Genomic DNA, 110,743 nt, shown 5'->3' with positions numbered 1-110,743 from the left:
GGTCTTTTTCCTCGTGACTCCATCTCCTCCCTTCTCCCCTTTCCCTCTTGTCGGCGGTGAAGATGGCGACTGGCCACCGGCGGCGACGGTAGCGGCAGTCGTGGGCTGCTTGGGTTGCCGTCGGGTGGGAGGGGGACCGAGCCACTCTATGAGGGCTTTTGGTGGAAGAAAAAGAAGAAGAAGAAGGAGGAGGAGGAGAAGAAGGAAAAAAAAAAAAAAGGAGGAGGAGACCTCTTCTTCTCTCTTCCTCTTGGCTGGCCACCATCGCCGGCGACTGCAGCAGGGGCGGCCGGCGATGGTTCGGCCAGTGATGTTGTCGGGTTGGGGAAGGAGAGGGCACAGCCACCATGGCTGTTGTCCTTGGATCAAAAAGATTTGAGGGAGGGAGATGTTTTCCCAACCATGAAGAGAGAGGAATCATCCCTTTATGTTGTTCTCTTTACTGGGACCGGCCATCATCGCCGGCGTGGCAGCGGCCACGGCTGGCGACGACGTAGGCCGGTGGTACAAGGTGGGAGTCGGGCCACCCCGACTGCCCTAGATCTGGAGGGAATGAGATGTTTGGGGGCCTGGTGATGGACCCCATAGTAGATGTGAATTATGGTTTAGAATATTTAAATATTAAATGATTTAGTTTGTGATTTGTAATTAATGTTGTAGAGGAAGAGTCGGCGGTGCCAGGAGATTTTGATCAGGGGACTCAGCATCCCAGCGTGTAGGTTGTGATTCGGATCCATGTTTGAGTCAATCTACAATCTCGGTAAGATTCCTTGTACGCCAATCCTACATGATATAAATATTTTGCACTATATATATGTTTGATATACTATGATCCAGACAAAGCAAAAAAAAAAAAAGTTTATATTAAATTATATTTTGGTCGTGTTGGCTTGTGGTTGATATTATGTTCGTATTCGCTTGTGGTTGGTATTATGATGGATGCATGCATGCGCATAACCTACACCTACATAATTTGACTGATGGATGTGGTGCCCTAAAATAACCATGTGATATTGGTTGCCCCGTCACGGGCTGGAAACGTGACCGTGGTTAGTTTAAAGCCGGAAATAAATAAAAAGAAAATTGATGTGTGGTTGTAAACTGGATTGTATGAAAAGGGACTTTGGGTTTATCTTGTTATTATGGTAGGCCCCGTCACAGGCTAAAAATGTGGTACTTTGGTAGGCCCCCTCACAGGCTAGAAATGTGGAACTATAATGTGCAGGCCCCGCCACAGGCTGAAAATGTGATACTTTGGTAGGCCCCCTCACAGGCTAGAAATGTGGAACTATAATGTGCAGGCCCCGCCACAGGCTGAAAATGTGATACTTTTGTAGGCCCCCTCACAGGCTAGAAATGTGGAACTATAATGTGCAGGCCCCGCCACAGGCTGAAAATGTGATACTTTGGCAGGCCCCCTCACAGGCTAGAAATGTGGAACTATAATGTGCATGCCCCGCCACAGGCTCAAAATGTGATACTTTGGTAGGCCCCATCATAGGCTAGAAATGTGGAACTATAATGTGCAGGCCCTGCCACAGGCTGAAAATGTGATAATTTGGTTGCCCCACCAGAGGCTGAGAAATGTGACTGAGATTTGACCCAAAGTCGGAAAGATAATTAATCCGGATCAAGTTGAAGAAAAGGCATTGAAACTATAATACAGGTTTATGAGCTATCATATGCTATATCATTCTTGTGTGGCTGGACTTTTATTGATGTTTGATGTACATACTTATATCAATTATTTGAGCTTTGATAGCCGGTTTATGACTTCATGATATGTGCATCGATTTGTCGTGGTTTTTCAGATTTATATTATTATTGTGTTGGTGTGGTGTGTAGGGATTCTTACTGGGCTGTAAAGCTCACCCCCTTTTCTTCTTTTTCTTTATCAGAGTTGCAGGATGCATAGATTTGGATGGGATGGGCGCAGAGTGCGAGTACCAGAGTCATTAGTTAGTTAGTTTGCTTATTCTTCTTTGATGCCGATGAACATTTGAGGATCTTGTAATTGAACCAATTTGTTTATTTGGATATGTCGGACTTGTCTATTTGAATTATTAAATTAATCGTGGATTTATTAGAATTTTGTTAAACATAGGCCTTGCATGATCTTTAGGGCACTGCTCTAGGGCTCATGCGGCCGGTTGCGTACCGGACCCGGGTGTTGGGTTCGGGGCGTGACAGCTTTGTTACCGGACCACCACTCCAGGCTTGTGGCGGCCAGTGAACGACGGATCTATGACACCTCGGTCATTGGAGCCAAGCTGAGGGCGGCATTGAAAGGTTTCTTCCATGCGAGGCACATTATGGATGCGGACTGTGTCCACCTCGAGAGGAATTTAGCTATTGTGATTGAGGAGATTCGAGAGTGGTGCACTGTGACAGACGAGTAGTTTCTGCTCCAGAAAATCTAGAGGGTTGCAGGGGCTGTGGCTCTTTTAAAGCCATTCATATTTATCGGGAGGCGAATATTGCAACTGACTGGATGGCCTTCTTCGCGGCACATCATTTTGCGATTTTCTCTGGGTGGTGGATTAGACGGATGTTCCTACTCTTTTCGCCAGCCTATTTTTTTTAATTTTATTAGCTATACTAGCATGTGTATGGTGTGGGGACGCGGTAAAAAAAAAGAAAAAAAAAGTGCACGTCATATGGTACGGATTCCAGAACTATGGATGGCTCTACCATGAATCTCGATGCATCAAGATCGCCAAATTTTGAGATGCATGAATCTACCAGCAGAACGGACTCCAGAACAATGGGTCCACGTAGAATACCGAGTGCTCCTAGGTTCCGGGGTGAGTCTTTCGTGCTGTCTGATCGTGCTTTGGGATATGTAATCTTGCCTGATCATGTGTGATCTTATATCTCCAAAACAGCTCCAGGATATGATCAGGAGAAATTATTAGTTGGACCTGGGCCTGCTTTTTTACTTGCCCCCTTTGTGGGCCAAACTTGGCACCATTGAACCTATAAGGACGTAGATGCGGTATGACTTTTGTATACATGTATTGTCTCGAGAAAATTTGGAACATATTTAGTTAAAAGTAGAATATTTTGTAAACAAAATTTGTGATAAGTACAGTACTTGATGCCGACGTGATTGAATGAGAGACCTCTGACGGATGGCCTATAAATTAAGAATCAACTTGGGTTAATTGAGTGTCTTGATCCAACCAATTCATTAATCTAGCCTCCTGACCTCCCGTAATTTTTATAGAATTTTTTATCCTCTAAAATACAATAGAGAATTTTCTAAAATATTTTTATCTATGAAAGATCATATATTTTGAATACTCCTTAACATTAACAACACAGTGCATGGATTAGAAGTTTCCAAAACACACACACACACATATATACAAACAGGTCATGGCCAAGCACCATTTATTGAGATGCTTCATATACCATACATACATACATACGTATATGTATGTATCTATATATAAATATAGTGCGTAGCTTATAAATTAAGGTTAATTACTTTTCCTGAAATGAAGGTTAATGAATTCAGCAAGTTGATTTACCATATAATTGGCATATATGCTTAGGTAAGAGAACTGCTCATGTTTGCATAGATGCCAAGTTGGTGGGAAGTCAGTCTCAGCTAGCTTTTACACTGGCGACAAGTTGTAATGCTTGCTTGGAAAGTGTTTGAGAGATTGCCTAATCTTGGAGAGGGCAATGAAAGTTTCTGCCGACCCAGAGGCGATAGCTCTTGTATATACGATTTGCGGTGGTAGCCTGCCCGCGTAAATGGTCTCATGGTGTCACCGGCAGGCAAATCAAATTGCAGTTACCTGTCGATCATATCCTGTGGACGTGGCCAAGGCCGCTATTATACTATCTGCCAAAAGAAAAGGTAGGTTTCATTTTTCCATCGCTCATATATCTTTATCAAGGTCGCAATTCTTGTTGATTCCATCGTTTCATCATTGTGAGGTTGTGAGTACGGCATTTTGTCCGTGTCCATCAGCAACAAAACTTTGTGATCGAATAGATTTAGACGGAACTGAAAAAGGACGAAGATATGCGTGAACAAAGAGAGAGAAAAAAAATACAACACCCATATATTTACATGATTCAGCCATAAATTGAGTAGAGATACCGCAACCATTAAAATGATAGCGTACAAGAATAGAGCCACCCCTCAACAAAATCCTAATTCAATGTCTCTTTTTTTTTAAGTGAAAATATATATATATATATCAAAATCGAGTTGGATATATATAGTGGGGGGCTCCGTCCTTGCACCTACGGAGGTTGATGATGGGTTTCGGACTTAGGCTTGTTGGCCCAAGCCCTATGCTTCTATCTTGAACCTTACAATAAATATTTGTTTGCTCAAAGTTTCTTTCTCGCACCGTCTAAAAAAAAGGACGTACCAAAAAATTTATTGGCACAAGTTAGATGGCAGGATGGATAGGTGCATAAGCAAGCTGCCAGCATTAGAACATTTAAAGAGATGATGATCAAATGAAGGATATGTGCCTAATTTGATGGTTACCATCCGCATCTGATCTGTACTTCTAACGATTCTATTAACTGATATTAGCTATCCTCCCACTATATATATTCACTGACATAGTTGCTTCGCATCAACTGTCAGTCTAATAATTTATTTTATCGATATTAACTTATCCAGCATGCTCGCATCGGCCGTCTCTTTTTCGGCCGATGCAGTTTTCCGCAATTAGGAATATCTTGAAGCCCAATTTATCCGTCTTGGTTTAATCCTTCTAACGGCTATCCATGCAAATACATGTCTTAGCTCAAAACTCAAGGACCGATCTAATCATTTTCAAAATTATCATATGTATGGTGGTTTATAAATATTAAAATATAATATAAATAATATCTAATTAATCTTTGTTCCAAATTTATCAAACTTCATTATTAAATAACACGAATCAAGAAATTAAAGACATGCTTGATACCTTGTAACATGGGTTGAGCCCGGTGAAAACATCAACAAGCTGAATAGGATCCAAACTGCTCGAGCACCAATATCGACAATAAACGCACCTTTCTCACAATCCTCATCTAGATTTCAGTCCCTCTTGGTTTCCTGCCAGTTACCACCTTATTAGTTTAATCCCAATCATATGCAAGGGGACCCCACTAATCAATGCACAGAATACCACGCTGCGCTTGCCGCTTGTCATTCCACCATGCCTTCCTGTTCATATAACAGTAAGCGGGACCCGTTTGTCGAAATGCCCCGGATAGGATCGTCAGCCGATGCCTCCCGTCGGAACGACCACCCGAGCAGCCTTTCCCTTTCTTTTCCCTGCGGGCGGCCCGTTGGCTCGCCGCAAGGACACCTCCAAACCACCCCACCTGCCGTTCCCGAGGGCATGATATCAGCTCTGAAACCCAAGTCGGGCACGTAATTGATTCCGCACCAGAAGATGACGCCATGCACGTGCTCCCATTTCGTTTCTGGACCATATTAAAATAAAAGAGAGGCATCTTCCTCGCCTATGCTAAAGCTCTCACACGCAAGCTATCCATCACCGCCAGATTTTTATGTGAAACCCAACTCCCAACTCCCAAGCTTAGGAGTATGTTTACTATTTTCTTTTTGCTTATAAAAGAAAAAGGGGTCTTGGAGAAGGAGACAGTGGCTCGGAGCCCCTCCAAAAAGCCTTATCCCAATCGGTGGAAAGGTTGGTCTACCAAACCACTCGTATAAATCGCCAAAGGAAAAGAATCCTAGTCCGAGCCTCCTCAAGGCACCGCATACCTAATCGCTTGCTAGTTGCTATGCGAGCTTTATGTTTGTTGTGACACACATCCAGGATGGACAGGATGAGGTTGTTGAGCTTCTTTATACCCGCTTCTTCATGCAAACTTCCCTTTTTAAAAAAAATGGGGCGGCTTTCCTGCCTCCCCTTCATTAAAAAGAAAAAAACAAAACGAAGCTTGGAATTTGGATGAGATTATATGTATTAAAGTGAAGCAAAGCTGGAGTAAATGACCAAGAAGGGCATGGATGGTTGGATGGTAGATGCCTTTGTGTGGTCTCGACATGGTAGAAGACTAGCTATTCGTTTTATTTAAGCTATCTCGATGGTAGTTTAATTTGTTTCTGCTTTCGACATCCACACAGCGATGCAGGGGATGGGAGTCGAGCGGATGGTCGTAAACTTTTTGCAGAATCGTCAAAATCTGAAAACGAGCTTCTTAAAATATTAGGTTTTGGCAGACAAATGACTTCTTGATTGAGATGCGCAATGAAATGTCGTCGTTGACTAAAAGTTGGCATTTGCTTGTGTGGCAGTTTTCCATTCATTTCCATTTTCCAAGTCGCCAACAAAGTAGATAGCAACATATGGATATATTACAAGAACATATCTTAAAGATGTTTTTTTTTTCTCGATAAAGGACACGTTGCTGCCGTTTGCTTTTTTCACATTCCTCATCCGGATATGATTTTGATGATTTTTGCCATCACGATTTAGCATCCAAAACAAGAGACACCGCTAAAGCCAAGAATTGAAACCGAATTGGATATGAATTGAATATCATTAATATTTATATTTATTTTATTTAATAAATATAAAACGAAAATAGATTTTAATCAGATGTTAAAATTTATATTCATATTTGTTTTAAATAAATATAGGTACAAATTAGATACTAAAAGTATAGTATAAACACAGATATAAATTGAATAATTAAAGTTTATGACCACATAATCGAAGATATTATTAAGTAAATGGTAAATCAAGTTAATAGAATGTTAATGTGATCATTTATTTTTCTTAAAATTCATGAGTGTTATATAAAATTATTTAGGATTATAAATAGAATAAAATATTTCAATACATATCAGATAGCTGTCTATCCATATTCATATCTATTTTTGTATAAATATGGATACAAATACAGTTATTCGTCGGATGATCAAATTTCTATTCATATCTGAATAGATTCAGATACAAAAACAGATATAGATGGATATTATCTGATCCACTTTTATCCCTACCAAAACCTAGGTCACATCGAGCTTTTGTGGGAGCATATGTAATGCATTCCCTTTCAATCATATTGGTACCCCTGCCTGCATTTCTTCACAGACTGGATTTATCTGTCTCTATTCTATTTTTATATTTTTACAAAAATGTAAAAATATCTATCCCATGCATTGCTGGCATCTTTTATGAGACCACCTACCTCGCCATCTTCCTCATTTATACTCATCTAAACAACGACGGCTTAAGATCTTCATTTATAGTTCCATGGCTTATATCCAAGAGTGCCGCTTCCTCTCATCATCGATTTACAATCAGCAGGAAATATGCTCGGAGATACCCAGGCCGGCAAAAGTGAATCACACGTATCTAATACTTATCTGGCAAAGAAATCCAGCCAAATGGATCCCCTTTCGGTCTGTATTTATAGAATTTTTCCATTCGCATAGCTTCACTTCTTTCTCTTCATCAACAGAAGCCTGTTACGTTACCCTGCTGGACCATGTTTGCAGTAGCTCTGCTGTCAAGTTAATTTCTTCTCATGCAATCTGTTTCTATTTGGACTGTGAGTCCGTTCACTAAAACCTCATGGTGCGTAGGGTGGGCCCACACATCGAGTATCTTGCCCAATGAGACATGGAACACCTGAATTGGACGGCTCTAGATCGGGAAAGAACCGGAAAGATCGCGAGAGCTGCAATCCATGAATTTAATCTAACGATGGAAATTTCTGAGCCCTACTCTGCGTTAAGTAATTATTACAACGAAATCTTAGGCGAGATATGTTCCGTCAGGGATCCCTAGGGCACGTGCGCCCCCTCACGAGAGAATCCAATCCCCTGCAGACGTGGCGCCTCGAAACATCATGATTCGGACCCCCCAAAAATCACCAACCACCAACCGGACTCTCTCTCTCTCTTTCCGCTTACTACGAGAAAAAAAATACTATATAAATAAACAATTCTCCAGATTTAAAACTGTTAAGGCGAAATATTTGCTGAAAAACCGCTAATAGGAAACATTTTAATCCTTTCAGATGCATTGCACCAACAGGATTTTTGCATTTCGGGCATTTAATTCGCTATCAAAATCCTTGCAATAGAACCCTAAGGGCTCTCGTCAGGCCAAATCTCCTTACTCGATCGATCACAGCCGCCCGTATGTGAATCCGACGGTCTCGATCGCCCGGGCCGTTGTGTTTATCAACTCCCCGGCACTCGCCTCTCCCTCCTCTCTCACACTCCCTCTCTGCTCCCTGCTCTCCCTCTCCTTGCAACGGCTCCAAGAATCGAAGAGGGATTGATGGCTGAATCCGTGGTCGATCGCGGATTACGGCTAGCTCTGGCGTAAAAAAAAAGGATCGCGCCTTGGCTCTCCGGTCGCTGGATTCTCGAATGAGTTCGAGTTCGGTGCCACCGGGCGCCTTCGGTTTCCTCTCCATGGGAATGGTCGGTTCTGGAGCTCTGGTGTTAGGGTTTTTGCTGTCGGATTCACGGTTTTAATGGCGAAAAATTCTATCTTTTGAGCCTAAACCTCGTGCGAGCTTCGCAAGTTGCTTTCTCTCTCTCTCTCTCTCTTCTTCGCGAGCCTTTTCTTTTTTCCCAATTTCTTTTCGTCTTCTATTCGTACTGAGAGCCCGCTGACGATGTTGTCGGAGATGGGAACGAGGCCTTTGATGGAGAGCGGAGGAGACGGGCTTAGCGGGGAGGATCTGGGGTTATTGCTTCGGGAGCAGAGGAGGCTGGAGGCGATCGAGCGAGAGAGGGATCTGAATCTTTATCGCAGCGGCTCCGCTCCTCCCACTGTGGAGGGGTCACTAAGTGCCATCGAAGGCCTTTTCGGCGGGGATGTCGCTGGTGTGCTGCCTGATATCTCGAGAGCCAAGAATGGCAACGAGTTCTCGACGGAGGAGGAACTCCGATCCAGTCCAGCCTACCACTCTTACTACTATTCGCAAGTAAATCTGAACCCCAGGCTCCCTCCGCCTTTGCTCTCGAAGGAGGACTGGCGGTCCACCCAGAGGTTCCGGGCCAGCAGCTCGGGACTTGGGGGGATTGGGGACCAGAGGAAGTCTAATAGGGCGGAGGACGGGGGGAGCAGATCGCTCTTCTCGATGCAGCTAGGATTCAATCTGAAAAAGGAAGATCGTGAGGTGGAGCCGAGAAGGCCTCCAGGTTCTGGGGAGTGGCTGGACAAGGGAGCGGATGGGCTCATTGGGCTGCCGGGAATAGAACTTGGCCGGCAGAAGAGCTTTGCCGACATCCTTCAGGTGATCTTCGACGACCCAAGATCTTCTTTTCTTTTACCATATAGTATATTATAAACTGATTTTATTTGTTCTATCTATGTTATGAAAAAACCAATATGCTGTAAAAGCTTCTGCCCTTTTTAACCTCATGACGCTTGGAAACTACCAGATGATATTTGTCTAATTGGTATTATCTGTGATCACCTCTTCCGATGGTTTTCCTTTTAGCAATTTACTTGAAGACTGGATAGTCCTCGCCGAAATATTGGGTTTGATTTAAATCCTCATAGTGATATATTAGTGTTAATCCATTTATTTTGTTGGTGTTTTTTGACTAATCTTTTATGTCGCTATGGTACGTTTCATGCTTGCTTATGGTGAGAATAGATTATGTGATGTTTCTTGGGTAGTTCGGAGGCACACTACGAATGAATGCTGGTAGATTCACGATGTCACATGGGCCAGTTTATAGCAGTAAGTGACAATAAAAAGTTTGACTTGTTTTTTGTCTTTTCAGAGGAGGGATAGACAAGCATATTGATTTGAAATGGTTGTAAATGAAATCTCAAACTCTCCATTTTATTGATTCTTCTGCAATGGTTGATCGGTGGCTGCCAATAAATATGCAAGCCAAGAACTCCTGAACAATCTGAATAACTAAACTTCTGAACCATAGTTTCAACACATGTTCTGCTTGGTTGATACCTGGATTTATAATCAAGTGATGCAAAATCATGAAGAAAACCATCCAAATTTATCGTGATTTATTATGAATGTCACGCTTTTGTTAATTGTGACACGATATGCAACTTCATGAATTTTCCTACTTGCTTACCTGTCATTCTGTAGCCTTCTCATGTCGTCTCATTTTGTGTCGCTTGTTATATTGCTACATCTTTAGTTCTTTGTTCTTTTTAATCCACCACCTTGTTGCTTCCACTGCTTCTTCTGGAGACTCATTCCTGCCTTTAATTGTTTCGGCCTGTCCATTTTATTTATTTATGTACCCCTTTCAGTTGTATGCTCTAATATTGTTGGAAAATCTGCCAGTGCCACCTCTCGATATTATTCAGAGCGGTTCTTTATTTTGGCTTAGTTTATATATGTCTGCTGTCAATGCAATCTAACCTTCTTTCTTTAAGCTCAATCATTTTACTTATTGCTTTTTCCTATTCATTTTCATCATGTTATTATCCAGAGCTTGGTATATTAATATATTAGATCATTACTAGTTCGCTAATTTGACTTAAATTATTCTGATGTTCTACAAGCATGATTAGCTTGTCCCTTCTTTATTAAAGGATAGATGCACATAATTGACCTTCATTCACTTGTTCAACTAAACTTTTCTTGTTAACCAAACTTTTGAACTTATGAAGGGCTCTACTTTTTAAAACATTAAGCTGTACTTAAGTACTTTCTAGACTCTGCATATGGAACATAATTAGTTGGTTTACAATTTTGCTTGCTATTCAACATCCCATCAAGTTCTTATGTCGCTAAGAGAGATTTATTTATGCAATTTGGACCTCCAAAACACATGGCATATTGCGGTATGTATCATGCCATTGCTAGGTTGGCATAGCACTGGCATACAAAACTTCAACCCTTGATGTCCACATGTCAAAAAATTGAAGGGAAAAAAACATGTATATTGCCTGGATAACATGTTCTTGTTAATCAAACTTCTTTCAAATTTGATAGTTAGTTTGGATTTCTCATGATCTCTCTCTCTCTCTCTCGCTCGCTCGCTCTATGTGCACATGAAAGCATATAAATACTAATTGTTCACATTCTTTTTTATTGAGATATTTTGGTGCTTGCCATGTTAAATCCATATCAGGGTCACCTTGCAACACCATGTTTATGCTGCTTATGGAGAAAAACATAGCAAGGAGATGCAGTAGGAGGACAAGTATGAAGAGAAATGATGTTGTTTTTCTCACTTTTAAATTTGTGGCTTTCGTTGCATAATAAACTCAGTAACAGAAGAAAGAATGGAAAAATTATGTTGCAGTGAGTATTCAAGAATGCTATAAAATGGTGGAAGATAACCAATGCTTGGTAGATAATATAATTAATAAATACATGTTGGATCAGTGCACCAGTAATTATTTAATGACTAGGGGTGCATATGTTGGACTCTGTGATGTAAAAACCATTAAATCTATTGATAAGTTAACTCAAATTACTGGATACCAGATATCATGTAGCCCGGTAAACATGGTCAACCTTATCCGGTGAACAAAAGATATTTTTTTCATATTCTCACAGGTTTGAAACTGTTTGAAGTTCTTCACTACTATGTTCATTTATCACAAATTGAATGTTGTTTCATTATGTTCATGAGTTTTGGTTATACACTACCTTTCTATTTGTTGTTTTTGGTAAAATGTAGTCAGTCTTTATTGTAGGACGACCTGGGTAGCACAAATTCAATCTCGGGGCACCCATCTCGTGCAGCCAGTCGCAATGCATTTGATGATAGGGCTGATCCCTTTGGTTCTGCTGAAGCACAGTTTTCTTTACGTCATGAAATAGGGCCTGTCAATGGCCTACAGTCTGGTGGCAATGTCCAAAATGTGGCTGCGGTTCAAAAAAATGACTTTCCAACATCACAGACATTTGCATCTGTTTGGGGCTCGTCCCTTTCGAGAAGTACTACGCCTGATCCTCAGCTGGTGGCAAGGGCTCCTGGCTTTGGCCTACCACCTGTGGGTGAGAGACTTGTAGGCACTGAAAAGAAGGCTAACAATGGCTCATGGTCCTTCAATGATGTCTCATCCGGTACTTTTGAATCTGATGATCTTGTAGCTGCTTTATCTGGTTTGAACTTGTCGACAACAGCATCAATAGATGAAGACATCATACCACAGTCGAAGCTCCAACAAGAAGTTGATGATCACCAGCCATTGCTTTTTGATTTGCAAGGTGGTCAGAACCATATCAATCAGCATCCTTACCTGAAAACTTCTGAGTCAGGACACTTGAGTTTGCCCTCAGTTCCACAATCAACCAAGTCCTCATATCATGATTTGGGTTGGGATTCTGGGGCTGGAGTGGACATAAGCAATTTAACTTTAAGGCCAAATGGACTTCTGGAACAGAGCAGGCCCACTCTTTCTTCTGCCAATTCATATCTGAAAGCACCTTCGGCAATTTCAGTTGCTAGTCCAGGTGGTCTTTATAATCCAAATGTAGATGTTGCAAATGCAGCATTTGCAAGCTATGGACCAGGTGGGTGCTCCATGAATTCAGCAGCACCAGCAATGTTGGCAAATAATATTCATTCTAGTAGTGTGCCCCCACTGTCTGAAAATGCTGCTGTTGTATCTGGAATGGCATCTCCTGGTATGGACTCCAGGGCACCAGGGGGAGGCTTTTCTTCAGGATCAAATTTTGCTGGAGTAGCTGACTTGCAAACTCTTAACAGCATTGGGAATCACACAGCTACGGCTGCTCTTCATATGCCTATCAATCCTCTTTATGTCCAGTATTTGAGAGCAGCTGAGTATGCAGCTCAAGTAGCGGCTAACTTCAATGGTCCTTCCATGGAAAGGGGTTACATGGGCAATTATTATGCGGATTTACTTGGAATCCAAAAGACATACCTTGGGCTATTGCTCCAACAAGAAAAACAGTATGGTATGCCCTTTATAGGTAAAGCTGGGGGGTTAAATCATGGGTTCTATGGAAACCCTGCTTTTGGCCTTGGTTATCCAGGAAGCCCTTTATCGAGTCCTGTACTTCCTGCTTCTCCGGGTGGACATGGTAGTTCTCTTAGGCACAGTGAGCGCAATATACGCCTTTCTTCTGGTATAAGAAACTCATCTGGAGGTGTCATGGGATCTTGGCAGTCAGAAAGTATAGGTATGAAGGGGGAAAATTCTGTGTCATCGCTTCTGGAGGAGTTCAAGATCAGCAAGACCAAATGTTATGAACTCTCTGACATTGCTGGCCATGTTGTTGAATTTAGGTAAGCGCCATTTATATGCAGGTCTAAACAACTCAATTAAGGTATGTCGTACTGTCCTGTACTATCTGGTACGGGGCGTACCACACCGTACCGGAAGAAAATCGGTACGAAATACACATTCAAATTGGTACCGCCCTATGCCGAGGCATACTGAGATGAAAATTGAAAAATGTATAAGAGAGCTATTTTGGTATGGAGGTGTACTGTACCGAACCGATGAGGTACCGATACGGTACCCGGTGCCGAGATTGTGAACCTTGATCTTAATACTGTTTTTATTAAGATTTATCACTGTTGCCATCACTTATTGATATTGATACCTAATTGTAAGTCTTCTCGGTATATGAGCCATCCAAATGAAGCAAACCTAGTATTATTATGCCGTATTTATTAATTTGTATCATGAAACTTGTACCTTTCAAGTTTATTAGATGAAAAAACAAGAAAAGAAGTTTAAAAGAAAATGTTTATGTAAGCTTGCATCTTGTTTTATTCATGATGTCAAATCAATACTACCAGTGAAGCCATTCTGCTTCAGCATAGATGTGCTGATATCAGGATATGTTATTGGCCTTTGGAGCATAATATTGAATGCTTGAGGATACAACCATTGTTGCCTCACTGCTATACAATGCATCTCAATATGACCTAAAATATGTGAACATGCTTGTAGATGCTCTATTTTTCTTTAACTTCATCCAACTTGTCATATGATCAAATCATTTCTCTTTATCTGTTCAGTGCCGACCAGTATGGTAGCCGATTCATACAGCAAAAGCTTGAAACAGCCACAACTGAAGAGAAAAACATGGTTTTTGAAGAAATCATGCCTCAAGCTCTTACATTGATGACTGATGTTTTTGGAAATTATGTGGTCCAAAAGGTATCTTATTTCTTCATTGTATTCTGCTTTTTGAGGGCAGGCTTTGGTCCAGTGGTAAAGTTGCTTAATTCTGACCTGGATTTCATGGGTCCGAAACATAGAAACAGCCTCTCCGCATGAGGGGGTAAGGTCGCGCAATTCTGACCGTCCTTAGACCCTGCAGTGTTGAGAACCTCACGCACTGAGATGCTTTTTTTACTGTATTCAGATTTCCAATCCTGGAGATTTATTTTTTTTTTTGGCATGTTTTCTATCAGAAGTTGCTAACAGTTTGCTTTTGTATCAGTTTTTTGAGCATGGAAGTTCAGCTCAGATAAGGGAATTGGCTGATCAGCTCACTGACCATGTATTGGCACTCAGCCTTCAGATGTATGGCTGTCGAGTTATCCAGAAGGTAAATTTAGTTTTATAACTCTAGCGTGCCTTGTGTTGTATGAAGAAGCTTGGTTTTAGTTTGTTCTAGTAGTTGTGGCAGCACCACTTTATGTATGATCCTATGAATGCAGGCAATCGAAGTTGTTGATTCGGATCAACAGACTAAAATGGTCTCCGAGCTTGATGGCCATGTCATGCGCTGCGTACGTGATCAGAACGGGAACCATGTTATTCAGAAGTCCATTGAGTGCATTCCTCAGGAAGCAATCCAGTTCATCGTCTCAACCTTCTACGATCAAGTTGTCACATTGTCCACCCATCCATATGGCTGTCGTGTCATACAGGTTCATAAGTAACAATCTTAGGCTACAAGCATGCATGGATTCACGTATCGTGCTATATGCACTCTTAACTGATATCAATTTATGTGACACAGAGAGTATTGGAGCATTGCCATGATCCTAAAACTCAGCAGATCATGATGGATGAGATTTTGCAATCTGTTTGTATGTTGTCACAAGATCAGTATGGGAATTATGTTGTTCAGGTATGCAGTTTTTATTGAAAGTTATCTATCCAAAAGCACCACCCTCTCTTTCTTTTTATAAGGAAAACAGAAAGTACACCTCTTTCTTTGGTCTTGGGAGGGGGAGTGGCAAACAAAATCTACACACCTACTAGCCTCTATTTTCTGCTAGGAAAAGCAAATGCTATATTTTCATGAGCTATCAAGATTTTTTTGTATTTCCCTGCTGAAAATATGTTAGCACTAAGAATATTGACTGTGACAAACAGGGACAATCATGTGTTAGATGCATAATTGATATAAAGGGAATGAAACGTTGATACAGATTTCAAATGTTAAACTGCTGTTGCATTATCATTGTCTTTATTTATTCACGAAATAATTAAAAAATTTATATCTTATGAAACTTTAACTCCGGGCATTGCTACTTTACCTTTGATTGTTTCTCTCGCCTCCTAACCTAGTTTGCTTCATGCCTTCACTGTATACATTTGTTTTCTGTATGGAATAGGCATGTCCAAGCCACTGTATAACTTATTTCTGATGCCTAGGTGGATCTTATTTGATGATGTTGCTTGATTTATGGCCTCATGTATTGCATCCATCTAGTTCTTGAAGCATAATCATTTTGTATGATGTTTACCTTATGCTTCAGTGAATCTCTTTAGTTTGTTGCTGTGATGGATCTTCTAAGTTTGAATTGTAACAGCATGTATTGGAGCATGGAAAGCCTCATGAACGATCTGCTATTATCAAGAAGTTAGCTGGACAGATAGTACAAATGAGCCAACAGAAGTTTGCTTCGAATGTCATTGAGAAGTGTTTAACTTTTGGTAGTCCCGCTGAACGTCAGATGTTGGTAGATGAGATGCTCGGTTCTACTGATGAAAACGAACCTCTGCAGGTTTGTTACTTGTTCACTTTTTGGCATAATTTTTATGAAATTTTGCAATCCTGTTTTCGACTTTTTATGTAGATTGCATGCTTTGAACCAGTTCAAAACTTTGGTTGATAATTGATTTATTGCAATTCAAACATCTTCAGTTTATATACTGTACAGCATGTATGTTGACCATCTTTGGTACTTGTAATTTATGTTTTCTTGGACTTATGTGATGTTTGTATATTTGAAATGATTATAATAAGTTGAGTTTGCTTTAGTTGGAGAACAGAATTATGTTGCTTTGAGAAGACTTGTTCCTTGCAAGCAAGGTTTGCCGTCTCTGTATCGGACTTTGTATTGGTACTATCCTATTACGGTATTGATACGCCCGCTACGGTATCCGGTTCGGCATACCGAGTGTTGGTACATCTCCTATACTACATATTGGTTCGATACCGGTACGCCAAACCTTACTTGCAACTAATCGATGTCATTTTTCCCAGTATCCAAAAATATCTTTTTTTTTACAAATTATATGTGGTTTTTTTATCTTGTTCTCTGCTGATATTCATTTTTTTAAAAATAATTGTTTACAGTTACTTTTAAATTACAATGTCTTGGATATGTATATGTATGCATGCATCAACTTTTAAAAATTCAGCAGTGTTGCTGGATCCTAGTTCTTGGAGTTTGAAGCTTTTGGCACCCTGTACCAGCTGTGCAACACACATGCCAATTTGCAAGCAACTAGTCTGCCAGTCCTCATTCAACATCTTGCAGAAATATCTTTGTTTGACCATCTTTAAGTTTGATCATCTTTGCTCTTATGCACCTAGGATTATCTATAATAGAAGATTTCCTCTTCCTCATTGCAGCTAGTTTTATATCTTCTTAAATATTCTTAAACTTAGCATGTCCAACACCCTTCTTTAATCTCAGATAATTTGTCAATAATGTTACCCGGTATCTTTCTTTTTGGTTACATCTTATGATTCTTATCTGGCTTGTTGTATTTTTTTTTTTGAAACATGTTATTTGGTTTTCAGAATATCTGCCTGCAATTGTTAATTCAGTAGGACTATATGCATGTAAACATGATTTCCAAATTACATGAACACATCATGACAAGAAAAGCAGAGGAGTCGAGTGGATGTTATTTGATGGTGCATATTTTATAAAATGTGTACCCTCTCTAAATAGCAACACTTTCCTATATCAAAAGCTCTTTGTAAGCAAGTGTCGTACTATAGGAAATTTCAGTAACTTGAGCAAATGCTAGGTTACTTGATATCTGAAATATAGTGTGGTTTTCCAAAACATTGGTTTAAATAGTGCATGACAATATCTATTTTGCTTGTATCTATTGTTTGTGAGCTTCCAGCTTGCTGGCTGTTGTTGTATACATGCCTGTCAAACTTACATGCTTGTTTGTGTATATGGTTGCAGGCAATGATGAAAGATCAGTTTGCAAACTATGTTGTGCAGAAAGTATTGGAAACCTGCGATGACCAGCAGCGTGAGCTGATACTCTCACGAGTAAAGGTTCACTTGAATGCGCTGAAAAAGTATACTTATGGAAAGCATATAGTTGCACGTGTAGAGAAACTTGTTGCAGCTGGAGGTATTGCCCACAAGATTCTTTCATATTAACATTAGATACTACAGCCATTTTTGCAATATAGATAATGGTAGATAGGTCAATGGCATGCACTTCTTTCCAATGCAAATTATTTTCAATAACCAGAGTACAGTGGACTTTCCATCATTTTTTTTTATTTCATTTGGTTCATGTTCCATGGCTTTGTTTTTTAGAACAAGAAGTTTTGCTTCATGCAGAAAGAAGAATGGGAGTTTAGTCCTCGTATACCTTTTAGAAGGCCTAAGGCAGGAAGTTGTACAGCTAACAGAGGCTAGTGCAGGCTCTCCTTTTCATTTATCTATCCGTATAGACAGGTACAAGCTGGATGGAAATAAATTAGTTGCTTGCACTGAGAATTGTACATTCTGTAGTTTGCAGTTATAGTGACTTGTGTGATGGTTGGGGCCCCTAAAGAGATATGTGTCTGTACAAGTTTTATGGGTGTAAAGAAATGATAAAGAGAAAAAGGGCAGAGGGTATCTTAGCGTGACTGTACAAATGTTGCTACATGGAGAGGTCTGTTGTTTAGGTGAGGCCAGTATCTTTCATTTGTTAAGTATGGAATTCATTTATTTTTCTTATGGTATACAATTTTTTTAATTTAATTCCCTGGTTTGAGGATGCATACTTTAATCTACTATTATTATCTCCATGGTGGGCTTGATATTTCGTCTGATGATATGAATGCCTTACTAAATTTTAGTTATAATATGTTATGCTGCAACTGCTGACATATCTAGTCATGCCATAATGTTATGGTAATGCGTGTAATTTAGTATATTATCTTTCTTCAAAGATCTGTTTGAGCAGCGGCCATTTTTGCTTGAGCTTCTCAAATGGTTGCTCTTAGTTCATCCACTAGTTGTCGAGTATTTGACCATTTTGAGATTTCCCTGGGTATCGAATTGTTCAAAATCACTGGATTTTTAAATTCTTTACCTGCTGTAAGGGCTTGCTGTTTCTGGTTTCTGTGGTGCCAGATCTGTGGCTAGCCCTGGTGCATCATATGAAGGTTCTTGTGCCTGTGAAATAGGCTTTGGCTTCTGCTGTTTCAAAATGCATTCTTTCATTTTCTATGAATAACTGCTTTGACATCAACACCCATTATTCTATCTCACACCCGTTTAAGAAATAAGATTGTGGATTTTGGAGCTGTTGCACCATGGCTAGTGTTCTCCTTGTGGCAGAGCTCCAAGATTACAGCAATAACCACTAAGATCATAAATGAGATGGACACCGCAATCAATCACCGCAGAGATTTTAAAAAACATGGCCAACAGCATGATGGAGTAATGGTGTGTCTGTGCATTTTGATGCCAATGTAAAGTTGGATGGGTATGATGCCAATGGTGTATCTTTAACTACAAGAAAAATTTTCAGGTAAAAAACAAAGCTGAATATCAATTAGGTAAAGGGAAGAAACGCACAAAGAGTACCAGTCAGGGCCAGACTGCCATTCGCTAATAATAATAATGATAAGGAATCAAATAAAACTTAAATGCGGAGGCAGGAACGGGGAAGATGCCTTTGCCTACATCCTTCTTTGATATTCCATGCTGTATGGCATGCTGAATGCCAAAGATGATCTGCAATTATCTGGAGATATATTGCTTCACATATCTTGACTGTTTTCAGTCACTGTTTCTGCGACTACCAGATAGAAAAATGGCTGAGTTCTGCCCCTGTAAGAGGACTTTTCCTGGCCCATGCAGCTAGCTATCTGGCTTGATTAAGTGAAACTTTGTGCCAGAATCTGCAGCTTGTCGAGCATTATTAGGATGCTGAAAATTGCTAGGCTTGCATTAGTTTATGTAACTATATCTAAACTAGCATGCTCCACCTCAGTAATAAATAATAATGTGTCTCATCCCTTAAAAAGCCTGCCTATTTTCCTATTTAAAGATTATCAACTATCTTTCAGCCTATAGGAAAATTTATCACCTGAAAATTATCCATGATGCTGAGTTAAAATTTTTTTAAAAAAAACAAGAAAAAGGATGAACCAGATGGATACTTGCTTTTCCAATTCAAGCTGCTTGGTTGCACTCATACAACATGGATTATGCTTGGGCTCTAACTAGATCCTACATATATGTACAACGTTCGCATGCATACTTTAGGTGCCACATCTAGAAGAATAGCACCCTTTTCACAAAGGTAGTTCTGAATTTCTAGAAAAGTCAAGAAATTGATCTTAAATCTATCCGACCTACTGCAGGAAGAAAGATGAAGAGCAATGAAATCATTCATAGTATCTTCCTATCAGTAAACATAAAATTCACCGACAAGCCTCATGATCCCAAATATGTGGAGCTGGCTTTACCAATGAAGTCTGATCCAGCAAAGAAAGATGTTGTTCCAAGAACTTTGTATATTGTGCACAATTTGGAAAATTCCCTTCATAGTTGTTCAGGATCTACAGATGCAATAACAAAATAATCCATCGCACCGATGCAAATGTTTCTATATGGTGATAAACATCTAACAAATGAAATTAGGACCATATTTGCATTACTCAAGTAATCAAATGGCACATTCTTCTTAATTTCACAAGTTTGAAGAGTCGACGAAAAAATTCTCCCTAAATCTAATCATCATCTTCTTCAATCTTTTGGCCGAAGCCTCTTGGCCCAGCTCTTGCCTTGACCTTCCTTTTCTTTCCATTCTTCTTCTTCTTGGCAGCCTCCTCTTTCTCAAACTTTTCCCTCTCTCTTTTCTGCAGAAAATCTTGCACTGCCAAGTAGACCACCTGCCCCAATTGCAAAAATAATAGTCACCCACATCACGAATCAAACCTTTGGTCCAAGAATAGAACATCAAAAAAAAAAAAAAAAATGCTCACTGAGAACAGTCAACAACAATATTTAACAAAAAAGGTCAATCAAAATCACACCTTTACTAAAAAACATTATAAGAGCAAACGCATACTTCAAAGAATTACTTCATAACAACCGCCAAAAGGTAAATTCCACATACATAGATCCCAACCCCCACACACTTCGCATCATCCAATAGCGAAAGAAGCTAAGAAAAGCAGAAGCCGTGGCAATAGGAATTACCCCTATAGTGAGAATGGAGAGACCGATAAAGGCCATGAAGAGAAGAACAGAGATAACGGTGGAGACGCCGCCATCCTCAGCAGCAGCTGCAGGTATCTGCTGGGCCTTCTCTATTGTAGCCTCCGAAGGCAGGACATCTCCAGATGCGGCAGAAACCCTCCCAAGCTGCGACCTTTTCGTCGAAACCCTTCCAAGTCTCCTCCTCGAATGGTAGTAGAGCGGTCGAAGGAGAGCAGACGAGGGTGGTGGGAGAGTTGGATGGGCGAGCTTGGAGGTGGAATAGGAGAGAGATTTAGGAGCAGAGACAGGGGGGAGGAGGGATGGAGATATGGTGACCGTTGCCATCCTCTCATCCGTTAACCTCCTCCGCTCGTTCCTCTTTCGTTTCGGAGGGGATGGAGAGGTAACACCGGTGGTATTGCATCATTGGACTGACCAATGGACGGACGCGATGCGCAGGATGGTGCCAAATTTTTTGATCTTTGAATCAAAGTCATTAGATGAAGTATTGATGGCGATGATGGAAGCGGGATGCAACGCATCCGATGCGATCCCGTCAGGATGACCAAGCGGGGCCGCTCAGCCCATTGGCACGTCCGGCTGACATATAATATTCACTTTGACAGGGGTTTATACGTAAAACGCGCTCTAAATTAATCTCATAATTTTGGATATATATTTTTAGATTCGATGAAAATATTCAAAAATTTTAAATGTTTGAATTTTTTTTGATACAAAAAAATATTTGAACTTTCATTCACCGGCTTGTGTATGAATTTAGATATTAACATCGATCCATATTTCATACCGAACCGGGCGGTTTTCAAACCTTGGCGGGCAGTTGCATCGGAAAAGTACTAATGCCGGCAAGCACCTTGCCGACTAGTTGATACAACTTTGAGCGTTTTTCAGTGTAACCCCTTACAAATTAAAAATCAGATTCAACGTATCAGGTTTTAACTTTTTAATCTCGATCGGAAGACAGAAGCCTCCACATATTTCGCGACATTTCGAGAAGGCTCTCCGCCACTCGTCTGCGTCCAGCTCTCCTCCTTTCTTCGACTGCTCCTCAGATTTCTCGCCCGTTTTCCACCTCCAAACTATCAGCGTCTGTAAAAGATCCTTTTGATTCCAACCTCTTTTATCGCGAGATTCGAGATCGATACCTTCTTCCTTTTCCCTGAGAGAAAGAAATCATGGCAGGCGACGGGCTGAAGTGGGATGGATTGCTTAAATGGAGCCTTTCCCATTCTGATGGGACTGCCCCTCCTCGGAATTTGAGGTATTCTAGGGTTTCCTTCTTCTCCCTTTTCAATTTTTCAGTTTTGGATGGGCCTTCTAGCGTTAGGTTTTCATGTTTGCATGACGTTTCCCTCTTTGGTTAGGGTTTGCTTGTTTCTTTTCTTTCTGACGGTATTAGCAAGGTTTTCGCTTTTATTAACCTATTGTTTAAACTGGGAGCTGTTGAATCGATGCGATAATTGTTCGTTGTTAGATTTTTTTTCCTTTCCTTTTCCTTCCTGATTACTTGTATTGATATTAATTTTACTTTCTGTGGAACAGCGAGGAGGATCGGAGATGGTTTATGGAAGCCATGCAAGCGCAGACTGTTGACGTAATTAGGAGAATGAAGGAGATCACCCTCGTTATGCGAACTCCAGAGGATGTTTTGGAAGCTCAAGGCGTCACCTCAGAAGATATTGAAGGTAAAATCGGGGACACAAGAATTACGTTTCCTTGTGATTCTTCTGCATATGAAAATTGTTTTGCGCTAGAGAGACCGGAAAGTCTTGGACTAAGCAAACAAGACTTGGGAGCTCGTTAATTGTCAAACAATTAGCTTGATATATTGAATGTAACTATCTGATTGTTTGATTTATTGAATTTAAACTCACTGTTAGTCTAATATGTAGAAATTAGACCCACCTTATGGGTGTTATCGACTGTGATGATGCTAGAAGTAGCAAACGTGTCATCCAAGGTTAGGCTTGAACTTGTACCAATCCCAAACTCAGATAGCATCATTTTATTACATTTTGCGAGTTGATCATGAATAGGTTATTGAAGTCAAAATTTGATGCGGTAATATGCATCACCTGTCTGTATCAAGAACCTTATGCATGAGTTGCTTGTGGGTTATATCTAGCCATGGGAACTTTGAAAGGGTCTTTGATAATATAGTTTGGTTCCCTTGGTTTCATATAATGCCATTGCATCTAAAGGAGTGGTCAAGATCTGGGGAGCTGAATCCTTTCTTCATGCTTAGTTTTTTGTTTTGATTTTTTTTATCTCATGAAGTGGTTTTCACCTAGTAATAGGAATTCGCTGCATCTAGTACTGCAACTTGTTTATTGTTCCCACACAGGAATCAGTGCATAATGGTTTCAGTCCTGTCTTTCCCATGCATAGTATACAATTGATATGATGCATAGGATGCCACTGGTTATTTTCTTTTCTGGCTACCATTGTTTATCAAAAACCAATCATATGACTTGAAGATATTCATAATTATTTTCCACTATGAGACCATGGTATAATATAACAATTAGTTACGATTTAAATATGCCACCATTAGATAATAGTGCTAAACATTACTTTCTAGATGTTTTTTGAGCTCTTTTATTTCCTGTCTCATTTATTTACGTTCTTTTCATTTTCTAGAGAGAACTATATCCTTGCTCCAATGCCTGTGTTTGATTCAACATTAGCTTCTGAATAAGGCCATTTAATCCTTCTATGTTTCTTCATCTGTTCGAACTTGTTGCTGTATTTGCTCTTTCATGGGACCCCTTAGTCCTTTTCCTATGCTATTCTTGATTTTCTAGGTGATCGCTGAAGGTAGTGACAGTGACAAAAACGAGGGTGTTATGAGATGTTGAAAAAATGTTCTGGGAAATGAAATTATATAGTTTCTTTTTGTAAAGCATTCTCCATCCAAAAAAACTAAGTTTATTTGACAATACTGCACGGTCATGGACCTTCAGGGATTAGGTGTAATAGTCATGATACATCTCGAAATATTGCTGATGCCAAGGATGATCTAGTCATGGTATAAGAGTCTTTTATTTTGGAAAGTGTGACCCTTAAAGAGTTCATTTAGCTGAATTACTCATTTTATTTGTGCCCTTCATAATAAATGGGAGATTCAGGAAATCTTTAACTTGATTGATAATATGCAACTGATGTTAAGACTTATAATAGTGTTGAATGATGCCAATAAAATGCTACTAGGTTTGCTAAATTCTTAGGTGTAGCTTGGATTTTTGTGGGCCATTTACAGATCCCTGAATAAGATTTGAAAAGAGAAGGTAGTTGTTTTTTTTTTCGAAACAAAATACAGAGAAAGAACTGGTTTATGGAGTCTAGCACAAAAAAGGTAACTTTATTTCGAATGGAATGCTTTTTGTTGCATTAACTCATTTTGCTATTAATGATTCATCATGCTGACCATTATACTGTTGTAGCCTGCATTTTGTCTAATCTTCTATGGTACTGCATATCTGATGGTAAGCAAACTTAGAAAGGAGATAGGGGAGGAGATAGCAAATAAGGAAGAATAGAGGGAAGAAACAAAAGAAAGGAGATTGAGATTCATGTTAGAAAAGTAAGGTTATTCAATATACTGTGATTTCAGTTTTGCGATCTTTAATATGCCATATTCAGAGAGAGCAAAACAGACCTAAAACAATCTCTCTCTTAATCCCAAGAAATCCCAGTGAACTTATTTCTCAAAATATGGCTTGTGCAGTTAACCTAGGATGCTAAAATGACAGATCAAATGAGTCAGGGCTCTTTATACATATGATGATGGATTCATAACCTAAGAGACTATCAGGACTATCTGTATTTTGCTCTAAGTACAAATTGTATGCAATCTTAAGCCAATGCATGTATCGGTTATGCTATATAGAAACTTATTTTATTCATTTTCTTGGATAGTCAAAACCTGCTTTTTTAAATCTTGCAGATATGTTGGATGAGCTACAAGAACATGTTGAATCTATTGACATGGCCAATGGTAAGTTTATTAATTTTGCCATAACTTGTCCTTATATATTGGTGTTCTTTTTCTAACTGTTAAATACATATTAGTTAAGCAGTGTTTTGATTGCACATTCTTCAGTGATCACATCAATTAGTTGAAATATCATCTTTGCATCATTCATCAAGCATTACGTGTGCAGCTCTTTTTAATGTCTACAATTTTTTGTTTTTAGTTGATATAGTATTGCTGGAACTAAAATATATTAGTGACGGATATCCTTATTAAAACACCTCATAGTTCAATTCCATCGAGCATAGTGTACTGCAGTTTCTAACTGGTGTTACTGTTGCTTATTGATGACCTTTATTTGGGTCAGCAGCCTATTACTATCTTAGAGGATTAAAACTTCAACATTTAGTTGATTTTGCTTCTGCACATTTGGCCATATCTGTTGATTATAACACGATTGGTGTTTTTCTGAATCGATTCAAATTGTTTGCACTACATTGAAACTTAAGGCAGCATCTCAGCAAGCATAGCCAGTGGCAGGAGATCTCAAGTAGGTTTGACTTGACTGGTTATTTAGCATTCTGTAGCTTCTAGGTGCCTGTAGGTTGAAATTTTGACCTAGGAAAATTTTCTATAAAATTAACAGTTCAACATACTGAGAAATCTATCATGTCCAACAGTTCTTCCAAAAGGGTTTTGCCTATTACAGAAGACTACAAGCTCAAAAGGGTATGTCCAACAGTTCAACATACTGAGAAATTAACTGTTGTCCAACAGTTCTATTTCATCTAGTCAAACTGGGTTTAGAAAACAAAAAAAAAAACAGAGAAAAGACAGATTTGCTCAGCAGAGAAAATACGGGTGAAGTGGTTAGCCCCACCAAAAAAAGGTGGGATAGCTTGAAGTGGTTAGCCCCACCTTTTTTTTTTCAGAAGAAATGTAGGTAATTGCTTTAACCCCATTTTACTATCCCTGAACCAAGCAAGGCATTATATATTTGGATTGTTAATATCCGTGTTGGAGATATCACAGCCTGTAAACTGCAGCTCTCTGTTGGAGAAACAGCTTGGGATTGTTAATATCGTCTAGTTCTTAGCATTAGATATTTGGACTGAAGTATATTTTTTTTCCAGAAAATTTGTTTATTAATGTTTGCCTACTTTCTATGGTGGTTTTTGGTGAATGTGTTAGACTTGCACTCCATTGGTGGCTTAGTTCCTCTGCTTGGCTATCTTAAAAATTCCAATGCTGGTATTCGAGCAAAGGCTGCTGAAGTTGTGACTACCATTGTGCAAAACAATCCTAGGAGTCAACAACTTGTGATGGAAGCTAGTGGACTAGAACCTCTCCTGGCAAATTTCACTTCGGATCCTGATGTAACTGTCCGCACAAAAGCTCTTGGTGCAATATCCTGTAAGTATTTGCTGCACTGCATAATGTGCTAGACCGGAATCATAAGGTGATGGCGTTCATTCTTCCATATTCGTGTTTCTCATCAAGCTGATTTCCCCCTTTCTTCCTGTGACATCCAGCTTTGATACGGAACAATAAGCTGGGAATTGCTGCATTTCGTCTTGCAAACGGTTATGCCGGACTTAGAGATGCATTGAGTTCGGAAAGTGTTAGATTTCAGAGGTACTTGCTCTTAGAACAGTTTGCCCCCTTTCTTTATCAGACACTGTTTTATTGGTAGCTGATTAACTAGCTAGCTGCCATCATGAATAATTTAACTTGTGCTTGCTGTTGGGCCATATCAGCAGCCATATTGCTATTTTTTTTAAAAAAAAATTAAACCGGTCGATGCACCGGTCTTGCTATCGATTGGGTTGGATACGGAAAAGGTCCTTTGATACAAGATGTTATCGTTGTATTGACTTTTTTTTTTTTGATTGAAAAAAGAATCCTTGTACTGATGTTTATTTTTTTACTTTACCAGGAAGGCTCTCAACCTGATTCAGTACCTATTACGAGAAAACAACTCGGATTGCAGTGTGGTCACGGAGCTCGGGTTTCCAAAGCTGATGGTGCATCTGGCCTCGAGCGATGATTCAGACGTGCGAGAAGCTGCTCTAGGGGGTCTTCTAGAGCTTGCTCAGGACAGGACATCAGGAAACAGCAGCGTCTTAACTGAAGAAGATAAGTTGCGACAAGTCCTGCAGCGTCGCATCGAGGGTATAAGCTCGATGTCCTCTGACGATCTCGGAGCTGCCAGGGAGGAGAGGCAGCTTGTGGACTCCCTGTGGAGCGCATGTTACAACGAGCCATCCTCACTTCGAGAAATGGGTCTCGCAGTGCTTCCGGGAGAGGAAGCACCCCAACAACCACCTGATGTTGCTGGAAAAATTTTTGAGCCCCCACTTCGAGCTTGGGCAGCGAGACCTGCGACCGAGGGCACGACGAGTCCGGCTGGTGGAAGAAAGAAAGAAAGCCCTTTGCTGTTGGGCCTTGGGCCTGCAGGTGGGACCTCCAATTCCCAGGATATGAATCCCAGCTCAGGTGGTGAAAGGATGGGTCCTTAGCGGTTGCCGCAATTTTGTAAGAGCAGTCCGGTTGTCTTTGGTACTTCGGTAGTTTATGTTTATCTATGGTAGTGATCTGGTATATGGTGGTGTTATCCGCATGGAGGCAATAACATGGTTTAACGAAAGTATTCACTCCTTTAAAAAAAAAAAAAAAGAAACCTTTTCTTAAAGCAGTCTCATCTGGGAAGCGGAGGAGGAATAAAATATTCTCAGCTCGTTCCTCGCCTTCTTCCAACCTTTTTGGTGGGTGGGGCTGTGACTCGACGAATTTAGAATCCAGAGGGAAGCTGCCAGAAAGTGCCGCAGATGGTATTAAATATTCTTGAAGCAAAGCACTGCAAGTGTCGTCATTTCTGATGGTGGTCCTGGACTGCAGGTACCGGTGCATGGCCGGCCGGCCCTACCTTATTCTCTTCAGAGTGCAAGTGTTGAGTTAATGATTGGCTTGCATTGCTTTTTGGACTATTGGTTTTAGACTGCTGATCACCCCTGTGCCCAGCTGTCAGCGACTGGTTCATAAGAGATAAGGCCTATCTTTTCCATTGATTCAATCAAATGGAGCTGCCTGCACGGCGTCGGGAGTCGATGTTGTCCGCAATCAGGCTCTCTCTCTCTTGCTGATTTTAGCTGATAGATGGCCTGGTTAAATGACATGCTCCAATGTGTGATACGACTATGACTGCATTTTAGAAAAAATATCTTGGGGTCACCCCTAATATTCAAAAATCATAAAAATCTATTGCGATGTCTCATGCGGGGATTAGTGCTGTATGCCATAACTGTCCCTTCTAGAGTAAGAAAGTTCGGATATCTCATATCTGCCTCCTTGTTGGGCCCTCGGATGCCTTCCCCGAGTTTCGGGCACATCTGGCTTCTAAGCCAAACTCTAGCCATTAGCATTCATGTGTGGTGGTGCAAGGGCTCTTGTGATGTCGGACAGAGATGTCCAACCCTAGGTTTGGCAACCATGTCTCTAGTAACATCAGCCCCCATGTTTAGGTACTCCTAAGAATCAAAATTAAGGGCCCGATAATAGTACCCAAGCCAAACAAGTCAAGCTTTGAATCAACGGGAAAAAGTTCATCATCTGTTCGCACACTTTTTTCACTACTGTCATGCTGGGGTATGAATGGGGCTACAAAGTACTCTACTGCTATTGATAAATTAAAAGTTCTCAGCAAAAATTAAAACAAGAAATTCCACAGGTATAATGCAAGGAATTTTAAAGAATTATAAAGGATAGAAGCAACAATAAATAAAGGCTAAAGATAAATTCTGATTCTTTGAGCGGCAAAAGGCTCTCTGTTTAGATAAATTCTGATTCTTTGGGCAGCAAAAGGCTCTTTGTTTAGATTATAATTTGATATTTATAAGTAGTTTCTCTCGACTACTGGGATAGGTGTCACCATTTAACCTTGACATTTATCCTTGCTATTATATACTACATGGATCACTATGTCATTGTGCTACTATTTTGCTCATGTCTTGGATAGTAGTAAGGTAGGAGCCACTAAAATTTTACACGTCCTTACTATTGCGTAATATATGGGTTGGTATTGTTATGCATGGAAGAAAGTGCAACTACTCTTTTCACATTCTGAATAGTGTGACTATTCTCACATCATGGGCAGTAGCAACTATTGGCTAACCACCATATTTGGACTTCGCTCCACTAAAGACCTCATCTTAGGCCAATAGCTCTCGCTCCTCTCGGTCCACAACACAGTTACTCGATTCACACCATTGCTACATCGGCCTATGGCCTTGGTGTCTTGACATGTACCTTCGGTATTCCGGCCTACTCCTTTCTTGGTGTATCGACCTGAACTCTTGATGTATTGCTTTGCACCTTGGTGTTTTGGCCTAAAGCCTTGGTGTTTCAGGTTGCTCCTCCCATCTTGGATATTTGGTGCATATTTGGTAAGTTGGCTTGCATTCTTAATATTTCATCTAGCACTCTTAATGTTTCAGCTTGCATCCTTACTACTTCGATTTGCTTCTTCATTGGCATATCAACCTACGTACACTAAGAATATATCGCCCAAAATCTTGATGTTTTGGCATGCATACTTAGTGTTTCGGCCCTAAATTATAGTCATCGGTTTGAATATAATGTAAACACCATCAAAATAGATTCAATAGTGTGATATTCACTATCAATCAAGCCTAGCTATTAGAAGAAGGCATGCCTAGACCAGACCCAGACTATATTGATGGCGCCAAGGTTATCGTTCGAATATATCCAATAGTTCTAAGTTTATCGTCCGAACTAGAACGGTGTAGGTCCCATCAGCACTACTTTGAGACTGTCGCAACCATAATTAGAAACCAATAGATATTGCCCAACTCATCGTCATAAAGAAACTTCTAGAAGGCTTGCCACGAAGCAGCCAAATGCAAGATGAACTTCCCCACATCTGACAACGTCCCACCATCTGCGCACAGACTTCGAAGATCATGGAGCTGAGTTCGGTTCCAAGGCTTGCCAAGGCATCTAATTAAAGGAACGGTGTCGCCATGAAATGACATTTGATAGGAACCAAACCACCAATTAGTTCATTGTTAGAAGGAAGTTTCTTCTACAAGCTCATCCTACTTATTTGAAGAAGTGTATTCTCATTGGCTGCGAGCAAGTTAGAGCTTCTTTGTTCTGGAAGCACAAGAGAAAATATTGTTCTAGCTAGAAAGGACGTCGATGTCCTCTCTTGTCTCCTGGTTTGGCCTTTACTGGGGCTTGTTCCATCTATCGACCCGTATTTGGTTTTTCTGGCGTTCACGAGCCGTTGCAATCCATGTTAGGTAAGGAATTGTAGTTGTTTGGGCCAAGCATCCATTAGGCTGGTGCTTGTGCAAATAAGGCGAGGCAGTTAGGCTGGCCCATACTCTGTATGAAAAAATCTTCTTGAGTTCCTTTCATAAAAGAAAAGGAGTTTTGTAACTTATATACCTTTGTCAATACAGCATCATGCATAGTTATCTTTTTATAGTCACCATTTGCATATAATCTTTCGAATCATCTAGTTCCCACGAGATTTTTAGTCAATGATATTAATAAATAACTATATTGAGTATTATTTGACATTACTACTATTTTACGCAGTATGCGTATCATAATACGAACAGTGCGGTAGATTGGGCCGTCTTCTTTGTTGCTCGGCATTTCAGAGAGATTATCTGAACGAGTATTGTAGATACATCCTGTCTTTTGTATTAACTTTTTTCTTTTGACTTGGCAGACCGTACAGTAATATAAATGCTATTTTCACTATAAAAAAAAAAATCTAGCATTCAATTTATGTTGAAAAAGCTAAAATTTTATATAATTTTTTTTGGATATTAATATAAAAGGTTAATAAAAGCATTTTGTATTTAAAGTATTTAGGAGAAATTTAATAGAAGAAGAAGAAAAGCAAAAGATGATTTGAGAAAAGTGTGTGTGTGTTAAAAAACTTTCAAACGTAAATCAGTTCATGCCATATGCACAGGTATCGCTCTTAAGGAGCGCACATCAATTTAGCTGAGCCGATTGGAAAGGAAACGAAAAGTGCGATGCTAATATTGGACAGCTGGACCACCTCGGGATAATGGTATTCCCTTCCCCCCCCATTAAAATACACGACAAGATTCGTGCCCGGCCCCTGATAGTTTTTGCCGCCAACGTGGCATCGCCTTCCTCCCGCGATATGGTCCATCTGGAAGACAGGGAGATATCGGGCCGCCTGCTGCAGGCTAGCGTCTGATCTTAAATCATCGGCATGGATAGAAGTAGATATCTCGCCGTCGTATCTTGGGGACCAAGAAAGAACCAAAACGAAGATCGGTGAAAAATTGGAGAAGTGAAGGCGAATCAAAAATATCCGACTATCCCCTCCACGTGGGCAATCGGACAGGTACGATCGTGGCATCGGACCGTGCACTTTTTTATCCAAACATAAAACGAGACCCCTTAAACTAATAAATATCCCAAAAAGCCCCCTCTGGAATCTCACGCCCTTCAGAAATATCTATCTCCCCACCACACCTCCACCGCTTCCACCGCCGTCGTCTCCATCGTCTCCCCCTCCTTCTATGGCTTCCCCTCTCTTCAAACCCTAGCTCGAAATCCTCTCCTCGGATCTTGAATTTCCGTAATGGGGGAGGAAGCCGAGGACGGCGACTTCGACCGCCTTGCCGCCGCCGCCGAGGACGGCGGCGGCGGCGGCGGAGACGAGGGAAGGGTCCTCGAGTGGGAGATCGGGCTCCCCAGCGCCGACCATCTCACTCCGCTGTCCCAGTCTCTGATCCCGCCGCAGCTCGCCTCCGCCTTCAGGATCACGCCGGAGCCCCCAAGAACCATGCTTGACGTCAACCGCGCCTCCCAGAAAACCCTCTCCAACCTACGCCGCCACGCCTCGCCGCCGTCCTCCTCCTCCGCCCTCAGATCCTTCAATCCGTTCCCCTCCCCTCCCGCCGCCGCCGCCGCCGATGACCCCATGGTTCTTCAGGGTGACGATCCTTCCGGCACGGACGGCGCCGGCAATCCCTCCCGCAAGGTCCGGAGGGCTGATGCTTCCCTCTCCGCCACTGCCGCCGCTTCCGCCGCCATGGAGGAGGCCGATTCCAATGCTCCCCGGCCAGAGAACTCCAACGACGATCACTCTGCAAGGACTCTCAAGAGGCCCCGACTCGTCTGGACCCCGCAGCTTCACAAGAGGTTCGTGGATGTCGTCGCCCATCTTGGCATCAAGAACGCCGTGCCTAAGACCATCATGCAGCTCATGAACGTCGAGGGGCTGACGAGGGAGAACGTCGCGAGCCATCTCCAAAAGTACCGCCTTTACCTCAAGAGGATGCAGGGGCTTTCGAACGAGGGGCCGTCATCCTCCGACCATCTGTTTGCCTCGACGCCGGTGCCGCAGAGCATGCACGAGCATCCGGTGCCGGCGCCCATGCCTTATGCAGTGCCGGCGATGATCCCGATGCCTGTATTTGGCATGGCTCACCCCCATGGGCATGGAGGTCCCGTGGGGATGGTGCCGGTAAATAACCACCAGAGCAATGGAGCCTATCATGGACACAATCCTTATGGAGCTCTCGGGGACCAGCCCAAGGACTGGCCAGGTGGTAACAACTTTGGTTCGATTGTTTCCTATCCTCATGTTATGCCTAATGATAAATAACGGAAAAATAAAAAGGTTTGCTGACTAAATTTCTCTGAAGTGGTATGTCTGGTTGATACTCTGTCCTGTTATGTTTTGTTCTGTGGAATGCACAGTCTTCTGCTACTTTAACCAATCTGATTTTGCATTAAGATGGCGAATTCTTGGTTTTAGGAGCACATCTTGAGATACTTTATTAATTCTGAACTTAAATTCATTCATCACTTGTGTTGTCGTTGTTGAAGTTAAGGAGTGTTAGGTCATCTACTCGCACTGAGACAAAATAACCCTTGTTATTTTGGGAATTTACTTTTTTTTCCTCACACCAAGACAACCACAGTTATGTACTTTTTTTCAATCTACTTCTTTTTCCCAATAAATAATTTTACTGAAATTTAATGCCTATTCCATGGTTTACTGACTAATGTCATTGTTCCTTTGTATACACACTCCCTGCTCCACTTTTGTGAAGGATCTTAATATTGGCGGAGTCCTTCTCAGAGTATCCTCCCCTGCTGTACTTGACTATTTTTTCCTTTATCTCACATTTGCATACTTGATAGCTCTGATCATGTCTTCAAATATACATAAATCATCTCAGAATTAAGCATGTTATGTGGTAGAAGGTCTGTCAAATTTCTCAACATAAAATAAGTTATTTAGCTATGTATTGCTATTCCATGATACTGTTCGATCTTTAGATAACTGTAGTTCCACATGATAAACAGATTGTAATATGTTATTTATTTTCTTTTCTAAAAATATTCATCTTTATTCCAATTATTTTTACACCAATACCTATGCTGCTCAATGATATGGTGATAATAGTTAAGTTCTCAGCCTATGGAAATCTGTCTTCAGCAAGGTATTTCCACTTAAGCATGGACTAAACTGAATGCAAGCACCATCTCATAGTCATGTAGATCTGTAAATGTGTTAATTATAGAAACTTCACTCCTATAAGCCTGACTGAGTAAATATGGGCCTGTGCAATGAGATCCAAGAACATTTTGTGATTTTGTATCATGAGATTAAGTAAAACAAGGGGTAGACCTAAGAAAAAGACCTGGATAGCAATTGTGATATTTGATTTTAAGAGGCTTGACATGGGGGACGGGACACCTAAGGCCTTGTTTGTCATGGTTCATTGGTACACCATCTTGGACACTAAATTTGCAAAATATCTCATGTTAGATATTGGTAAGTGGTTTTGTTTCATGAATATCTCCACCTTTTTCCAAATACGACCAATAAAGTTTAATAGGACACTTGCATCATGCTTCTGTCATATGAGATACCTGCAATATTTTCTTCTTTTAATATCCTCAAATATTCATGTTTGAACTTTTCCCAAATAACAGCGATAGTTATAGTAAACAAGTTCTTATGATGCCCTTAGAGGTTTTCTCGAAGTTGACAATTGGTGCTGTAGCAGGAGTGTCTACTATTTAACTTGCAAGCAGACTTGTAAAATAAACTTTTTTTTTTGGCTAACTTTAAGTTGATATATACATATTAGACTCCATAAGCATGCAGATATGGTAAAAATCTGCACTGAAGGGCTATCAATCAACAAAAGAATGTTGAGTTTATTGTGTCAACATTTGTGGCTGGACTAATATGTAAGTAATGAAAATGAAACTGATGGATGAAACTGGCATATAGGCTATCAAGTCCATTTAGAAGAATCTTGACATTCTTTTTTTGAACATGTGATCATGCCGACCTTCCCCCTAACTCAAAGTCAAAATATCATTGCATTTCACTGCATATCCATATAAAAGATTTAGATGTTATCACCAAATGGATAAAAGATAACTTAGTTATGAAATAAGAAAATGACAATGAAGAGACTACTGGCATTATAATTTAGAGTATGTTTATCATCAATACAAGAAATTAAACAGTTTAGTGCAGGGATGAGGAGACCTATGGTTTAATAAATGTAATACTCTTCTCCATGTTTAGACTGGCATCATCCATGGAACAAACAGAAAATTGCAACCTAAGCACTCCTTATGTGGTTCTAAAATATGTTTGTGTTCTTTTCCCTCCATTTTCCTTCCTAAAGTATGTCTATTGTAATCAAGATATTTGACTGTATTATCTTGGTTGGTCAATGTTATCTACCATTTGGATTCAGTGACCCAATTTCCACATTCTCATCTGGCACAAATGTTGCAAGTGACATTCTTGGTATCTCTCATTTGTGACAACCCTGTGCTCAATGCCTTCATACATTCCATTGCTCCAGTCCTTTGAGATTCGACAAAACAGATGATTAATTCCACTGATTCTAGAGATATGTTAGTCATTAATCATTCTTGTCAGCAAACAGAATAAACAAAAAACCATACATGACAAGCCAGGTCTTGTGAATGACAAAAATTTTCCTTTCCTCTCTCCTGTTTAGTCAATTATTCTGGTTTTTTCATTGAATTCAAAATTTCAGATATTCCACCAGTGAAAATTAGCTCACATTCACTTCATTATTTGAGTCTTTCTTTTTACTACCAGAAGTCCACCAAACATCAACTTTCTACCTTTTCATCTTATCTTAAAATCAGTAGTTTTCAGTTGGAAGAGCAGTTACTTTACCTTTTTCTTGGTCTAGTTTATCTTTTCCTTTCTATTTTGCTCAATTCTAATTAACTCCACGGGCAAAGAATTCAGTAAGGATTTACATGTCTAGATATTTTTGTCACTTATATCTGAAGGGGAATATGAAGAACATTTTCAATTAGTATGGATCATTCGATACTGGGATATGTTAGAAAATGTAAAACTGGTTATGGACATCCTTGTGGGTGGACTAAGTTATCAGAATTTCTTAATTTTACATAAGCTTATAGAAACTAATAACTTATGTAATAGATACTATTACATTATGTCTAGGATTTGAAGTAAGTTTGTCTTCAAATCAGGGTATGCCGAACCGGCCGGTACGAACCGGTCCGGCCAGCTACCGGTATGTCAGAGCCGTGGAAATTGGTACGGGGCGGTTCTGTGCCAGAGACGAAGAAGATGAAGAGAAGGAGAAAGAGCGTGGGGAAGAGAGGGAGGGAAGAGACCTGTGGCCGCCATCGGAGAGTCACGGAGGGGTGGGAAGGGGGGGCGGAGCCCGGTCAATATTCGTGATGCAACAACGGTTGCATTAGATGCAAAACAAAGGTTCTTTCTTGCGGGGGGCGGGGGAACCCGCGGGGACGCGGCGGAGGCCGAGGCTGCGGTCGTGTCCCCGCCCCCCCACCTCCCCTCCCCCCTTGGGCCTTCGCCGCACCTCTGCAGCTTTCCGATGGCGGCCACAGGTCTCCTCTCTTCCTCGCGCTCTCTCTCGTTCTCTTCTTCTTCTCCAGCTCCGACGGGGAAGAGCTGGCCAGTTCGTACCACCCGATTTCGGTACAAATCAGAACCGTACCGGTTAGCGACCGGTACGTCTACCGGAACCGGTACGGTGGACCTTGCTTCAAATAGATATTTTTAAGAGTGGATGGATCGGTTGATGTCTGTCACTTGAGTCATGACTATGGAAAACCTGTTCCACCAGCATCATTTTTTTTGTGAGATGCAATATTCTAGTGTGTTGTGGATGATAAGTGGCCATACAGTCCAGTTACAGCACTCAAGCAATTCATGCTCATGTTCATAATCTTGCAATGTTCAGATATCATGATTTTCTAGTGAATGTGCATGTATATTCCTGTGCATTTTATAGGAAAAGTTATTTCCACTTTATTACTCCTTGTGTGGTTTGAGATATTTACTCAGGTTTTTACCTCCTTATAACTGCTTAGAGAGGCATTACTGACTGACGTATAAGGAAGCCCCTTGGTCCATGTTATTTGCATGTAATGTGTAGGGCATTGGCTAATGTAAATTGGAACTAAGGATTAGTGGAGCAAAAACAAAATACAGGGAGCACAATTTCGGTTGGAATATGTGTATAATCAAGCGTGCTATCAGGGACCAGTGGATCTCCAGATGGAATAGTTTGTTCTAACTCGTGGAGTTAAAACACAAAAGAGAATTTATGCAAGGATGTATGATGTATATTATTGGATGAATGAACTATGGACAAGTGGAAATGCACCTGGTAATGCAGTCATCAAATGTTGAATGAGGATGGGGGGATTGATGTATGCTTAAACTAGGAAGACTTACAAACTTAAGGAAGCTTATAAGTTGCAGAATTGGAGGATTTATTAACGAATGTCATTTGGGGTATAAATCTGCAACATCATGGGGTTAATATTTGAGATGATTGGACTGCAACTATGTTTAGATAATATTGATGAGGTGATGGCCTTTAATTCTGATTGTATGTTCAAAACAAGAGGAGGTATAGATTAAAATAAAAAAAGATTATGAATAGTTCTGATGTGACAGTGGTGAGGAACAATTTATGTTGATGAGGCCAGGCATAAGAGAAAAAGCTCATTGTTTATGCTTGCTATTATGTTTCTCAGGGTTCGAAAAAATAGAAAATTTGCTTGTGTGATTCTGAATACCTCAATACAATCTCCAATATTTACTCCTAGAGCATCTGAAATTCATTTTATGGGAAGCCCTGTTCCCCCTTGTACTTGATATATATAGGCCTGTTATGTCATCATTTTGCAAGAGTATGGTGATAGAGCTGTCATCAGAATGGGGGCTCATATCTAGAACTAGATCAGGCCTGGAGCAAGTTGGATGGTAGTTCATATGCATAGCTTGTTTTAGAGCCCTATTAGTCTTAAGAGCCCATTGTTATGCATGTTCATTAGCAAGGAAAGATTGGCAACCCGTTACGGTTATCCTTTGCATTTCCATTGAGTACATTTCAACTGCATTCAGTGCCAAAAGGGAAACACTGATATAAATTTGTACGGAATCAACTGACCGACAATTTATTTGAAGATGTCTGTTAACTAGAGAGAGTTGTTCTGGAATTTAAACATGATGATGCATGCAATATTATTTTGGTTTTCTATTTATGTTATTTCACTCTGCTTTTTTAAGGTGACAACAATTTCTGGTTGGAAGAATGTAGAAGTGTAATAAAATAAAAAAAAGAACTGCTTCTAGAGGCTGCTCTCCCATGTGTGATTGAAGGATCTTAATTCAAATTTGTAAGTAATACATAATTTAGTTGATCTTATGCAGGGAATCTGTTGAACTATGCGGTTCAATAAACAATCAAAATGAAGCATCGTGTCAGCTAATAATCAGTTGTAATTTTTTTTAGTAGTTTATTTTTTCTTTTGGATCATGAGAATATTGTCAGAAAAATTAGCAGCCTGACATCATTTCTACAAGTAATAAGAGGTGGGTTCTGTTAATTTTCTGCAAAATATTTGAGCATTGGCTGTGAAGGAGGAGAGGACATACTTGAAATCTGGTACAACATTTGGCCAGTGATTTAGTTTTCCTCGTTTTCAGTTGGGAGTATCATTAAAAATATCAAATAACTCCAATCCAGTTTCTGCCGCTCTGACATTATGTATGCTTGCCTATATCCTTGGAGATTGTTTGGTGACACTGAGTAGTTCTTTTTCTCTTCTAGTGGGAGATCAAAAAATCCAGCCAATTCATGCTTGATTCTGCATAAAATTTCTACAGGTACTCCATGGTTCATAATCTGTAAACTGGTACGTGCTTAGAAATAAATGAGATAAATGCATAAGCTATTCAATTTTGAAATTGCACTTATCGGGTCAATCATCTTGACATGTTGAAAATGCTATGACCAATCTTTGTTTTTTAGCTATTATTATATGTTTATTCATGTTTTGAGAAAGGGTCTGGATAGTTCAATGATTGTGCCATGGTACATTATGTACAGTAAATGCCATATGAGTTTCTCCTGCTTATCTGCTAAAATGACTGTGAATCTCTACATACCTGAAGAAAAAAGCCCCAGTCCTTGCAGCCTATATCTCGTTTCCTTTGCTTACCTTCTTGCCATCTTGAAAGCAAGGAGAAATCAATAACAGGGATATTAGGTGAAAGAAGACAGAGATTAGTGTCTCTCGGGCTATCAACATAATCTCTAACGTCTCTCTCAGGAACGCAACATAAATCTCTCCTCACAATCCCCTGAACACAAGGCACAGGTAAGGATCTTCCCTGTCCCAGTCCTGGATCATTTTCAATGACAGAATTGTCAACCTTTGGGTCCACTTCCTGTTGATGAACCATTTAAAGAGCAAGCCTTATTATCATTATATCTGGAAAAAAAAAGGTTACATCTGAAAAGCTAGCCTTATTGCATCTTTTTGGGGCCAACATGTGGAGGGTTAAAAACAGGCAATTTTGGATTACCTTAAAATAGCAGTGTCGTGCATAACAGCATCGCAATCAAAGAGGTTAGTTTATTAATTATGACCGTTTGAAAGACAACGAGAATGCTCCAAGAGGATCCAATACAGCAATCTGCTACCATCTAATTCCATCGTTTAACCTTGTCCAAATAGAACTGAAATGGTTCCATTATACTGTCACAAAAGGCCATCGCATGCTGAAACGTTACAAGCATGGCTTTCGGTTATTTACTCTCTCAAGAACACGCTGTGAGCATAATTTGTTTCTGGGCGCTCTGAACTTGAGTTGTTTGACATAACTGGTTGGATCATGTGATTCCAGAAAATGATAGGTTCTGGAATGTGGCATTATAAAGTGTTGTAAACAGTAGTTTTCAAGCATTTGTCATCTGCAAAATCCAAAATTTGGAATGCCACCATGAGGAAGTTGAGTAAGTTTCTGGGAAAGGAGTCTTCTTGTTGCATTCTATGTAATGGATGCTTTCCGAGCTGTGCTGGCTTGAATTAAAAAACTGTATCAACCAGACTTGCTGTTGATTGATACAGTTCAAAATCTGCAACTCAAACCTTGTTTTACTGTTAGATAACTTGATCTTGTTCGGAGTTAACCTTTCATCTGTCTAATAATTCCAGCTTGCTTGAAGGTATTTCTTTCTACCATCTTCATATAAAGTATTTTTCTCAAAAAAAAGTATTTCATTTGAAGTAGAATTCCTTAATATTGAAAAATGGTAGAAGGAAATATTTCATTTTAAAGTAGAATCCTTCTACTAATATTTCATTTTCATTCAAAAAATGAATAAACTCTCTGCCAGTTCAGCCATTACAGCATGACTACAAGCCGTCAGAATGTTAAATGGTCAGGTCTCATAACCCTCCTTTTGCATTAGATGGAAAAGCCCGATTGCAATGTCACAGTGTTCATGATTAGCAAATCCGAAGATCATAGAATTGCATGAAAGTGCATCCCTTCCTCTTATCTAGGTAGCTGACAGTCTCCTAAAGTACATAGGATACTGCTGAAAGGTGTTCCAGAAGAAAATTAAACTGCAACCTAATAAAAATCTAATGAAGCATTACTTACCAGTCGTATTTCAAGAGGCCACTGTTAGGAGGGAAGATTTTGTGTAACTCAGAAATTAAATCAGGATTTTGTTTAAGTTAGGGGAAGAAAAAAAGAGGGAGATGGCTAACCATGTTAAAAGCCAATTGTATAATCTCTACAACATTTTGATGCAAAGAATTTACGGCCGTTAGCCATAGCCATCCAAATAAAGGGCAATGTTCAACATTTACCATGGATGTGAGTAGTATGCACCAATATCCTGTAGAGAGACTCCAGATTAATGAATACATTTCTTGCTATAGATTCTAGAGTAAGTTATGATAAAATCACATAAATATTTTAGGCCTTTTTTTGTAAAAATAGGCAAGGCTTTGCAGCAAAATAGCATAACAATGCATTTGTCTGGTACAATTTCTGATGTTAAGACGACAAAACTGCATCTCAAAAAAAAAAAGGGGAGAAAAGGAAAAAGAAAGAAAGGAAGAATAAAGAGAAAAAGGGAGAAGAAGAAGAAGAAGCTATACATGCTTATTGAAATCCTTGAATGCCATTTGATGTCTCTCCCTATTTCTATTTCAACTGGAGTTTAAAGGCCTCTTCAGGCAGCATTTTTCAACTTCTACAATAATTCTGTAGCTTAATTTTCTCCCGCTCCATCTGCATTGGCTTGCTCACCATTTGTTTATGTTTCTGAGAGACTTACAATGCCTTCACATCCATCATTGATGTATGATGACCTTTTATTTGTGCATAATTCTATGTAGGATGCTTCGAACACATCTGGTTCGATTGACCATTGAGATACCAGATGAAGGTTGCTACGGATCAACCTTGGGGACTACCATTTCTGTGTCTTTAATCTGCTTCCACCCACAGCATTTCCTTACAAGTTGAGGCTCCAGATCAAGTTCACAATAGACATTCTTCTTCCATCGAAAAACAAGGCATTCTTCTGTTTAAAAGTCACTACCAGGTTGTTCAGCCCATTTCTTCTCTGCATTCATAAATTTTGCGCCCATCTTTTAGACGATTTTGCACTCTTCTTTCTTCTATTTTATTTTCCCTATACTATCAAAGTCAAATTATCTCTCTTATCCATTGAGATGCACCGTACAAGCCCCTTTATATGTCTCTTTATTCTTCCTTCAGACCTGCTGTTATTCAGAAGTTGTTGATGCGCCATCAGAACTAAATGCCTGCATGATTGTGTTTAGCAAATATTGCTAAATTTTCACATTTGAATTGGCATAGATCCATCTATTGGAAGACACCTGCTCTCGGACATATTAATTTCCCTTCTTTTACTGATTTCCTTAAATTATGCCCGAAGATCTTTCCTGTTTGTTTATATTTTTCCTTGGTATCACTAGAAAGACCTCTCTCCTACCTTTGTTCCATAGAATCAGTCCACCAAATAAATCTTTGTTTACCAAGCATGACCGATAATAAAATAGCATATCTAGCTGTCTCCAAATGCACATACCAACGTGCATAGAGTAAGTAAACTAGAGTTTTCCGTCCACAGCCATTTCCATTAAATCAGGTAGACTCTATCCAACTACACCCCAGGAACTTTTTCATTTTCTGTTTCTTCATCAATTTCTTCATCTTGACAGCATCTGCCTGTCTCCCAGCATCGAGAAGCATGCTTGACAATATTACACAGCTTCCCGCACTCTCTGGCTCGATTTCAAACAGATGCAAAGCTGCTGTCTTAGCAAGCTCAACATTGCCATGGCGCCGGCAAGCCCCTAACAATGCTCCCCACACAAAAGAATCTGGCTCCATAGGCATTCCCTTGATGAGATCATACGCCTCCGCGAGCTTCCCAGCTTTGCCAAGCAAGTCCACCATGCAAGCATAATGCTCCAACCGTGGCTCAATCCCATGACATTCTTGCATCAAAATGAATAAATGATTCCCTAGTTCGACCATTCCAGCATGACTACAAGCTGTAAAGACTGCCGTAAATGTAAGATGGTCAGGTTTCGCATGCTCATGTTGCATCTGATAGAAAAGCCTGATTGCATTCTCACAGTATCCATGGTTCGAATATCCGAAAATCATAGAATTCCATGAAACAGAACTTCTCTCCTGCATCTTATCAAAAATCCTGGCTGCCTCCGATATAAGCCCACACTTGGCATACATGTCAACAAGAGCACTACCAACGAACAAATCTTTGTCCACCCCTGTTACCACAGCATAACCATGAATCACTTTTCCATGTCTCAGGTCTGCAACATGGGCACAAGCCGGCAAAAGACTGCTGATTGTGACCGAGCTCGGCCTTATTCCTGCAACCACTACCATTTGCTTGAACATCCCAAAGGCCTCGTCGTACTTGAAATTGAGCACATAACCAGATATAATTGATGTCCAAGAAACAACATCAGGCTCAACTCCATCAACCTGCATCGATCTAAACAGATCCATTGCCATCACATCATTGCCCATCCGAGAGAACCCAGAAATCAGCGCATTCCATGTCACTAAATCTGGTTTTACTCCTAAAGATCTCATCTTTATGACTAGGACCACGGCAGTTTCTGCTAGGCCTCCATGGGCATAGCCCGAGACCATGGAATTCCACACCACGAGATCCTTCTCGCCCGTTCTGTCGAACACCCTCCGAGCACCGTGAAGTTTACCGCATTTGGAGTACATATCGATCAAAGCGCTAGCAATGAAAGCATCAGAATCGAGCAGAGAACGAGTGGCCAAAGTGTGCGCTGCTCTTCCGCTTTTCAGGTCAGAGAGGTTGGCACAGGCCCGGAGAACGCCGGGAAGGACGTAACGGTCGGGTCTCAGGCCTTCGTGGAGAAGTCGGTGGAAGACACGGAGGGTCTCCTTGTGGAGACCTTGGCGGGAGAAGTAGCTGATCTGGGCGATCCAATGGCTGGGATTTGCTTTACACATCCTCGTAGGATCTCCTCCTCCACTGGATATCTATGAGAACAAAGCCCACGCCTAAACGTAAGTTAAACGCCGATATATATGGCATAGAAGTTTTTATGCGCTCGTCACTCGTCAGTAAGAGCTTTGTCTCAAAAATATCAAAGGCGGCTGTAGGGTTATCTGATCGAAACTTCCGCGGCCGAGGCAAGGCTCCTGGGGATCGGACCGTCCGAAAACTGGGAGCGCCCGCGCCGGGAAATCTTGCAAGGCAGCAGAAGCCTTTCGTTCCGCCGCCGAAATCTCGAAGTGCTGATCTCCTCCTTCGCCTTTGGCAGCCGCCGCAAGAACCGCCCTGAATACCGGGGAGTTCTTGATGAACGGCGTGGGCCATGTCTTGCGCTCCAAGAGGAACGGGGGTCGAGCCATGGCCACCGTCTCCGCCCTCGACTGGGTGCGGCCACCGTCTCCGCCCGAACAGACCGCTGAAACCGCCGCTACTTCCTTCTCCCCGTCAGAGACCCCTCCTGGTGAGAAGTTTCTTGAACCCTCTGGCCAAAAGCTACACTCGAGGTTCTTCGACGCAGTGAATAAACTACCGAGATTGGGCTATGTTTCCACTCCAAAGATCGGCTCCAGACCTATCCGCCAACACCCGGCTGATGAAGGCCTTCCGCCAGGTCGGCGAGATTGATGAAGTCCTCAGGCTTAAAACGCGGTAATCAATGCCCCGGTGATGGCTGAGCGTCCGGAAGAAGGTGATGGCTGAGCGTCCGGAAGAAGCCGAAGCAGTTTTCGAGGAAATGATCTTCTCGGGGTAAGCCCTAATATCTCCTCCTATAACATTCTCATTAAGATGCGTTCTTCTTATGCGAGTCGATTCGATTGGACCTACGAGGTCGTTCACAGTGGGAGCATGTGGTGTTTTGGATTGGATGCTGGAGGAGAAATGCCCGCCCACCGTCCCCACCTACACGCCCATCGTGCAAGGTTATTGCCTTGAAGGAAGGATGGAAGAGGCTAAAAGTTTGATGGCCACCATGGAGAGTGTCGGTTGCTCTCCTAATTCGGTGACCTATAATATATTGATGGATGCCTCTTGTCATGTCGGGAGCTTTGATGAGGTTGAGTATATCTATGTCCTTTGTACTACAAGGCTAAGGAACCATTCCAGAAACTGGAAGTTATTCTGGGGAATGGATTGTGGCCCACAGGAGTCACTTTAAATATCCTTCTTGATTGCCTTCAGCATGATTCAATATTTTGGGAGGCCAAATGGCTATTGGAGAGGAGTCCTAGAATGGAATATGGTGTTGGTGTTTTTGGTTGCAGCACAGTGATGAGCAGGTTATGTGAGATTGGGAGATGGTCATCCGTTCCTGGGCTCTTGACTGACATTTTTAAAAAAGCTATCTCCCCAACATGAAGACATTTAATATTGCATTTCATAGTCTTCGCGTAGGTGGAAAATTTCGCAATGCAAAATATCTTATTAGCAGCAGAGGATTCGTTGCATGTGGTTGACATATAACTCAATAATTCATTGGTCATATCTTTTTTTTGTAACATGGATGTTCAGAAGATTGCACCAGATACAATCACTTATACTATTATGATTAACAGCCTTTGCTGAGAAAGAAAATTTTTGGAGGTTACTGATGGTTTCCTCAGATCTCTAACAATGTGGATGTTCTACAGATCTTGTTGTCTGTCTAATTTATGGGCTGATTGGGAGTAGAACGCTCAGAGAAATGCTAGACTTATATAAAGGATTGGAGAAGCAGGGTTTTTTTTCCAGATATCCATATATATGATACAACAATCAGGGTATTTTCCTGGGAGGGTCTTTGTCAAGGCACAGATATTTATAAAGTCTGTCATATTCTGGACAAAATGTTCCGAAGGAGTTAAACTCTTCCTGGATGTTGGATTTGTTTGATCCAACATTTCTTTTCACTGGAGAACATGATAATTTTCTTTTTCTATGGTATCAGGTGTCACTTCGATGTGTTCTTCTGGGTTCTGGTCCTCGAGACTTTCCTTCGATGTGGACTCTCCTTACTTGCATCCTTGGACACATGGTAGTTTATCTTGGGTTCATCTAGGAATTCGAGTGGGAATTGAAATCAAAATGGCAAAGTCTCGTCTTTGCACCACCTTCTCTTGAGAGCATCCTTGGTGTTGATCCCTAGTCCATGGTAGGGCTTTATCGTGGGACACTTCAGTACATAAGGAGAAGGGCAAGGAGGTGGCTGACTTCCACTAGGACCCTTCATCTGCCATGCATGAAGGTGTATATAGTTTGGCTCTACTAACTTGGATGCCTTTGGCACCAAGAGTTCAAGTGGTTGTATCTTGGTTTTGGTGTTCGTGTCTAATGATGCACCCATCAACTTGGGATCTGCTAGTATTCCTTGCCTTGGTCGTATGGCCATGAAGCCAAGGTCATTGAAGATTGTACATAATGCTCTCATCAACAAGATTAAGGCTGCTATTGGGGCGTCTTGGTCCCATGTGTTGTATTCTCCACTTGGTTTACCATCAAGGTTTATTGAGGTTGCAACTCTAGACGAGTCCAAGGACTATGGTCCTAGGCCGGGTTTGCCCTTTGGGGCACCTACTAACCCTTCTCTTCCCTCCCCTAACCGCCAAATCTCCTTGGACCATCTACTGCCTGGCAATGTCATCGTTGCTTGATTTTCACATGAGTTTTGTAGCGTGTGGTGTCTCTGGCTAGACCTATGATGTATGAGGATCTCAGTTTTTTTGACTGCTACACAACCGAGGATGGCGTAGGTTGTGTTTGGAGTTAGGAAAGGAGAAGCATTCTTCATGGCTTGAAGATGGGGTTTGGATGACCTCTTGGGATGGCTGGATGACTGGCCGAATGATTGCTCGGGATGGTCTGATGACTTCTTGAGACTGATAGAGAATCGCCATGAAGGGAAGACAGGAGTGGAGGATTAGAATGAACTAGTACTATTTAGAAAAGTTAAAGGGCTTTATAAAAGGCTTAAGAAGGAGATATATATTTTCATCATTTAGGACAATGCACTAATGGTGTTCGGTAGTGGAATGGCTGCAGGATTTCATCAGGTCAATATGCTAACTTAAAGGATCCAATTAAAAAATTTTAAACCTGAGGGGTAGGTGTGCAGCAGTCGAGGAGGTTAAAATGTAATTTTCCAAAAAAGAATAATTTTTTTTTTGGCACAAAACACAGTTGGATTTGACATCAAGATGACAAGCAGTTGCAAAGTTCATCTCAGGCCTTTCATATATCCTTCCTTAAGGTTGTTTCCATTGCCAAAGCCATATCAGTTGGATAAGGCTTTCTTGGTGTTTGGATGAACAAAACATGTCTATTCTTTGTATACAATTGCATGGTTCATAAGTCTGTCCTACTGTGACATGATATATGTGCCTGGCTTTCAGGTCCATGGATAGTCTTGAGAGTTAACAGCGGAAGGAAGCCTTGGCATCAGTACTAATATATTTTGCAATGCTGACATTCAAGATGCCTGGTTATTTTTGTTTCTCCAGGGCAATGTAAATTCCTTCAAAGATTGTTATTGTTGTTGCAGTTGCAGAGTCTCATTACCTGCTATACATAGTTTTTCATTATATCTATGATATAATAAAACATATGTCGGTTTGATATTTTCCTTTGTTATCTATATTTATATAGAGATCTTTGTGATATATTGGCAGGTAAGTGCAGAGTGAAGCAACCTTGCCAGCAGCGTGGAAATTGTATGTTTAATTATGCGATAGTGGATGGAGATGCAGGGCCAGTTTCCAGAGTTATTGCAAAGGGATTTAAGGTGATAAAAAATCACTCCTTTTGTTTCATATGGTTTATTTTTGTAATTCGTTTACCGGAGTTTAATATAGTCTTTTTTTTGGTAATAGAGTTCGATATAGTTTTTTGTAATTGATTTCGGTTTGAAAAGGAAAAAGTAAAATTCAGTTTCACGGAAGCCATGGACTGACCTGACTTTGTTTCCATAATGGAAGTTCAGAGCATGCTCTTTTTGAAGCAGTTATCAAATCATGTTTACTTGATTAGGAACAGATGTGTTCTCGAACCATTACATGTAAGAAAGATCTCAATGTGCAGTTAGTATTGTCTCGTAGAGACTATGTAACTCTTATTTTTAAAATTTCTCCCTGTTGTTTTCTCATTTTATTGTACAATTATGTCCTAGAACTAGAGCGTTGGTTGTAATTATTTGTTTTTCATTTTTGCAACATAAGGTATGCTAATTAGGGAAGTGGACCAACCATACAAATGCCCGGACTACAAACTCTTATAGCATCCTTGCAGTGTTGAATATGATGAACTGAACAAATTCAACATTTTAACTGTGAACTAGTGTCTGATACTTAACCATGTTCTATGTTATACTGAGTAGATGATATCATGATTAACAGATCAAGGCATTGAACAATGATAATTGTGGTCTCTTTCTTTCTTCTTAGTACAACACAGAGTTCCAAGTGACTCAGTCATCTTGACCTCATCCAAAGTGAACATTGTGTATAGGATGGTCTTTGTGTAAATGGATTGCTCTCATTGGATATCTCACCATTATTGCTGGAGACATATTTGAGGTTAAAGTCTCAGCTTCTGATCGAACTTGATTTGCTTCAGTCTCAACTGTATCAATCATGTTAAGCCAATTCATGTAACTTATAAAATGATAGATGCTTTATGATATTTCTGTATCCACTATACGTCTGCATCCACTTGATGAGATGATTTGCTTCCTTAAAATCATCACAAAACTGCTGTACTTTGTTTGTAACCCCCAGTCAGTTAGCAAAAGTTTTGCAAACAGAAGGTTCATAATCTTTTGATCTTACATAGAACAACAAAATTTGTTCGCTGTCATTGTTGCATCTAAGAGATCCTATGCCATGCTGTAGATCATATGATTTTTTGAAAAAGCTTCCCTGGTATAAGATTTCAAACTGGAAAAGTCAAAGTTCATGATAGATAGCATTGAAGGCACATGTAACTTATTACTGTTCAGCTGCAAACATGGATATTAACTCCTCACTCCTTAACTTGCAGGAGGTAGAAGGTAATAAGATGAGGTGATGCCTTGCAGGTTTTCAAGCTCGAGGGTTCATCATAGGCAAAACTGTATGCATGAGGGCATATGAACTGGAAGATGTGGGAGTAGCGATGGCTTGCAACTCCTTGGGGAAATATGGTCCCTGGTGCAGCAGTACTTGTCTGTCTTCAGAGCCAGGCATGCACTCTTACGCCTAACTTCCTTCCTTTGCTGCTTCTCCTCAAACTTTATAGGGCAGCAGACGTTGAAGTCCATCTCACATCCTGCCACGCCGAATCCAATTCCTCCCCATATTGGTTTCATTGCAATTCACGTCATCGTAGTGAAGGGGTGATCTGGAAGTCCCAAAGGTCATCTACTGGGGCTGTCGGTGTTTCACCCATCCTCCGTGTCACAGGAGCCCTTGCCTTGAGGCAGCGGCCTTTTCTGGCCCATATCCTCCCAGACCATCCGGCAGGCACATGAAAGAATGTCTCCTCAAAGGTTGGACGTCCGGCATTTCCCAGTGGCCCAGGCCACACGCTATGGTTGCAATTGTTCACCAGTACGAGTTGGATATCACCTGCAACAAAGCGCAGAAGGATGAATTAAAATTCTCGTCAGTGAAGTAAGAATATAAGGATTCTTCAGTGTAAATTTAGTCTTACATGATAGTGTGTTGGGCAAGCGGACATGGGAAGAAATTATGTGTTATTCTCTCCCTTCTCCTGGGTATCTGATGCTGGCTTAGTGGTGTGTGTTGGGTGTTTTGGGTGACGTGATGTTTGGAAGAGCAGAGAGTTGGGTAGCGGCTTCCCTGACTTCGTTGCCATGAAATGTGCCACAACCACTTGGAGGAATGATAAGTAATCCAGAGCAACGTGGTTCTAGGATGTAGCTTTACTTATTTACTTGCTAATTACTTAATTTATTTATTTTCGATAGGCTCCTTTTGCTTTTCCTAGTTATGCTGATCTCACGGATGTTTCTCTTTTGCACTCTTGAGTTGAATAGCGCAGGTGCCCGGGCCCTTGATCTCAATCTTCGGGCCTTGCGTGATCTAAATCTGGACCGGTATTGCCAACGCGGCCATGAAATTAAAAGGTCAGACAATTGATCCAACACCGTGGAATGCGTACATTGGTTCAGATCGTTAAAGAGAATATTCAAACAATTCCATAATAACTTTGTGCCCATGTTTCGTACATGAACGGAGCTTGCATCATCCACAACCATTGGGATTCCCGAGTGCTTCATATTACGCTCGGTAGTCCTAAATAATGTGCTTTATTTGCCTCACGATTACGGATATCTTTTCTTTAATTTTGGGTTGGGGGGTGGTCGAGTGGTACCACCATCATTAGTTCTTTATCAGTTTTGAAAATACAGATGGGCTTCCTCGAAAATCAGCTACAAAAATATTGATTTTAATCCATTAGCCGGTACCTAAATTTAGGTACTAAGGAACAAGATCATACCGCCCCCTGACAATCACAGGTATAATGCTACCACAAGAGTCACAGCCCTGTACTTTATCCCTCGAACAAGACAGCGGGGCGCCTGCCGTCGAACCCAAGCCTTCGACGCATGGAAATATCAAATTTCTACCTATTAATTTCAGAAGATCAACATATCAGCAATTACTATCGTAGGTCTTTCGACAGGCTGATAATCCTGATGGTAAAAATGTGACAGCCATCATAAAAGTCCCCATCCTGGAGCTTCACCCGGTTGCGAAGATACTGGTTCTCAGGGAACTTAGCCTACTCTAGATTTTCAACACTCACCGAGGCTTGCACAATTTATACCGCATGAAGCAAATTCCCTAGTCACCCGTTCTGTGCCATTATGCTGTTGATAACATTGTCAAAATAAAGTTCGAATTAATAAGCAAGATTCATAAACTTTTTCAATAATATGAAAAATCAACTAAAATACAGTGCACATGAACCTTGATAACTTGGAATAAATGACACAGGTATCCTGTAAACAGATATCCATGGCACCTGCAAAATTTTTGAACTTCTCCGCGATGCAGGCAACATCCCTCAAAACCTCTCTCCAAATCTAAAAAATATTGCACCAGTACCGGCATTATGATCAACTGCATACTCTGCTCTTACCAACCCAAGCTTGACGCCTGCACCATAAGACGAGCCATGCCCAGCTCGGCGGAAGAACTCGGTTGGGTTTCCTTTGACATCCTTCGAACTACCAAGATCATTCCCATGTTCTGCAAATGCATATACATGGGTATTCCTCACAGGGATCCGCAGCTCAGCAGCAAGCTGAACAGTATGAAAAGGAATGGTTAAATCTCAAGTGATTGAAATGAAAAATCACCCAGATCTGTTGATTGATCTACAAGCACCAATAATGATGATTGTGGTAATTGTCAGAATCATGATTTATTCTTAATCTTAATTGAAAAGGAACTGTGTATCACTTATGAAAGTTCAAGCTAATATGCAAAAAGATCTCCCGTTATGCTCACCTCAAGAATGTTTCTGCAGGCACCCAGCTCGCCCATGTTGTAGCCCCTCACTGAGTAGGGCCCACCGAGTGTGAAAGCATCATAGCTTGGAAGGTCTCCCACACAACCACCATAATGTCCATGAAGGACCAAAACAGGTGGTGGCGGCTTGCCAGCACCTTCTTCTGCTTGCTTCAACGGAATGAAGCGTGTCACTGTGAGCTGGTGACGATTGAAGAATGGAAACTTGCTGCCAATTCCAAGGCCTTGGTCTAACTGCAATCCAAGAGAAATGCAGCCATCAAAAGATAAGAAGAGTTTGAAAATGTATGTCAGGAAACAAAATGTTTTATTACTTACAAAGAAGTCAAAAATGGATTACATAATAAAAATAGGACACTGAAATTTCAGTCCTAAACAGATCTAAAAGCATAGGTTTTCCTCAGAATAGTTTTATTATGTGAAAAGGGACCACCTGCCCTACCATAATTTGAAAAATTGGTGCTACTAACACAAATTCAAATATAGCATAGAATAACTGCTACGTGACCTTTTAGGATTTCACATTCATATTTATAACTGATCTATAAATACATATAGAAATAATCTAAAATCATCCAAAACTTACTACGGAACATTTTAGCATATGCTACTTATAGGATTGTAGGATCTCTCTCTGTGTATCCATGCCTCCGTCGGCCTTTGCTGACTTACAGGCTCGGAGACAACAGCTTATGGTGGAAACTTAACATGCAAGAACTCTACCGAAAATTCAAAATAACTGATAAGCAAACAAACTGTACACACCTGAAAGACGTCTCTCTCGCCAACAACTGCACCATTTACAAACTTTGTGTTGTCACGAGTAATATTTGCCTGTGCAAATGCCATGTGGTCAATACCAGTACCACTGAGGGTTGTTGGAGGTCCATCCATGCTTAAGCCACCAGTAGGAAGTGCTCGAGCACCATGAGTGCATATACTGCTAGTTTCATCGCGAGTTGTGATTTCCTCCATCACAAGTCCATAAGTGAATTTGCTTTGACGTGTGAAGGCCTGAAATTTGAGTAATGCATCTCATACAACATTATAGAGGATCCTTCAGAGAACAAATTCACTGCAATAAATTTGAGAATTGAGCTAAGAGAAAACATCAACACCTACCTCTGTTATATTTGCTTTGAACCCCACTCTGTCAATCCATACAGGTGGAACTTCATCCACCCCTGGCCCACCAGTGAAAACAGGACTCAACTTCCGACTGTTAAAGCAGCTAGCGCGGAATGTGCGGTTACGAGGGTTATACACACCATCCACATACGGATGCACATACTCCAGCTTGAAGGATAGGTCATCCTAAACAGGCATTGTAAAATTTTAGAAGTTAAATTGGTATGATGCATTAAGAATGATGATGGTAATGACGGGGACAATAATCATAATAATAACAACAATATTAATAATAAGACGGATACTTTATGCTGATAGTAACACATATACTTTTTCCTATTATATTTTCCCTGTGTGAAAAATTTCGGTAACTAGATTCAAAGATCATAAATTAACAAAAAGAACAATGTAATCTTTGTGACCCAAGCTGATGAACAGCGAACGAACTCATGCGCACACACCACATTGTGGAAATATGACTTAACAAAGGCTTTAATGAATATGGACTCGGTAATGTAGGACCCAGTTCATAAAGGAAATGATATGTGTTTTAGGAAGAAATGAACATAATAGGATTTCAGACACGCATGGCCACATTGCTAATCTGAATACAAAAGTTCTGAACAAATTTTTGTTGTATATGATCAAGTGGACAGATGCAAGTTTTGAAAAATACAAAAAACTAATTCTTAGCATTCCCCTGTATCAATACAAAAGTTGATTGTATTTAATAGCATATAGGCACATAGAACAACAAAAAGAAAGCAGTCAACCCACAAATTGACCCAAAACCCCCCAGCCTCTTCACCAACATAACCATCAAAAGGCCATGCAGAACAGATGACGCGTACGCACAATATGTTCAAATATCTATGCAGCTACGTACGCATCCAATCTATACCTGAAATAAAGGCCTAAGTTTGTTGCATAATAGGTGTTTATTTTGCAGTAAGATATATACTCGTTGCCACTTTTGGCATAGATCTGAACAAATCAATGAATTGATAATTCGCTGATCCTAACTGTAAGTCATCACCCCACTAATATTTTTAAACCGGCAGCAGTCTGACCTTTTTTAGTATACTAAGACTCGGCATGCTTCTTTTCCCTTTTTCGCTTGATGATTACATGGTTGTTTGTTCTCATAAAATGTTATGCCATCATCATCCTAGCATTTTCCCATTGGGTCAGCTATACAACACAACTATAAGATGTCATAGCTCTGAGAAAGATTGAGCAGATTTTGTAATTGTCAACCTGATCTCGAACCTCTACAAATTGATATTCTCCTCCTTGGCAAGGAAATTTATTATGAGAGGGGACTTCAAACCTCTAGAAATTGGTTTTCCCTTCCTTGGCAGGGAAATTTAGACAAGAGGGACTTACCATGAAACCTTTGGAAGTAGTGGGTGTCTAGCGAGTTCTACTGTGTTGGCAAAGGCTATTCATTTCAAACCAAGAAGCAAAAGGTTATACATAGATTAAACATTATTTGAGGTATGAGAACAATTATTAAAAGCAAGCTCCAATGGGCAGGCCCCTGCATCTCCATCCCCTCGTTCTGGTCGCAAACTTCCACAAACCATGGGCAGGCCCCTTTTACATGTGTACCATTTTTAAAATAACAACACTCTCCCAAATTCACTCTCAATGACATTGGACAGGAACTATATTTATCAAATTTACTAAAAATAATATTGACCAGCGAGATCATAGACATTCATTGAGTTAGCTCATCTCTTGAATCCATCACATGCATCGTGCATGCCAAATACTAATACTGGTTCTCATAAAGATAAAGCAAGCCCTTCATTGATACAGTTATTCAAATAACAGATTAATGTTCTTAAGCAATATTTATGAAAAAATTTCTGATATAGAAAAAGTTTTTAAAAATAGGCTTTGATATACAATTGATTTTCAAACATTTGTTTAGTTACATATGATGTACTTACTATTTATTTGACCAGTTCATAGACATGCAACATATTGTCGAAAGAAAATGAAAATATCATATCAATTATGTAAACTATTTGCTAGTTAAAACATTCTCCAGAATCCCAAATTTGAGAGGCCCATTATATTGAAGTTTCTAGATAACAACTGCATATGCGAATAACAGAAAATCCATTACTTCTTATACATAGTCTTGATTCTATCTTTGGTTGGCGGTGCTCTATTTGCGTTACCATAATTAGAATGATTAAATTATCTTAACTTAGTTAACAGTCTTAAAATTTCAACATATTATATTGTTTAATGCAAGATAATTACCTCATTTACATATTCGATTCACAACTTCTAAATTATAAACACCGACATGCAAACTCTGATCTAGTATAACATTTTTCTGCATACAAATATGGGTTAACATGTCTAAAACATGTCTGTCAATCCACAAAGTTCTCGATTGGAGAATGATAGGTTCATCTATCGGACCTTTATTCTGTTTGTTTATATTATCACTTTGATCTAGTGCATGCTAGTACCTTGGTATGCAGTAAGCTTATGATCCTTTTGGAAATTATTGCTCCTAGAAGATAAGAAATATTTTTAAACGTTACAAGCAAGTCAATATCCTATCAAACAACCTATGACCCTCAAGAAACCTTTCCCTTTTTCTTACTTCAGTCTGAAAATAACAACAGAACAAAGATAAGACATCTTTAGAAAGGCTGAGGCACATATTATAACAAATATATCACTCATAAGGGGCAGACAAGAAGCTACACTCAGAATAGGAAAAGAAATAAGGAACAGCTTGGTGGCTTTGATTAGGACTTGACATGGATATTTTTCTCATAAACCCATTTGGTCGCTTTGTATATCATGCCTTATATTTTATGATTCTAGCCGTATATATAGAATAAATTGCCACCCAGAAAGTATTTAACAGAAATAAATGCTTACAAAATGCAAGAAATGCTAGCATCAGAAATTCGTTGGTAGATTATCAACTGAAAGAAAGAAAAGCAAGAAAAAATGAAGAATGAAAGGGTTTTTTTTTTACTCAAATGGAAGGACAAAATGAAATAATTGTAACTTCAATTGTGGTCCAAGCTAACTATAATTCTGGTGAAAGCCAATTCAAGCAGGCTAAATTTACAGCAATGCTCCATTAAATGATTGCCAACGGACCTGAGGATTGAGCAGATTGCTGGATGTCACAGAGCCAACTATGGATCTGTTCAACCCTTTGATATTCCGATGTTCAAATGAAACAGTTCCACCAGGCTGAATTGATGCCTGAAAAAAAAGAATGCCATCAAATTTTTGAGTGAACTTGCTTAACTTATAGCTTGATGACAAAATATTTAGGATACAAACAGTCTAAATTATGTGAAATGTAGGCCAGTAGTTGTAAGGCCAAAAGGAAGAGTGTCAAAATACCAAAGTCGGTCGTCCTTGACGTCCAGGTACAATACTCCACTCTGTGCTTACTTCAGCTGATTTCTGTTCCAGTTCTTTGAGCTTTATTTCAACTATGATTCCTCCTTCATTCTTTTCATCAGGTCGTGGGTTCACCTCAATGTTGGAAAATAAAGCAAGTGCATTTATATTCCTTAGAGCTTGTTTCCCTGCTTCAATATTAAAGACATGTCCTGGTCGAAGCTGCAATAAATTTGACATCAAAGGTTGTTAAAGGCATAAGATATCCAAATGCTACCTATAAACAATAACCACTTTAACAGAATCACATCCTTTATATCATAGCAGGTGCAAGCATGATTCTTAAGTTGAAGCAAAACCTGGCATTACTTGCACACTGTACCGGCCTCTGACAGCATCTATCAAGAGATCCACTTACAACATGATTTCAACCTTCCAGCATGAACATAATTCATGACCATGATACAAAATATGGGAAAATTAAATGTTCAATAGACTTCTCAAATAGGAATACACTGTCAAATATATTTTTTTCACTCATTCCATTGGCATGGCAAACTTACCAAGACAATTTTAGCACATTAGATAATAGACTTCTCCCTCCTTAAGAAAGCATATGTTTTCAATTCATGCAGATTTGTCCTTATTTAAGTATCAAGTCCTTGAAAAGAATCAAGTTATGAGGTAAAGATGGAAGATTAAGGAGTTCACTGTATCATCTAACTTGGACATACTTTTGTACCCGCCTAACAAGGAAAGTATATGAATAACTCACAGACGGATATAAATTACATTTCCACAAGCTAAAAACCAAGGCAATATAATTTAGACCTTCACCCAGTAAGAACATAAACCTTTCCTCACAAAACCACTCTCATACGTACACAAATAGCACCATATCTATTCCACAAGTATTAACCTTGATAAGAAAATTGTGCAAGAAACAGCCAGGTGATGATCAAAGTTAAGCTGCAGATTTAAGAAATAAACTTGAAAGGAAAAGAACATGATATCACATTATAAAGGAAGCAAGCATAAATGATTAAAACTGATCTGCATCGTAGGCACCAAAATGCACATTTCTTAAGTTAATAAATGGAAACAATTGTCCATAACAAATGGAAGCTATTGTAAGTAACAGAACTGGTATCAAGCTGTTTCCAGAGCAAACTGACTCGTTTTCCCTTGACTGGCGAGTGAAACAGACATTTTATTGCTAATCTGCCCCTCACAAGTCCGGATATAATAAAATATCCTGATTTAAAAATAATGGAGTTCAATTGAAACATCAATGAGTGATGATGTCCTAAGCAGGCGTGACATTGAGGTCAAATTAGCCAATATCTACATTCTGCAATATGTTCAAAAAGAAGACGGACAAATTTTGGAATGGATACAAGAGAATACTAGCATTCATCTCAAATTCATGGATTAGTTTGTATCTTGCTTACCAATCTGCCCCTTTCATGTCTTAATAAATAAAATGTTCTGATTTAGAGCCTAAATCTCGATTAAAGCATCAATCAGTGATAATGTCCTGAGCAGACACAACAATAAGGTCATATTGGCCTATCATTACATTCTGCACTAGCGTTTCCCCTTTCAAGTATGAGCTTTAGTAAATCTTGAAATGGGGACCAAGGAAAACTAGCGATCATCTCACATTCAGGTATCCTGCTTCCCCCCTTCTATCCAAAATCAAGGTAGCTAAGCCTAGCAACAATACATGTACCAGTTTCTACCTTCTCTGAAAGGAAGCTACCCATCATAAGTTTCATTAGTCCACCTCATTGGCCATGCCCCGCTATGATTATGAATTCATCAAACACTAGTGGAGATTTTCATGTTCTCCATCAAGACTTAATCAAGTGATTACCTTCTCCGAGTCACCTTCAACAATTAAGATTTCCATAGATACCCGCCCTACTAAAGAAGTTCGCGAGCAAGGGACATGCCGAAAACCTACCTTGCCCACTGAGCCCAATGCGAGGACCCTTTTATTGACGATGTGAATCTTAAATACAGGTATATGCTTCAAATTATCTTATTTGATCCCTCCTGTCCACTTGATACAGTATTTCCAATAATAATGAATCTTAGAAGCACCAGGAAGACCTTAACATCATTATGATATTTGTTCGTCACCATCCTCAATCCCCTTAACCCCAAAATTAGTCAGATTCACTCACTAATATTCATTTTCAATATTGGATTTGGAGATGATAGTGGTATCATCACCCTGATATAAACTGTTCCTATGTTTACCAATGAACCACTTTAAAAGCTAATGACCATGTCAAATACAGATGAAATCTCAAATCAAAAGGAAAGGTAAGGTGCCGCCTATAAACACACTTTGTTTTCCAACACTTCACATGTCTGTCTGCCAACACATTAAATCATCAGCATTGGAACAAATTAAACAATGATGAAAGCGTTCAAGGTTTTCATCTCCCATCTATCCTAGTTTTCATCTTATGGAATATGAATAGACATCAAAAAATTAGCAAAAAAATCAAGCATTTATCAACTATGAAACACCTAAAGCTCCAGCACTATTAAGGTAAAAATAAATTCACCTGTTTGGGCAGCTCCCGACGAACAACAGCAAGCTGGGTATTCCCTTCGCAGACATTCCCGAGCTTATCCTGAAACTGGACAACCAGCTGTGTGATATCCCCCTCGACGACCTCACACACCACCTCCCTCGTGTTCAGATTGCCGAAATTGACGACCTGGGCGCAAGCATACCCCTCATCGTGGTACCACTTCTGGACCCGGTCCCGGATCCTCTGCAGCAGCCTCGCGCTGACCTTCCCCTGCTCCCGAAGCATCTGGAGCACCTCCCGCTGCACCGGAAAGGGCAGCAGGCACGGCTTGGACCGTTCGATCCTCCTCCGGTAGTCCCTCTCCTGGCTCCGAAAGTACTCCAGCTTCTCCCTATCGGTCATGTCGGGATCCATCTCCATCTGCTTCGTCTGGGGCATCAGCCCGACGTTGATGCACCGGAAGGCATCGGCCGACTGCCAGGTGCTCTCAACGAAGGACACGGTGAGGGCGAGGGTGCCGTCCGGCTTGGTCTTGCTCTCGAGATCGACCTTCTCGAACATGCCGCAGGAGGCTAGGGTTTCGAGCTCCTTCTGGAGCTGGGCCTTGGTGTAGACGCCGCCGGGGCGGAGGGAGACCATCTCGAAGAAGGAGTCCTCGGTGCCGGCGACGGTGGTGGCGCGGCGACGATCGAAGAAGAGGATCTCCGAGATCTTGTAACGCTTGAACCCGCTCAGCTTGCTCAACTGGACAACAATGTTGGCCGGCAGGCCGTGTGAGTCCCATTCCGGGCCGCCGCCGGCCGCGGGCTCCTCCTCCCTCGCGATCGCCGCGAGGGGAGAGAATATCTGAGACCAGAAGCCTCCGCCATCGCCCCCGCGGAAGCCTCCCCAGCCCCAACCGCCGCCGCCGCCGCCACCGGTATTGCCGGGGGGAGGAACGGGGGTGGAGAGGTGGAGGAGGAAGCCGCCAGCAGCGAGGGCGGAGGAGGAGATGAGGGCTAGGGTTTTCTTGCGGGTCGAGTTGGTGGGGGATTTGGGCGATGGGGTTTTGGCGGATGAGAGGACGCATTCGGGGTGATGGGCGGTGGACACAGGGGCCGCGGCGGCGGCGGCGGCGTCGGCGGAGGCGGAGGTGGAAGCGGAGCGGCGATGGCGGGCGGAACCGGAGAGGGGTATTTGGGCGCCCAAGGGTAGCTTCTGAGCGCAGAAGGCCATGGTGTCGGGAGAGAGAGACGAAGAGAGGGTGAGGATTAGGAGGAAAGGAGGGTTTTTTTCCTTTTGATTAAATCGATGTGGAGGAGGTATGGGTACCGAAAGTGGCGCTTCGTCCCCGTCTCCCGGGGACGATATCTTCAGATGGAGAGGCCAAGGGATTTGGGGTTTATACCTGGAGCTTGTTCTGTGACAATGATTGAGCGGGTCGGCCATTGAGTCCCATAATACGGTCAGAAGAACGGTTCCAATTGCTTGTCGGATCGATTCTAGGTAGAAATGGACCAAAAAACCAGACAACTGTAGGCTTGGCTGCATCTGGCATGATTTCTAATTTTTTATTAAAAAATAAAAAAAATATTTTTAATAAAAAAATATATTGATATAAATTATAAAAGATATCGCTCAAACACGAGCATGCTTGATCGGACTGACAAATGATGAAAATGGACGGATTACTATTGCTTCTGAGAAAACAAAAGAATGGACAAATGACGACAGATATCTAAAATAAATGAATAAATGGACGAACGGATGGATGATTATAGAAGATAGGCATGGACAACAAATAAATAAATAAATAAAAGAGGTGGCGGAATTCAGAAAGACAGGGCGACGATGGAAGATACCGAAGAGGCGAGCGACAACGGGGATGAGGAGGGCGGTGAAGGCCTTAAGGAGGTAAAGGAGCGATGCCGAGATTGGAAAATTGGGTTGAAATGAAAAGGAACATTCCAAGAATCTATACTTTCTAGCCTATGACCCTCGTCACTCAAAACTTTGACAAGACTGCCCTTATAACTGGGCTTATATTTTTCTTTTTTTTTTTCCTTTTGCCCTGGTGTCTTGGTAGCAACTGGCTGCATGTCTTCTGGGTCGAGGATCTGGATTGGTCGGGTCACGACTCCTTCTTCTTCACTTGCTCCAGAAATGCTTTGTCACTTTTTCTGCAAAAGACGAATACAAGATAGATCTGGAAGAAATAGTTTCGTGAAGGATAATAAGAACGGTTTCAGAATCGTGGCCAAAGGGCACGAAGAGCTTTGTACCAGTTTCATGGAGGATCTTAGAGTACATTTGAGTAGCAGAATTTTGAACGTACCCCTACCCTCTTGCTTTGGCGGTTGATGAGGAAAAGTAACTTTTACAAAAATAGTATTGAAAATTTTTTATTTTAATTTTTTAGAAATAACGAAAGTTATTTAGAAAAATAAGAAACAAAAACAAGATAATTAAATATATTTTCTACATTAGATTTTATATTTCTATTTAATAAAAAAAATATAAAATAGGATCTTATATTTATAGCTAGAAAAGTAGTTTTTTTTTCGAGTCTTTATATGCCTCAACAAATCTTTTGCCGCATATATTGATGTTGGCATGCCTCTCGCTGATATTATTAGATTGAAAATATGCCTTTATTATCTTGTTGGACATAAACTGAATATAATATCAACATATTTAGCAATAATTTTAATTATTTTTAATTAAAAGTTAATATTTAAAAATATTTTTGATCATGTGGGCTAAGATTTCGGAAAATCTAAGGCATCTCTAAATTTTATCACTAAGATAACCAAGATTTCAGCTTTTAGAGACCTCAAAATGAAAAAAATAAAAAAAAATATGCAGCTAAACTCTCAATCTGAATTCACCATGCACTTTTTGTCATAATTTACGGTTACTTATACGCCCCTCTTTGTGCAAAAGCCTTCAGTTTGCTTTTCCCATGACTCTCAAAAACAAAAACATATGATCATCGATAATTACTTACAACCCTTGGTTCATGTGAAAATCTTGAATGCATCACACTTGCCTGCTGTACAAATCATAGCCATTAATATTTCCATCGATGTACAATGTAAGTGTCAAATGCAAGTATTTAACAGAACACCCACCCCACAATTAAATATATATGTGTTTTTATGTCAAGTTTGAATGTGCATAGATTATATGGATTTAAATACTAGAATCATTTTAGTTGTTGGAACATGATAGTCCCCCGTAAAATTTCATTACATTCTCGAATGCTAGTAATTGCTACCACAAGCCAAATTTGAGAGGTCCAATCCATACATCCACACCCTCTTTTTTGTTATCTAGGCATCCATGAATAGCTTTGTTAGACTGATTAGGAGGCCGTCGACACAGAAGATTGAGGAAGGATGAATCTGGCAGTTGCGCGTCCACCCCCAAGTGACCTTATTTGTATGGAGAATTTGACTATAGAGATCCTAAACCCTAAAACTTTAGCTTCTCTTTCTTTCGGTCTCTTGAGTGTAAGGAAAGGAGATCCGTATGTTTATAATTACCCTGATTCAAATACTTGGATGCACCACTCAAGACTCGAACTCAAATTTTTCAGTCACTAGGAAAAAGGGTGCAACAATTAGGATTCCCATTTATCCTTCTTTCTTTTTTTTGGTAAAAAAATGAAGGGATTTCCCCTAATTTTATTAAGGAGTGAAAACATGAGAGTATTTACAGGAGGAAGGAGATTAATGCTCTTATTGGGACCTTTCATGAACTAGGTGGGTGAGAGAGCTCCTCAGTTTCTTATGCTCTTCCAACAATGCAGGTTGGAAAGAAAGAAATGGAGACCAACCCAACTCTCTCTCTCTCTCTCTCCCCCCTTTGAAGCTCCTTCTTTCAAATGATAAATCTTCCTTTGAAGTTCCTTGTTAGACTAGAATAATTTATCCAAGAGTTCCATTAGCCACAATAATAGAGACCTTGCCAGGTGATGGTTGTTGGGACAATGCTGCAGGGTTGCATAGAACCATGTGGTGAAGAAGCCAGCATGGACTTGGATCGAGGATCGAATTCCTGTTGATGCATTGGAAGAATCGGCGTAATATTGCTGCTGTTGTACGCGACTTATAGAAGAATATATTGATCTTAAATGCTCTAAATGAACTATTTTGCAGAGGAAAGATAGATGGTTCTGATGGAAGGCCGATCAATTGAGATGAGCATTAATTTCTTTGCTTTTTCGGTTTTTCTTAACTGTTGAAGATGATTGCTTTTGAACTGGAATGAAAATTCAGTGGATTCAGTGAGTCGAAAGTTAAGGACATAAGGAAACAAAGCATCGAACGAAAATGAGTTTGTACATAGTTCCAAGCATCCAGACAAGTTACAGCAGAGCATTGGCATCCATTTATGTACATCATCATGACATCTGTCTCAATTTTGTAGTCATTTAATAGAGTAAAAGCTTCTGAAATTATTCAAGTTCATTTCAAGATTGCATACTGAGATAACCGGCAAGCTAAATTTCACTTGTTCTTCTTGGTAACTATCAATCCTAAACATTATTATCCTATACAGTACTTAATAGTTTCTGCTACCTGATAGTGAATTGCTTTCAATTTTCTCATAGTCCTATTAAAAGCTAGTTATTCAAACCGTAATTTGTCGAAACCATTCTGTGGCCGCAAGAAGGTTATTTGTTCTATTCACCTCTTGCTTGCAGCTTAGTGCTTAAAGATTTCCCCTTTTCGTTTTTTACTTTTTTTAAACCAAAAAAAAGAAGTGTAACTAAGACATGTTTCTGGGATTATTTTTTGGATAAAATTCTGGGAGAAAAATGGAGCAAATTGAAGTAAATACTTTATACTACAGGTTACTGATTTTCCTCAAATAAAAATTGAAAATGATGTTTAGTACACTCATCCATTAGATGCAAGCTATAGAGGAAGATCAAGCCCTTTCCCTACATCCACACCAATCATCTGCAGTAAGCCCTTGTGAAATACCTGAGATAACAATGAAGAAAGGGAGACAGAGCACATTAGAACATGTTCTTTGAGAATTAATATATCTATTCTAATACTAGATGAGGTTGGAATGCACCCACAAGCTCCACAATGAAGATCCCAATGATGCCAATCATGCAAGCCCTGGAGTTCCATATCTCTGCAGTCTTTGTGAATCCAAGAAACGGTTCTGTAAGTTTTGGCTCTACTTTTGGCACTTCCACCTGAAACCGATCCAATATAGATTTTCCTCACCTTTTTCATACTTTTTTACCTACTTATGAATCCACAAAGACCAGAAAAAACCACATGCTGCTAACAGCGAGAGGGATATCACTTACTCCTGCAGGAAGCCTTGCAGCTCTGATCCTCAAAGTTCTTTGCTTTCCAAGGTATCCGGTGTTCCTCCTAAGATGATGACTGCAAAGGGATTGCTGCTGAAGAAAAGGTGAAGAAATAGTAGGTATAGCTGCCATCTCTCTCTCTCTCTCTCTCTCTCTCTCGTTCTTATGATTTTGAGTGTTGGCCATTGCTTTCCCTCTCCCACCTTATCTTCTTTAGAATTGAGATCCAGCTACCACCCGGTCTCTATACCTTCCTTTCTTCCTGGAGCCAAAGAAGTCCACTCCCTGGAAGCGGGATTCCAGGAAGGGACGACTAAAAGCATGTGGGGCTTCAATTCATCCAGCCTCTGATAGGCCGAGAAGAGGGACACGTAGCAAGACCGGCTTCAAACGTGGCCATCCTCTTCTTTTAGACAGAGGAGCTCGGGGTGGCGCGAAAGCCTCGTTTTCCCCTGACCACCAATGCTGCTAAAAAGTAGGTGGCTGTTCCTAACCGCCCACACGTTATAATCCAAACTCGATTGGTTTTGGGTCCCTTTGTTTGGAATTAATCTCAGGTGAGGGAGGGAAAAAATGTCTGAATCGGAAGGGCTGCAGAGACATGTGGAGAGCATTTCTGCTCTTCATCACGGTACAGTTCTCTATCACCTACCCGCTCCAATCCGAGTCCTCTATTCTCTGGTTTTGGTGGTAAAGCTTTTCTGCATCTTGATAACCATGAACTCATAGAAACAAAAAAAAAAAAAACAGATGAGTTTGACATAGGTTCTTGATGGTGGCTTAAATTTTTGAAACAGAGTGGTACGTACATCGATGTTGTTCTTCCAACGTAGGTAGCTCTAACACAAGATTATAGGTTCATCATGAAATGTTAACCTTGTGCTTATGATGTCCCTCCCTCTTTCACACTTTCAGTTCATATATGGTTGACGAGGAAGCATTTGCATTTGCATTTATCACATCAATTCTTAGTTCATATGTTTTTCAGATTTTGTCGGTCGCAGACTGACGGCCTAACAGAAAGCCTTGAAATTGTTAAGAACTGATAAGCGTTTAGGAATTGCTAAAGAAGAAAGCCACTGGGATTGCTTTAGAAGCAGTGGTATCAAGCAACTGAAGTGTGGAGGCTTCCTTTGTTAGTTATGTTTGATAAACATATATGCGATAATTTTATTTGTGTGAAGGTCGGGATGTGTCACTTGGGCACTGGTCGGCACCAGTAACTCCAACCTTTGCAAGCGGCTTCAGCTTTGAAGATGATCAAGATCACCACCATGCGAAGAAGTCGATTTTGGGAAAGGTGAAGGAGAAGGCTAAGAAGTGGAGACACATGCTTGCTAAAAAGAAACATGGGCATGATGACGACAATCTGACCCCTCCATGGGGAGTTAGCTTGGATGAAGAGGATGACGAACAAGATCCTGAATACCACGGCGCTCCAAGTCATCATCTACAGCTGCCACTTCATTTTTCTTTTCTTACTAGCTAGTTTTCCTTTCTGATTTCCATCTGCACAAGGCTGAGATATTGGCTGCCTGTGATTCCAGTGTATGAATCGGAGACAGCTCCTGAAACCTATAGAGAGGGAACTTCCCGACCTCGGCCAGCGGTTCAAAGCCCCAGCGCAGTGGAGAAATCAGCAGTTTTTCAGCTCCACAATGCAAACAAAGAATCAGAAATGAAACAAGGTAACGATATGCTTGAACAACCGGTATCGAACCACCTTGATGCGATCAAGAAGACATCATCTTCCCATGATTCAGCTGCTTTTTTTTTTCTTTTTTTTTTTTGATTGAAGATTCAGTTGCTAATAGATCTTTATTGCACAACATGCCCGCACACCGAAACCCTGTCGGAGAGAACGGTACCAAGAAGACGCTGACGGAAACCGTCACGGAGATGCTTGCACCGGCATACACCATGGTCTCGGAGGCAACCCAGATGATGGCTTCGAAGATCCAAAGTCCAGGAACCGGATATGAGTTGGGAGCGAAGCAGGTGTGGGATAAGGGGATTTCGGTGAAGGAGTATCTTTTGCACAAGCTAGAGCCTGGGGAAGAAGATAGAGCACTCTGTCAGGTGATTACAGAGGCTGTGAGCCCGAGGAAGGCTGGTGAAGTGGGCATAGCGGAGAAGGTGAGGGAAGCGGTCTCTTCTTTGCGGGGAGGGGAAGAGCTACATGGGACACAAATCCCAGTTTCCGCACGTCAGGGACCAATCCCGGTTTCTACGAATCCTCATGCACACGAGGCACCTCCCCCAATTTCTGCAAATCTTCACGCACACGTGTCACCCATCCCAGTTCCTATAAATCTTCATGCATCGGAGTCATCCAACCCAGTTTTCACGAATCTTCAAGCGCATCGGTCCTCCATCCCGGGCTCCACGAATCCTCGTACAGGTACGTGTGTACATGGCAGTACGTAACGGTAGAAATTTTGGCAATGCAGTGAATTAGACTAAATTGCAGAAGATGTTGAAATTGGCGGAAGGAGACTGCAAGCATACACCAACCGAGAGGATCCGGCATGTACATACGCACACTTTATCAACAGGACCGGCGGAAATCATGGTTCAGGTCATCAAGAAGTGGACGTTGGGTAGCAGTAATTTCCTGGTTTTGAACATTTTGTAGGTGATCTTCTGATATCCCTGAAGAGATGTACCCTAAATAATGAGATTCATTACCTTCTTTAATTAAACATAAGGTGGTTGCAAGCATCAGTTCGGATGTTCCAACTTTTGTATATTAACCATTTCTTGAATAATAGCTTGCCTTTTTTTTACTTTAAATCAGAAACATTCATTTCTATAAACTTATTATGTTCTGCACAACTAATTAAACTTGCAAGCTACAAAAGATGCAAAACGCGAACTACGTGAATGGTTAACCCTACAGGTTCTTTTCCACTTATATAAAGAATAAAAAAAATACAGGTGTCTTTTTTGAAGGATTGGAATACCTGTATCAATCAAAATATCAACAGTAATATCTTTATGTCGAGAAAATTTATATCTTTGTGATACAAAAATAATATTCATACTCACTACAAAAGCAGATGATGCAGGGATATGGAATCAAAGAAGACAGACTAGATAGAGAAGAAAAGTTCTGTATAAGAGTTCTTGCTACCATGAACCTAGATTATTGATCAAATGTGTATACACAAAATGATAAAAACATTTATATACCTTTATCTCAATGTTGCTGTGTTTGTGTGCTATGAGATTCTGATATGAATCCTGGGTCTCCAAACATGTTATAGTGCACTGAAGTCAAAGCTGGACTAATGCTCAGTCGCGAAACTGAAAAGGATCCTAACTTTTGACCCAAAAAAAAAAGGATCCTAACTCCTGTATAAGCGCATTCTTCAAGTATAGAAACATTTCAGAGATACACTCGAGATGCCTTCGCAAGCCAATGCCCTTAAGATAACCCCAGGTCACTAAAATAAAGTTTCAGCCTTTAGCTTCTGGTGATTGGATTTTGACCTGCAGCGATGAAACTGGTGGGTGGCCAGTAACATCTTTGTAACATCTCAGCCTTATTCTGGAGAGGAGCAGCAGCAGTAGCACTCGTTCCGTCACAGGAGGCTGCATGATCTTATGACACCTGCCATATATTTCTAAGCCCTTCACAGAACAAGAATCTGTAACAGGCAATCTCATATCGGTTTCTGTGGGAATCAGATGGACGAGAGGCGGCAGATCAACATAAAGTCAGCAGAGCGAGTTCATTTTCACCACATCTCAGTTTCCAGTACACGCGTCTGCATTATTGGATCTTAATGGTCAGGTGAATCATCGAAGTGTATGCTATAAAATGGCCATCTGTCACACCGTAAGTTGGAAGCTGCCTAACATCCTTTCCAAGCAAAGCCACTCGCTGTTTATGTGATGCAACCATTTCAATGCTCTCTCTTCAGCTAATACATATTAATGCACACAAAAGGAAATTCAATGGCAACCCATGATTCCAAAAATTATACTTGCTGATAGGAAGATCACAGCTAGCCAGCAGACACTCCTTCCCTTGACATGGCAATGCAAATAGAATGTGCTACATACTAGTGGGTGCATTGCCAGACGCTGATATTAATTTTCTGTTTCCTTTGCATGTATAGTCAAGTACTAAAAATAATACAATGCTGCTACATATTAGAGCCCATTACTTACTGCAATAACAGTCAATATCAGTTAATATAACATATTAATTTTACTATGGATCAATTCTTATGTTTTACATTAATAATATTTTGCAGCTTTAATAATGGTCAAAATGGTTTCGGGCTGGCACTTTCCTATCAAAACATACCATAGGAACGAACCTCAATCATATTAATCTCCCACTAGGAGCTTCCCTGTCACAAGGTTCATTGGATGCACGTAGTGGGCAATCTTCAGAAATGTAAAACATGAAGTTTGGAATGCCCGGTAAAAGAGATGAAGTGGTTTTAAATATAATTATCATTTGGTGACACAAGATTGCTGTTCAAAGATCCAAAAGCCTAAACAGTATCAGCAGATTAAACTGTTACAGTAACCAGAAGATGGAAACTAACGCACAGATAGCTTTTTATGATCAAGAAAATTGGTTCACTGTAACTGATATGAAGAAAAAGTGAAACCTAAGTGCTTCTCATTGCTGCACTTTAGTTCAAGCTTCTGAAATGGGCTGCAGTTTGTCAACCAAAAATTTGTGAGAACAATGTCAAATCTGTTTTGGGTTTTGCATACCATGTAGAAACAAGAAGATTTTAGTTAAATATGACAATAAAAGCCTAATATTTAGAGATAAGATGTCAAAACAGGATAAAGAAGCAGGCCACAAAGAAATGGCTTTAAGCTTACCTACTGTTTGGATCGTAATAAAAGCCATTAATAGAGCCATCACTGCAGGAAAAGCAAACATAATAGAAGCCAGCAATAGTCAAGCCGCAGTCTATTCCAACATTAACAAAGTACTGCTCCTTCCATCTCTGAAACATGCAGGGAAGTAGGCATTATCTTGTTGATAGAATTAAGTGTAATGCTCTAAGAGGAAATTGGAGAAGAGGTTCGGCAAATACAATACCATAAATATGTAAGGGTAGTTGCTCAGGTCCAAAGATTTACCACCATCAGCCTCAACCTGGCTCTGTAGGGAGAAAGAAGAACCCTCTTCATCTGAACCTTTAATATGGAAACTTACACCAAGGTTCTCTTACCAGAAGTGGAGCAAAAGATGGAAACTTGGACCAGTGCCTTATGTCATCCTCTGGCCTGTAAGAAAACCCACAACCAGCTTGCTTGAGAGAAGAATATAGACGAGCCCTATAACGTTGCCAACAATGTAAAAGAAACTACTAGAAAAGTGGGGCCATACGTTGCTTCCCACTTGCCAGTGAAAAATGTATAGTTCTTAGTGTCAACAATTTCTCCCTCCCAGAATGTAACTACCTGAAATATGAAGGAAAAGAGAAAGAACAACTGAGCAGAGCTTGCATAATTCCTATAACGGTAAAACTATTTAAATTACTGGCAAATATAAAAATTAAACAAAATTACTTGCCATCAGCGTATGAATTTAAAAAAGTAAAAACATTTTGAAATCCAGGGATCCAAAATTACTTACAGGTGTGTCCGCTAAAGGAACATTGAGTGCCTCCATCGTACCACATAGATAACCATTATCAAGATCACATCCTTGGATCCTTACATTAACTTTCCACGCTTCATCTTTCTGTAAACTCGAAACATTCTGAGTTCCCGCAAAAGCCTGGGCAAAAGAGATGGTATTTGTAATTCCAAGTAGGTTTAAAAAGCAGCAGAACTCATTAAACATTTTGGCATCCATGCCTTGGATGTATTGCAAGAAAAAAGATAGAAGAAACAGATAAAAGGGTGCGATAAATATAAATTTAGAAGGAATATTTACAGAGATATTGCTTTGAACAACAACAATTGTAAAAAAATGTTATTTGCATGGATGAAGACTGGTTCACATAGTTAACAACATGAACATACCATATTGAGATGTACCAATCTACCATCAACAAGCACCGCTTCACATTGTAACACATCAATCAGTAAGCTTTAATAAATAGTGATAATAATTGTAGGAATAAAACCATTTTAAAAGTATTTGTTTCATTTATTTTCCTTAACAGTATTATTTTAAAGCTACCTTCGCACTTGGATTGGTTAGCAGCACATATAATCTTAGAAATGCTTAACTAAATGGAATGCATATCCAATAGGTACCCCATGCTACGATTTGCCTGAAAAATCAAACAGGCCGTCAGAACATTGAAACCATGACAGTTCATCATAATCAAGTCATCCAAAATAACCTAATCTGTAAGTAGCATAAATATATGATAGTTGAACAGAAATAATATTCATTACCATCACTTGCATCGCTTTGTCTGAATCAAAATTTTACCTACACTAGTATTCACCTTGATGTCCAGGATTACAACCTGTGCCTTTGTTGTTTTTCTCCAGAGTTCATTTCCTTCCAGTTATTTATTAGTTTCTTCCATTGTCAAATATTATAAAAAAAAAGTTGTTACTATTTGGCTTGTCTTCACCTATGTACATCCACACTACTGGTGATATATATAAAAGAGACTATGAACCATGATCGCTTCAACTCATATTTCTTCTCATATAAATAACTGCTTAGCTAGCCCTAACATAGATACGGTAAAGAATATTAGACTGGATAAAATTTAGTGAAACATAGAGGCAATATGCACATTTTAAGCATATGAAAGATCGAAGAAGGATGTCTGAGTTGATTCATACTGTGACATATAAGGAAAAAATGAGAGGTTTATTTCTAATACAATCTAGTCATCATGGGATTATCATTTACTTATTTCAGACTTCTTAAGTAAAGATGCAATCACATGTACACATGCTGACATGATCAATGTAATAAACCACTGGACAAGATATAGACAATTACATCTTTGAAGAAACTGACTCCTATCTTAGACCATTAAGAGCCATCAAAAAGTTATGCAAACCTTGTAATGATATTGGAAAATTTATTAATCAAGAAATGAAAGAATTTACCCGTCCAACACTTAAAAGTGTACAAGCAGGAGGTAGAGAATGTCCAGAACTTGCATCTTGTCCTGAGCAAGCTTTTTTTATCAGTATATATTACATGAGCTTTATGAAGAAAATCATGTAAACACATGCAAATGGCTAGAACAGTTCGCTCTAAATACAGTAGTGCGACATGAAAAATAAAGAACAAGTAGAAAGCATAACAGTGATATCAGATGAACTTATATGTCATACTCTTTAATTGCTAGAATATCTAATGAACTTGGTTGGCTTCTTAGGTGGAGGCATATATGTAAGCATCTATATATGTATTTATATACGAATGTATAATAAGCCAACTCAGCTGCAGATATCCAGTGATTAGAATAACCTAACAGTACAAGCAAAATTTTACACATTGTGATCACCTCCTCTTTCTTAATACATGTTCTTTCAAAGTCAGTACACAAATGATTACAGTCTAAACGGCGAATCGTAAAAGGCTCAAACATATCTACAAATTTTCATCAATAATAACTAGCAAGGCAAAGGAAGACCTTTTCACTCTGTACCTTTCAGTTTACATTTTTATCATCCCTACAGGTTATTATTTCAAGAAGTTGTGCATTTGGTAGTTTAAATGTATGTCATAGAGCTAGCTTTAACCGAAAATATTTCCACCCAAATTGCAACCAAAGCACCAAGGCACTTGGATTTGCAAAGCTTATACAGTAAAAAGAATACAAAGTAGAAAAAATTCAATATTTCCTTAATCCTACCAATCTAAAGCCATCACATAAAGCAAGAGATGTTGCACTTATTTTTCTAGAGCTAAAAATTCTTTTGATATTGACAGTAAGAAAAACTAAAAGTGCTCCAAGATTCAAGAAACAAGTCAGTTTAGTGGGTTAATAATTTTAAATTGGAGAAAAAGAAAGTGTCGACGATGATATGTCAAGCATAGGCTACTCATCATTTGGTTAAGTTGTAAGGCAGCCAATCCACAAGGGAACTTAGTTGAGTATAGGGATTAAGGTTCCATAACAATATAACATACATCACCATGTACATACACGTCCACTATGAAGGTGAAATGTGAGATGGACATGAAAACAAATGTTTCTTAGGAGCAATAATATATAAATAAATTTATTGAAGCTTTTTTTTTTTGTGGCAAAAAATGTCTTAAATAAATTAGACCAATATAATAAACAAGAGCATGGGTTTGCAGGGATTGGTCCCATTGGTCTAAACAACTGGGAAACACATAACGCCAAGTGAAATTTGAAGGAAGAATTCCCAGTGTATGAACTAAGCACCATGCTGCAACAGGGAAGGCCACATGATGCATGTTACAGAGGATGAAGACAAACAGAAAGAAAAGTATTAGGAACAAAGAGAGATGAGTGGGCATTCGGAAATGACAATATACTATTGACACACAAGGGGTAGTTGGGTGTTATACAGATACTCCACTAGAAAATAATGTCTCTTAATGAAGTTTGAAGATGAAAATTTAACAGCAATTGTGGATGAAAAATGATGTGGACAGTCTAAGTCAGGTGAGATTTATTTTATAATTTGAAAACCATCATTTTTGTAATGTAGTATTGTAGCAGCCCCAGCCAGTTATTTGGGTTATTCTAATCACTGGATAGCTGCAGATTATATTAAAAGATATAATTATATAATTCAAAAGATATAATTTAAATTAGCAAGGGGTCGGACATGCCACATGCTAAATTATATCTTTTAAATTAGCTGCATTGTTTCCATATATTGTTATCCTAATCCTTTTTGCCTTTATATAAATTGGATCAAGTAGATAAAAATTCTATTTGTTCAAAATCTTTTTGTAAATCAGGTGACATGTATTGAATATCCTTGTAAATTATGTATTATTTGGAAATACTGAAGTTTTGGAAGAATTATGTTTAGAAAATGCTTGAAAATATCCTAAAATTGTAAATATTCAAAAAATTAGTATACAAATGAGTTATGAATATTTTGAATTGGATATATATGTCTTTCTCACTATCAGCCGAGACCCACCAATGGAGGTTATACATTGGCATCTATGAATGTTCCAGCACCTATATTATTCTGACTCATTCTGCAAGGTATACATGTGACATTATGGCCTCGTTTCAAGGTGTAGATGCAGTATTATGGCCCAGTCGTAGGATATAAATACAGCCTTAGTCTTATAGGCTGTAGAGTTCGAAATAGATTTGAGATTTGATATTTGATATCATGAATATTTAAATACATGTACTATCCTGAATATAATATTTGGATTTAATTTGGAACAATATATTATTTTACAATACGAACTTTTGGAATTAAATTTCTTTGCTACTTGCTTGATCCATCTAATTAGAGTAGATTGTTATTTATTGGATTATCAAGCTCATTATTTTTGTATTTTTTTTAAAATATGAGAACCTAAAGATTCATGTGATATTATCTTTTGGGACGTGTGAGTGGAGGTGTGAATAGAGACAAGGCCAGAGCTGTAGTATAGAATAGACCTAACTTTGTTAGTTTATTTATCAAATTCGCTTGAGAATTATATGTAAACATGTTAAGTATTTGAAGCTTATTTAGAAATATTAATTTTTTAAAATTATTTCGTTTGTCACTTTTAGCGATATGTATGAATATATCAAATATTTTATTTTAGGAGTTTAGCTGTTCTAATATTTACCAATACCTGTGTATTATTTACATTATCAAAAGATTTATGCTGAACTCATTAACAAGTCAAAAAGCCTTGCATACTCATAAGGTCAGTCCCTATGAATGTGCGACGATTGCCACGTCCTTGAATCCTATTTTTGGAGGGGGGTGACAAGCAAAATATGAGTGTATGATGTAACGAAGCAAACATAATCAATTTGTTTAGTGTTGCCATAGTAGAACATCAGAAGGAATCAATTGAAAACAACTGACTAAATAGATATATGTATCTTGTGCTCGAGAGATTAAACTATCAGTAGAAAAATCAAGATAAATATAACCACCAAGTAAAATTTCCTTCAAAAAGTTGAAATTCATATAAAAAGGGAAATATGTATTTAAAAAGAAAAAAAAATCATTTTTGCAAATAATAACATCCAAATTCAGACCTGACCATCTACCTTGAGTTCCAATTTATCAAACCATGCAAGTAATCAACTTCAAGTTATGACACATTCACATCACAAAATTAATCGCTTCGTGCATTCCATCGAACAGGAAATAGATCATCCCAACAGAATCTTTTTCAGTCTTTGAGCATACAAGAACAATAGATCCCAAAAGGTTCCAGCTAAAACAACAATTCTTGAGTCGGAACCACCTCAAGAAAGGCAATTCTATGAGATATCTACGCAGAAATGTAACCAGAAACAAATTTCCCTCGTCTCATAGTGCAAACCCTAACGATCTAGGATTTCACATACACAGCAGTACGAGGACAAGAAACACCGGCCTAGTTCCAGTTCTTGACATAGCCATAGCTCCCCAACCTAGGCTCAAAGCGTTATCGGACGAAACCCAGAGAAATCGATCGGATGGGCGAAAGAAAGTAGAAAGGGCGAAGAAATCCCTGACCTGAAACTTGCGAAGTAGTCGAGCTCTCGACCACTCTCACAGGCATTTCCGGCGATCGATTGGATCTCAAAAGAAATCTCGCCCGCGCTCGGAGAGGTGCTCGCCCGTCGGTTTTTTCAATCTTTTCCCTCAGGGGTATAAAAAGTGAGAGCTGTATTATGGATACAAAAAGAGAGATTACGGTAGCCCAAAAAAATCATCATCCTTACTGCTTTTATCCATGCTGCCTTCGCTTCTCTTTTACGGCCCAATTGGTTGCCCGCAAAAAGGCTTGGGAAAACAAATCCCTCTATATTTAACGCAAAACGCGACCAAAAAATAATAAAATAAATAATAGGTATTATATTTTTAAAAAAAATAAATACCATCACATTGTGATATTTATTTTTTCATACTAGATCATGGAGTGAATATAATTTAAATTTATCATTCTACAATAAAAATACCCTTATTTATGCTATATTAATATAATATAAACTATATTATATAATTAGTTTTAATTATATTAATATAATATTGATATATTAATATATTCATTAATGATATTTTATTTAATATATTAATATATTTACTAATAAATATTAATTATTAATAAATAATAAACATTTATTAATTATCAGTAAAACTAAAATAATATTTATTAATAATTTTTTTACTAAAATATAAAATTAATTTTAAAATATATGTATTAACTCATATAAATATATTTCAATAGTCGGCATATTAATATTATCGATGTTTGTGCAAGTGGGAAATAAATAGCCAATAAATAGACCGAGAAAAAAATATCATTATAGTAACTTTTGTCCATGCTATTTTTTGAGTAGTTTTTTCCATCAATGAAATATAGTAAAAAAAAAATTAGATAAATTATTTCTAAAAACCATCGGATTCTTCTATAATCTGATATATTCCAACCAAACAAACTGTTAAAAAAAATATGCACTTTATAGCATATCACGTACCTAGATTAGATTTATGATATACTACTAGAAGTAAATTGGGCTAAATCACTTACTTAGCTACTTATGTGTATTCTGCACAAAACCTCATCTCCCATCTTTGCTGGGGTACAGAAAGCATGTGTGTGTGTGTGTGTGTAATGGGGAGGGGTTAAGCCCACCTAAAAGATTTTATTAAATAGATAAAGCATAGTATATTACAAATAGAGGGATAAAAGTATAGAAAAAAGAAGAGAGAAGATGTAACCGCAATGTTAAAATAACTCTTGCAGAAGATGCTTTCTTCCCGCTATCTTGCTCCAATTGCTGAAGCAGAATATGAGGGAGGCATCAATAATTTGCATTTGTCTAGTCAGACTCTTGAAATGCCATTGTTGCACTCCTTTCAACTTGACCAAAGACTAAAGTAATGTAAAGGCCGGTGCTAACTAGCCGGAAGGTATATGAGCTTGAGGTGATGGATGACCTCAAGATAATATAATGACCCAAAATCTTGCCCAAAAGCACGGACTGTGCGGTGTTCTTTATCTAAAGGTCAAAAACTAATTACAAATATTGCCAATTTCATATGAATTCATATTGCAGCATCTTCTAGTTTATATAAACTATTGACCGTGCCTACATTAATACTACTTATTACAATTATAACTTTTTAAGGAAAATTAGCTGAAAAGTATCATTTAGAATTTTTGAAGTATAAAAAATTGCTTTAATGCAAGACTAACGTAGGACCAACCAAAATAAATGAAACGACGAAGCGAGTAAGCTTAAAACAAGAAATACTAATTCTATATATATAAAGTGATTCTGACTGTATGAAACAATGCAATATCAAATATGTTCTTGCACATACTTCAAGCATGGTTTGCAAGTTAAAATAAATAATTAAATAAAATAATTTTAAGTTGTAAGAACGGTTGGAATATCCAACATCTCCACATAGATCGCTAGATAAACAAATCTTTAAAAGATAACGGCAAGTGATAAATTTTCTGGCCAGGTTAATCAAACAGGAAGGATTATGCATTTTAACACCCCTTCTTGCTTCATCCCTTACCCCCCCATACCAATGGATGGATTGCAGTACCATCGTCTGGGATATTACATTATCTTCTATGTTTTTCCCATCTCACCATGGTTTAGAGAGGCCCAGCAAAAATGTCCAAACACGACACCAGCAGCGAACATAATCTATTTAGGTATCAAGTCAACAAATTTAGTCTTGATTCCTTTTCTCATAGCAAATCAAGACTCTATAATGTATGGTTCTGTTACATTAAAATTTAGATATGCACCATAAAGTTAAAGTTGGTATATCTAACACCTTGCTAATATAACTATCCATGAACTCAAACCAATAAATAGTGTCCTTGTTCTTCCCCTGCGAGTGAAATTTGGATCCCAGGAAGATATTTTCTTTGAATAAAAACGTTGCGGAGATATGGTCAGTTTGTATCATTTCTTTATCATAAAATTATATACACGCACAAAAAAAAAATTGGTTTTCGTTATAGTTTTTCTAGTCTTGGTTCTATGTCTAATTTAAAAAAGCTAAGATTTCGTGTTTTGACCTGGTTCCCAAAAGTTGAGAGTTTGATTCGACTATCCGATCGAATCTATTGGCTAGTTTGAATCCACGGGTAATACAAAGTGATCATTTTTCTATTTAAATAATTCAATATCTTCTTTGGACATGTCATCACTATATAAACAATATAATTTTGTATGTCCTATCATGTAACAGGCATCCACGTTCACCTACCATCATGCTTGGAAATGTAAAAGAAGATATTTAAAATTTAATTAGTATCCAAGTATTCATCACTTGTGCAAGGCATCGAAACGGCACGCATTTAGTTCTATTGGACAATTATTAAAAAGTATAATTTATAGTAATTCATTGAACTCCCAGACCGTTAACTGGAGTACTAATTAAAGATGGTCGCACGCTTTCATACATTCGTCAATACGGAGCCCTGCAGACCTCAATTGACACCACTTCGTTAAATGGTTGCACCAATCCAGCGACGCACGCATAAAAAACATCACCAGCTCATCACACGGCTAGGTGCTATCGACCCACAGCTTTTGTTACACCTGGCTTTTGACTTGTTGACCAGTCAACATCAACATGATCAATAAAAAAAATGAAAGAAAATCACACACGTTTCGTGATGCGTGCCAACATTTCATTCCGCACCATAATGTGATGTAATCGTGTCGTCGCGTCTGAGGACACTTCAATCGGAGCTGTTCCATGTCACACGTTCACACGTGAGAGGCGCGAAAATGCGGAGTGGAGTAGACCAAGGGCCCCACTTTCCCGGAGCCCGCTGAAACGGGCACATCTCTGCCGGAGGTGATCGAACACGCGGAGAGCTTATCGAAGGACGAGGACGGGTATGAGGGCACGAAAGCGTCGAACCCGACCGGGCTCATCCCCTCAAAGTCCACCGGCGGGCTGGGCGGATCCGGCACCTCCTCCCCCTTCCCGCCGTTCAGGTACCTCGCCACCTCCCTCATGCTGGGCCGCAACGGCGCCGCCGGGTGGGAGCACATGAGCCCCACCTTGATGGCCACCTTCACCTCCTCCCTCACGTAGTAACCGCCCAGACGGGGGTCCACGACGTCGGTCCACCTCCCGGAGCTCCACAGCTCCCACACCCAGTCCACCAGGACGAGCTCCTCCGGCATCGCCCTGGGCTCGATGGGGCGGCGGCCGCATACCACCTCGAGGACCACGGCGCCGAAGGCGAATACGTCGGAGCTGGTGGTGGGCCTGCCGGTCCGGGTGAGCTCGGGGGCCAGGTAGCCCAGGGTGCCCACCACCCGGGTAGTACTCGGGTTGGCCCCGTGCTCGTAGAGCTTGGCCAGCCCGAAGTCGCCCAGCCGGCCGTTCATATCGGCGTCGAGGAGGATGTTGCTCGCCTTTACGTCGCGGTGGATCACCACGTGCTCCCACTCTTCATGAAGGTAGAGCAAGGCGGAGGCCACGCCGCGGAGGATCCGGAACCGCTGGTCCCACGAGAGCAGGCTGTTCGAAGGCTGGTTTTCGCTGTCCAAGAATAAAAACTTGTCCAAGCTTCCGTTTGGCATGTAGTCGTAGACTAAGAGCAGGTCGCCCCGCCGCCGGCACCAGCCCTGGAGCTGGACCAGATTCCGGTGGCGGAGCTGCCCGATGCTGCCTATCTCTGCCACGAACTCGCGGATCCCCTGTCTCGACTCGTGGGAGACCCGCTTCACCGCGACCTCGGCACGCGAGTCGGGGAGGGTCCCCTTGTAGACCTTCCCGAAGCCGCCGAAGCCCAGGAGCTCCCGGTCCCGGAAGCCCTTGGTGGCGCGCTTCAGCTCCCCGTAGGAGAATCGGTGAGGGCCGCACTCCAGCTCCCAGGGCTCGATGATGTCCGCGTTCTTGATCTTGTAGAAGAGGTAAACGGCGGCGACGATGACGGCGATGAGGACGGCGACGGAGGTGGCCGAGACGGCGATGACAAAGGTGTGATCCTTCTTTTGGGGTTGAGGGAGGGAAGGGAGGGAGGAGAGGTCCAGGGACTGGGCGATGCCATTCATCTTAAAGTTCCAACCGAGGAGGTAATGGGTGCTGGAGAGCAACCCAGTGGAGGCGGAGAAGCCTACAAACATCTGGAGATGAAGAATCGGAGACAAGTCGACGGGAAAGGAAAGGAGCGGCCTTGGGGGTTTGGAGGAGAAAGGGGAAACCGTGACATTGAGGACCTTCCCCACGCCGTCGTAGTCGACCCACGCCTGGATCGTGTGCCCGCCCTTGAGATTGAGCTCGTTCTTCTTGCCATCGTAGCCGAAGTAGGCGACGGCGGCAGAGGCGTTGGAGGCCAGGTTGTTGATGTCGATCCCGACGTGGTTGTCGTTGATGTCGCCGAACTCGAAATCCTGGACGGTGTCGAACTCCACGGCGAAGACGTGGTTGGAGAAGTTGCCAACGTCGCTGGCGTTGAGGAGGCCGAGGTACTGGCTGGGCAGAGCTCCTTCGAGCTCCTTGGAGGGAGCGATGACGAAGGCGAGGCCGTGGCCACCGAGCGTGGCGTACTCGGGGACGGCGGCGAAGGCGAAGGCGGTGGAGAAGGAAAAAGCGGCGCCGTCGGTGGCGTTCTTAAACTGAAGTCGGTCGGGGTAGAAAGCGTGCCCGAGGAGGCGGCTTGTCTCGTTCGTCAGCCGCAGGATCCCGCTGTGTTCGATCTCCGCAACTCCATTCAGGCTAATGTTGCTGCTGTTGGCACCCCCGCCGCTGAAGCCGCTGTAACTGAAACCATCTTGCTGGGAGGCAGCGGGGAGGAGAAAGGAGAGGAGAGCCAAGAAAAAGGTGAGATTTTTGGCCATCGTAGATGGGAAATGGGGGCTCTGGTAGTATTACGGGTTTAAGGCTTGGAGGTAAGCATTAGTTTTTCGAGCATATTGCCTGGGCTTTTGTAGAGAGACGTAGGAGAGAAGAAAGAGACCTCAGTGATGGCCGATGGCTGGTGGCTGGCTTTGTTCTTTGCCCTGGTCCCGTCTCCCGTATTTTAATTAAATCTCGTTAAGATATAAAACACCCAGAAGGACACCCTCGTATTCAGACGTGGGAGCCATGTGTACTGGTGCCGTGTCTAGCTGGGGTTCCGTAAGTGGGTCGATGCAGTAATTTGGGTTGGGACCTTCTCTTTCGTAAGAGTGACGCGCGGGTGCTTTGCGCTTGTCGGCTTCGGTTGAAATATTTTCCACGGCCGGGATCGGCAGTCGAGATAAGCGAGGCCAGTTTCTCACGGTAGGGGAAGAGTTGGCAAGTTGCCTACAATTTGAGGATACTATTTTAATAATTAAGAAAATATGCAGATCGCCGCCGTCCAGCTGAGAACCGCAAGCGATGATTTGATTGATCATGGTCATCACATGCGGAATCAATACAATCTGAGTAATTCATTGGGGATAAATGTTTGAATGTCATGTGCCATACAGAAAAATAATGAAATAAAATAAAAAAAATATAATAGTTATGTGGTTCGATCTATCCATCAACATATACGAACAGGGACAATGTAAAAATTTTATTATAAAAATATAAAAATTATAGATTACTAGAATTTTTCATAACTTCTACCTCTCAATACTTTCTAACACTAAAATACTCAATTATTCTCTTTCTTTCGAATTACAAGACATATGTATGATAAAATAAATCGATCTAAATCTATGACTAATATATAAAATAGAGTAAATCGATTTAGACTCGCTTTGATGTTCTAAGTTGATTTAGATTCGATCTCTAAAACTTGTAAACTTAATATATATTCAATAGAGTATAATGAATGTCACTTATCAGAGACCCAGATCATGGGAACTTGAAGAGGCACTTACTAAGCCAGTTTAAGTATGAGTAGTTGTTTATGTTGCTGGAAATTGGACCCGGGGGCCGCCGCGAAGCCGGAAAAGGAGGGGCTCCCGCCGCGGGGGCGGCGATCGACGGCGTGCCAACTGGTGGCGTCCTCCTGGAGGGGCTGAGCTCCGCCGCTGGGAGGGTGGTCGACGGTGCGCCGGCTGGTGGCGTCCTCCTGGAGGGGCAGAGCTCCGCCGCTGGAAGGGTGGTCGACGGTGCGCCGGCTGATCGCGTCCTCCACTGTGGGGTGCGAGTCCTGCAGGAAGAACCGGTGGCCGGGCTCCCCGGCGCCGGCCCTCCGATGCCTAAGTCAGAGGGGGCAAATATGTGGAGAGAGCGGGGAAGAGAGTATGTGGAGAAGACAGAGAGAATATTTGGATAAAATCAAGAGGATCAGTTTCCTCAATTGTCTGTGTTGTTTACTTCTTTCCACCCGGTCTAGGAGGGTTCTCCCCGGCTTCGGGTTTTTCCTTCCCTTTTGGTCCCCCCTTCCTCTTCCCCCCAGGTTCCCTTTTATAGGAGGATTCGGTTACCTGGGAGGTGACAGTAGGTTTGTCCCGTTCTGTAATAATTGGGCACGATTTGGCCCATTAATGGCGTGATGGAGAACGGGACTAGATCAGACCGGAATCAGGGAGTTGTCACGGTCGATCGGACCTGTTGAAGTGGTTGAACCGTCGGCCGTGGTGGGCCTGGGGTCCGTGGATGGTAAGTGCATTTATTACCGAATGAACCGGCTGTCAGGGAGAGCCATACGCTCTGATGGTTCAGTGATCCGGAGATCGTCTTGGGCCGTGTTCATTAAATGACTGAGTGCATCGGAGACTTGAGGGAGCCTCGTGCATTAATGGCAGGTCATGCTGAATACCTGCGGAGATCTTATGCCTTGATGGCTTGAAGATAGCGGCAGGTTATAGTGGAGTTGTCAGGTCCCTTAGAGGGTCAAGCGAGAGTTGAATTATTTGGTAAAGGCATCGGCTCGGCAAGGGTGCCGAGCCGAGCTGGTCGCCCAATGGGGCACCCTGTGGCGGGGTTGCTTGAGTACTCCTGGTCGGCGCCTTCTGGGCGAGCACCTCCTAGCCGAGCGCCTCTACTTGGCGCTGTCTCTGGTCAGCGCTTTCTACTTGAGCGCTTCTTTGGTCGGCGCCCGCTGGTCGGCTCTTTCTAGCCGAGTATCCCTACTTGGTTATTTCGGTTGGGCGCCTCTTGGCGCTTTCTCTGGTCGGCGCTCTTTGCTTGAGCGCTTCTTTGGTCGGCGCCCGCTGGTCGGCTCTTTCTAGCCGAGCATCCCTACTTGGTTATTTCGGTTGGGCGCCTCTTGGCGCTTTCTCTGGTCGGCGCCTTTTGGCCGAGCGCCTTTCCGGTCGGCGCTCTCTAGCCGAGCGCCTCCGTGGCGATATGACTTGGGGTTTTTCCCCCAACAGTTTATATACTTGCATGCTTTTTAGATTTTATACTAATAAAATATATCAGTCAAAATTGTAGTTTCTAATATCATTGATTTTTAAAAGCTAACATTCTACTCAATTACATTTTAAACTTTTTCATGTTATTATATTTTAAAAGTTTTGATAATGAGCGTTGCACGATGTGTGCATGATGTACCAAAAGAAAAAACAAGAAAAAGCACATGAAGTTTTGTGACACAAATAAACCTCCCCTAGCATGGATTTTATTTTTTTATATCGAAAATTTAAAGCTGGCAGGTTGTGCGTGATTTGGGTTGCACGCAAGCATTTTCTTTTTTTAAAAAAAAATTGATATTTGATAGGCTAACGTACATTTAACTCTTTTTTTTTGTGCGTTCCTGTTGCCGCTAAATTCTGAACTAAGGTCGGTATGCTACTCGACTTGCTTCGAGGTTGATGAAAACCAAACTAAATGAGACGATCTAGATGAGAAAGAACTGGCTGCCTTCGAAGACGACCTATAAGAAGTTCACTTATCAAAAAGTTTCCGATGAAGGATCCTCCGATATCTAAGTTAGAATGATAGGATAATAGTGTGGAAGGAAGAAATTTTGTAGAGTAGAGTCTTCAAATAAGCTTACCTAGAATTTTTAGGCCAGCCCTTATATAGGGTAGTATAATGATTTGTTATCTGATTTGGCGCGTCGTGATTTAATTATAAGGTAACAGTGCATGTTTACAATGTAGAAGCTGTTCCGCATGAGCAACACGTGGCAGAAATTATGCCGATCATGTATTGATTGTAGTGTTGCCATAATTGCTAGTCTTTATTAGCACGACAAAAGTGGCTCCTTAATTTTCATTGAAGTTATTCAACTTGGCTAATACCTGAGACCAAGAAGGTCAGTCTAATCTAAGGTCGAGATATCTAATATATTTCTTCCCAATCCTTTCTTTGACATTGAGTAGACTTGCGATATTTGATTGCCTCGAACCTTCCTTGTTAGTCGTTTGCTGAATTTGCCTGAAAACATGAGCTATGGGACCTACTCGGCGCTTACCATTGGAAGGGAAGAGGAATTTTTTCCATAACCGGAATATTGGGGGAGGGGCCACTTCATCCACTTGGAGAATGGAGTCTCCCTTTCTCTATTTGTCTATGACTCAAAATTCATGTGGTCTGGCCCTACATATATAGCACCAAACGCCAGCCGAATTCAAACGCTGATTTGGTGGTACAAATTGCCGGCTCTCAAACGCTACCTCAGCCCAAGGAAATCAATATATATATATATATATATATATATATAAGTACAATAGAATAACTGTCAGTCTCGTCCATAAAGTAGATCTAGAAGCTCCATCTACCGCCATTCTCTATATGCATGTGTCATCTCGAAAGATCTAAGTTTTTTCTTATTCTTTAGTAACTCTGTCCTAGCAAATAGATACTTATCTCTAGAAGTACCAAACCAGATAGCCATCTAGCTATTATTAAAAAATCTTATAGGAAAAGTCTTCGAAACTCTTGTTGCATATGACGTAATTTCTTATGCAATATGTAATTCTGTTATATAAACTATAGCGTCAACCAATTTAATACTGTCAGCTACAATTAGAGCATCAGTCGTACTTCTAATCACAAAGCTAGCCATATTATACTTATTTTTATTTAAAACACTGCAATCAATTTTAATATTGAGAAAATTTGATGTGGTTTAAAATGAAATAGATCGTTTATAGGATGGCGGAACCTGGCCCACGTTTTTTTTTTTTGCTTGTTTTTAATACTCGGATCGCATGGCATGCATGCTTGCAAGACCATAAATCATTCCTGATGTTCCATCAAGAATTCCATCCGGATCTGATCGGTCGAGATCGGGAACATTAAGGGGCATTAAATGGACGACCGTGGTAAACCGCCGACGTTGTTTTCGCGGGCGGGACGCAAATACGATGGGAAGAAAGCCGGGTCGTTCTGTGGAGACTCGGTGGAGCTCAGCAGTCAACGAAACCGTGCCCGACGGCGACTTTGGCCTTTGGATGCGGGACCCAAAGTGGTTTGATAGCGGACCAAACCGACCCCTTGGGTCAACAAAATCCGCTGCCGTTTCTTCCACGTCCTCGTGATCTCATAGTTTGGACTTGGCGCACCGCTATTCAAAAGGTGGGACTTTAATTATAATATCACCCCTTCAGTGGTTCATGAGACAAATCGCATCTTACATGGATGGAAAGTAAAGATATTATCCATGAGCTACTATTTTTTTGTCAACCGAGTATTCTTCGCAGTCAAATAAATCGATGGTTGTCTCTATTTTTCCACCTAAATATTATTCCTATTAGCGATGATTGGCCGTGTTCCAATCTTTTTAGCGTAAATATAGGAAATTGGGGTATCTCTATTACCCACTTTTACTCTAGAACCGCTTAAGAGTGAGAAAGAAAAAGAAGATCCAGTTACGTGACAGGGGTTAACCTTTTTTTTATTTTTGGCCTAGGAATTGGGGTCACCTTTATGACCTCCGTTTCGCAAAAATTCTATTTGAATGATTGGACTGAAAATTTTATAGAGTTTGTAGATTCGACTAGTACAATTAGTAAAATTATAGGATTACAGATCATGCCAGATCTATATTCATAAATACTCCAGAATAATTCTGGAGTGGGCGGCCTGAATCCCGTAGCTGTAGAAGGAAACCCAATCATTCAGATAGGCCTTAAGACCGTTGAAGAAAAAAACCCACTTAAGGGGCAGTGGTCACCTCTATTATAATTTTTTGGCATGGATGTAGGAGGCAGGAGTCACCTCCATTATTATTATTATTGGCGTAGACGTAGGAGGTAGGGGTCAGCTCTATTACCATTCTTGGTGCAGACGTCGGGAACTGGGCTCACCTCCATTACTCCTGGCCCTACTCCAGACCCACCTAAGAGATAAGAAGAAGACCCGTTTGAGAGGTATGAGTCATGAGTCAACTCTATTACTATTTTTGGCATAGAAGCAGGGACTTGGAGTCACCTCTATTACTCCTGACCCGCTTAAGAGGAGTCCCAATATCAACGTGTGCTAATCTTCATGCACCGCTCGCCGTGTGCAAGATATTTTGCTTGTCCTTCTTGCTTCAGATGATTTCAACCTATAATTATAGTCTCTGGACTATAAAACAGGGGATCGAACAAAGATTAAATAGCGCATGCAAAGGATACCTTGTTCGTGTATATCTAAATTTTAATGCAAGGAAAAATAATGTACACTAAACAAATAACCATAAGATCAAGATTTGACTATGAGGGGATGAATAAAGATTATATAAATTACAAGAGCATCGTAGATTGTAGCCCAAACACATCTGCACAATATATTGAATTTACTGTGAGGGGGATGACCAAGACTTGAGTACTCCTCGATTTTGGTTCATGATTAACTTTAACAAAGGTTTCATATCTTGAAAGTACATTAAGCATATTTCGACTTTTAATGTATGGAAAGAATTGTTAACTGGTAATATCTCATGCATGGGATTTAGATTTTATTTTGAGAGGAAGAACCAAGACTCGATTTCTCTGTTTCGGTCCACATTTCTGAAGATATTTTGGCTATATCCCCTAACATGTCTTTCCAATTATTAAGCATTTTTTGTAAGCTGTATAACCCATTAGTTGGGGAAGAAATCCTGAACTATGGCAATATACGCTGCAGAAAGTTTCATTTTCTCCCTTTTTTTTTACTACTGACGTGCTGCATTCTTCCCACAGCTCGGTTGATGGAGCTATCAAACTGAAACCCAATGTATCGATTTGTTCTTCTCTGCTCGGTACATGGCGACTTGGCGAGACTCCATTCCCACATGCCAACTCTACCTCAATCTTAATGTTCAGCTCTTCCACTCTAATTTCGATAGTCTTATCTCCAACCAATTTACAGTCTTTCAAAATCCAATACGGTTTGGTACGAATGCTTAAGCAGGAGACGTGATAATGCTAGGATGGTGGTGGTTCTGCAGTTATGCCATCGAGTAATATACTAATATTGAGAAAGACTAAAAAAAAGGACAAGGCAGAAAGAAATTAATCTTTCACTGCCAGTCAGTGGCAACCAGAAACCTTCTACAAAGTGTCGAGAGAACACGCCTATAACAATGCAGTATCTGCTAATACTAATCCTTACATTGCTTGAAGGATAATTCCATATTTCCATCCCAGGATTTCCCCTCGGAGAGAGGACTCGAATCAGCTTGATGTATAGACACAACTTCCATCGTCGCTCCGAGCGGTTGGATCGAAGTTCTTAGCAGATGGGTCTGTGCAGCCTTCTGGGAGAGGAAGGTTCACTTGCTGAGCTGCTTTGCCTGCACCCAAGGAACAAACATATTAGCCATCTTGCATAAACTTCAGCTACTCTTTCCACAAGAGGATCCTTTCCAAGGCCTAGTGCTAATTATCTTGGAAGCCAGATGCAGACCCTCCCATCAAGGCCTCTAGGATTAAGGTGCTAACCGTAGAAAGATTCAGACTTGATAGCATCTTCATTGGCATCTCCAAGCGCAGCCTCGCTCAAGTACTTGTCAGCCAACTGCACTCGCTTCACGTTCTCCTGCTCCTTCACCAGCATGTTACCGTACTCCATAAGCTTCTCTAGGGTCATCTTAGGTTGCTCAAAGGTTGGCGGTCCTTCACGCGAGTTAACGAGCCTCTTGCCGACCTTTTCAATTCCAATCTCTGCAATCCACTTCCTCACTTCATCATCGTAGACCCTGGCTCGGAGGGCACCAAAAAAGTCTGCATGTTGGCACCAAAATGCGCTGGTTAACATTCTTAATAGAATGATTGCGTTTTTATTGAAGCAAAGCGGCGATTCCGTATTAGCATTTTTTGACGTGACACCACAATAAAAACCAAGTGGCAAACTCTGCTACTAGGGTTGCTATCATTGTCCAACAAGTGAAATTTGGTCGCTCAACAAGTTCAGTTCCTTTGCATCGAAAGAAAACGAGTGCGGTTCCAATTTTCTCCTAGTATTTTCTCCTAGTAATTTGAGTTCCTAAAGCATTTTGTTCTGGATTAATTTTTCTGCACCATGAAGTACTATGGATGGCCGAAGTTCCTGAGAAGATAAAATTTTTTATGTAGCTTGCTCTGAAGAATTGAAATGGTTTGTTTCACAGGCTTTTAATCACCAATTCCTCAGCTGGAAGTTCTTTAAAAAACAAGAGACAGCCACAAGACAATCGCCTCTAATATATCTATCCCTTAATTTTAACCTACTTTGCAGGCAATTCTCTTTGTATATTCTCTTCTTTTGCTTATCAGTAAATTTAAGGGGTATGGCCATCATTCCCTCTTACTTCCCTCGAGAAAAGAAGAAGAAGAAGAAGAAGAAGAAGAAGAAGATTGTGATCATTTAGTAGAGTTGTGCATGGTTTCATGGCCATGATTATTTAAAATGTTGGCAGGCTTACCAATAGACTGGCCTGGGAAGGCATCAACTAGCTTGACGATGTGCTCCCTGGGAACATTGTCCGTCCTGAATATACCCATGCAGACACCAATTCGATCCTCTCTGGTGGGCGCCCAGTAGAACTTCTCCATCCGGCCGTCACGAATGAGAGGGGCATACAGAGTGGAGAAGTCATTTCCGGTGACGATGATGGGAACACGGGGATTTTCCTGCTTGTTGTACATTCCCGGGAGCTGCACATTCGTCGGGTTGTCGGCGATGTTCATCAGGGTGGCGTTCACCATCTGGTTGTTGACGGTGTATTGGGTGGTGCCACCCATCCTTCCGGCTCCGGCATCCAGATCGTTGATGAAGAGGACGCACATTTTCCCCTTTCTGATGATGTCTGCGGCCTCACGGTATCTTTGCCTGATCAATTTTGCAGGCTCTCCGGCGTTGCCGCTTTCCAATTCTCCGGCACTCATCATAACAGGGCTATAGATGCCGAGCACCAAAACACAATATATTAGATGATGATGAGCTAACTGTGAGAGCCCGTGCAGGCGTGTATTTAGTTCCGCATCGGTTATTTATTGAATAGATTTTGGATTTTTATACAGGATCAAACAACCCAAATAATACCTTTTGGTTAGCCATTTTGGGTGAGGTTCTAGATTATTACAAATAGTATTAGAGCGGATCCGGCTCGTAGTTTTTGTGGACTAGGGAACACTGCAGCACGGATCCATTGAGGCTAACCACGAGCCGATCGTGGTGTTTGTGATTAGATTTGATGAATGGATTTGAACCTTTAGCCTGACGAGAACGTCAGGATTTGAATGGAAAAAGTACATGAGGATCCATGCGGATGTGTGTTTAGTCCCATAATATTGGTTATTCGCTGGATAACAAATACATAATGTGAATTTATTTATCATAATACAAGTTTCACAACGATCCAATTGAGAAGATTTGGGCAAGCATTTCAGGTAGGTAAAAGATTAATTGTCTTGCGCATTAATAAAGGAAGAAAGAAATGAGCCCAAATGACTAATAGGTATAAGCATCATCAGAATTTAAAATGACCCCAGATGTAATTGGCAACAGCAATCCATTCTGAATCAAGAAATGAGGCTGACAAAGTCATTATAGATGCAAAAAGACAGCCAATTTTGATCTTGGTAACACCAATACGAGGCAGTAATTTAACTTTCCCAAAGCTTTTGATTCTCCATGAGGACAGCAAGCGAAGAGGAAGAAAAACTCACTTGATTCCCATCTTGGCGAATACAAGTTCACATTGGAAGGATTTCCCCTGGCCTTTGCCTCCCCAAATACCCAAAATGAGGGGAACCTGTGAGAAACCGCAACAAACATTAATCTCCAATCAACAGCTATCCAGAGAGCTTGAACAGAAACGGTGGTGGATAAGAAACCTGATCAAAGATGAGAAACACATTGAGGGCATTACCTTAATGTTCGGCAGGTTCATGAAATTCTTGGTGATGTGAACAACAAGCTTATCCATGAAAGCAGGAGCAATGTAAAACCCATCCATGGTGTTGTCCAAGTTGTACCTAAAAGCCATTATATATGATTGTATAATTGTCAAGATCAAGCAGTTCCTGCGACATTAACAGAGCATAGACTTCTAGCTGAAATACTCGAATCTTCAAGCTTAGTTTGTTTCCTTACTGGCGGAGACCCTGGCTGATGTACTCATAGGAGCTCAAGACGGGGATGTGAGTTCCATCTCCCATGGGAGCCTGGAAGAGGGAATCGACCAACCCCTTCCCTCTGGTGATATCCTGCTGATCATCAGATATATCATATGCAAGACCTGCCCACCTATCCTTGTCGGTCTGCTTGGTCTCATCGAGGTCGGCAGCCATGACCTTGAAAGTACCAGTGGAGACCCTCCCATGGCTAAAGTTAGAGTTCGCCTTCTTCAAGCTGCTCCCAAAGAATGCCGAGCTAGGGGCCAGATATCCCGAGCCAGAGCCCTGCAAGCTCAACTACACCAACAAAACCAAAACCAAGGTCAACTACTCCAAGCAAACCGTAGTTTCCATGCCAAAAACTTAACTAATTCAGGTAATAAACAAGCACCATGTACGCATAAATTAACCAGAAAGAAAATCTAGACAAACAACAACAACATGAGCGAAAAAAACCCGAAATAGAACCACAGGCTAGCCAGATTTCCAAGGAATAAGGGAACAGCCAGAGGGGACTAGCTGGTATAGCAATACCGAAGGCCCAGGACGAGCAACATGCAACCCAAGCGGCCGTGACGTCGGAGCAAACTTATTCTTCAAGCCTGGAAGGCCAGCCACTTCAAATGAAATTAAAGAAGCCATGCACTCTCCCACCAAGTCGACCAAGATTGAGCACACCAAGAAAATAATTAGGGAGCCCAAAGTCGACACATAAGATATGAAAGAACAGGGAGAAGATGGATATGGTGTCGAGTTATGGACCCATGCATTTAAAAGAAGAGAGCAAAACAAGAGGCGATGAAACCGATGGGAATCCACATAGAAGGAAGTGGAGAAAGAGGGAGGGAAAACGAGGGTACTACCGGTACTCTGGTGACAGCTCCAACGGTAGAGACAGCGGCAGCCATCTGGAAACCGAGGAGGGATGGAGGAGACGAATGCGAAGCGTGTGCGCCACCGGGATGCCAAGTTGTTGGAAACCGGAGGCTCTTATATATATGCTGTTGCGGAATGGAGGCGCGGGTTTTGGGTCAAGCTCGTGGGTTTGCGTTGCTTCGGATCCTATGGATTTGGCTTACGAATTCCTAATGGCCACACGCTCGCGATTAGGACGAGTCACACGTGGCGTTCTCCCGGCCGCCAGCAGGCGTTCCGATGAAGCGCGTCCAAAATAGAGCGTTCCGGTAGGTGGTAGCGTCACGGATGATGAAGGATTGTTTGGACTTGGAAACTCTTCTTTACCACCAACTCTTTTTTCAGGGGTTCATCGCCATAGAAAGTATGGCGGGGTGCAGAGAGTTCTCGAGCAGGTTATGGAACGTTGTAGAAGATCGGACTCTACTGGAATTATTCATTCTATTTTTACAAAATTTTTATAGAAAAAATATTTATTTGTTTTTTTCTCAAACGTGATATTAGAGCATAGATTTAAAATTATTTGGAGCTGTAAGTACCAAAGACCTGGACATAAGATCTATGCAAAAAATTTATGTTATATATGCGAGCTAATTATGTCCGGGAAAAATAGTGGTTTTCTGTGTATGTAAACTTATGACATGAAATATTCCTTTTTCTTTGAATGACTTCAATAAATACTTACAAGAAACACGAGACTGCACAAATATTATAAATTGCTTCTTCCCCTAGTCATTATCCTCTTGCTTGCTTTTTTTTTCCAACATTGGAGGACTCACTACAGGGGAAGTGTGAGAAGAGGGAAGGAGGAGCTGGAAGCAATTTATTATCTACATAGAGAGCTATAGATAATCAAAATTTTCATATATTTGTATGGTGCACTCAGAGTAGTTCCAAGATCATTATCCGAAAAATGTCAAATATAAAATTAAATATTATTATTTATTTAATTTATTTCCTTTTTTATAGAAGAAGAAGAAGAAAGAGACTAAGCAGGTAGAAGCCTCCATCAGCCACTAGATTTTATTCATAAGGATATACACAAGAAAAGCACGATAAGATAGGAATGCATATGGGAACTAAGTGAGGAGAACAAAAAATACCAGAGTTATAAGAGACAGGAAGGATTGAAACAAGATATAGCAACTATTACAGAGAAACCGAGAATTCATCATTGGATTAGTAGCCATCATTAGAAGTAAAACTAGAGCTTTCAATAGAAACAAATCCCAACCAAATACGTCAGCGGTATGCCGAAGCCAGGGCACCAAAGCCTTCAATAAAATCACAAAGGGCTCGTTTGGTTCGCAGGAAAAGGAGGGGGGAAAGTGTGGTCAACGGGAAAGTAATGAAATGCCTCTTGTTTGGTTGGAGTTTTCAAAGGAGAGAGATGGGAAAGTTATATTCCCATGGGAATATGATTCCCACATTTCATGGGAAAGTCTTTCCCATGAGAAACATGGGAAAGTTACTTTCCCATGAGGTGGGAATCACTCCTTTTTTATTTTTTTCCAAAAAGACCCTTCAACATTAAAGAAGCATTAAAGAGGCATTAAAGAACTAATTTTTATTAAGGGCATAATAGGAATTATACATAACTTTCTTAGGAAAGTGGATGGTCAACCAAACATAAGCACTTTGGAAATTTGTCACTTTCCCATGGTTAACCAAACATGCTAAAAATACTTTCCTAGATATCCTCTTCCTAGGAATATGATTCCCAGGAATCATATTCCTAGGAGGAAAAATACTTCCCGCGAACCAAACGAGCCCAAAAATTCAATCAAGAGCAAACAACTCAGGAATCAAAAGGCTAATGGATGGAGTGGAATTCTTTAATTTTCTTTCAACTCTGCAGAATCCAAAAAGGTCACTGAAATCACAGAGTAGGGACCAGTCATCAAGTAGTAAGATATTTTCGCCTCTGCAAAAGAAGATGCATCTATTTCATTCATTCCAGAAGCCTCAGGATAAGTGGAATAAGCATAAATATAGCAGATGATGCATATCTTTTGCGAAGGAGTTCCGTACCCACCTAGAGTGGCAGATTTGAAAATTTCTACACCCAGTTAATTTATTATTTTTCATTTTTGCACTGTTACAATGTGGAATATGTGAAATATAAATTTAAGATAAATTTTTTAATTAGTCTTCAAAATATAGAAAATCTTTTGGCCATGGTCACAATATGGTAGATATAAGATGATACAACCTCTCCAATGAAGGAGATATGGAAGGGTATGATTTAATACTTGATATTTTCTAAAAGATCCTTGAAAAGAACACAAAAGTTCCTACAAAGTTATGGCATACCAATTGCCAATTACATGTACAGAATCTTCTTTACATTTTCCTTAATAAGCATAATATGAAAACCTATGAGAAATTATATTTGGCTTTCCAAAGCTTTTGCTTTTTACATACATACATACACACATACATATATGTACATACATACATATTTATGGTGTATTTATATGCAAAAAAGAAAAAAAATCCCAGAGATAAAAAGCAATGTATTGTAAGAAAATTTATTGCTCTACAATGAAATCCCTTATTGTACTTAACAGATATGGTTGTTCGGAAGAATAACCATTGCATGATTCCGTGTCACCTCAAGGAAATGGAATATTTTCCAAACATTCCTCTCTAACAGCCGTACGTAACAACATACTCCTCAACATCCAGCGACAGCTAATTATTTGCTTGATATTTTGTTTTCATTCGCCACCTTTCAATCTGCCCTTGCTTGCTTGCTGCAGTGGTTACCGTTGGCGCGCGTTTCCCGCGGTTTGACCTTTTCTCTTTAAAAACGGTTGCATCCATCTCCGATTACCTCACGTTTCAGAGCCATTTCCCCACAGCTCTCCTCTCCGCCTTTCATTTCCCACGCCCAAACGCCCTGCCCTCCCCCTCTCGTATAAAGCCAATCCGAACTCCTCCGAGTCTTTTTTTGCATCAAAATAAGAAGGCAAACAATCGTCCGTACGTTTCAGCAGACTTATTGTCGTCATGGAGATCAAAATCCCAAGAGGAGAATCCAATGCCAAGAAGCCCCCCACCCGGCTCCAGAAGCGCGCCCCTGCGTCCCTCCAGCTCGACCGCAGCATCAACGCCTTCGCCTGGGAGAAGGCCTATTCGTCTCCTACGCCAATTCCCCTGCTGTCGCCGCTCATTCTTTCCCCCACGCCGTTGTTCGAGGCTGATGTGGCCCCGGTCTCGGAGGCAGAGAAGAAAGACGGCGGCGAGTGCGAGGACGAGGAGAGGACGCCGATGCCGCCGCCCGGTGGATGGCGTCACCCGGCTTTGCCGATGGTGATGGTGGAGCCCGCGTCTCTGCTTCCCATGTTTCAGTTCCAATGCGCTCTGGTGCGCAACGTGCAATGACCGCATTATTCTGCTTCAGATTTTTGTGTAGTTGAACTCGATTCATCTCCCTTGTATTCATGGGTGGTATGCTGGGTAAGCAAACTCCACCGATTCAATGTGGCCATCGATTCGATGCTATAAAACAGAACAAAAATATTTTCAAAATAAATAGCTGTGGAAGTTTGGTGTGGACTTTCTCCTTGCGACCTGTTAAAGGAGGATGATAGCCATTTTTTTTCCTTTTTTTTATTTTATTTTATATTCCCTGTGTGGATTACATGAAGTTGTGTTCACGTCTGCCGTTTGATAATTATTAGCAGATTGCGGAAAGATAAATTTACAGAACAAATTTATCCAAAAGAGGAGATGAAGTTTTTTTTTTTTTTCACCATCAATGTAGTATCGGTATGCTGCCGTCAGTCCTTTTGACTTATTTATGAACAAAATGCTGGCCTGGTATGGATCCGGAGAACAATTTGATGAAAATATACAGAAAACTGAAGATGATTTATATGAATTTTTAAATGAAATTTGAGAGAGGTACTATAATTTAGGGACAGTATTTCGGAAGAAAAAAAAAATCTAAAAAATGCACATCTGAATGTTCACCTTGCACGGAAAGCACCAATTCGTAAGGTGACACACCGTGTCCAATATAACCTTGCATTTTCATAAAAATATTCATTAATAAGGAATCCAGTTTTTTGATTACTTTTGGAAATTCTCATGAAGCGCTGAATCAATTTGTTATGATGATCCTAACCAACTGCCTTCCTTCAGCATAGTGGTAGCCTGGTAGGCACCAGGCATCCTGGATGCCCACGCATAAATATCTAATCCATCAGGGTTGCATATTTAAACCATACTTGTGCAGTAGTAGCAGAGGAAAGGAATCCATGCTCTCTGACACCAAGTCTGCAACCAGCCACCCAATCTTGATGCGATTACTAGGGTGATGCTAGTTCAGAGTGTCTCAGAATTTAAATATATATTCTCGTTCTTATTCATATGATACAGATCCTGCATAGCATAATCAAACTTCAAACCGCATCTGAAATAAGCATGGAGAAAAGATAGTTTGACCTTTTAACAATCCAAGCTCCCTTTGATGAAAGATGCAGGATATTCATGAACGCAGTCACACAAGCTGCGGTGTACAAGCCTCCATATTCTCTTTCTTGTAATTTTAGAACCATCTCCCTTGTTTTTACCGCTATAACCTCGCACAATCAATGAAACAACACAAATCAAACACATCATGTACCAACCCTCAGCGACGATGGTTCAAGCCTGTCATTATTCTGATTGATGTCTACCTGGATTACAATCAAAAAGTACAGTTTGATGCCAGACATTGAGACAAATATAAACTACACCTTCAAACCTGTGGCATTTTGAAGGCAACATGAAATAGTCTTCTAGAACTCAAAATCATGATGGACCCCATTGATGCAGCCTCAGGCTGAAATACTTCCACTACTGATAGAGTAACTTACCATCAAATCATCCTTGAGAGACCATATTATACATAACTGGCAAAATAAACTGATCAAAGAGTTGCCTAGCATCAACAATATAAAATGCTCGGAACAAATAACTGATATAGTTGTTCTCATTGTTGCAGGAAAAACAAATTTACAGTGTCCAATTAATTTAGCATCTTTACAAAGAAAATCAACAACCCTGACAGTCCGTCTGATGAGAAATTTTCTTTTTACATTGTCTCCAAAGTATCAATTCCCATGCTCACCACATAACATAGCGCCAGCAAGGATAATACTCAACACAAGCACCTGTTGATCTGACGTCACTCCAACAAGAAACAGCTTGATAACAAAATTTAGAAGTCAAATTCCCCAGTAGCCTGCAATTAACAAATAAGTTCTCAAATAGTTTCTGGGCTCTCAGATAATCTCAAATATATTGATAATATATCCTGTCAAATGATAGCAACCAAGCTTCATGAAATGTAGGGGGAAAAGGCATGCCGGGAAACCAATTTCTACATGCAGATTTAGAACAGAATGAACATCAGAAAAAGATGTGGAAATGTTCTCATAAAGTACTCAGATGAAAGCCACTCATGAGTAAACTGGGTAATAGAAAAACTATTATAAAAAAGTGACAGAAAAAGGCTATATCAAGCAGCACCCAAAGCCATCAAATGCTTGGTATTGAAGAGTTTGAGTTTGTATGCCATGGATTAGACTGTAAAACTGCAATGTGGGTAGCCCTAAGATTTGTTTGATTGTCAGATGGTGATATTAATAAATTGTTGATTGCAAGTGTTTTAAGTTCCCTAAATTTATCAGAATACTGAAACCAACATCTGGCCTTGGATGTCATTGAATATGAACACGGTAGGCTATTTATTACAAGAGTGCATAATTTTGGAGTTCAGACTTAGCTTTGGAAATCTCCTTTTAAACTTGCAAACAGTTTTGAATTCTGTTTAAATAACAATGCTTTCAACGAACTGAAGACTTCCTGCAACAACCTGGCATTCTCTACACTTCATTTGCCTAACACTACTTTCCTGCATTTGTACATGGCACTTTCTAGCGAAATTTTCATGCCTTACGTGACATGTTTCACAGACAATGTTTCATGGTTTTACTCTCGCTTGATTTAATGCTCATAACCCTGGTTTTTTATCACATCAAAAGGTAAAACCAAAACAAAATCTGTCCTGCCATTTCATAGCTTGTCAAAGAAAAGAAAGCCCAAAAAAACAGACCGTAATTTCCTAGCCTGATGAAAGAACAAGCCAGAAAAAACTGACAAGGAGGGCAACGAAAGAAGGAGAGAGAGCGAGAGAGAGAGAGATCCAAAGAACTCCCTCCCTCCCCCCACACACCAAACTATTTTTTTTTTAAAAAAAAAAAAGAGTGGGAGGCTAGGACTACGGCATACCAATTCCGAAGCATCGGTCCTCTTCGTCACCTTCTTTGAAGCAGCCACGATCTCCAACTAATCTGATGGATACTGGTTTCCTCTCTCTCTCTCTCTCTCTGTGTGTGTGTGTGTGTGTGTGTGTGTGTGTGTCTGTCTGTTTTGTTCCTTTTCCCACCCATGATTGATTATTTCCAAGTATTTCATTCTTTTTTCTAACAATTCCACATCTTTAAAAATTATTATCCTTGATATCTTGCAGCCTCGTTTCTGCCATTGTTATTAGTATTATCTTTGATAATTTGATTATGAAATACCAAAATGCTAAAAGGATTTTCAATCAAGTGGTTTTCTTATGTTATTCATGAGTGATAGGATCCTGTCATATATGGAGTATACCATGCATGACAAGCCCATCTAGCAATTGATCGTAACTTCTACATATTCAAAACCAAATCTGAACATATTTTTTTATATGTAATAAAGTGTCTTGAATTGTTTGGAGATTGTTCCATTTCCAAAACCTCAATTTTCTAAGTACTTCCCCTTAAGGTGGTGTGTGGACATCCAAAACAACCAACATGCACATACGCAAACAACAAGAATTCCTCATCACCGGTCCAGTGGAAACAATTGGCAACTTGTTTAGTGGTATAGGAGGTTATGATGCCAGTTTGGTTTTACTTGGATGTAAGGACAATTAAGCTCTACATGTTTTTGTTTCCTTGGTGAAAAAGGGATTAGCTGCAAATTCTGAGGAAGTTTGATGGTCACAAACCAGGAGCACAGGTTAGGGATTAGCAAGCCATAATTATTAATGTCACTACCATATGACTGCTAGATGCCATGGCCTGGACCTCCACATCAGCTAATGCCCAAGAGACGGCAGTTTGCTTTTTGGCTTTCTAAGTAATGGGATTAGGGATAAGCACGGGAAAGTAGTCCATAGAAAGTATCTACTGTCAATGCAACTAGCTTAATTTGAGTCATAACACACACAAAGTTGGAAATATACTATAGGCACACATATATAATTCTTGTTTGGCTGAGTTTAAGAGATAACCTTGCACTCAAAGTGAAGTTTGTTACCAAGGTTTTTAGGCCTAACTCAGCATGACTTGGAATGTGATCAGAGTAAATAATATTGACGTTGAATGACAGTCAAAAATACCAAGCAATACACAAAAATGTCAATATGGAGGAGGATTCTCTGATAAATCTCCATCGGCTGTAATTAGGCGTATGTTTTGCTCCAGATAAAAGTTTGCAGACCTCTACATTTGCATGTTAAGCAAATGCCAAGACATGATTGAGCAACTTAAATGCCCAAAAGTATTCAAATTAAGAAATTATCCATGAAATTCTTTGAGCGCTAGTATCCTACATATTAAACTCATTCACGAAGATACCTTGTGCATAGACAAGGATCAGTGAATGCTGTGCCTTGTCTGCCAAAGTTTGCTTATAGCCAACATCGCAAACAGACCTAAGGAATTTAGCAACCATTAACATAAGGCTTTCTCTAGGTCATCAAGCGATCTGTTTAATTTGCAGGCTCTGATCTCCCCTTGTTTGGCAAGTTCTGTAAGTATCCATATACAATGAAGTCACATGGTTATGGTATGTTGCTCATCCCCAACTTGCACTTCTGCTTGTGGCAATTAAGCTACCTCTACATTTACAGCCAATCTGGCTTTTAACAATCAAAGAGAACACATAGAACTCGATTGTCATTTCATCTGAGAAGAAATTCAAGCATCATAACCTCTTAAGGGCCCTACCTCTCAACAATTATGTTTAGACCAGAAAATGATAAATTACTTTTATCAGTTCATGCACATGTTGGGAGTTCTTTATATTCATAGGCTACCCTAAAGGGTACTATTGAGAAAGTCGATTTTTTTCAGATTGCAATTATCTTCAAAAAGTTTCAGAACTGCCATTATATGTTCCAGACATTTTGAGATTTGAATTGAAATTTGTATAAGATATGACCAATTTATACATGGGTTGTGCTTATATGTCTTAGACTTCATATATGACAAGATCTCACTGCTCATGATAATCTGAATCTGTCTAACATGGGGACAATTTTGAGATAAAAGCGAACACAAAGTGTATATATGTGCTATCTAATAAACGAAAGAAGTGTAGAAGAAGATCCTTTTCATCACAAGTTTTTCTTCAAAAAATAACTCAGACAATATAAAAAAACAAACAAAAGTGGGTTGGCCAGAATATTAAAGAAAGGGAAGTTTTACCTACATAGCAGAACTGATGTTGCTATTATGATCGGAACAGCAAGTATGCCATGAACAACCACCATTATAAACTTATTTAAGAAAGGAGGTAAGGAAAGGGGGAACACGAAGTAACCTCAGTCAGCAACTTGGCATCAAAGACTGTGAGAAGGCAAAAAAATATTCAAGGCAAAGAGGAGTTAGGTGTGAGCAGAACTCTTTTTTCTTTTTCTTTTCTTTTTTTTGGGGGGGGAGGGGGGGGGGGGGGGGGGGTGGCGGGCTTGAGTTACTACCAACATTTCCCTCAAGTAAGAGGGGCACCACCAGTCTGAGACATGGAACCAGGTATGTCCAAGGCACGTTCCACCATTCCTCATGTCATGTTCACACGGAGGCATGGTAAAACCCTAAAATGTGATCTCCATGTGACACAACCAACATGCATCAACCAAAATAAGACAACAATAATTATTAAACTTGTGAAACACTTCTTAAAGGTTTTCTAGATGTCGCTGTTAACATTAACCAATATGCCCCCTTGGAACGTTCATCAAATAAAAGAGATCATATAATCTTCCATTTTGGACAGAAGAGTACTATTTGTTATTTAATAACATGATAGTGCTATGCTTAAATCATGATCTATCATAGATCTACATTGATCCAAACTAGCTGGTAAAAAAGTTATTGGTAATTTAAAGCATTGTCTTTTAGACAAGTGATCAGTTTTATATAACATTATCTTCCAGACAAGCGTATGAGTTTCAGATTTTACACATGCTATGTTGGATACCAGATGATAGTATCAATGCTAGATATCCACGTAACAAATTTTCAACCATAGTTCAGTGCAATAAAAATTTTAACAAAGGGCATCCTAAGTTTAGCAAAAAAGATTAGCATGGCGACTGACATATGACACATGAAATTTAATTCAGCTGTAGAAATATGGTCCAACAAACAATTAACTAATAGAATGACCAATCTACAAACATCTGGAGGCTAATAGTTCTCGCTAACCACAATGACATTATTTTTTAGACAAGAGCATGAGTTTTAGACTTTACAAGTACTATGTCAGAACCAGATAATTGCATCAATGCTAGATATCCATGCTAGATATCCAGGTACAAAGTTTTAAACATAGTTCAGTGCACTAAAATGCTAGCACAAAGCAGCTTAAATTTAAGGGGGGAAAGAGAGAGAAGTCAGCTTTGCAATGGCATATGACACATGAAATTTAATTCAGCTGTAGAAAGATAGCCTAGGCAACAATTAACTAATAAAATGACCATCTACAAAACTCTAGAAGTTAATAGTTATTGCTATCGGCAATAATATATCTCAGTAAAAGACATTTAAAATTTAAGGAATGTATCAAAATGAATTTACTGCCTCTCCAAAAGGGACAGGAGAAAACATCTGCAAGCAATCTTGAAAAGTTTACCAACTGAAAATTTAATAAAATGCATGGACAAACTACTATGGATATATGTTACAGGATTATACCCCTAAAAAAGCTAAAACAATCTTCTTGAGAGATTGTAGCTGACGGAAAAAATTATGACTAGTAAACTGTAGTATTTTGAAAGCACATACCTTATTGAAAAGAATATCCCTATTGTTGAGATGCATTATGCCATCCTTGAGTGTGCACTTCCATCTACTTTTTGTCCGCGTCACCTACTCAGAAAAAATTAAAGGGAATCATGAAGACAGCAAATACCTTGTCTCAACATGCCTTTCCTATGAGAAAAGGAATAGAAATTACCTTGTCAAACTGAGCTAAAACTAAATGTTGTGTGCTCGGCTCTTCTTCTCCATGCTCAAGGTCATCTAAATCTTCTTCATCATCATCATCTTCATTAAGAGGTGGCTCATCATCCTCTGCTGCTTCATTTTTAGCTGGTTTTGGTGTGCCAACGGCAGGGGTAGCAGCTCGCAGTTCAACTAAAGAAATCAGATAAAAACATAAAGGTCAGCCTGTAATAGAATTCTCCAAAGCATATTCTTGTCTCAAAATATTTCATGCTTAACATGTAATTCAGCATTTTACTAAAAAGGTACCTTGTTCTGCTGGAGTATTGTAGTCTTCAGTGGCAACTCCTTGGAAATGAAACAACTTCAACAAAAATAACACTAATGTCAATGCCAACACAATAAAAATAGTAAATTTTAGAATTAACCAAATGTTCAGTAAATACATCATCATATTCATCATGGACCCCATCCTGCTGAGGAAGCACTGGAGCTGTTTTTGTTTCTTTCTTAGATAGAATCTTAGTTGCAGTATCTCGAGCACATGCCGTCATTGATTTTTCAACTCCTGCCTGATTCTAAAGAATGAACAATCATGATCATAGGCACACATGATAAGAGCTAAAATATTACATTTAACAATAGAAAAATTTTACTTCCTTTTCCTTTCAACAAAGAAAAGAAAAGAAAAGAAAAGAAAAGAAATATTGTATTCCCAACTGAAACCATGAGAGCATCCAAATTTTAAAACTAGCATTTGTTTTGCTTGTGATAGTGGACAGTGCCCTCCGAGTCTATAAACACAATATTAAATTTATTGGACAAAATCATAAAGGTTTTGCACATATTCATTGGTTCACATTTTCTAGTAGATGGGCATGTTTTGTATCTCAAATATTTTTAATTTAGCATTGGCACAATAATCTTGCTGAAAAATATAAAATAAACCCTCTCAAAACGTTAAACCAAAGTGAAGTCAGCCTAACAGTTTACTAGATGGGTGGACATTAGATGTTGCACCTTTGAAAGTTGGCATTGGCATGATATTCTTGCTTATGGAATAGAATGAACTTCTAACTCATTCACTTCTTTTATCAATAGCCTCTCATATCTAATTGTAATTAGGAGAAGGAAAAAGATCACAAGTAAGAAATTACTATATATCCAACTCAATCTGAAGCATATCTGATTGTAATTAGGAGAGAAAAAAGATCATGAGTCAGAGATTACCATATATACAACTCTGCATGAAGCATATGAGAGGGGATACCAATTAATGACTTCATTATTAGGCCAGGTGCCCAGCAATATCTCTTTTATGGCACTACCAATGTTTTATAAAAATTGATCAAACAGAATGAATAGAAATATAAAAAATGCAGCATACATCCTCCAGTCAGAACCTTGTCTTGAGAACATAATTATGATCCGCACAGTAGAATGTAATTTACTAAAATCTGAATTTTGAAATATAAAAGTCAAAATTAGAATCCTGTTTTTGTAGACTATTAATCATTCATAACAAGGAAATGAAAACACAAAAAAAAAAAAATTTGTACTCTTAAATCAGTAAGTTTGAAGGCAATGTCAATTAAATAACCTATTACTGTCAACTGAGACTTGGGTGGAGAAGACATGATAGTTTATCTTATAACAAAAAATGCTAAATCCATTATGAAGGAAAAAAAATTAAGCAACAAGAACGAGAAGCTCAAAAGGAGAATTTTGTAAAGCTATGGAAGAGACGAAACTAGATGAAAAGACAATCACATTAAAAAAGAGAACAGCGGCACAAAGTTTGAAAGATCAATGAAGAAATTAGGGTTGGTCATCAATGTCAGATATCTTAAAATAGCATTCAATGAAGGACAAGAGACACCCATGGTTGATCCATCTTATGATGAAGTTGTTCTTAATGGCCTCAAGATATGCATCAAGAACCACGGAAATAAAGTAGTTTATAAGATGTCTTCTCCAATCAAGTCTGCTTTACCTAAGAAGATCCCTGCTTTTGAAGATTACCATATATGCATGTGTCGCAGGCATCACAAAACCTTGCTTGTCTTTTGGTATTAGTAACAAGCGCAGCAAGTCAACTTGAAAACTTTACCATATATTATATGGAGATGCATCACTATGCTTGCCAAACAGAACATGAAAAGACATTGTACAAAAGGAGAGTTTGCAAGGACATTAGATGAAATCCTTTTGTAGGAATAGTTAGCAGGAAGGATTCCAAACCCAACACTGAATACATATCAAAACGCTTGATAGTTACAATGATACTTTATAATGCAATAATTCAAGAATAATATATGCAAGTTAGTGGAAAAAAATTGAGCAGTGCCTCAAAGACAAACATGCAGTGTACATATGCAAGTTAGCACCATCCATTAAGAATGTCATTGGTCCTTGACACACCAATACAGTTCCAATAAGCACATCCAATGGCAGATAACTTTATAGAAAAACTTTATTATGAAGGGCAAACAACACAGAGCATAAACAATCAGTGCCTTATTCCAACTGAAATAATCTTTATGATGCATTTGGCGCAAGCTTTGGACCTTTTGTTTTTTATCATGTGGTCAAGGCAAATTGTGTTTAGGTATGTAGCTTTCTCCAAAGAGAAGAGAGAGAGGCAGGCAAAGATGGAGTGGGTAGGAGAGAAGAAGAAAAATAGTGTGAATTAATATTAAGAAAATTATAAAATGTCAGAAATGAAAGTAGGCATGAGTAGGGATTCAAGTACATGTAGTCATGTACATTTATCTAAAAGGGGGAGTGCATTTGTCAACTTAGACACATCTATGATATAAATTTTTATGAGTGTTCCTATATTTTAGGTTGTTGTGTTTGGATCTTGTGAAACGTGAGACTCAATCTGCTAATTTTTTGCAGTCTTTTTTTTTTATGAATTTGAGTCCAACATGATGGCATAACAAATCCAATTTTCTGGTCCAGCCCAAAATATGGTTGTATGTGGATCAGGTTATCAGTCCCCAGTGCCACCAAAATGTTACAGGCATTTAGCAATGATACAACAATGATGAAAACAACAAAGATCAAGCTACAGATTATGGCTATCAAAAAAATGTTTGATCAAAGATGGGGATGAAAAAATTTAGTGCAAGGGCACAAACATGATTGTTGAGCTAAAAAAGAACTGGAATAAAAATATCTAAAAGAAACATTTGTTGCTATGGAGTTGTAGGCCTGACCCCAATGATTATGCAACTACAATGTTCTGGTAGAAAAACATAACTAGGCTAAACATTACTAAAGTTAATAAATTAATGATGAAACTCTAGATAACTCTCAACACATAATGTTGTTGGGTTTCAATATATTCCTTTTTGCATTTAATTTATCATTAGATCATTCTAGTTGGCCCCATAAAGGACATGCTTTAAAGGGGCACTTCATAAATTTAGGATGTCTGACATCCACATGGCAATTATGAAGCATCTATACTTACAAATCCAAAATGTATGTAATAGATGTCATAGCTTTTATCAATTATGATATGACGACTGATAACAGTGCTCTCATGAACTTCGATATGCAATATTTTAAAAAAAATCAGTAGAAAAGTCAGTAACGGGACTCAAGGAATTAGTGGGCAAATAATTATAGACCAAATTGGTAAGTCAAAGCATGTTATTTGCTGTTGTGGGTGCAAATGATAATTATCCATATCATGTAGTGTTTACAGCCAACCATCAATACTCAAGTGTTTTGAGACATCATCAAACAACAAGGCACTTTCCAGACTCCTAAACAGTAAACATGATTAATTGACAGATTATGATACCTGAAATAACCTCATCTTAATAAGCCTGGGGGCATCGACAACAAATTAATCTCTAGTGCAATAAAAATGGGAAAAAAACAATCAAGCAGGCAATGATTTTGTTAGTTTGCAATTCAATAAAACAGAGTACCTTAGGAAGGATAAATTCTATCATCGCATCCCCACTTCCATCTTGTTGTGGCATATAACCTCCAGAAGTTAATTGAGAAGAATAATCATCCCTTTTGCGTTTTCCAGAGGACATCATGAAAAAGTCCTGAAAAACCAAATCAAAATTCTTAGCTCTAGATTCAACCATTGCATTTATATTGAAATGCAATGGAAATCAAGTTTCCTCAAAAAGACAAGTTTGTGTACCAAATTCTCAAAAAGGAAATCATATGGAGTATACTGCAATATATTGAAATGTTTCCTCAAGCAATAAACAACTGTCAAATAGGTATGCAGTAGTCTTTACACATAATTCCCTATGAAGAACAAGCATTTTCGAATATCTACAAATATATGTTTGCATGTGTGAACAATAAATTAACAACCAAAATGTCGGAATCAATAAGCAGTATACCTGGGTCATGGGTTGATTAGGAGCTCCTTTATCCACCTCATCACGCCCTTCCACATAAGCTGCAGGATGCAACACCACATAAACCACAATTCTATCCACTTGAGCATATAATATTACTTGGCTACCAAAATTACCCTCACGCACTCAAACAAATATTATCAAGTTCCCTGCACTTACCCACATTAACATCAACACCCAGAGGTCTTTGACTCATCCAAGGAGAAGGCGGTTGCTGCAAAATTTAGTGTCCAAATATCAGGAAGATCTCATTGCATTAGTACTATTTACCATGCAAACCTTTTGAAATACTCATACAGCAGTCATATATGTTCACGATAGCAAGCATGCCCCCACACTAACTAGATTAAATAATCATTATGATGATCATGATGTTGATGATGAAGGGGAATCTTGTTGAACAATTTATATAACTTAGATAGCTCATTCATATATTAGCATACCATGTATGGGCTAGGCCTTCCAGCTTTTAAATCAACACCATTTCTGATATCAGTTGTCGGAGATGGAGCATAATCAGAGGGGCCTGTAGGGATGTTGTACATCGACTGATCTGTCCCCGGCAACGGGGTTTGGATGGGAGTTTGCAGGGGAGTCTGCAAGCAAAGCCCAAAGAAAATGGAAAATGAAAAAGAAAAAAAGAAAAAGAAGAATCAAGAAAACAAGCCGAAGGTGATGCTACAAGAAGAGGGTTTCATAGAAATCGTTACTTCGCCGTCAAAATGCACAACGAAAGCAGAGAGCTCACCGGCGGAAAGAGCATCTCAGCCGTCGGGGTCTCGTACTCCTCCGTAGGCCCTTCATATGGTACATTCAGATCATGGACGGGGGTAATGGGTCCGGCAGCTTTCTGGGCAGGCGGCGGCCTCTCTATCGTCCCGCTGATGGCTCCGCACTGCATCATCTTCATCTCCCAGAGCTGGATTTATTTTCCCAAGAATCCGTTCGTAAGTCAAAGCATTTAAACCAAATCAAAGAAATAAAATCCAAACACCAAGAAATAGGGCGGATTAGAAAAATATAAATTTTCCCTGCGGAAAAGGGGGAGAAGAAGAAATTACCGCTTGGAGCTCGTTCAAGACGTTCTCTCCGACGCCGAAATTGATAAACTCATCGCGGACCTTGCTGACGACGTCGTCGACCACATGGATGTACACACTGGACACGTTGTTCGCCATCTCCGGCGATTAAGAACGGAACGGACGGGAAGGAGAGGCGGAGGAGAACCCGCCGGAGAGATCGGAGAGCGGAGGGGACGCGATTTGGGGCCGGATCGAGGGCAGGAGCATGGAGGATTGGGCGCTTTGGGGGGGAGTCTAGGGTTTCGAGCTCGGCGATCGGTACGGGGACAGGAGAGAGAAGAGAAGGGGGAGGAGGGGTATCGGACCAGAAAGCTGGGTATTAAGAGAAGAATATAAATAGGTTTGCATCCGTGAGGAGGCGTGGGGCCACGTGTCGAGATCTGCAGACTCCTGTAGGAGGCTCGGGAGTAGGCGGTCGTCCGGGACAAGCGAGCCCACGCCCGCACCATGCACCGCCTTAGCGGATGGAGACCCGAGGGTATATATAGCCGAAGCCTAAAGAAGTCGCGTAGGTGGGGAATCGCGCACCACTGATTGCTGAAAGAACCTGATCCATATGCGTTTCGGACCTCCGGGAGAGGATGGGATGGGCCTGCAACTAGTAGCGCTTTGGTCTGGATAAAATTAGCCCGTTATTCATAGTTGGTGCAAAAAGCCCAAGTCGACATGCCCGTGATAATATATTAGCACGCAAGAACTTGATAGCATATCCTTGACAGTTCATACCTTGCCTCTGCATACAATTACCCGCTATTACAATATTTAAAGTACAAGTGGGAGATGGATACACTCATAGACGTGTGATATTGTTTCGTATTAGTTGTCTTCCTTCTCATTGTAGGAATTTCTTTTAATAGTACTAGAACTTTGGCACATGTAAGGCACGTGGCTTAGCTCAATGGATGTTATAATTGGAGTAGAATAAGAAAAATATAATAAAATCAAAATAGATCATTATATCTTTAAAAAAAGGTATTCTTACCTTCTTAAAGGAGAATCTCGGATATTCTTACCTTCTTTAAAAAAGTATTCTTACCGCTTGTTCGGGAAAAAAAAAAAAAAGTAGTGTGTAGCCAAAGTTATGAGATAGTCTAATACTACTCTTACAAATATATTAGCATCCTACAGTGTAAAATTCGAAAGGTAAAAATAATGATAATTTAAAGATACTGAACGACAAGCGATATGGTAACCTCCCTCACATCTAGGTCACCATCTTTTTTGACAATTCCAGCAACTAGTACTCACTAGACCTGCTCAACGGGTAGGCCAAGCTAAGCCTAAGGTACTTCTTAATGTTTTTTAGACTTGGGTTTCATCCGATCCAACATTTGAGCTTATTTTCTAGGCTCACTACATATCAAACTTTGAGCTTTTAGACCAAGACACAAGCTTTGTTAAAAAAATCTCTCTTAAAAAATAGTGCTCTAGCTCTGGGGGGGTAGCTTTGGGGGGGCGGGGGGGGGGGGGGGTTAGAATGAGGGGCGGCCAGGGCATTGGGAGGAGGAAGAGGAGGCGGGGCATTGGGAGGAGGAAGAGGAGGCGGGGAGAGGGAAGGTGGGATGGAGGGGTGGTGAGGGCAATGGAAAGTTGGGGGAGAGAGACGAAAGGATGAAATAAGAAAGAAGATAAACTTTTTTATATTATATATTATATATTATATTATATATATATATATATATTATATTTAGATAGATATTTGACTTGGGGCGGTTGATGTAAATGCTAGTCCGGCTCGTTAAATGGGCAGAGTTAAATTTTAGGCCCAACCCAAACTGTTGCGCTTAAAAATCAAGCCTAGACCCATTTGAAATGGTCTGGGCTCAGATGGGTTGGGTGGGCCGCTCGATTTTTTAGCAAGTCTAGCGCTAGCTGTCCTTTACTACTTTCATTATCATAATGGCCATATTCTCTACTATCTATTAGATTGATAGCTATACTCGTTCGATCTTAAAGCTGACACAATCAGTCTTCACTCGGCTTGCTCATAATAGCTCACCTTGGTCATCTCTTTCTTCACTCACCCTATAGTACAATGCTCCATACGAAGGTATATATCTTTGATCCGATTCGACGAATTTCTTTATACGGTGTCTTGCTACTTCAATGTCTATCATCATCAACGTATCCACTTGAAGTCCTATCGTATATATATTATGCCCTAACCTCATCATGTAGCTGAATTTGCATATCTCCAAGGTGCCATCCTAAGCAAGGATGTGGTATAAATATATTTTTTATGGAGACTAAAAGTTAGAGCCTCCATACACAGCAAGAATTGTGTTTTGGCTTCCATTTTTTGATACCAGGACTGTGATTTACGTAATAGTGGTCTTATCCTTGACGTTGTTCTGCTTTTCAAGGAAATATCTTTACTTGTTATATTTTTTTAAAAAAAATAAGAATAAATGAGTACAAGTTAAATATCTACTCCATGGGATACAATATCCATCTAACACGAACCCTTCATGAGCGAACATGTAATGTCCGGGCCCACAACCTACTAGGCCCAATAAGAAATGGGCCCAAGGGTTTGGGCCCAAATTTCACTGTGGGGAGTGCTGTTATAAATTTAAAAAAAAAAAAAAAAAAAAAACTCACCGGACTTTGAGGCTTCATCCTCTCCGGCCATGCCTTGCCGTGGACGGAGCGGGTGGAGGCTCTCGTTTATAGCCGGATCCCGACCCATCTCCGAGCCTTTCCCCTCTCCGGCATTACTTCGGAGGGAGGAAGGGCTGGCCTTCCCTTCCGCCGGCGCTCCGGGGGGAAACTCCACCTCGGTTGGTAGATCGGGGGGAGCCTCGTCTCCCCGGCCGCCTGCAAGGAAGAAGAGGAGGGTTTCGGTGGGCCGGAAGTCAGGGTTTCGGCGAAAATAAAGAAGGAAAAAAAAAGAGAAAGAGAGAGAGAAGGAGAGGGAGTGACTGAGAGAGAGAAGGCCACAGATCTGGTCGGAGGACCGGTCGGAGGCGTGGCTTCCGGTGAGAACGAAGGAGAGAAGAGGGAGAGAGAGAGAGAGAGAGAGAGCCGGAGGAGAGAGGGAGGCGATGGAGACGAAGAGGCGGAAGCCTCTGGAAGGGGGGAAGGAAAAGGTGATAACGGGTTCGCGGGTCGGATCCGAATCCGAACCCGCAACCCGTTAAGCCCAAAGAAAAAGAAAAAGAAAAAGAAAAAGAAAAAGAAAAAGAAAGAGAAAAAGAAAAAGGGAAAGGATTTAGCCAAATTTGACTAAACCCGAGCCCAATCAAATTGGGCTAAGTCTGGGCAAGCCAGACTATAAATTAAACCAAAATTAAAGCCCAATTCAAGCCAATGTAATTAATTTGGGGGCCAAATTGATCCCGGATTTGACCCTGACTCAGGCCCAAACGGGTCACAGTGACCCTAAACCCGAAATTAAACCCAATTAAGCTGGGAGTTAAGCTTAGTGGCCAATCGGAAGGCCAATTAAGACTTATGAGCCCAGCCAAGACCCCAATACAGAGGAATTAGGCTTGGGCTAAATTTCAGGTAGAAAAGGAAATAATATATTGTTATTATGACATGATTGTAGGTGACTTAGGACTCGTCACCAGGACGCAGGAGACCTAGGAGAAAGGCGAATCACTGTAAGTAACCTGTCCTAATCCTGTTATGGATCATGTTATGTTATTAATGTTTCCTAAGCATTTATTTTAAGTATATATGTTTCATACATGATATGTTACAATGCATAAGTAACTTTAATGATCCCAGAAGCTATGGCTATGTATGCAACATGATGATACTGATATTATAATCATGCATGTAAGTTTATAAAGTCTTAGCTAGCCCAGAGGCACTATAATGGGCTCAAAGATGCTACTGAGAATGACTGAGCCGCCAGTGGCTGAATAGTAACTGAGCTGCCCCGCCAGTGGCTGAATAGTAACTGAGCCTGCCCCGCCAGTGGCTGAATTGGAATTGGGCCTGCCCCGCCAGTGGCTGAATAGTAACTGAGCTTGCCCCGCCAGTGGCTGAATAGTAACTGAGCTGGCCCCGCCAGTGGCCGAGTCTGACTTCGCAGTAGCATCCGAGAGTAAAAGGACCACGGCATGCCGGGGGGGCACGGTTTCATATGCATATAATATGAAAATTTTGTGATTTGCACTACTGCTTTGTTTAAATTGCATACTTATTATGCCAGGATGATTATTAGATAAACATGCACGTCAGCTTCTCAAAACTCTGATTTACATGTTTAGTCTACTGGTTGATCCGGTAGGATTATGCAGGATTACTTACTGAGCCGTGTAGCTCACATCTGTTTATGTTTCGTTTTCTTTCAGATCCTCACCAGTGGTCGCCATCAGATATGTTTTTATTTTGTTACAGAGCTTCGTATTTTTGGAGAAGCTTATATACTTCTGTACATTGAATAGCATAGAAGTTCTGTATTTTTGGTTTCAAACTTGAAGGTTGTACTGCAAACTTTTAATATATATATAAGGATGAATCCTTTTTGGCTACCTGTTACCCCTGTATGAGGCTGCGTGCTACTGTGGGCGATATCCGGCAATAGCACGGCCGTGTCACGGATCCGGATCCGGGGCGTGACATCTAGTGGTATCAGAGCCTTAGGTTAAACAATAGAATAACCATAAAATGCCTAAGGAAAAGGGTAGTTAAGAATGTCACCGTTATAGAAAATGTTATAATATGCTAGTTATCATAACCTCACTTTAAAAATTTTTGACTGCTAGGTGATCATTAGGAAGATATGGATGACGACCGGAGACCACCCTCCCCGGAGCCCAGCGAGCGGTCAGTTTCCCCGGATACTCCACGGTCTGCAGCAGGTCAGGCAGGCCTAGCCGGAGTGTATCAGCTTATGGCGCAAGTGCTGCAACAGCAGCAGATGATGCAGTTGGCCGCTATGCCATCAGCAGACTCCTGCTATGAGAGGTTCCGCCGACTGAACCCCCCGACCTTTGAGGGTGGGTCTGACCCTATGGCGGCTGAAACATGGATCCGGGAGATAGAAAAGATGTTCCGAGCCCTCCACTTTCCTGATAAGGTGACAGTCCGGCTGGCGACCTCTATGCTGACAGGAAACGCCGAATACTGGTGGACGGCCATGGAGACGGCTTATGCCGTTGACAGACTCACCTGGAGGGACTTTAAGAGGATGTTTTACAATCAATACTTTCCGGACTCAGTGCACCTGGCGAAGCAGAATGAGTTTTTGACACTAACCCAGACTGACCAGATGTCCGTTCTGGAGTACGCCAATAAATTTAACGAACTGGGACGATTTTGCCCCCAGTTCATGGAGGATGAGAGAAGTAAGGTGAACCGGTTTGAGCAGGGATTGAGGTACGAGATTCGGTCCCGAATATCCTCCCATTTATTCTCAAGCTACAAAGATGTACTGGACCGAGCCTTGAAGGTTGAGGCTGACCTGATACGGTCCGGGAGAGAGAGGGAGGACCTGAAGAGGACCCGGTCATCAGGAGCACCGAGTAGTGGGGCTGGAGGCAGCAAGGGGGCTGTGCCCAAGAAGAGACAGAGCAGAGGCTGCCCCACCTGTGGCGGAAACCACAGGGGTACCTGCATGAAGAAGACCGGAGCTTGTTATTCTTGCGGGCAGACAGGACACATCGCCCGCAACTGCCCTAGCCGAAAGAAGGACGAGCCCCGACATACTGCACCAGAGGACCAGAGATCGAGGGGTAACCCTCGGGTTTTCGCACTGACTCGACAGGATGCCAGTGCTAGCGATCAAGTGGTGACAGGTACACTTCTGGTCAACTTGGTTCCTGCCCTCATTCTATTTGATTCTGGTTCTACGCATTCTTTCGTGTCGGTTAGCTTTTCCAGACAATTACATAGCACATCTGAGAAATTAGTGGAACCATGGCATGTTGCTACACCCCTTCAGAAAACCGCAATTGTTGACATTAAATATAAAGATTGCATAATTCAGATAGGGGAAAAAGAATTAGAGACAAATCTTTTACAGCTTGACATGCAAGACTTTGATATTATCTTGGGCATGGACTGGATGTCACAGTATCACGCCCACATTGATTGTTACCACAAGAGGGTGGTATTTCGGATACCTGGGGAGCAAGAATTTT

At 40.4% G+C, this 110,743-nt stretch overlaps 11 protein-coding genes, 1 long non-coding RNA gene and 1 pseudogene across 34 annotated transcripts; 4 read left to right on the top strand and 9 right to left on the bottom strand.

Moving 5' to 3' along the window:
- Nucleotides 1-3,105: 3,105 nt before the first annotated feature.
- LOC149752943 (uncharacterized) lies at nucleotides 3,106-5,665 on the bottom strand. Its single transcript, XR_016396095.1, has 3 exons — nucleotides 5,148-5,665; nucleotides 4,944-5,074; nucleotides 3,106-4,018 (listed from the first exon to the last, which is right to left on the bottom strand). It is a non-coding gene; the product is annotated as an uncharacterized LOC149752943 (long non-coding RNA).
- Nucleotides 5,666-7,967: 2,302 nt separating this feature from the next.
- LOC103715663 (pumilio homolog 1-like) lies at nucleotides 7,968-18,118 on the top strand. 2 transcript variants are annotated; one of them, XM_088702235.2, is made up of 9 exons: nucleotides 7,968-9,252; nucleotides 11,646-13,207; nucleotides 13,949-14,090; nucleotides 14,377-14,484; nucleotides 14,597-14,809; nucleotides 14,902-15,012; nucleotides 15,701-15,895; nucleotides 17,321-17,495; nucleotides 17,711-18,118. In XM_088702235.2, exons 1-9 carry the CDS (start codon nucleotides 8,629-8,631, stop codon nucleotides 17,728-17,730), a joined length of 3,150 nt encoding a protein of 1,049 aa, XP_088558361.2. In that variant the 5' UTR covers nucleotides 7,968-8,628; the 3' UTR covers nucleotides 17,731-18,118. The 2 variants fall into 2 exon arrangements, with proteins under 2 accessions (XP_088558361.2, XP_089780778.1); XM_089924652.1 differs by having other exon boundaries at nucleotides 17,687-18,118.
- Nucleotides 18,119-19,866: 1,748 nt separating this feature from the next.
- LOC103715664 (uncharacterized) lies at nucleotides 19,867-20,965 on the bottom strand. The gene is made up of 2 exons (XM_008803372.6): nucleotides 20,573-20,965; nucleotides 19,867-20,262 (listed from the first exon to the last, which is right to left on the bottom strand). Exons 1-2 carry the CDS (start codon nucleotides 20,915-20,917, stop codon nucleotides 20,101-20,103), a joined length of 507 nt encoding a protein of 168 aa, XP_008801594.2. The 5' UTR covers nucleotides 20,918-20,965; the 3' UTR covers nucleotides 19,867-20,100.
- A 564-nt stretch (nucleotides 20,966-21,529) lies between these two features.
- Nucleotides 21,530-27,258, top strand: LOC103715665 (uncharacterized). Of its 2 annotated transcripts, none has more exons than XM_008803373.5 (6): nucleotides 21,530-21,854; nucleotides 22,136-22,278; nucleotides 24,540-24,590; nucleotides 25,758-25,979; nucleotides 26,099-26,201; nucleotides 26,503-27,258. In XM_008803373.5, the coding sequence occupies exons 1-6, from the start codon at nucleotides 21,769-21,771 to the stop codon at nucleotides 27,083-27,085; spliced, it is 1,188 nt and encodes a 395-aa protein (XP_008801595.3). In that variant the 5' UTR covers nucleotides 21,530-21,768; the 3' UTR covers nucleotides 27,086-27,258. The 2 variants fall into 2 exon arrangements, with proteins under 2 accessions (XP_008801595.3, XP_089780781.1); XM_089924655.1 differs by having other exon boundaries at nucleotides 21,544-21,854; nucleotides 22,136-23,365; nucleotides 24,360-24,590.
- A 3,303-nt stretch (nucleotides 27,259-30,561) lies between these two features.
- Nucleotides 30,562-48,509, top strand: LOC103715698 (transcription factor PCL1-like). 4 transcript variants are annotated; one of them, XM_088702237.2, is made up of 3 exons: nucleotides 30,565-32,188; nucleotides 46,201-46,313; nucleotides 47,567-48,509. In XM_088702237.2, the coding sequence occupies exons 1-3, from the start codon at nucleotides 31,219-31,221 to the stop codon at nucleotides 47,591-47,593; spliced, it is 1,110 nt and encodes a 369-aa protein (XP_088558363.2). In that variant the 5' UTR covers nucleotides 30,565-31,218; the 3' UTR covers nucleotides 47,594-48,509. The 4 variants fall into 4 exon arrangements, with proteins under 4 accessions (XP_089780780.1, XP_088558363.2, XP_088558364.2 ...); XM_089924654.1 differs by having other exon boundaries at nucleotides 30,562-32,188; nucleotides 46,201-48,509; XM_088702238.2 differs by lacking the exons at nucleotides 46,201-46,313; nucleotides 47,567-48,509 and adding an exon at nucleotides 40,359-44,109 and having other exon boundaries at nucleotides 30,568-32,188.
- LOC103715699 (Tetratricopeptide repeat (TPR)-like superfamily protein) lies at nucleotides 39,977-42,513 on the bottom strand. The gene has a single exon (XM_088702236.2). The coding sequence runs from the start codon at nucleotides 42,511-42,513 to the stop codon at nucleotides 41,134-41,136; it is 1,380 nt and encodes a 459-aa protein (XP_088558362.2). The 3' UTR covers nucleotides 39,977-41,133.
- Nucleotides 48,510-48,960: 451 nt separating the features above from the next.
- Nucleotides 48,961-59,499, bottom strand: LOC103715666 (protein TOC75-3, chloroplastic-like). Of its 2 annotated transcripts, none has more exons than XR_015967685.2 (8): nucleotides 57,162-59,498; nucleotides 54,583-54,804; nucleotides 54,331-54,438; nucleotides 51,187-51,378; nucleotides 50,830-51,078; nucleotides 50,044-50,298; nucleotides 49,501-49,837; nucleotides 48,961-49,400 (listed from the first exon to the last, which is right to left on the bottom strand). XR_015967685.2 is itself a non-coding variant. In XM_008803374.6 (8 exons), exons 1-7 carry the CDS (start codon nucleotides 58,659-58,661, stop codon nucleotides 49,598-49,600), a joined length of 2,766 nt encoding a protein of 921 aa, XP_008801596.4. In that variant the 5' UTR covers nucleotides 58,662-59,499; the 3' UTR covers nucleotides 48,961-49,400; nucleotides 49,556-49,597. The 2 variants fall into 2 exon arrangements, 1 of the variants encoding a protein (XP_008801596.4); XM_008803374.6 differs by having other exon boundaries at nucleotides 49,556-49,837; nucleotides 57,162-59,499.
- A 1,255-nt stretch (nucleotides 59,500-60,754) lies between these two features.
- Nucleotides 60,755-62,822, bottom strand: OHP (one helix protein). 3 transcript variants are annotated; one of them, XM_026807922.4, is made up of 4 exons: nucleotides 62,443-62,822; nucleotides 62,203-62,325; nucleotides 62,013-62,101; nucleotides 60,755-61,169 (listed from the first exon to the last, which is right to left on the bottom strand). In XM_026807922.4, exons 1-3 carry the CDS (start codon nucleotides 62,629-62,631, stop codon nucleotides 62,033-62,035), a joined length of 381 nt encoding a protein of 126 aa, XP_026663723.4. In that variant the 5' UTR covers nucleotides 62,632-62,822; the 3' UTR covers nucleotides 60,755-61,169; nucleotides 62,013-62,032. The 3 variants fall into 3 exon arrangements, with proteins under 3 accessions (XP_026663723.4, XP_089780782.1, XP_008801597.4); XM_089924656.1 differs by lacking the exon at nucleotides 60,755-61,169 and adding an exon at nucleotides 61,187-61,373; XM_008803375.6 differs by lacking the exon at nucleotides 60,755-61,169 and having other exon boundaries at nucleotides 61,943-62,101; nucleotides 62,443-62,817.
- A 637-nt stretch (nucleotides 62,823-63,459) lies between these two features.
- Nucleotides 63,460-73,328, bottom strand: LOC103715671 (glucose-induced degradation-like protein). 9 transcript variants are annotated; one of them, XR_015967689.2, is made up of 11 exons: nucleotides 73,078-73,261; nucleotides 69,508-69,569; nucleotides 68,612-68,705; nucleotides 68,452-68,489; nucleotides 68,060-68,203; nucleotides 67,811-67,884; nucleotides 67,653-67,707; nucleotides 67,520-67,582; nucleotides 67,297-67,424; nucleotides 64,210-65,097; nucleotides 63,460-63,558 (listed from the first exon to the last, which is right to left on the bottom strand). XR_015967689.2 is itself a non-coding variant. In XM_088702241.1 (10 exons), exons 4-10 carry the CDS (start codon nucleotides 68,452-68,454, stop codon nucleotides 67,042-67,044), a joined length of 588 nt encoding a protein of 195 aa, XP_088558367.1. In that variant the 5' UTR covers nucleotides 68,455-68,705; nucleotides 69,508-69,569; nucleotides 73,078-73,198; nucleotides 73,287-73,328; the 3' UTR covers nucleotides 66,881-67,041. The 9 variants fall into 9 exon arrangements, 6 of the variants coding, with proteins under 6 accessions (XP_038980015.2, XP_088558367.1, XP_026663722.3 ...); XR_015967687.2 differs by lacking the exons at nucleotides 68,452-68,489; nucleotides 68,612-68,705 and adding exons at nucleotides 65,638-66,215; nucleotides 73,287-73,322 and having other exon boundaries at nucleotides 63,460-65,097; nucleotides 73,078-73,198; XR_015967688.2 differs by lacking the exons at nucleotides 68,452-68,489; nucleotides 68,612-68,705 and adding exons at nucleotides 65,638-66,331; nucleotides 73,287-73,321 and having other exon boundaries at nucleotides 63,460-65,097; nucleotides 73,078-73,198.
- Nucleotides 73,329-75,901: 2,573 nt separating this feature from the next.
- Nucleotides 75,902-79,032, bottom strand: LOC103715670 (L-type lectin-domain containing receptor kinase S.4 pseudogene; annotated as a pseudogene). The gene has a single exon (XR_015967684.2). The product of XR_015967684.2 is annotated as an L-type lectin-domain containing receptor kinase S.4 pseudogene (transcript).
- Nucleotides 79,033-84,850: 5,818 nt separating this feature from the next.
- On the bottom strand, nucleotides 84,851-89,017 carry LOC103715669 (ribulose bisphosphate carboxylase/oxygenase activase 2, chloroplastic). Of its 4 annotated transcripts, none has more exons than XM_008803380.6 (7): nucleotides 88,859-89,017; nucleotides 87,973-88,292; nucleotides 87,749-87,854; nucleotides 87,546-87,631; nucleotides 86,300-86,772; nucleotides 85,338-85,619; nucleotides 84,851-85,189 (listed from the first exon to the last, which is right to left on the bottom strand). In XM_008803380.6, the coding sequence occupies exons 1-7, from the start codon at nucleotides 88,901-88,903 to the stop codon at nucleotides 85,071-85,073; spliced, it is 1,431 nt and encodes a 476-aa protein (XP_008801602.3). In that variant the 5' UTR covers nucleotides 88,904-89,017; the 3' UTR covers nucleotides 84,851-85,070. The 4 variants fall into 4 exon arrangements, with proteins under 4 accessions (XP_008801602.3, XP_088558358.1, XP_088558360.1 ...); XM_088702232.2 differs by lacking the exon at nucleotides 88,859-89,017 and adding an exon at nucleotides 88,530-88,670; XM_088702234.2 differs by lacking the exon at nucleotides 84,851-85,189 and having other exon boundaries at nucleotides 85,333-85,619.
- A 2,905-nt stretch (nucleotides 89,018-91,922) lies between these two features.
- On the top strand, nucleotides 91,923-92,437 carry LOC103715700 (uncharacterized). The gene has a single exon (XM_008803427.6). The coding sequence runs from the start codon at nucleotides 91,923-91,925 to the stop codon at nucleotides 92,295-92,297; it is 375 nt and encodes a 124-aa protein (XP_008801649.1). The 3' UTR covers nucleotides 92,298-92,437.
- Nucleotides 92,438-93,860: 1,423 nt separating this feature from the next.
- Nucleotides 93,861-105,102, bottom strand: LOC103715675 (transcription initiation factor IIA large subunit-like). Of its 3 annotated transcripts, none has more exons than XM_039124089.3 (11): nucleotides 104,628-105,102; nucleotides 104,315-104,485; nucleotides 104,010-104,162; nucleotides 103,726-103,780; nucleotides 103,549-103,607; nucleotides 103,114-103,239; nucleotides 99,616-99,747; nucleotides 99,479-99,533; nucleotides 99,183-99,361; nucleotides 99,011-99,094; nucleotides 93,861-94,143 (listed from the first exon to the last, which is right to left on the bottom strand). In XM_039124089.3, the coding sequence occupies exons 1-11, from the start codon at nucleotides 104,742-104,744 to the stop codon at nucleotides 94,120-94,122; spliced, it is 1,155 nt and encodes a 384-aa protein (XP_038980017.2). In that variant the 5' UTR covers nucleotides 104,745-105,102; the 3' UTR covers nucleotides 93,861-94,119. The 3 variants fall into 3 exon arrangements, 2 of the variants coding, with proteins under 2 accessions (XP_038980017.2, XP_088558357.2); XM_088702231.2 differs by having other exon boundaries at nucleotides 99,616-99,741; XR_015967683.2 differs by lacking the exon at nucleotides 93,861-94,143 and adding an exon at nucleotides 97,433-97,573 and having other exon boundaries at nucleotides 97,705-99,094.
- Between the last annotated feature and the right edge of the window lie 5,641 nt (nucleotides 105,103-110,743).

This window comes from Phoenix dactylifera, chromosome 8 (genome assembly GCF_051530095.1).
Source record: "Phoenix dactylifera cultivar Ajwa chromosome 8, Ajwa_hap1_PhDact_Kaust_v1.1, whole genome shotgun sequence".
In the NCBI taxonomy this organism is placed as follows: domain Eukaryota; kingdom Viridiplantae; phylum Streptophyta; class Magnoliopsida; order Arecales; family Arecaceae; genus Phoenix; species Phoenix dactylifera.
This window is presented reverse-complemented; position numbering and strand designations above follow the sequence as displayed.

What these genes read in the sequence shown, in the direction of transcription:
- LOC103715663 (XM_089924652.1), top strand. Translation starts at nt 8,629, where the DNA reads ATGTTGTCGGAGATGGGAACGAGGCCTTTGATGGAGAGCGGAGGAGAC. An exon ending in ATGGGAATTATGTTGTTCAG is followed by an intron (nt 15,013 to 15,700) that starts GTATGCAGTTTT and finishes GAATTGTAACAG; the next exon opens with CATGTATTGGAGCATGGAAA. An exon ending in GAAACTTGTTGCAGCTGGAG is followed by an intron (nt 17,496 to 17,686) that starts GTATTGCCCACA and finishes TTTGTTTTTTAG; the next exon opens with AACAAGAAGTTTTGCTTCAT.
- LOC103715664 (XM_008803372.6), bottom strand. Translation starts at nt 20,917, where the DNA reads ATGGCAACGGTCACCATATCTCCATCCCTCCTCCCCCCTGTCTCTGCT. An exon ending in TCTCCATTCTCACTATAGGG is followed by an intron (nt 20,263 to 20,572) that starts GTAATTCCTATT and finishes CAATTGGGGCAG; the next exon opens with GTGGTCTACTTGGCAGTGCA.
- LOC103715665 (XM_008803373.5), top strand. Translation starts at nt 21,769, where the DNA reads ATGGCAGGCGACGGGCTGAAGTGGGATGGATTGCTTAAATGGAGCCTT. An exon ending in AGCTCTTGGTGCAATATCCT is followed by an intron (nt 25,980 to 26,098) that starts GTAAGTATTTGC and finishes TGTGACATCCAG; the next exon opens with CTTTGATACGGAACAATAAG. An exon ending in GAAAGTGTTAGATTTCAGAG is followed by an intron (nt 26,202 to 26,502) that starts GTACTTGCTCTT and finishes TTACTTTACCAG; the next exon opens with GAAGGCTCTCAACCTGATTC.
- LOC103715698 (XM_089924654.1), top strand. Translation starts at nt 31,219, where the DNA reads ATGGGGGAGGAAGCCGAGGACGGCGACTTCGACCGCCTTGCCGCCGCC. An exon ending in CCAGCCCAAGGACTGGCCAG is followed by an intron (nt 32,189 to 46,200) that starts GTGGTAACAACT and finishes ATATATTGGCAG; the next exon opens with GTAAGTGCAGAGTGAAGCAA.
- LOC103715699 (XM_088702236.2), bottom strand. Translation starts at nt 42,513, where the DNA reads ATGTGTAAAGCAAATCCCAGCCATTGGATCGCCCAGATCAGCTACTTC.
- LOC103715666 (XM_008803374.6), bottom strand. Translation starts at nt 58,661, where the DNA reads ATGCAGCCAAGCCTACAGTTGTCTGGTTTTTTGGTCCATTTCTACCTA. An exon ending in GTCGGGAGCTGCCCAAACAG is followed by an intron (nt 54,805 to 57,161) that starts GTGAATTTATTT and finishes AATTTATTGCAG; the next exon opens with CTTCGACCAGGACATGTCTT. An exon ending in GCGAGAGAGACGTCTTTCAG is followed by an intron (nt 50,299 to 50,829) that starts GTGTGTACAGTT and finishes CTTGGATTGCAG; the next exon opens with TTAGACCAAGGCCTTGGAAT.
- OHP (XM_026807922.4), bottom strand. Translation starts at nt 62,631, where the DNA reads ATGGCCAACACTCAAAATCATAAGAACGAGAGAGAGAGAGAGAGAGAG. An exon ending in CTGCAAGGCTTCCTGCAGGA is followed by an intron (nt 62,326 to 62,442) that starts GTAAGTGATATC and finishes GATCGGTTTCAG; the next exon opens with GTGGAAGTGCCAAAAGTAGA. An exon ending in GGATCTTCATTGTGGAGCTT is followed by an intron (nt 62,102 to 62,202) that starts GTGGGTGCATTC and finishes TTGTTATCTCAG; the next exon opens with GTATTTCACAAGGGCTTACT.
- LOC103715671 (XM_026807920.3), bottom strand. Translation starts at nt 73,123, where the DNA reads ATGCCTGTGAGAGTGGTCGAGAGCTCGACTACTTCGCAAGTTTCAG. An exon ending in GACTACTTCGCAAGTTTCAG is followed by an intron (nt 69,570 to 73,077) that starts GTCAGGGATTTC and finishes AAGCTTGCTCAG; the next exon opens with GACAAGATGCAAGTTCTGGA. An exon ending in ACTGGCAAGTGGGAAGCAAC is followed by an intron (nt 67,708 to 67,810) that starts GTATGGCCCCAC and finishes GTTTTCTTACAG; the next exon opens with GCCAGAGGATGACATAAGGC.
- LOC103715669 (XM_088702232.2), bottom strand. Translation starts at nt 88,637, where the DNA reads ATGGCTTCTTTAATTTCATTTGAAGTGGCTGGCCTTCCAGGCTTGAAG. An exon ending in ATCAGCCAGGGTCTCCGCCA is followed by an intron (nt 87,855 to 87,972) that starts GTAAGGAAACAA and finishes AATGGCTTTTAG; the next exon opens with GTACAACTTGGACAACACCA. An exon ending in TGAACCTGCCGAACATTAAG is followed by an intron (nt 87,632 to 87,748) that starts GTAATGCCCTCA and finishes GGTTTCTCACAG; the next exon opens with GTTCCCCTCATTTTGGGTAT.
- LOC103715700 (XM_008803427.6), top strand. Translation starts at nt 91,923, where the DNA reads ATGGAGATCAAAATCCCAAGAGGAGAATCCAATGCCAAGAAGCCCCCC.
- LOC103715675 (XM_039124089.3), bottom strand. Translation starts at nt 104,744, where the DNA reads ATGGCGAACAACGTGTCCAGTGTGTACATCCATGTGGTCGACGACGTC. An exon ending in GGGTGTTGATGTTAATGTGG is followed by an intron (nt 103,608 to 103,725) that starts GTAAGTGCAGGG and finishes TGCATCCTGCAG; the next exon opens with CTTATGTGGAAGGGCGTGAT. An exon ending in TCCATGATGAATATGATGAT is followed by an intron (nt 99,534 to 99,615) that starts GTATTTACTGAA and finishes TTTTTGTTGAAG; the next exon opens with TTGTTTCATTTCCAAGGAGT.